A 144179-nucleotide genomic window follows, 5' to 3' on the forward strand; every position below is an offset into this window, starting at 1 on the left:
TTCTGAAACTCATATGGTAGGCAGGTTTACATTTTTTTCCATCTTACATACAGACCTAAGTTTCTTTAGTCTTCTTTTAATATCTATAAAAAGTCAAGTTACATTCTCCAAAGAAGATATACGAATGGCATATAAACACACAGGTAGATATTCAACATCACTAATCATGAGGGAAATGCAAATCAAACCCACAATGTAATACCACTTCACACGCAATACCATCGCTATTATCAAGAAAAAAAAAAAGAACAGAAAATAAGCATTAAGGAGAATGTTAAGAAACTGGAAACTTTGCTCATTGCTGGTGGGAATGTAAAATGGGGCAGGCGCTATGGAAAATAGTACGGTGGATCCTCAAAAAATTAAGCCGAGAATCATAATCTGACCCAACAAGTCTTCTCCTAGGTAGGATTTTTCTACCCAAAAAACTGGAAGCGGGGACTTGAACAGATATTTGTATGCTGATGTTCATAGCAACATTATTTGAAATAGCCGAAGGGTGAAAACAATTCAAGTGTTCATTGACAAGTGAGTAGATAAAACAAAATGTGGTATGTGCAATATAATGGGATATTAACCTTAAAAGGAAATGAAATTCTAACACATGCTATGACATGGCTGAACCTTGAAGACATGAGAAGTAGAACAAGCCAAGCACAAAGGAACAGCTATGATATGATTCCATACAGGAGGCTCCTAGGGTAGTTAAACTCAGAGAGACAGAAACTGGAACGGCATCAGCCAGGGGCAGGGGTGGGAGGAACGGAAAGCTACTGTTTAATAACTTAGAGTTGCCCTGGTCGATTGGCTCAGTGGTAGAGCGGCGGCCTGGCGTGCAGAAGTCCCGGGTTCGATTCCTGGCCAGGGCACACAGGAGAGGTGCCCATCTGCTTCTCCACCCCTCCCCCTCTCCTTCCTCTCTGTCTCTCTCTTCCCCTCCCGCAGCCGAGGCTCCATTGGAGCAAAGATGGCCCGGGCGCTGGGGATGGCTCCTTGGCCTCTGCCCCAGGTGCTAGAGTGGCTCTGGTGGCAACAGAGCGACGCCCCAGAGGGGCAGAGCATCGCCCCCTGGTGTGCAGAGTGTCGCCCCCTGGTGGGCGTGCCAGGTGGATCCCGGTCGGGCGCATGCGGGAGTCTGTCTCTCCCCGTTTCCAGCTTCAGAAAAAAAAAAAAAAAAAAAAAAAAAAAAAAGTGAGAATAACTTAGAGTTTCGGGTTGGAAAGATGTATAAGTTCTAGAGATGGGTGATGGTGATGGTTGTACAAAAATGTGAATGTACTCAATGCCATTGAACTATACACATAAAAATTATTAAGATGATGTCTGACCTGTGGTGGCACAGTGGGTAAGGCTTCGACCTGGAATGCTGAGGTCGCTGGTTCAAAACGCCGGGCTTGCCGATCAAGGCACATACTCAAGAAGCAAGTGTTGTGAGTTGATGCTTCCTGCTCCTTCCTCCTTTCCTCTCTCTCTCTCTCTCTCTCTCTCTCTCTCTCAAATCAATAAGTAAAATCTTTAAATAAATTACTAAAATGGTAAATTCTATGTTTCATATACAGTTTATTCAGTCACGGTCAGGGCTGCCGGAGCAACCCTGTACTTGTGCCCACTGAGACCTCTCCACTCTGAGGGACCGTCTGCTCCCCTCTCATCCCGACATCCTCTCTCTACCACAGAGCTCTCTGCACTCTTCTCCCGCTTCCTCCTGTGCAAAACTTTCTCTAAAGATAGATCGATTCAGTGCTTCCTTGTAGATCTTTGGGTCAATAGGATAGCTTTCCCTGGCAAAGACTTATTTCTAATTGAAAATGTAAGGTGTATTTCCTGGTGAAGGTGGCCATCCGGAGCTCCTAAAATCGCTATGCTTTGCCCTGTGTGCCTCTGCAGAGGACTGATGTGACAGTTATCTATCCAGTTGGGGAAATGGAGGTCATTGTAGGTACTTCAAGCAAAGAGGGATTTAACATATGCAGTCAAGTTTCTAAGCTGTAAGAAGAGAAGGAGCAAAAACGGGGTGAGAGGAGTGGCGATACCAGAGGCCAAGTCCTGCAGTCAGTCCCTCAACCCTAGAGGGACCTACCCGCCTTGAGCCTGCAGGACTCGCACCCAAGCCGGCTGCCCACTCACTCACTTCTGAAGGCATCAGCTGCGGCCCTGCAGGAGGCCGCCGCGGCCGCAGGCACTACCTCTGCAAGGCTGGTATTAGACTGCTGCCACCTAACCTGGGACCAGAAAAGGAATCCCTCGATCTGCCTCTTGCCTATGCAAGTGCCTCCCATGGGCAGAACTAAACTGAACCCACTGGCAGGGGAGTCTGAGAAATGTAGTTAACAGGTTTCTAGCTCGGTGATTTGCAGAGTATAGAAAAGCAGGTGCTGAGCAAAGCAGGCAATATGTAGCACAGACCCAGCGTTGTTTGGGACTTGAAATGAGCACCTTCATACAGACACTGACCCCTGAATGACGAGACAGCCTCAGGTTTCAGAAGGTCAGCCTCCCCGGTCAAACCTGTCTAACCAGCTCTGGGATCTTGGACAATACTAGCAATAGCCATTTACCAAGCTCCCTGCTCCTCCTGCCCCCCAGGAAGCCCCCCAGGAAGCCCAGCACTCTCCAAAGTGCTTTAAACCTATACCAACAAGCCTGGGGGTAGGTTTTATCATTTCCATCTTATAGATGAAGAAACTGAAGTCAGTGAGGTCAGGTCACATGACTACTGAATGGGGGAGCCAAGATTCAAACCCAGATCTGAAAGACTCCTTTCAGGCCGAACTCTCCCAGCTTCCGCTTCCAACAAACAGGCAGGTAAGGGATTTGACGAGATCCTGGGTGGACATTTCCCTTTCTAGGTGTCCGTTCCTTATCCCCAGGAGCGCGGCCTTCACCTTTCACCTTAGGCCCCCGTTTTCAGTGAGCACCTCCGTGGAGAGCGTGCACGGTGTGTTCTCCTCCCCCCAAAACTCCACACCAGGGTCTGCACAGATTGGGAGCTGGTCCTGGCCTGGTTCTGGCAAATGGGCCCAGTCCTGAGCCAAAGAGGGAAGCAGGAAGCCTGACCTGTGGTGGCACAGTGGGATAGGGCATCGACCTGGAACACTGAGGTTGCCGGTTCGAAACCTTGGGCTTACCTGGTCAAGGCACATATAGGAGTTGATGCTTCCTGCTCCTCCCCCTTCTCTCTCTCTCTCTCATTCCTCTCTCTCTAAAAATCAATAAATAAAATTAAAAAAAAAAAAAAAAGAGGGAAGCAGGAAGACCTAGAACTGTTTCTGCCACAGGGCAACTTTTTTTTTTTTTTTTGCATTATAACCTGTATCAGTTTCTAACTAATGTTAATGTAATAAATCAACACAAACTTGGTGACTAAAAACAATAGAAGTGTGTTCTCTCCCAGTTCTGGAGGCCCGAAGTCTGAATCAAGGTGGCAGCTGGGTCACACACCCTCTGAGGCTCTGGGGGGGAACCCTTCCTTGTCTCTTCCAGGTTTTGGTGGCCTGGGCAGTCTTTCACACAAGGTCCGGGTTCACTCTCTACCTCCATGTCTCTCAGAGCTTCTCTTCTGAGTGTCTCTCCTTCAGCCTCACTCGTCTAAGGCTGCCCGTGATGGGGTTTCGCCCCCCTGCCCCGGCTAATCCAGGATGATCTCCTGTGCTCAAGATCCTTAACAGAATCATATCCGAAAAGACCCTTTTCCTGAGTAAGGAATTACTCACAGGTTCCCAGGTCTGGGATGCAGTCATATCTTCAGGAATACCATTCAGCCCACTACACCGCCCACGGGGGAGGGAGGAAAAAGCAGAGAGGAGCTTTCAGCTTCTCTGAGGAGCAGAGCTTTGTGTCTGGGCCTTTCTCCTTCATTTTGTAGCATTTTCCCTCTGGTCAGCGCCATTGAAAAAAAAAAATCAGAAATTTTGAGGACATGCTAAACAGGGAGATATTTACAAATGCAGCTTTCTGGTCTTCTTTAGTTGGGCAACACTAATGGACTCTGACAGGCCTTATTTCCAGTTCAGGCAAGACGACAACATTCCCAGTAGCCCCTTGGTCTGAGAGTCAAACATTCCTTTATGGTCTTCACTTCAAAGAAACTACTCAAATTAGTCTTTCTCCTTTCTGGCCTTCTGCCCTGCACAAAGAAAGGCAAGAAAAGTGTCTTCAACTAACTTATTGCCTGCTGGTTTTCTCTTTCTGAACCTTATTTCACTAAAAAGCTACTGCACTGCTCCACTCCTTGATTGCTGCATCATGTCGCCTTAACCCCTTGCGTAGGGTTAACATTCCAACTTCCAGTTCCTTCCTCCAAGATTTCCGCCCCGCCTCCCACACCCCAAACATTCAGGACATTTTTCACCTTCCACTGATTTCCTAGACTGTCATTAAATAACAGCATAAAATATAAGCATTGGGCAACTCAACACAATTTTCCTGGCCCAGGAAGAAAGGGGGTGATTACTCTTGATTTCCATGCAGGATTTGGGAAGAGTTTCCACACTCTGAAGCCTCATTGGAAAGATGATCAGCACGCTCAGCTTTGTGCTGTTTACAACTGGAGCAAGTTCATGGCCCTGCGTGGGGTTCACTCCATGTGATCAAGACTGGCAGGTCCTCACACAAGTTGGCTCCACATCTGAAACAGGGGTTTCTTGTGGCTTCAGTCACCATCCGATCCAGGGGTTGGGAACCTATGGCTCGTGAGCCAGATGTGGTTCTTTTGATGGCTGTATCTGGCTCACAGACAAATCTTTAATAAAAAAATAATAATAATGTTACAAATGTAAAACATTCTCATGTATTACAATCCATTCATTTCCTACCGCTTGTGTTCATGGTTGTGGGTGGCTGGAGCCAATCACAGCTGTCCTTGGGACAACACCAAATTTTTATTGGATAATGTGTAACAGACACGGGTCATTGTATGGCTCTCACGGAATTACATTTTAAAATACGTGGTGTTCATGGCTCTCTCAGCCAAGAAGCTTCCCGACCCCTGCAGACGTTCTCAGTCACTTCATACTGAGCACCTGCCTCTGATTCTCGCCGGCTCTCCAAACATCATTTGAATAGCATTTCCAGTGTGGCTGAAACTCCCAAGTAAATTCTATTTTGATCCTGAAAATGAACCAGTGAAGCAGCTAGCTGGATACCACTAACCTCATTTTACAAATTAAAAAATTGTGGTTTTATGATTTGTACCAGGTCAACAGCCTGCAAGCGGCAAAGCTAGGGCCCCAGTGCCGGAAGTCCGGTAACTAACGAAGGCAGTTTTCTTTCTGCCTCTGGCCTTTCATCCATCTTATTCGGTTTTCCCCCTCATTTTCCTCCTCTCTCTCTCTCTCTCTCTCTCTCTCTCTCTCTTGTATTTTTCCAAAGTTAGAAGTGGGGAGGCAGTCAGACAGACTCCCACATGCGCCCGACCGGGATCCGCCCGGCATGCCCACCAGGGGGCGACGCTCTGCCCATCTGGGTCATTGCTCCATTGTAGCTGGAGCCATTCTAACGCCTGAGGCGGAGGCTATGGGGCCATCCTCAGCGCCCAGACCAACTTTGCTCTAATGGAGCCTTGGCTACAGGAGAGGAAGAGAGAAAGAGAGAAGAAGGAGAGGGGGAAGGGTAGAGAAGTAGATGGGCACTTCTCTTATGTTTCCTAACTGGGAATTGAACCCGGGACCTCTACACGCTGGGCCGACGCTCTACCACTGAGCCAACTGGCCAGGGCCTCCTTCTTTCTCTTTCTATGTTCTCTGTTCCCCCTCACTCAGTTCCTTACCATTTATCTTCCTCTCTATTCTAATTATACCTGCCATTCTCCTAGACCTGAGTTTCTACACTGCTTTTACTCCTTAGTAACTGTGTGATCTTGGGCGTATTTCTTCACCTCTCTGAGCTTTCGTCTCCTCATTTAAAAACAGGAGTAATTGTAACTTCCACACAGGGCTGTGGTGGAGGTTTAATAAGATGAGAGAGAGAGAGAGAGATAAATAGGCTTTGGCACTTGGTTGGCAGTCAGCAGACATTTCTTTCATTTTTTTAATATTGTGGACACATGGCAAGAACTGGACACTTTTGTCCCCTGTTCACCTGTGTCATCCTTATCATATAGCTGTTGGATTTGATTTATCAGGAGATACTGGCTGGGCCTCTGCGACTAGGAGCCACGGCCACATGCGACAGGCCTGATAGATGTGGTGGAGTGATTAATAGTTGCCTGTCTCCAGAGCCCTGCAAGTGGCGAGCGACACGTTTTGCCCTGACACCACCTCTAATTCTGTATTGTCATACACGGCTGTTGAACCAAATGGAGGCCCTGTGGTCCACAGCACAGTGTCTGGCTGCAAGCCCTGGATTTCCTGAGTCACCGAGACAGATGCCCTGAGTGGAAAGAAAAGGATACAGAGCAAGGGCATTTACCCAGAGCCGGTGTGAGCACAGGGTGCGTGTGCAGCAGCATTCTTATCCCTGGCTGATCTCAGCCTCGGACCGAGTGTGAGCCAGAGAAGGCGCAGCAAAGACACGACTGTGTGACTTTTACTCCTCCCCTCCCCCACTCCAACAATGCCATTACCTACCTCGTGGTCTTCCAGTGAGAAATCCATCATGAGGACAGCAGGCCTAGAAGGAAGAGCCCAGAGGTGTGATTCACTTTCAGACATTCTATTTGCTGACCTTCACCCATCTTCTGCAAATGAGGTAGCCCTATTTTGCAAAGCCAGTTACTTACCTACTTCTCTTTGCAGATGTCTGACTGCCTTAGCAAAAGGAGATTACACAGAGCGGGATGCCTCATCGTTACCTGCTCAAATTAAGCTTTTTTTCTCCCCACCTACGTGTCTTGAACATTGTTGTCAGTGGCTGGAAATAAATCTTGAGGCAGAGCATTCACTGATTCTATTAAAAGAAAAAGCAACCATGAATATGTCTATTCTTTCCCAAGCCAGTCAGTTACCAATTTCTTCAACACTACTTCCGGGCTGTAATCAGTCAGCAATGGGGAAGCCAGGGTCCTGGTCACCCCGGCCAGCCTCCCTGATGTCAGCTTAGCGCTGGGCTTGGGGAAAACCTGCAATTCCTACTTGAAGTTATATAGTTGGATGCTGTTTCTCTTGGCTTCAACTATAAAGGCTGGTGCCCGGAGCCAATCTCTGGCACACCGAGAAGTATGAAATTTGTTTCCCTCTAACATTCCCAGCATCCCTCTTAATCACCTTTCCTCTTTCCTCTCCAAGTTCCCTAAGACATCTTCCTTCCTGTATCTCATCCACATGCAAACTCTGAAGGGATCCGAGACACCTGTCTGTGTGTGTAAGTGGTTGATCATATCTAGAGCAGTGCTCACAACTTTAAAGTGAGTCTGAGCCCCCTGCAGTGCTATAATAATTCTCGTTCTTGTTCAACTGCTGGGGAGGGGGGGGGGGGCTCTGAGATTCGGCATTTGTAACAGACTCTCAAGGATGCTGACGTGCTGGTCTGGGCACACATGTTGAGCAGTGTGTGGAAAACCCTCCGGTCCTTCTCCTGTGTCTCTCCTTACTCCTCCACTACTGCACTCATAACATCTCTGACACCAGATGTATGGATTTCCCGCACACCCAGCAATTCTCCGTAGCACCAGGAGGGCTGGTGCTCTGCAATTTAACTCAATTCTAACACTATCTACCGGAGAAAGAGTCAGATCCCACAAGTTAAGGACTCAGTCCCTTGAGTTTGCCCTTCCACACGTCAGATGCCAATGGCAAGTGGTAGTAGGTCCCCAAGTTACCACCATTTCTCTTTGAATTGGTTGCAAATCAGTGCTTTCCATGACCTCCTCCCCCTTGGTTTCAATATTTTTGAAGCTCTCAGAAAAACACTTTAAAATATATATTTTTTATTTATTCATTTTAGAGAAAGGGGAGAGAGAGAGGGAGAGAGGGAGAGAGAGAGAAAGAGAAAGAGAGGCGGGGGGCAGGGAGCAGGAGCACCAGGTCGTGGTTGCTTCCCCTGTGTGCCTTGACCAGGCAAGCCAGGGTTTCAAACGGGGACCTCAGCACTCCAGGTCGACGCTTTATCCACAGGTCAGGAAAACACTTATTCTATTTACCAGTTTATTAAAGGATATAATAAAGGTTACAGATGAACAGCCAGATGAAGCGAGGTGTGGGACCTTTTCAAGCACAGAAGTTTCTGTCCCAGTGGCGTTGGCATGTGTCACCCTCCGGTACATGGTTGTGTTCACCTGCCTAGAAGTTCTCTAAACCCCAAACTTTCGGGATTTAATGGAGACTTCATCATGTAGGAGTGATCAGCTATCAACTCCATCTCTGGCCCCTCTTCCCCTCTGAGAATGGAGGCTGGGGCTGAAAATATCACGCTTCTAGTCATGGCTTGTCTTCCTGGTGACCAGCCCCCACCCAGGAGCCCTCAGAGTCACCTCAATAGAACAGAAGGGGCTCCTAGTGCTCTTGTCACTTGGGAATTTGCAAAGGTTGCAGGAGTCCTTATGAGGGATGGAGGAAAATACATGTACTTCTTATTAGTAGCCAAGTTTTAAACCAGTCTTGAGGAGAGAAAATGGAAACAGGTAAGTTCCCTCCTTTTCCTTTCTTGTTCAGGGAAGAGTGTGTGTGTGTGTGTGTGTGTGTGTGTGTGTGTGTGTGTGCGTGTGTGTGTGTGTGCGTGTACATGTTTTTCATGTGTCCTAATAAATAGCTACATCTTGTGTTGTCTTCTGATCTTGCACAATAATTGGTTTGCTTGATCTAATTCTACATTAATTGCTCAGGTATCAGTTCTCATTGATGCATAGCCATGATAAATATCATTTTCACTTTTGGAAACGTGTCTTCTCTCCTGATACCCTGATCTCTCATTTTGGTAAAGATCAATCAATCTGATTTAAATTAAATTCCTTACTTATTTTTTCTACTGTTTGGCGGCAGGAGTAAGGAGGGAGGAGGTCAGAGATTGGGCCAGAAGAGACGGCCCAGCTTACGTCTGGGCCTTCTCCATTGCTGCCAGTCAGTGCACCTAGTGAACTGTCAGAAGAAAGGATTTGCCGGAGGAACGGAAGAGCCTGCAGACGGGAACTCATCGCTGAGCCAGAATCCAGCTGATAAGCCGGGCTCAAGACCAAAGCCTTAGTTCTCGTAACACAGGTGGGTCCTCATCCCCGCCTTCTACTGACTTGACATTCAGGTCATTGGAGAGAGGAGGCTGTGAGAAAATACAGAATGTTACTTTTATGAATGATTCTCTAAGAGATTACCTTGGTGTCCCTCTGACAGAATGTTATCCATAAGGAGGAGGTCAACCTCAGGGCCCCCATCTCCAGTGCCCTGGGAGGGTTCTCGCCAGAGCTGAGCGGTGCCTGCCAGGGGTGGCAAACATGCCCAGCAAAGGCAGCAGCAATGCCTGTGGGATTCAGGAGCCCTGCATGGAGCCGGGCAACCAGGGCACGGAGAGAGGGAGAGTGGAGACAGCACCGTGGATCCACATGAGGAGCTATTGGACAGATAAAATATATTATGCTCACTTTGTTAAAGATGGCGCTGCCCATGTGGAAGCCTGTCGCCCAGGTGATTGCTTGGGATGGGCGTGATTATGTTAATGTGTGTTGGGGGAGGGCTTTCTCCCCAAAAGATTTTAAAAGGAAGAGAGATCACAATGTTCCGGGAGAAGAGTGATTACGTTCTAGGAGGAGCCCATGCTAGAGGAGAGCAGAGAAAAGAGAGCAGAGAAAGACCACGTGGAGGAAGCCAAGAGAAGCAGCCAAGATGGCAGAATGATGAAGGAGAAGCCAGTTTGTGTGCAGAGAGAAAGAGATGGGCAACAGAGGTGAATAAGGCTAGTGAGCTAGAAACCTTTGATTCTAGGAAACTCAGATAAGTCAGTAGCTTTGTGAGCACTGAATGAGTGGGTTTTGGAGCCCACAGTGTGTATTTTTCTTGCCTGCCAGGTGCAAGCTTGGATTAAAGGTAATGGCCCACCAGTTCTTGGCTCTGTTGTTTCATTACAGTCTGTCCGAATCTGATGCGAATCTGCATGGGCCAGGTGGCTGTGATGGTGGCCGTGGCTACTGGCCTTACAGGAACTAAATGTTTTCATTCATGAGAGAAACTTTTCATTCATATGGCAGACAGTCTCTGCAGCCTTGCAAGAATATTAGGGAAGAGGTGACTGTGAAAGGGAGTTTTGCTGGAGGCCAAGGCTTTGCACTTCCAGTAGAAATAAAAGCCTAGAACTATGAACTCATTCACTCAAAATCCCATGTGTTCAGGCCTCCATCCTGTGATCTCACAAACCAGAACAGAGACGTGACGAGCGGTGTGAGGTCTACACTCATGTTTAGTCACAGAAGCTCTGGCCTTGTCTATTCTTTCTTATGGGGCTTCCATGGACGATTTCAGTCAAAGAGAGAGTCCCCAGGCTAAAATCCCTGAGAGGGGTGCTCTCGAAGGGCCTGGCCAGCATGAACACCCTACAGTTCTTCCATGAGTAGAAAGAAATGGTGGGTGCTGTGACATTGGCTTCTCAGAGCCAAGGCCAGGCCAGAAGATGTAGATAATGAGGGAATTCCTGAAGCCTGAGCCCTTCCTAGTTGAACTAAATGCTCACAAAGCCCCATTCCCTGGACACCCCGAGCCCATCAGGACACCACGGCGGCTGTGGAGAGGATCCTTGAGTTGGGTGCTGAAATCCCCGGGGAGAACGGAGCGGGCAGGGCCTCAGACCTCACAGCCTGTTTTAGACCAGGAGCTCAGAAGCCCTTGCTCACATTCCTAGCTTTTGCAGTGTTTAAATTCAGACCTCATCAGCAGCTGGCATCAGCAGCTCTCAATGTCCCCGGGGGAAAAAGGCCATTTCTAAATTAACCAAGACCTGAATCAGAGACCTCATCCTACCATGATTGAAATGTCCCAAGTAATGGGATTTTAAATAAATTAGTTATTCATCGTTCAAGAGGTGTTTTAGATAAATACCACACCTCATTGCCAGTCTAGGCTGTCTACCAGTCATCTCTTTTAAGGAGAAAAATAGAAGGATTAATGTGGTTCTGAACAGTGATCTGCTTAATGATTTCAAGGCTTTTATCTGGAGAGGATTTCAATAATAATTCCACTACTTTAAAAGAAGTGGAATACAAAAAAAAAAAAAAAAAAAGTGTGAAGGGTTTGTATAATTGCTGAAAGTTTGGTCCTCTAGGGCTGGAAATCAACAAAAAGGGTGAATGTTCTGAAAAGATTTTTTAAGTATTTATTCAGGAGAAACTAAATAGAAAATCAATCAGAAAAATAAAAAATTCATAAATCCAATTGCTTCTAATTGGCTCAGAACATAGTACGGAATTTTAAATGTTTGCCTATGAACAGTTCCATCTCTTACAATTACAACTCATTACAGGAAAGAGTAGTTGGGTTACTTTTTTTTCTCTCTTTCTTTCCTATCAAATAAAATTTATCAAGGCCAACGCAATCCTGCAAATGGCTCAAACTAAAAAAACTCTTCACTGTGGTCATTTATGAAGAAATTCTTACCCACGATTAATCAAACTGCAAAAGACATATTTTTTTATTTCAAGTCTGTAATTATTTATGAAGACCCTACTATGTCCGCAGCACTAAGCTGAATCTTGTGAGAGACAAATTAACTATGATTCTTGAGAACTCATGACTCAGAAGAGGGAATCAAATGAACGTTTAATTAAACTTTGAGACAAACACTAATGCAATAAGAGTTTAGTAACAGTAATATTACCACACAGTATGGGTGAAAAGCAGAAACTGCAGGCTGAACCAAGAGCACAGGGTTAGTGTATTCCAAAAGGAAGATTTATTTTAGAAACATCTGAATGCAAGTGGGCTGAGACCAGCAAAGGGTGGCAGCCCTGAGGGAGGCACAGGACAGGGGTTATATGGATTTACCAAAGGGCCTTGGGCAAAGGCAGCTGCAAAATAACTTCTTCTGTTTGTGGTTGAGAGTGGCACCACAGTTCCTCAAAATTGTCTGCACCCTGATCCAATCGTCCTTTATCAGCATCCAGCTGCAATCGAGGTCTGTGCTGGATTACTGTAAAGGCAAGTCCTTCTTCCTCTTCCAGGCCTGTGTTGTTCTTAAGAAAGATGGTGGGTGAGTAGCCATTTTATCTATCAATGGGAAGAAAGAGGGGCATGGATGATTTTTAACTTTAAGTTAGGATCTTTAAAAAGATCTGCAAAAATTTATCGGGGAGGTGAAATTAACATCAAGGGGTAAGAATATATTTTACCCAAAGAGAACACTTTGAGCAAATGTCCAGTGGAGGTATGAGCTAAGCTTGGGGAATGCACACTATTTTATATAACTTAGAAGTGTTGGTATGAGGTAACATTCTGAAGAGCATGTTTATGTATAACACTGTAATCTCTGCCCTTCTCTCTCAAACTCTGGAGGCCACCCATAATTTATGTGCCACCCTCATTTCTCTTGTTAGGATGAAAAATTTCCAATAAACATATACATACTTAATACGTTAGCCCTCCCAAGGGGTATTTGCTTTCTAAATATATATTTATTTTTTTTTATTTTTTATTTGTTTAAGGTATGAAGAACTCAAGATATGGAAGTATTCATGATTGAAACAGTAAGGACAACTTCAAGTAGCTTCTAATCCACTTTTCGTGAGCATTTTCAACATTCCAAAGCTTGCTCGGTATTTGTTTTTAAAACAAGGGCCTGGGATGAGGGTGATGTTTTCTTCTAAGGGACTGAACTTCTTCTGGTCACAGAATTTCAGGCGTCTGTGTGAAGACGGTATTTTCAAGTGGGAAGATTTACCTAAGAAGACCCCCCTGGGCATTACGTTAGTACAGTGAGAGGAACATGTGATTCAAAGACACAAATACTGGCTTTTGAGTTCAGCTCTGCCTCCTGGAGTGTTGAGTTTCGGGCAAGCTGCACTGCTTCTCTGAGACTAGACTTCCTTGTGTGTAAACTGGAAGTGATCGGTGATTATTACCAAGCCCAGATTAGGGTATGACATCCCCTCAGGTCACAGCAGAAGGTGGCAGCTGAGTTCCCCTGAAAGCAAAGCCCTCCCCAATACAGGATGTAGCGGGAGTGAAGGGCGCTGGTGGTTCCCAGAGAAGCCGTGGGGCCTCGTGTCCCTCTAGCTCAGAAGGACTCCGGGCCCTCTCCCATTGCCCTACTGACTCCCACACCCTTCTCTTCCCAACCAGTTTCTCTTAGCTGAACCAGTCAGCTTTCAGATCTCAGAGGAAAATTATTTCTTGCTGGAGGCTCTCTCTCACCTATCCAAGCAGGTTGAGTCTAATATCTTCTCCCGCTCATGGCAACTTTTAATTTACTAATGTTCAGTGTTTATATTCCATGCTAGACTGTAAGCTTCATGAGGGTATCAGATTGACATGGTTTATTGCCTGGCCCTTGGTAGATGGCCTTTAAATATCCTTGAGTTATTAAAGAAAAGGGGGGGAGAAAAAGAAGGAAGGGAAAAAATGATTAAAGGAGAGAAGGAGGGAAGAAGGGAGGGAAGGGGGAAAAGGAAGGAAGGAAAGAAGGAAGGAAGGAAGGAAGGAAGGAAGGAAGGAAGGAAGGAAGGAAGGAAGGAAGGAGGGAGGGAAGGAGGGAGAGAAGGCAGGCCCTGTTAAAATGATCTCATTATGATCAAATAGACCATCTAGGACAGGGGTCCCCAAACTACGGCCCGCTGGGCCGCATGTGGCCCCCTGAGGCCATTTATCTGGTCCCTGCAGCACTTCCGGAAGGGGCACCTCTTTCATTGTTGGTCAGTGAGAGGAGCATAGTTTCCATTGAAATACTGGTCAGTTTGTTGATTTAAATTTACTTGTTCTTTATATTAAATATTGTATTTGTTCCCGTTTTGTTTTTTTACTTTAAAATAAGATATGTGCAGTGTACATAGGGATTTGTTCATAGTTTTTTTTATAGTCCGGCCCTCCAATGGTCTGAGGGACAGTGAACTGGCCCCCTGTGTAAAAAGTTTGGGGACCCCGATCTAAGATGTGCTCAGACTGTGTGGCAGCCGCTGAGGAAGAGCCGGGAGAGTCCCATTGCTACGTGGTGGTCTTTCCGAAAGAAGGAAAAGGCAGCACCGGGGCGTCAACTCTGCTTCCAGCACTATTTTTGCTAACATTTAAATGCCATCATCACGGCCCTGGGGCTCCATGAACTGCACATAATAAATTCCCATGGAACGGATACGCTTCTACTGCTCAGCTGAGAACTTGATAACATTTTTCACCTGCTTGGCAAACTGGACTTCTTTTATTAAGTAAGGGCAATTAATATTTTAAGAGTCCAGAAGCTATAAGAGTATTCCATCAGAAAACATTCTATTTCTATTTTCATTTGAAAATATTTTATAAGGTCTAAGAATGGAGAATTTTGATGATTTTATTTTTATCTGGAGATGGGATTTCAGCTGGGTGTAGAGCGGGGTTAGGGAAAAGTAAGGATGTGATAAGATTCATTGACTTAGGACTCAATTCAGTGCAAAGAACAGGTACTGAGCACTCACTGGGTTGAGTGGTTCAAAACAATACCAAGAGTCAGACACTGTGTTAGTCATTAAAATGTTTTATGCAGTTACGGTTTCAGGTAATGAATGATCTCATGTAATCTTAGTGGCTCTGTAATTGGTATAGCACTACTATTTTCTTAACTTCCCAGATGAGGAACCAGGCTCATACATGAAAAAGAAACAAAAACAAAACAAAGTCGCACCCAAAGACACCAGGAAGCCAACTGGGCAGCCTGCGCTCTGAGCCTTGCGAGGGAGGGAGGAGCCGAGCCAGTGGGAGGGGGAGGACCGAGGGTCATGAGGAGGCACCAGCTCCAGCATCGAAAATCTCACAGTCCTTCCAGATGACTCATAGCAAGAACCCAGATTCCGTCATAGTTTTTTTTACTTCTTTGTAGCTCTAGAGTCTTCGGAATTAGAGAGAAGCCTATTTTGCCTCATACCTGCCGTCTCTACAATGACTTGTCTGTGTGATTCTGCCACCAAAATGCTGAGAAAGGAAAGTACTTTCCAGGCAGAGAAAAGAGCCTCTGAGAAGCCCCCTGCGGTCACATTTTTCTGGGGACTGAGAAAAGAGTGGCATGGGGGAAGAGAGAGAGAGAGAGAAGGAGAGAGAGAGAGAGGGAGAGAGAGGGAGAGAGAGAGGGGCTCAAGGCTGGACTGAAACATGTTGTCTAGTTCTGCAGTCCAAGAACTTAGCATCCTTTGAAACTTTGTGCTTTAAATATTTACTTAACATTGGTTTAAAGGAGAGGCTGATCTCTGCCCTAGGAAAGGGCAGAAGAAGAGACTGTGCTCATTTGTTCCCCTGTCCTAATTTAGCTCTGATCCCAAACATCGTGTACAATGTAGCCAAGCAGAGATTCTATGGGTAACGAGGATCTTCCTACTTCATATTCTCCTTCTCAACAGGCCTCAGATCTGTCTTAGTCATTTTCTGTGTTTTCTCCAGCCTACCCCGTGGGGATTCATTCTCTCCCGACTACTCCTGAGAGTCAAATTTCCCCTGCTCAACTTCCCCCAACCCACTCAAGCGTCTTAACCCTTCCAAAACCTTGCAGTAATCTCTGACAGGAGATATTCCTCTGGTAACAATTTGGTGGTTGTGTCTTGCAGAGGGTGCTCCAATGGCATTGCCCCAGGCCTGTCCTTAACCTCTCTGAGACAAGGATAGGTGAATTGGAGAGTGTCAGGCTCATGATCACATGGACCTCGGGGTGTTGGGAGCCTCTGGAGGGTTTTACATGGAGTGATGAGGCTTGTGTTCTAAGCTAACTACCCTGGAGGCAGCGGACGGCCCATGATTGTGGGTCTTGGAGAACTGAGCATGGAAGGGGCAATATTAGTACCCCTTAATCTTTAGTCTACTTAACCTCTTACTCTAGTTTCTTCTCCTTTTTTTAAAAAAAAAATTTATTTATTTACTTTACAGAGACAGAGAGTGAGTCAGAGAGAGAGATAGACAAGGACAAACAGGAACGGAGAGAGATGAGAAGCATGAATCATTTGTTTTTCATTGCACGTTGCAACACCTTAGTTGTTCATTGATTGCCTTCTCACATGTGCCTTGACCGCGGGCCTTCAGCAGACCGAGTAAGCCTTTGCTGGAGCTAGCGACCTTGGGTTCAAGCTGGTGGGCTTTTTGCTCAAACCAGATGAGCCCGTGCTCAAGCTGGTGACCTCGGGGGTCTCGAGCCTGGGTCCTCTGCATCCCAGTCCGACACTCTATCCACTGTGCCACCACCTGGTCAGGCTCTTCTCCTTTTTTAAAACAACAATTACCACTGTCATTGTGGTTACCTTCAGTATTATAATGTGCAGGGCCCAGTACAAAATCAAAATGCAGGGACCCTTGGTTAAAAATTCCTAAGAATTTCAAGACAAGGCCAGCAAGGAGACCTTTCTGAGCAAAGGGCTACGAGACAGCACAGGTCACAGACGTGTGCGCTAGCCTGCCAGCACTCACGCCTGCTCCATCCTGGTCTTTTCCACTGTGGTGGCTCAGCTGCTCCCCGTTACAACCTCACTGACGATTGACTCTACTCTGCTTTTTCTGCTTTATAGTGTCTGCTTACTGCCTTCTTTCCTGCTACTGATTGATGATTCTTCTAAATATGTCATTTTCAGAACACATAAGAGAGGGTCTGATAGGTCGGAATAGATACAATCTAGCAGAGATCATTTTTGTTGAGAAGACCCTTGGCAATAATTGAAGTCAAAGTCATAGACTGACCTTTACACAGGTGTCTGCTGCTGGCCAGGCTGGCAAGAGCAAACGGCCGAGAGGAGATGCCGGGTAGGGCCAGCATACATGCAGATTCTTCTTCAATGAAAATGTAGGCTCGAGTTCTTGTCTAGTTTCTAAAACTATAAAGAATTATAAGAAACATAATAGAATCTTTCTTCCTGCACTCACAGGCCTATCAACTTCTTGAGGAGAGAGAAGATAAAATCCTAAGTCGTGCTGTGAGGTACCTGTAGGACTGTGTTAGAAGTGCAGCACACTGGCTGTCTGTCCCCACGCCCCTGCCCTCCTGGTGGCCGCTGGGGAGTCAGACACCCACGCTGCACTCCTGGCCCCAGCGCTTGATTGACACGTGCGCTCGGGAACGGAACGCAACGCTCTTCTCCTTCTCCGTGCCTCAACGTTCTCGTTTGTAATATCACAACAGTGAGATGACAAGTCCTGATCGCAGAGAGTTTTGTCAGATTATATGAGATCACTTATTTCTGGCTCAGTAAATAATCTAGCCTAATATTTTCTACCATAAATCTCTCTCTTCCTTGATTGTAAAATTTCTTCTCCCCTTCTTGGACGGGGAAATGGTATCCACCTCTGTCCAGAAGGCCCATGCTCCTTTCTGCTCCTGTAGTTTTGCTTAGAGTATCTCCACCACCGCGTGTGTCTTCCCTTCGCGTCCCCCTGTTTAAGCCTGATCTATCTTCACAGCCCAGCCTAAGTCCCAAGACGTACACACAGACTCACAGAGCAAACCCAAGTGTTGAAAGGGATTCGTCTTCAGAGTGCAGCCTCTTGTTACAGCTCAGGAAGCGGAGGCTGACAGAGCCTAACTTTTCTGTCTTTCCTAATCTCCCGGTTACATCACTCATCCGTGTCATCCGTCACAGCACTCAGCCATCCCCTGCCTCTGCTCCCCCTGCTTCCTGTCTTCACAGCGACTCCTCTCAACCTTCATCTCTCAGCTCAAGCGACTCTCTTCCAGCCTTCCTCTCCCAGAATAGATCAGCTCTATTGGCTAACCTTTCTCATCGCTACCTGTACCTACCCTTGGAAGACTTCATCAAAAAGCAATTCAAGAATTACTGCTGAGTTACTTGTTAATTGCCCATCTCCCTCACTCACTGGAATGAAAGCTTTTTTTGTTTGTTGGTTTAATTAAATATTTGCAGGGTGTCTACTATATGTATGGTGGTATGTTGACTACTGTGGATTCAATGCTGAACCAGACAGATTTGTTCCCCTCCTTCATGGATTGTCCCTAAAGCTGCCAAATTAAAAAGTGAGAATTCTTTTGGGAACTCTCATGGACTGGAAGTAGCTAAAGGAAATGACCAGTGCTGGAATTTTATTCCCACTAAACTGAAACAGAATAGCAAAGTTATGTTTACAACAAAACATAAGCTATCAGGAATGTTTCAAGTGCTCTGGGTAGCTTAGCAAAGAACAATGTTTTGAAAATGAAATACCACTTTCTTTAATGCTAAATTTTTCTTTCAAAGGCTAAGAGTCAACAATTACTTAAAAACCACTCTAATGCTTTGTTTCTTCCAACTGTTTGTTTCATAAAGACAATCTAGTGCCCTGTTGTTATAGAGGAGGCATGAGACTCAGCACTTACTTACTGCCTTTGTAAACTAATCCGAGTGCAAACAAAGTCCTTCATGTGAAGGTCAAGATTATTATCTTTTATCCTTTATTTAAAGGAACCAAGTTCTTACGAAATAGCACTAAATTATAAGCATCCAATCCACTTAGGGTGAGATTAGTAATTTTATAGGTTTCTAATTGTCCACTTATAGAAACCACCTTCTGCTAGTCTGTTTGAAAATTCTCTCCTTAGGGATTACAATATTTATACCATCTTTTGAATGTAAGGTTTCAATTGCCCACTAGGCATTTCTGCTTAATATCTCATAGGCAACTCAATATCAACAAATTTCAAATTGATTTATGATCCAGTAACTCTTTATTAATATCTGTAACAACACCTCTAAACTAGAAATATGAGATTCAGTCTTTTATTCAAATACAAATTCCTGCATTTTAACCTAATTGTCTCTTGAATTTGCCTCCCAACCCCCTTCCCCACTCTCTCCCTGTCACTCCTCCTGTGCCTGGTGGCTCAGTCTTCATATCCTCACCATACCTTCACTGGCCTCTTTTTTTTTTTTTCTCGAGGCTTCACTCCTGTCTTCCTGCATCTTACACTCCCATTGCACCACAACAACCTGCAATTTCTATTTTGTCACTTCCCTGATTAAACCCCTTTCGTGGTTTCCTATTGTCACCAGCAGTTTTTTCTCAAGGGAATGGGGCTTTTTTGAAAGTTTGGAAAGGACAAGAAATTCCCCCTCATGCTGGACTATCCATTCACAATGCAGGACATTAAGAATTTCTGGGCCCTGGCAGGTTGGCTCAGTGGTAGAGCGTCGGCCTGGCGTGCGGAAGTCCCGGGTTCGATTCCCGGCCAGGGCACACAGGAGAAGCACCCATCTGCTTCTCCACCCCTCCCCCTCTCCTTCCTCTCTGTCTCTCTCTTCCCCTCCCGCAGCCAAGGCTCCATTGGAGCAAAAGATGGCCCGGGCACTGAGGATGGCTCTATGGCCTCTGCCTCAGGCGCTAGAGTGGCTCTGGTCATGACAGAGCGACGCCCCGGATGGGCAGAGCATCGCCCCCTGGTGGGCATGCCGGGTGGATCCCGGTCGGGCCCATGCAGGAGTCTGTCTGACTGCCTCCCCATTTCCAGCTTCAGAAAAAAAAAAAAAAAAAAAAAAAAAAAAAAAAAAAGAATTTCTGGATACAGGCTATTAAATACCAGCGGAAACCGCCAGTCATTGTGACAGTCAAGAAATACACACACACAGTTTCAGACATGCTCAGGTGTTGTTTCAGTGGACAACCACCTCTAAGAGGAAAGCCCATCCTTCTTAATATGGTCTACAAAGTCCTCCTCACCCCCCACCCCTGACTGCTGGCCTTCTGCAACTTGGTTCTCTGTCGACAGTGACTGCTGTGCTGTGACATCTCTTCCTTCCTTGCCCAAATAACTTCTCATTCCTCAAGATCCACTGCAGGGTCTCCTTCCAGAAGCCTGCCTTGTGTATCTTCCTTCACTTTGTCTCTCTTTGCCACTTCCTCTTGCCCTGCTCTTACTCCAGCACTGATTGGATAAGTGCTTCTCCTCTGTGTGCGCGACTCCCCGGGATACCATTCCAACACTGATCGTATCAAGTCACAATGACCTTGATATGCCTGACTGCTCCACTGATGTTTTTGAGGACAGTGTGGAAGAGACAGATGCACTTCCCAGGTCTCCCTTCGAGGTAGGACTTGCTGTGCATAGTAGCGTTGTACGGCTGCTGAGACAAATTCCCAGGAAGCAGTGGATTAAAACAACAGGAAGTTATTTTTTTCGCAGTTCCAGAAGCTGGAAGTCATAGAGCAAGGGGTCTGTGGGACAAGGGTCTCTCCAAAGGCTCTGGGGAAGAACCCTTCTCACCTCTGCCAGCTTCTGGTGGCTCAGGGCTTTCTTGGCTTATAAGGGCATAACTCCAGTCTATTCACATAGCCTTCTCTTCTCTGTCCCGTCTACTCTTTTGGCCCCCAGAGGGACACTTGTCATTGGATTTAGGGCCCACCTGGGTAATCCAGAATGATCTCACCTTAAGACCCTTAATAATATCTGCAAAGACCCTTTAGCCAAATAAGGTCATAACTACAGGTTGTGGGGTTTAGGAGGTGGACATGGCTTTTTGGGGGGCCATTATTTAACCCACGTTACTGTCTAAGCGTGAGGAGTAAGCCCAGCAAAGAGCCTTCTGCTGCCAGCTGCTTTGGGGACTGAGGGGTCAGCCCCCAGGAGAGCCCCCGAGACGGACTGTAGAAAATTGGGATGGGTCGCTGAGAATTAGGCCTGTGGCCGGATGACTGGAAACACCCAGAGCTAAATTATTTCTCCTCTACGTTCATTCCTTTATATTCTCCATGACCCACTTTCTCTAGTTTCTTTCATCCCAAGTATTTGTTGAGAGCCTTTTAAGCTCCTTACAAGTGAGATGTTGAGGTTGCTATAGAAGAAGCCCAGTGGGTTCCCTTGTCCTCTGGAAGCCGAATTCCTAATAGGAGGACAGGAGGCTTGAGAACACAGGCAGCTGACGGTTACGTGCCGGACGGATGGCTAAGAAGAGTGACGACTGGAGAAGGATGGGAAGGAGGCTCCGTCCGCCTCTGTGTCCTGAGCTGTGAAGAGGCGCTGCACGGGGTCTAAGTCTTCTCAGCACCCGGTCCTGCTCCGTGAGTCTCCCCGTGAGGGTCGAAATGACCGAGGAAAGTTCCATGAAGGCCGTGGGACCTCAATGGGGATGTGAAGGACAGCTGGGGCTTGAACAGGGGGAAGGAAAGAGGACGGTCCAGCCTGAACGAAAGTATGTCGGCAGGAGGGGCAGGGGCACCTTGGGAGGGGGTAGGTGTGCCTCCCCTAGAGGAGGGAGAAGGGGAGAAATGGTTCAGGAGCAGAAGGAAGACCATCAGGGTTTGGGCAGGCAAGAGCAGGAGGTGCGGGTGGGTGAAATGGGCGGATGAGTGGGCCTCACAGGCCGCTTTGCTAACGGCGTGGAGTCACAGAGCCACTGAAGGAGACTCAGCACAAGGAGGGGCCAAGGTTATAAAAGTGGTATTTGTTTTTTAAGGAGTGTATTTGAGACACAAAATACACTGCTCACAAAAATTAGAGGATCAGCCTGACCAGGCGGTGGCACAGTGGATAGAGCATCAAACTGAGATGCTGAAGGACCCAGGTTCGAGACCCCGAGGTTGCCAACTTGAGTGCGGGCTCATCTGGCTTGAACAAAAAAAATAAATTAAAAAAAGCTCACCAGCTTGGACCCAAGGTCGCTGGCTTGAGCAAGGGGTTACTCAGTCTGTTGAAGGCCCGCGGTCAAGGCACATATGAGAAAGCAATCAATGAACAACTAAGATGTTGCAATGAAAAACTGATGATTGATGCTTCTCATCTCTCTGTTCCTATCTATCCCTCTCTCTGACTCTCTCTCTGTCCCTGTAAAAATATAAATAAATAAAAATAAATGAATAAAAAAAATTAGGGGATCAGGGAATGTGCAGATACTCCAGTACTTTCAGCCTTTTGTACAGTGCATTTTCACCAATGAAATAAAAGTTGGTTTGACATCTCATTTGCAGAATTGAACAACTTTCTTTGACTTGTCATTTGCTTTTCTGATGTTCTTGTTTAATAAAAAAAAGCAAATACTTATTTTTTTATCGCTCCATATTCATTCTGAAACACCCTCTAATTTTTGTGAGCGGTTACAGGTATAGAAAGGTAAGAGGCCAGAAACTGGAAGTCAACTCATTGTTGCTGTTGCCCAGGAGTGGGACACCATGTCACCTGGCTGAAGCCAGGGGTACTGTTAGAGGCCCGTGGGAGTCGGTGGTTTATTAACTAGCATGAACTTAGAAGAGAGAGGAATCTTAAATAACTCCCAAGTTAAGATCCTGAGAAACATCCAGACGTAGAAACACTTGGGAGTCGAGATGAAAAAGACCATGACCCGCCTTGGGACATTCGAGTCGCGGTAATGTCAGGACACTCAAATAGAAGCGCCCGGCTGTTCGTAAGAGACGCCTCGTTGCTGCCCTGTCACGCTGCCGCTCTCTACTGTCACAGTCTGTTCTGAGGGGCTCCTCCTGTTAACTCCACAAAGGCATTCTCTGTCTGATGTTGAATGTGACCTTTCTCTTTACGGTATCTCCTCCTGCATCTTTGGGTGTGTTAGCATCCATTTCCCAGTCTCTAGTAGCTGAAAAGGAGTCACGAAGGGAGATCAGGACAGCATCCCTTTATTTGCGGGGCACCCACTTCGTGCCAGGCCCTGGGCTAGGCACTGGGCATCTAAGGTGAGCAAACAAGTCCGATCCACTTCATGGTGGGGAAGACAGATGCCCAAGGAGGGTGAGAGGGTGCAGGGAAAGGTCTGCACAGGACTCTCAGGATGTAGAACAGGGAGGCTTTAAAAGAAGCCACTTTGGAGTGAAGCCCTGAGGAGACTTGGAGTAACTGAGGGTGGGGCTTCAGGGTGGCAGGCTGCCTTGCACATGGTACTCTGCAGATGTGGGAAGAAACCAGCCACAGGCCTGTCGGGAAATGGGGTGGTGGGAGGGCCCCTTGAGCTGATCAGAGCTTAGGTCTTGACTCATGCCAACTAAACTCATAAGGCACTAATAAATATAAATCAGCATGGCTGTTTGCTAATTTCATGAGAAATTAGAGTATGGCCTGACCAGGTGGTGGTGCAGTAGATAGAGCATCGGACTGGGATGCCGAGGACCCAGGTTTGAGACCATGAGGTTGCCAGCTTGAGCGCAGGCTCATCTGGTTTGAGCAAAGCTCACCAGCTTGGACCCAAGGTCGCTGGCTCCAGCGAGGGGTTACTTGGTCTGCTGAAGGCCCACGGTCAAGGCACATATGAGAAAGCAGTCAATGAACAACTAAGGTGTTGCATGAAAAACTAATGATTGATGCTTCTCATCTCTCTCCGTTCCTGTCTGTCTGTCCCTCTCTATCCCTCTCTCTCTCTCTGTAAAAAAAAAAAAAAAAAAAAATAGAGTATGTATCTGTCATATAGGCCAGAGACTGACAGCTTTGAGGTGCTGCTGACTCATGCTAACTAAACTCCCAAGGTATTAATATATGCAAGCCGGCATGCCAGTTTGTTAATTTTCTATGAGAAACAGAGTCGATCTGTCAGGCGGGCCAGAGATTGACAGCCAGTCCTCTCCCTGCGTGGGGGCTCCCCAGGAAGCCAATTATCCCAGGTTTCATGGGGAGCCTGAAATCAGAAGAAAGAGCACTTAGTTATACAACCTGAGGACGGAAGGACTTGGGGCTGTGTCTCTGATGTGTCCATCTCTTGTCAGGGACAGGTTCAGCGGGCTTGTCAGGGGAAACAGACAAGGTAGGGGTCAGCCCACCCTGACCTCTTTATACCTCTCTGCTCCAGAGCTTATTAAGGATCCGATTCTCCTTCTCTCCCTTTACATGTGTGGATGCTAACTGTAGTTTGGGATTAACCCCTGTATTGCATACCTTCACGAAGTCAAGCGTTTGTGTTGATTTCAGTTACTGACCTCCAGGGGCTCTCCCATTGTTCGGGTCCTCGGTGTCCCCTTTCTGCTGTGCTCCATCCGCAGTTACATGCCAATTCAGTATCTTGGGTCATTGTAGTAACAGCTACATCTGCGGTTTTAGGGATAGCTGAACGCAAATCACCCTTGAACCCGGTAACAAGCAGGTTAGCTGCGGGGTATCCAGTCGTCCCTCACCATATCACGGTTCACTTTTTGCAGTCTCACTATATCGCGGATTTTTAAATTGTATATATCTAATTTTGTGTAGCGGATCTTTTGCTATTATCGCGGGATTTTGCAGTACCTAGGTGTTTCATATATTTATTATTTTAATTATTTTTTGCAGTAAAATAAGTGTGGGAAAGGTTTATAAGAGAGCAGGGAGGGCTTATAATGGGCTTATTATTTATACATATATAAATAATTAAATAAATATAAGGTCGCTACTTCATGGATTTTTGCCTATCACGGGGGGTTCTGGAACCTAACCCCCACGATACACGAGGGACCACTGTAATTTAGGTCATCTCACCAAGATATGAACTCACACCTGCTGGCATCTGTCTCCCTGGTACCAGCCTGGCCAAATGCTGCCCTGTCAGGGAGCCGGACCTACACTGGCCCCTCCCTGGCTGGATACTCAGTGTGGACGGCAAAATAACGCCCCCCCCCCAAAGATGTCTGTGTCCCTGGAACTTGTGACAGCGTATCTTACATAAACCTACCCGGTTTAAGATTTTGAAATGGGAAGGTTGTTGTGGATGATCTGAACCCAATGTATCACGAGGGTCCTAATCAGGAAAATAGGGAGCAGGAATGTGAGAGGAAGAGGTGTCATGACAGAAGCAAGCGGCCAGAGCCAGAGATTTAAAGATGGTATTTTGTTAACTTGGAAGTTAGAAGGAGACACAAGCCAAGGAACAAGCAGCTTTTAGAAGCTGGAAAGACAAACAGACAGATGGTTCCCTAGAGCCCTCAGAAGGGGCACAGCCCTGCTCACAGCTGGGTTGTAGGACTCCCGGCATATAAAACTAGAAGGCCATCAATTTGTGTTAACACCATTAAATTTGTGGTAATATGTTACCCCGGCCATAAGAAACTGATCCACTCAGTCTCTCCTACCTGGCAATGTCCACCCGCTCTCTAGAGCCCCATAATCCATCCCATCAGAGAGCCTGTTGCTGGGAGATAAGGAAAACGCTGTGTGTGCAGGAGGGTGAGGGGAGTTCTGTTTCTCTCAGCGCGGCGCTGAAATTCTTCAGCTTCTCGCTGCACGTGCTTCCATGGGGAGGGCAGCCCGGGGCCCCAAAACAGCCGTGCCACCGCTGCCTGTGCGCACGCGCAGCCCTCTGGGCGCGGAGGAAGGTGTGGGCTTTTCCCAAGCGAGTTGTTCAGCCAGCTGTATGGGGCCTCGAGCAAAATGAGAAATAAGTCCAAGGTTCTCATCGTGATGCAGATTTCACATAAAAAATGCACAATCAACTGACTGGAACAGGAAATAATTAATCAGGGCATTACAGAGCAGTTAAGTATAATTAATTCATACAAAAGAATGTGAGTGTGCAGTTTCAGTTGCCAGAGTGACTTCATTTCCCTGCGAACTTAGTCCAAGAAGAACAAACATCCGAATCATCTTTTCAGGTTTGTCATGACTCATGGGTTATTTCCTTCTTTCTGGTTATTCATACTCGAACACCTCTACGTTGATCATATCCCGGCGAGAAAATTCCCTGCTCCAAGTAAATGATAATTGACTCTGTGGTCACTTTCTTCGCGCGCGCGCGCGTGTGTGTGTGTGTGTGTGTGTGTGTGTGTGTGTGTAAGGAGGTGGTGCTGAAGGAAAATTTGACTTCTGCCCAAATATCTTAAAATCTAAGAAGAAAGCCTAAAAAATTATGTTGTGAAAACACCAGAGGAGAAAGTGACTTAACCTCAAGGATGAGCTTATTGATACTGCCTGGGCTTTCCTTTCCTTTGTCTTTTTCCCCCTGGAGCTGGGAGCTCTTTCCAAGGAAAGAGGTGAAGAATGGGAGCCGATCTGTGCCCGCTGCTGCACAGGCATTGTTCTTCTCCCAGCTCTCCTGTCCTGGTGGGAGGGCCATCAGAAACGCAGAGCTGTCGGTGGAGGTGGGAGAATTCATCATGCAGGGGTGATGAAGGGAGTCTTTTCTCCCCTTGTGGCTCCAGAGAGTACAGTGTGCCCTGTTAAGCTAAAAAAAAATAAAATTGGGTTCATGTGACGAACGATTATGGTTTAGAAGAACAGATTCATCACAAAAGCAACGGGAGAGGGAGGATTCCCCGATGGCCTTCGGGGGCCGGTGAGCCTCTCTCTCCTTCCTGACGGATTGACTCCAAGATTAACCCGATCACAATTTACAACCAAAGGGCTGTCTGATCACCTAAGGTTGAAACTGTAATGTCCTATTATGGGACAAATATAAACATGCTTTGAGTTTTTAATCTAATTCCCAGTGTCATGATACTTCAGTCTCTTAAGATTCTTAATTCTTTTATTTGGAATTGGCCTAGCTCCCGAGAGCTTTACTTTGATGTTCTTCAATCTCTGTCTTCACTGTAGGGTATGGTTTTCAAGATGAAAGTTATGACCCACCATTGGGTTTTGAAATAAATTTAGTGGGTCACAACCACCACCACCCCCTTTTTTTTTTTTTACAAAAAGTAGAGTAGAAAAAAAATAACAGACTTTATCACACAAAGCAAGCAAGGATGGCAGTGTGTGAAACTTCAGTCTGAATGATGGTGTGTGTGTGTGTGTCTGTGTGTGTGTGTGTGTCTATATCACAGCATACAGGCTTGCCTACATATCTACATGTTTGTATGTGCTTGGCTATGATGAAAACTTATTAAGTGAGGGCCAAAAATGGATGAACTCTTCTGCTGTATGTATTGGGAATTCTAATGACTGACTCACCCACAAGATAGGCAAAGTAAAGCATGATGAAGCTAGTCTATACTGGAAGAGAAGTGGATGAAGCCAAAAACTCATGGAGTCTAATAATGGCTATTCTGGTCCCTGCACCTGCCTCAGACCCAGTTGAGGCCTCCAGTAGGTCTGCTCATACCCTCAGCTCTTCCTCTGAATGGACTGTGAGATCCAGACGTTTCTTATTACTATGTGTATACGTAGCCTGAGTGGATAAGTGGGACTTAACATGGTTGGTTAACGAGGGGACATGTCTAGACTCCTGTGACCAATACAGAAGTAGATTGTGTGGGCAGTGAGTGGGCAAGACCTGCTGGGTAAGTGTCACAACCCTTTTGTTCTGCTACAATTAATGGAAATGTGCAAGAAGTGCTGCTGGTGGTGGCCTGAGACAGGACTCTGAAGCAAGAGCAAGACAGAATCACAAGCTGCATGTTAAGTGAACATCAAAGTGGTCTAGCTGTCCACTCAACTCTATAAATAATCACTCTGTTACAGCCACTCCTATAGTCCCCACCCTCCCTCTGTCCCCCTGTTTTTTTGTTTTGTTTTTTTACTGAAACACAATTTTGTATAATGCTGTTTGTTAAGGTTAGGTTGCTTGGGTACATAACTCATATTATTGCAGATGACTATATGGAAATTTGTTATTTGGGGAAATCCAGGGGAATCACTGTTTCCTGTAATCCAAAGGACCTATGACCAAATAGTTACCATATCCAATATCTCAGATTTATTATTCTTTATGTAGTTTTTAGTAGTTTTAGTAAATGGAGCAGTCATTTCAAAAGTGCTGGTGATGTCCTAAGCAGTCATCATTAATAGCTAATAACATTCAAAGACAGAGAAAACCAGGCATTGTATACCTCCTGATGGAAGTAAGAAAAAAAAATGCAAACCAAGTTTTCAGAACCCCCCTCCCCCAGCTCTAAGTATCACTTTATAAGAAATGTAAGAGAAAAGGAGTCATATTGAACAATGTCATGGGCACACCATCAGTGGAAGCCAATCTATGGGAAACTCTACCAAAGAGACCCGGTTCCTTCAACAACAGTAACACAGGGGAAAAGAGTTGGATGATGTTGAGGAATTATTAGTATTGATTTTAAGGAGGTGTGCTAATGGTGTCATTATTGTTTTCAAACAGGGTAGTTTTGTGTTTTGTGGGTATACAGTGAAACCTTTCCCAGTGCAATGTCTGGCATCTGGGATTTGCTTCATAGTATCTGGGGCCCGCGGTGTGTGAGGGAAGAAACAGACCATGAGTTGAGAACACTGAAGCTGGGTAACGGGAGTTTGTTATGCAATTTGCTATATATAAATATTTGAAAATTTCCTAACAACAACAACAACAAACAATTATGTCTATTTTATTGAGGTATTTGTTCTTTTTTTTTTTTTTTAAGTGAGAGAATGGGAGAAGGTGAGACAGATTCCCAGAGGCACCCTAACTGGGATCCACCCAGCAACCCCCGTCTGGGGCTGATGCTCAAATCAACCGAGCTATCCTCAGTGCCTGAGGTTAATGCACTTGGACCAACTGAGCTATCCTAGCACCCAGAGCCGACCAATTGAGCCACTGGCTGCGAGAGGGGAAGAGAGAGAGAGGGAAGAGGAGAGAAGCAGATGATCGCTTTTCATGTGTGCCCTGGCCAGGGATCGAAACCGGGGCATCTGCACATCAGGCTGATGCTCTACCCACTGAGCCAACTGGCCAAAGCCAGGTATTTGTCCTTTTAACAAACATATTGAAATCATATTGCTCTTGTGTGCAAGATAGTGAGGATATAAAAACTAATTACTGTTCTCTGGTCAGACGTCTTTTCATTACTTCTTATTTCTTCTTTCTAGATGCCATTGATTTTCAGACACATTGTTTTCACTGCATTTTTTGATGCCTCCTGACTTAAAGGTCAAAGATCAAAGCTCACTTGGGATGGCCAAGGAAAAAGAGAAGAGATTTTCATGTTAAAATTACACAATGATTTTTAAGACACACTCTGATTTCAGGCATTCCAAACTGCATCTTAAAATCAAAGGAAATTGCTAATTCTTATTTTCTTTTGGATCTATAGTAAATTTTTGGTTGCAAAATCTAAAGGTTTCCTAACAGAAAATATTACTGTGTTCAGTGTAACTGCAATTTTTGTCCTTTATGTACTTTTCACTTTTTCAGTGTGTCAGAATCCAGCCATCAAGTGGAAATAGGTTAATCTGGTCTTATCACCAGCAAACCTATCTCAGTCATCTGGAAGAACATACTGACACAAGAAGAAACTATGGATACACTCTTTAGAAACTATGCTTGCAGCTGCTGTGAAATGCTTCCAAGGGTTCAAGGTGAATTCAACAGTCTAAGACCCAAAACGCTTTCTCCAACATAGGCTGCTGAGCACAGCAGCAGAGGACAGAGCTGGGGCTTCAAGCCAGAAGAGACTGGGTTGAAACCTGGTGTATCAGTTACCAACTGGGTGAGCTTGGCTGTGTTTCTTACCCTCTCTGAGCCTCACATGCCTCGTAGATAAAATCTCTAGAGGAACCTCTTTTGAGTGTTCTGAGAGTTAAGTGAAATAATGGCATACTATATCCTTTGATGCTGTGTTAGGTAAGACATATTAGAAACTCAGGTTTTTCTTACTGTTTGTTTGTTTTTCCTGGAATCCAGGTCAGGCACATACTCTGGATGGAAGTTTTCAGCCCAACCTTCTGACCAGTGCCTGCATTTAACTGGTCATTCTGCAAAGTGGTCATTTGCCAAAGGATGGAGTTCGGGCGATGTCTTAGCTTGGACTGTTGTAACAAAATATCATAGGCTGGATGGCTTAAACCAGTGGTCCCAACCTTTTTTGGGCCACGGACCGGTTTAATGTCAGAAAATATTTTCACAGACCAGCCTTTAGGGTGGGATGGATAAATGTATCATGTGACTGAGACAAGCATCAAGAGTGAGTCTTAGATGGATGTAACAGGGGGAATCTGGTCATTTAAAAAAAATAAAACATCATTCAGACTTAAATATAAATAAAACGGAAATAATGTAAGTTATTTATTCTTTCTCTGCGGACCGATACCAAATGGCCCACGGACTGGTACCAGTCCACGGCCCGGGGGTTGGGGACCACTGGCTTAAATAACAAACATTTATTTCTTTTTTAAAAAAAAGTATTTTTTAAGTGAGAGGAGGGAAGATAGAAAGACAGGTGCTCCAACTGGAATTTACTCGGCAACCTGTCTGGTAATGATGCTCAAATCAACCAAGCTATTTTTAGCACCTGAGGCTGACTCCTTGGACCAACCGAGCTATCCTTAGTGCCAGGGGCCAGTGCCAAGGGGAGGGCAGGGGAAAGAGCAGATGGTCACTTTTCTTGCGTTCCCTGACTGGGAATGGAACCTGGGACATCCATACATGGGCTGACACTCTCCACTGAGCAAACTGGCCAGGGCTGACATTTATTTCTCACAGTTCTGGAGGCTGGGAAGTCCAAGATCAAAGTGAGGCAGGATAGTAAGAAGTTAAGAAAAGTCCTTGACAAGTAGAATAAGGGAAACTGAGACAAAATTATTAAACAAGACTAAACAATTTGAGCCATTTATAGTCAGCTAATGAATCACAAGGTTGTATCTTCCCTCACAAAGGACTTAGGAGCAAATGGTTACACATTGCAGACATTCCTGGAACACATAGGCCTTGTCCGGTCCTTCTTCAATCACATTCTTATCAAATGAGAGGCAGGAAGGCAGAGAGACAGACTCCTGCATTCACTCCAACCGGGATTTACCCAGCAACCCCATCTGGACTGATGTTCTGCTCATCTGGGGCCAATATTCTGCCCATCTGGAGCCACTGCTACATTGCTCGGCAACTGAGCTGTTTTAGGGCCTGAGGTGAGGCCATGGAGCCATCCTCAGCACTGGGGCCAACTTGCTCATTAGAGCCATGGCTTAGGGAAGGGAAGAGGGTGGGGGAAGGGTGGAAGAAGCAGATTGTGGCTTCTCCTGTGTGCCCTGACTAGGAATCGAACCGGGAACTTCCACATGCCAAGCCAACGCTCTACTGCGGAGCCAACCAGCCGGGGCCAATGACATTCTTTGAATAATGAAACTACCGTAACCAGAAAATAACCCTGACCTTCTTTATGCACATTTTGATGAATCATATTGTTGGGCAGATAAAATATATTATGCTCACTTTGTTAAAGATGGTGCTGCCCACGTGGAGGCCGTCACCCAGGTGATATTAATGTGTATTGGGGGCAGGCTGTGGGCAGGCAGAATCCTTGTAGCTTGGGGCTTGGTTTTGGGATTAAGCCTTTCCCACCCTTTTTGATGTGGGGTGGTGCAATCCCATCATGTCCCAGATAAGTTACTTTGTATTAGAGACTTCCCTATTTTGTATATTGGATTAAAGGTTTTGATTTCTACACTATAAAATGGGGGCAGAACGGGAGCTTGCTCTCTTGGTTCCTGAGATTAACATTAGAGGAGAGCAGAGAAAGGCCACGTGGAGGAGGCCAGGAGAAGCAGCCAAGATGGCGGAGTGTTGAGTGAGAAGCCAGTTTGTGCAGAGTTTGTGCAGGGAGAAGGAAGGAGATGGGAAACAGAGGTGAATAAGTCTGGTGAGCTAGAAACCTTTGATTCTAGGAAACTCGGATAAGTCAGTACCTTTGTGAGCACTGAATGTGAGTGGGTTTTGGAGCCCAGTGTGTGTTTTTACTTGCCCACCAGGTGCAAGCTAGGATTAAAGATAATGGCCCATCAGTTTTTGGCTCCGTTGTTTCTTTACCAACTGCCCGAATCCAATGCGAACCTGCATGGGCCAGGTGGCTGTTACACATATATTGAAGGACACACCTGGAAAGCTACTGAATATTCTGTCCCTTGAGGCCTCCCCTAGGATTCCTGTTGGCTAAAGATAAAAGTCTCAAGACAAAGGACCCAGTGATGCCCTCTCTCTAGAGCAGGGGTCTCAAACTCGCGGCCCGCCCACCAATTTTGTGCAGCCCGCAGACTAATCAAACTTCGTGGATTAGTCTGCAGGCCAGTCTGCGGCCGCACAAAATTGGTGGGCGGGCCGCATGGGGCCGCAAGTTTGAGACCTCTGCTCTAGAGCAAACCTACCTCTTTCTCCCTGAGGTGTGTATTTCTGCTCCCCTGAACTCTAAGGCTTCCACCAGACTTGTAACTAGGGAAGCAGCCGGCAGTCATAGTTCTCCCTGGGCTCACCTCCTGAACCTGTCTCCACGGCGCCCTTTTCTCTGACTTCCCAGGGAGTGAATAGCAGCCCCGCCTGGGCTCACTTCTGTCACTGTGACCTCTCCTGCTCAGTGAGGCCATACACCCCAACGTGCCCACTTCTTTCTTACAATGTGTCTAGAGAGCCATAGCAGCCCCGCCTAGCAGCCCCTCCTAGGCTCTCTCCTGTTGCTTCTTCTATCCGAAGCTCTTCCTGTTCCACTGTCCCCAGCTGTAGTAAACATACTCTCAAAGTCAGTGGTCCCCAACCTTTTTTGGGCCACGGACCGGTTTAATGTCAGAAAATATTTTCACTTTCACGGACCGGCCTTTAGGGTGGGATGGATAAATGTATCACGTGACCGAGACAAGTGTCAACAGTGAGTCTTAGATGGATGTAACAGAGGGAATCTGGTCATTTTTTAAAAATAAAACATTGTTCAGACCTAAATATAAATAAAACAGAAATAATGTAAGTTATTTATTCTTTCTCTGCAGACCAGTACCAAATGGCTCACGGACCGGTACCGGTCCACGACCCGGGGTTGGAGACCACTGCTCAAAGTCACCTGCACTTGTGCTGTGAACTCTCTTTCCTGCTTATAGCCAAGAAGCCCCACACTGCTGGCCCGCCAGAGGGAGACCCGCTGGCAGCTCCTGTCCGGTAACTAAAGAGTCTACAGTTTTGGTTTCGGTGCCTGGGAGAGCCCATTTCCTCATTTCCAGATGGCTGCTGCCTCCCTCTTTTAGAAGGCCATTAATCCCATTAGTAGGGCCCCGCCCTCATTACCTAACCTAACCTTAATCACCCCCCAAAGGCCTCCATTGTGACATTGGGATTAGGGGTTAAATACTAGATGAGTTTTGAGGGACATATTCAGTTCGTAGCAGGAAATTGGCTGTTTTCACACTGACTTGGAACTTCAGACACAGAAGCGCTGGAACTTTCTCCGGATTGTCTCCAGATCTGACTCACGCTCAGTAAATAAATGGCTCTGTGGATCACGTGGCCTTAGTAAAAAATGTGGAGGAAACTGTGTGTTCGCCTAGGTCCCTTGCAGACAGTCGGTGCTCATCAAATAGGGATTGAGTGCCTGTGACTAGAGAGAGGTCCCTCAGGTCCACAGGCCGCAGCTTCCACCCATCAACACACGCGGGTGGGGCTGCTCTCTCTGGGCGGTTCCCATGCCCTCCAGGCATCCTGCTGTCCTTACTGACCTTGCTTCTCGCATCTTGGCAGACAGCTCTCAGTTCCACTTCAGAGCCAGGACGAATGTTCACTCCCTTCCCCATGCCCTCCCTAATGGCAACCCCGCAACACAGGCCAGCCCTGGGTGCGACACTGCGGGAGCTCCTGGCCCGTCTCTGTCCCCACGTGGCCAGGGGCTCTGCTGAGGCCTCCAGGACCCGGCCCTCCGTGATCGGCAGGGCTGGCAGGGGCTGGCAGCAGCCGCCCCGCGGCAGCAGGCTCGCAGCACGCAGACGCCAGCTGGCTCCTGTCCCTGCACCACCCCATCTGCTAGATGAAGGGGATACTGGGAGAGGCTGGGAGGACCTGGCGGGCTTACAACCGAGGGCTAGTGTGCGCAAGCACTAGGAGGGCGGGCGCTGTGCGGGAAGGGCACCTTGCTCTTCCCAGGGAGAGGAGCAAGCAAGCTTCCCTCCCCACCCTCCCTCCTGCACCGGCTGTGCTGGAATCCCACCGTTTAGCTGCCTGTCTGAGCCTGAATTTCTTCATCTGTATGGAAAACAGATCATAATGGAAACTCATGTTATTGGTACTCCAAGCAAACAAGCTCAAGGTTAGTTTCCCAAATTCCTACCTGCCTGAAGAATGATGGATGAGATCTGTTAAATTCGCTGCAGGTGATGAAGCCAGCGTGGGCTAAAGGCAACAGAACCTCTGCCCAGGTTAGGCTCCAAGGCAGTCCCACCGTGACCTTGGAGAGCTCTGAGGGAGGAAGGGCTGGATGAACTGGCAGACTGTGTGCAGATTTCCAGTCTCCAAGCTTTCCAGAGAGAGGACATGAAATCAGATGCCTTTGAGAGCCAGGCAGACAATGTAAATGCATGGAGCACGCCAGGGCTTTGCACAGCAAACAGGTTCCTCCCTTCCACAAAGATGCTTCCTCTATGGTAAAACCAGCAGTCTGCTGAGTGTAGGATCTGTTTTCTCACTTTTTGTGGCTTCAGGAGCAAGAGAAATTATTTCTCTACAAGTAAAATACTAAACTACAAGCTTAATTAGCAACCATGGAAAGAGCTATGGAGACATGGGGGGGGGGGGCGCTCCACCCAAAGGCAGAGGCGGCTGTGTGCCTCCGCTGACCCCTAGGGCCTGGGGCGTGGCCCCAGGGTGGCCAGATGGGCTAGTGTTTTCACTTCCCAGAAACTTAGGATAGGGATGGGGGAAGAAACATTTATTAAACTCCTAGTTCTCTTTCTCCAGATGCTTTTATATTCCTTATTTCACATGGTTCTCAAAGCATTTCTGGAAGCAGTGATTACTATTTCATATATATATATATATATATATATATATATATATATATATATTTTAATGTAACAAATGAGGGATCAAGGCTTAGGGAAACTTAAAAAATAAATGCACCAGCGCATGGGGACGGTGTCTGATGCTGGCTGTGTTCTTAAGCTCTGGTACAGTTCTCAGTAAACAGCTGCTGATAATGTTACTTCCCAGGGTGAGAGACCCAGTGAGTGATGAGACCTTCGTGAGTGACGGCAGAAGACCTTGCGGGATGAAGAAGAGGTTTGCATAATTAATAGTGAGCTAAGAAACGCCTGATGTATCTGTCACAACATCTTTCTTCCAAGTATTTGGAGGCATTTTGACAGTTATCTCGCTTGTCCTTTCATCAATGCTAGTAGTATTCCTGGCAAGAGAGGGGACAGGAGGCATGAAATGATTTAGCAAGGGCCAAACCCAGCTCAGGGACCTAACCCTCATCTGCTCGCTATCCACTCCTTCCTGCACCCTGGGGTCTTCAGGGCACTCTCTCTCTCTCTACAGGCACTTCCTGGGGAGAGGGCTTTCCACCCCATCCTCCACCCCCATCACTTAGAAGGGGACTGTCATTAAAATTAACCTTGGGTTTTTTTTAAATTTCACTTTAGGCTATTAGTCAATGATGAGGTAGTTAGACAAAGCAGATGGAGACAATCCCCCAAATCTGTTTACTACTCAAAATCTGACCTTTGCCTGACTGGTGGTTGTGCAGTGGATAGAGTATTGACCTAGAACACTGAGGTCCCAGGTTTGAAACCCTGAGTTCCCTTGATTGAGCGTGGGCTCACCCGGCTAGAGAGCAGGCTCACCAGCTTGAGCATGGGGTTACTGACTTGAGCGTGGGATCATTTACATGACCCCATGGTTACCGGCTTGAGAAAGGGGTCACTGGCTCTGCTGGAGTCCTCCAGTCAAGGCACATATGAGAAGCAATCAATGAGCAACTCAAGTGCTGCAACTATGAGTTGATGCTTATCTCTCTTCCTTCCTGCCTCTATCTTGCTAAAATAAAATAATAGAGCTTTAATGCCTAGATCACAAGAAGTTGAGCTAAAATGAAACAAAATAAATGCTAGCTTATCATTTCTGTATTGCTTTTGTTATCAGAAAAAGCAACATGCTAGTAATTTTAGCTATAGCTATAGATATAAGCTTTGTTTATAGTAACCTGATATGCTCTCTTTTCATGAAAATCACAGAGTAAAAGTTTTAAGGGAAGTGTTTACAATCCTAATACTTCTAGGAGATTTCTATACCCAAACTGTAAATCTATAGATCTGTATATTGGAAGTCATGGGAAGTTCAGATAAGACTCTATTTAAGAGTCTGGCTACCACCTGTCTTAAAAGCTTATGAGACACAGAAATTTTGCTTAAATGCAGGTGAAAAAAAATGTCCTGAGTTGATTTTTCTCATTTAACATTAGACTTTCTTGATATAAGCAGCTTAGTAAGAAATGAGACATAACTGGGTGTTGCTTTTAATTAAATATGTTTATTTATTTACTAGTTCCACTGAGAAACTGCTTAATTTTCATCAATGCTGTTCATTTTTTCTCTTCCCAAAAAAACAACTTTCTGGTTCACTTTGTTTAGATGCAATTAGTTGTGCTGTGTTTAACTTCCTGGTTCCACATTTAATTCCAGAGTAGAACTTATTTATTTATCATTTTCACTGCTCAGAACATCCTTCCCACCGAGGGTTCACTGACAATGTCACGATTCACAGTGTCCTTTTATTTTGGGTGGAAAGTAGCAGGGATTGGTTTGGAGGAAGAAAGGACAGGGAGCTGTCTGTAAAATACTCTTCATTTGATGGTGTGTCCTAATGAAGGGCACAAGCACCCACACATTTTGATATAATTATGGTACTAGGATTGGCTCTCTGCATTCCTTTCTGTTCCCTCAGAGACAGGTGACAGACTAAAAAAAAGATTCCGGTATAGCTGTCACATCACGACAAACGCCAAAAAAACCCCATAAACACTGAAGCATTTTTAATGGACTGTGTTGTATTAATTCACCGTATGTCTCTGGCCAAGCTAGGAGTCAGGAGTTAAAGCACCGACATCAGCCACGGACATGAACGAATAAACAGACGAGAGGGGTAACGGGCAAGGCGGGCAGGAGCAGTGGGGTTCCCCAGGCCTGCCGTGTGCGGCCAGGCGCGCCTTTGCTTCTGTCGGCTTTGCCTTGCAGGAAAGGGTAAATAGAATCACCCGATGCCTTTCTTTAATGTCACCGCTGTCGGCTGGTTTCCCCGGCTGGTTTCTCAGAGGTAACCAGAGGGGGTCCTAACACCAGTACAGTGCGGTGCTCGGAGTGGATGTGTCTGCAGTGAGGCTGCTTTTGTCGTACTATTTTATATTCCAAGTCATTTTATGTTCTGTTTGCTTCCTTGGCAATAACCCAGCACGGAAAAATACATATTTGAGTATACGTTATGCTTATTTCTAGATGGCCATGCTCAGCTTTTTCCTCCTTGGCCCAGTGTTTAAGAAGAGAAAGAGAAATAGCTTCCAGTGGCTGCGTGTTTACACTGAGCGGGGCAGGCACTGCACTCAATGCTTCGCATGCATTATCTCATCTCATCTCTGTATTTAATCATTTTACAAACCAAGACAGGGAGGCACAGAAAGGTGAGGTTGCTGGCACAGGGTCACCCAGATGCTGAAGTCAAGGGGCGAGGCGCTCGTCTTCCACGCACCTGCAATGAGCCAGTCCGCACCTGCCTGGTGCAAGGAAGAGGCAACATCTAGCAGCACAGGCAGCCTCTCTACTGCACAGAAACTATTACCAGACAACGCTGAGGTCTCTGTGGCCTTCCTCCCAGGGTGAGAATGAATGTGCCCAGCTATCCTTTAAGGCACTAATGGTATTATTATTGTTTTCAGGCCGACACTTGGCTGGTCCTTTCTCTTTTTTACTTTCAGGCTAGTAATTAAATTTAAATCCCTGGCAGGACTCTAACCATCACCCCAGGGGGTTCTAGCTTTCTTTACTATTGGTTGCAAAGATTTTATTTTTAAAAAGCCCCGTGAAGCCATAAGTAAGTTACACTCAGCAACAGCTTTAAAAGAATCTATTATCCTGTGAAGTGTTTTGAAGAACCCACGCTGCTCTCCCTCACCTCACCTTGAGGGGTCAGCCCTTATTTTTTGTCTCCAGTTGGAAGAATAAGACTACCCAGAGGACCAGAGAAGGGAGGCTCGTAAAACGCCGTTTTCCTCAGCACCTGTGTCACTGCCAGGTTCATCTGGACAACAGCCAGGCACTTGGAAATATGGCAACCCAGGAATTTTGTCTTCTTTCCATTTTTATCCCCCCCTTAAATTTGTTTTCTGCATATAGTGAAAATTATTGTGGTAGTTTTGCTGCTTAGGGGGAAAATAAAGAACTCTTCTTTATATGAATAAATTGATCTCTTGGCGTCTGTGCTGGGTTGCTCTGAGCAGGCATTTTGAGGCAAGGTTTTGCACTGAGCTGTTTATCCACCATCACGCGACTGTCCTTGGACACCCAGGCCGACCTGTGACAGACACCCAAAGGGCTGGAATCAGGAAAAGCAGATTTTCTCTGTGAGAGAATACCTGACTCAAGAGGTATTAACATTAGACTTTCTTGAGAGAAGCAGCTCACCTTTGAGCAGCAAGACTAAATCATATAAATAGGTACCTGGCTCAGGTAGAGATGCTGGCTTCATTAACACCTGTTAAAGCAACCCAGCGGTCTCTCAGGGGACTCATCACTCCAGAAAAATCTGTTCTGAGACGTTCTTCTCACTTTGTATTGAGTCCTTTGAAGAATCCTAGTTGCTTTTGAGGATGGAAACCAAAAGCTTGCTGGTCTATCTGCTAAGTCTAGTCTATTCATCAAGAAGACAAAGCCAGCCAGAAGGTCCCAAGGTGGTAACAACTCTATTCAAATCTTTTAGCCAAATGTCTTCCAGGACATTGTATTTAATATTTTTCCAGGGACACACACACACACACACACACACACACACACACACAATAGTAATACAAGAATATTTTATTTTATTAAATGTGATGCTTTTGAAAAGACTCCACCAAAGAAATATTTTTGTATAATTTCAAGCACAGCTCTTTCAGGCCCCACAGTCTATCAATTAGCTTAAAGCATAAAGAAAGATTCCATAATTTTCTGATCGCTTTCTTTGAAAACAGGTGAGAGAAATCAATATTTGTTGATGCTTTCAAATTTACAGGGTGGGGCAAAAGGTGGTTTACAGTTGTGAGTATGCAAAAAAGTTTATCCTGCTATTAATATTTATTAATTATTGCATTATTTTCCATACGAAGATCTGTAAACTGCCTTTTGCCCTCCCTGCCCTGTGCCCTGTGCCCCTCAGAGGATCCAGAGCAGTATTTTCTGTTCCATTCAGTAACAGTGTTACCAGAACAATCCCTGTTGATAGCGAGGCATAGAGCTAAGGAGAGGAGACACGGGCCCTAATAAATCCAGGAGAATCAGATTTTTTTATTTTTTTTATTTTTCTGAAGCTGGAAACGGGGAGACAGACAGACTCCCGCATGCGCCCGACCGGGATCCACCCGGCACGCCCACCAGGGGCGACGCTCTGCCCACCAGGGGGCGATGCTCTGCCCCTCCAGGCCATCGCTCTGCCGCGACCAGAGCCACTCTAGCACCTGGGGCAGAGGCCAAGGAGCCATCCCCAGCGCCCGGGCCATCTTTGCTCCAATGGAGCCTTGGCTGCGGGAGGGGAAGAGAGAGACAGAGAGGAAGGAGGGGGGGGGGTGGAGAAGCAAATGGGCGCTTCTCCCATGTGCCCTGGCCGGGAATCGAACCCGGGTCCCCCGCACGCCAGGCCGACACTCTACCGCTGAGCCAACCGGCCAGGGCCGAATCAGATTTTTTTAAAATCCAAGATGTAAAACTCACCAATTCAACTGTGAATATTGAACATGTGATTTTACACTGTAATAAAGGTTTTTTTTCGTTTGGTTTTTTCAGATAACCAAATATACGTATCCTCACTTGTAAAAATGAGACTTGTGAACGTGACATTCTAAAATGTCTGGATGCGCTGGGAGTGGAAACTCCCTGGGGAGTCAGAAGCCCTCCTAGCAGAGCTGCCTAGGGGCTGGGGGGCGGTGTGGCCACCTTGGGCTCCTACCCAAGGGGGCTGGGGAGGGGGCACAGCTAGTCCTACAAATGCCAGGGAAGGAGCTGTAGCAGAGGGAAGAGCAAAGTTCCCGGCACTTTCCAGCTGCCCTCAGCATGAGAGGGACGCTTCCCCACAGAATGGACTACGTACGCCATGGCTGGTTTGCACACTTCACCTGTAATGAGCTTAACTCTATCATCCCCCAAACAACGCTTTCTAAAATAAAAATGGCCAAGAAAGCCTTTATGAATTGATCAAAAGAGCTAAATTACTATTTATTTTAAAAATAAATAAGTAGAGAGCTTCCATGGAAGACATACTACAGGTTTTCCACAGATACATTTAAATTGGGCAGTCCGTTTGTTCAGGAGACTGTATCAGCTTACATGTCAGTTTAACCTTGAGGAATTTCGCAGGCAAGTCACAGAAAATTATAAAGCAAAATGATAGCTGCCTTTCTTTTTTTCTTTTTTTTGGGGGAAGGCAAGCCTATGATCAAATGGGATTATTTTAAGAGGAGAATCCCAGAGCCTGGTACCCTGCCAATGTGTTGCAAGGTCTATGAGAACAGTAGTTACAGATCTGCATGTCTGCAAACCAGCGTCAAGACCGACTCCAGAGAGCAGCGCACAGACCCACCCATCATCTCCCTCCAGGCTGAACACCTTAACAAGCATTTCTTATTGTACAAATTAGGAAAAGATCCCTTCCCCAACCGCCTGTTAGCAGCGCTGAAAAGCTGCTGCCTCCTCGTCAAATGGCCAAGTAAGTAAATGAGTGCTAAGTCGAGTTCCCATCATTAAGTCCGCTCGCATTCCTATGCAGTCTACAGAGCTGTCTTCAACATTATCCTCAGTCCAATTACCCGTAACTCAGGGTTAAATACTTCATTTCCCTCTGATCTGGTGGACGGGTACTTGAACATGAAGCTTACACGTGCAAAATAAACACTGGGCGCACAGATCCAGCACGTCTCACTTCTCACACCGAGTCCTGTCCATTGTGCTTAAATCTCTGAGCGACTGGTGAAACCATGTCTTACACGGATGGTATTACTACAATCCATTCTTTTCTGGAGGTGTCAAACTTGAGGCCTTGAGCTGGAAAAGAGCCACACAAAAATGAAAGCTAGTTGCATCTGGGAGCCGCCACCTCGTGGGAGTTCCTAGCAGGCTGAGGGAGGTTCTGTCCACACAGAACGGCTCTCGGTGCAGGAGGTAGGCCGTTAAATGCTTTCTGAACTCCATTAGCTCCTCCTGCTGAGACTGAAAAAGTCCTCATAAATGCATAAAAATTAAATTGCCTGTGAGGTAAGGAATGAGATAGGACTTTGCTGCCAAGTATTATTTTCTGTTCAAATGGTCTACGATCCCACCACAATGCGGAATCAGAGTATAGAGGACATGCCTGCAAGGGACGCAGCACGGACTGGGAATCCCATGCCCCCAAATCTAATGACATCTTATTAACCGGTAATAATCCCCCGGGTAATAACCCCCTGATTTTACTTTAAGTTAACTTCACCTCAGTCCTCCCACACTACTCCGGATAAAACCCAGCACCTCCATTCCAGGCTAGACCTGGGTCCCAGTCCGGCTCAAGCAGAGCATCAGAGATGCCTGACCTCTGCGCTCGAGTGAGGGAGGCACGGGGCCCAGTCAGAGCACCACGGTGCAGTCTGGGCTGGAGGGGACGACTGAGGGGGGGGGGGGAGAGAGAGAGAGAGAGAGAGAGAGGGAGAGAGAGGCCCAGGGCCCAGTCAGAGCACCACCGGGGCTGGAGGGGATGACCGAGGGGGGGGGGAGAGAGAGAGAGAGAGAGAGAGAGAGAGAGAGAGAGAGAGAGAGAGGGAGAGGGAGAGAGAGGGAGAGAGAGGCACGGGGCCCAGTCAGAGCACCACCGGGGCTGGAGGGGACGACCGAGGGGGGGGAGAGAGAGAGAGAGAGAGAGAGAGAGAGGGAGAGGGAGAGAGAGGGAGAGGGAGAGAGAGGCACAGGGCCCAGTCAGAGCACCACGGTGCAGTCTGGGCTGGAGGGGACGACTGAGGGGGGGAGAGAGAGAGAGAGGGAGAGAGAGGGAGAGGGAGGGAGAGAGAGGCACAGGGCCCAGTCAGAGCACCACCGGGGCTGGAGGGGACGACCGGGGGGGGAGAGAGAGAGAGAGAGAGAGGGAGAGAGAGAGAGAGAGAGAGGGAGAGGGAGAGAGAGGGAGAGAGAGAGAGAGAGAGAGAGAGAGGGAGAGGGAGAGGGAGGGAGAGAGAGGCACGGGGCCCAGTCAGAACACCACCGGGGCTGGAGGGGACGACCGAGGGGGGGGGAGAGAGAGAGAGAGAGAGGGAGAGAGAGGGAGAGAGAGGAAGAGAGAGGCACAGGGCCCAGTCAGAGCACCACCGGGGCTGGAGGGGACGACCGAGGGGGGGGGGAGAGAGAGAGAGAGAGAGAGAGAGAGAGAGAGGGAGAGGGAGAGGGAGGGAGACAGAGGCACAGGACCCAGTCAGAGCACCACCGGGGCTGGAGGGGACGACGAAGGGGGGGGGGAGAGAGAGAGAGAGAGAGAGAGAGAGAGAGGGAGAGAGAGGGAGAGAGAGGGAGAGAGAGAGAGAGAGGCACTCCTTCTCCTCTCCCCGGACTTGGGTGATGAGTCTGGGACTGCGGTCAGCCTTCTGCCCTCACACACGATCTGGGAAGGAAGGCCACAGGGAGGAGAGAGAAGCTGAGAGCTGGTGAGACACGCGATTCTTCTGACACTATTTTGGGCCCAGAATCCAGCTGTACATCTGAATTTTCAGTTATGTTGCCCAATAATTTCCATTTTCCTTAGATTTAGGTTTTCTTTCGCTTGCAATCAAAATAGTCCTAATTAAAAATGAACTAAAATCGAAAACCATTTTAATTCAGTTTCAGAACAGGCTCAACTCATTCTAAAGAAGAGGGTGGGCACTGAGACACGGGCAGGTGGCTTGTCCTACCGGCCAAGGGCCTCTGCTACTAGTTAGTAACCCTGCTTTCTCGTGTGATGTCTTCACTACACACTGGGAAAACTTAACACACTGGACTTGTTCAAAACCTTTTATTAAAACTCTGCTCCAAGCCGTGGCAGGATGACTCAGTAGATAAAGCTTTGTGCCGGTGCCCTGGGGTCATGGATTTGATCCCTGGTCAGAACACATACAAGAATCAACCAGTGAGGACACAACCAAATGGGACACCTAAGTGGAACAGCGAGTTGATGCTTCCCTCCCATCCCCCACTCTTCAACCAATGGGGGGAAAAAAAAGCTTTGCTCCAATTAAAAGTTTACTTATTGTATATTATACATACTTTGAAACAAGAATTTATAAATAAACATTTTACATCATCCTTTTCATGGTCACCTAGGATATAAACTTGAAAATACATCGATAAACAAAATTTCTCAGAAATGTGCTGTGGTCTGCTGTAGTAGCAACAGAAATAGTCCAACAAAATAGCTTAAAATGTTTTATTAAGTATATGTAATATTACAGGGTAATATTTACAAAGTTATGTTTTTAAATAAAAAAAGTCCTTGGCAAAGATTGCAGATATTCAAAGCGTCAACAGTGATAAATTGATTTAATACATATTAAAAACAAAAAACAAAACAACCTTTAACAGTAACACAGCTGTAAAACAACTTTGGTCTTTAAATCACTGCAAAAAATGGCTACTGACATATAGCTCACCTTTAATTGCTACGGAAAAAAGCCCCCAAGAGAGGATCTTGCACATAGCAACGCTGGAGTTTTCTTCACTTAGAATGGATAATGGATATTCATCTGGTGTGGGATCTAATTCTCAACAATGGCTTTTTGTAAATAATGTTCCATTTAATAAAAACAAAAATGTTTCCCTCTCTCACTGACACTGATAACAACACATCTGAGATTCTACTGACGCTGCCTTAACAGAGAAGCTTATTACAAATGCTCTCTTTTTTTCAAAAGGCTAAATTTATGGGAAAGCTGGTCTTTAATGATAAGAGCTGTCAAAAACCAAAGGCAGGAAAACTGCCTGCTCACTGCACATCTCTTGAAAGTTACCTGGATCATCCCTATCAGCCACGAAACGACTTGACAAAGGACCCCAGTGGGTGACGGCAGTTAGTGATTTTGAAAATATGACACATGTAAACCTGTCTGAACATACTCTCCACCAAGTGAAACACAATGGAAAGATAAAGGCTTGCCCAACAATCATTTCTCTAGTTAAATAAAGGGGTATGTATTTCCACACATCACACTACGGATGTCCATTTCTGAATACAGTACTTGTTTTAGGACAAGAGAAATCTAGAAGATAATATAGAGCTTACTTCTTATTAATGAGACGGAGGAAAAACATCCCTTTTGAGCTTTAATAACTCAAACCACAGCTTGTTTGGTCACTTACTGAATTGGCTACAGCATCCTGAAAAGATCAATATGCCCGATTATAGGACAGCCTCATTATTTTAATTCTGACATTTTCAGAAATTTAAACAGAATAAACCTGGAGTTTCTAGGTGAAAAATCATCACCTTGGAAAGTTTTCAGAGCTTGTGAAATTTGTCAAAAAAGAACACTCTCGCTCACCCTATTAAAAATAGTAGGAAATCTACAATCATCAAACATATATTGAGTATCTAATGTATGCAAGACACTGCAGGAAGAGAAATAATACAAAAAAAAAAAAAAAAAGCTCTTGCTATGGAGGAAGTTTCAAATCAAGTGAGGGGAAAGCAAGACAGACCAATGGAGCCAAGCAGAGACAAATGAAGCAGGAGGAAAGGTAAGCAGAGAAGATGAAAGAGGCCGCTGGGCAGATGGCGACAGACTACAGAGGCGGGGGGAAGGGCTGGACGCTAATGTTCTGAGGCAGAGGGCAAATCTGGTTTCACCAGAAAGGTTGAAAAGGTTGTTGCAAAAATGACAAATGGTATCACATTGAGGACTTGCAATAAATAATATTGAACAAGAGTCTATGGCAAAAATTGGATCAGTAAGTTAAAAAGAAAAACAGGTTATGGGGGGGAAACAGATATATGATGCCTGAAACATCGTTAGCAATGTAATCAGGTGTGACAGGAAATTGGGAACTTTTACAAGTCTGATTGAAAGAAAATGAACCGGCCCAACGATGCCCAAGCAGGAGGGTGGCTGCTGCTGTGGCCCCTTCTCCAGAGAAGCTGACAACTCGTAAGAGCAAGAGCTGGTCTCCCTGCACTTCCGCTGCTACCTCCGTGTGTGGTCAGGGCAGTGAATGTCTCAGAGAGCGGCAGCATTAGAGAGAACACAAAGGATGGGACGTCCCGACTGAACCCCAAATAAAGGAGCGTTTGCTACATTATTAAAAGGTACCACGTTAGTTTATAAAAAAGTTTACTATAAAGATTTTCATACCTGGCTTTTCCTTAATAGAGAATAGGAATTTGGACTTTTTCCAAGTTCATCTACTTTTTTCCTCCTTTCGTCAAAATTGATTTCTAAAGTAACAAACGGTACTACTAAAGTGTAAATACTTTCAGAAGGAAAAAGAGCAGCAGATTTGTAAAAAGGAATACCGCTCCCTTTGCATATGATAGTAGTTTGGACATCAACACAATTAGGGAAAAATTCTTTTCTTTTTCCCTCTTTTTCTCAAGAAGAGCTGTTCTCATAGTGTGTTCAGTTTTCTGAGAGGCATCAGCAGGTCATAAATTTCGGTTTGCCACGGGCAAACTTGGTCCCAACATGATACATGACAATTAATTTGGCATAAAAGAGGCACGTGGGAACATTCGGTGGACTAAGAAACAACCATTCACAATACAGCTACAAATATGAATGTCTTATTATTACACAAACAGGAAGGATTGCTAGTACTTTTAGAGGGTATTGGTGAGCAGTCTTGGCAAATTACCTAGAAGTGTTTAAAGTTTTAAACGATCAGATATACTCATCAAATATAATTCCACCCAATAAAGATTTTTGTTTTTCAAAATGTTTCTGCTGAAAGCACGAACTGGCAGCCGCCCTTCTGCGGGCAGCCCTCTGCTGCCCACACAGAAGATGCACGTGCCTGTCATACATGTGCACACACAGACACACGCCCACAGAGGAGGAGAACGAGCGCTAATAGTCTAAAAGTACTCCAGGCGATCACGACGGCCAGACCGTTCATCTTCTTCTAACGGGAGAAAACGTGGGGGTTCTGTTTTACTCTCAACCTTAGAGTCAGCGGGGAGCGAGGCAGGACTACAGGAGGAAGGGGATGAGTGTTTGCCATGCAACATAGATACAACAGCAAGAAAACCACCCTTTCCAGGGCTGGCCTGTTGGCCTGACAGTGACACACATTATGTTGCCATGCAGGAGACACATAGTTAAAATCTCAATCTTGGTTTTTCATGCCCCAGATCAGAAAAGAAGTGAAGAAACACCGCAGATTGTGCCTTCAAATCCGAGGAAGGGAATACATATATTACAACCATCGCTATTTTTGCTGAAAGGTGTGAGCATAGTTCTCTGAGAACAAGTCTGGCTCCTTCTGCAATGATGCTACCATGTCACTGGACCATGTTCAAAGAGGAGAAAAGGTGCTACATCTTGTACAGCAGAAGCAAATACCAGGAGGACAAGACAGGTTTAAAGGGCTTATGTGAATAACAGAGAAAGACATCCATCAATAAAATTCCCCTAAACCTGGAAAGGATCTACGATACTGTATGTTGAAGCAAAAATGTGTGAATGGCAACCCCGAAGAATGAAGACCACAGTCTCCATTAGCATCACAGCACATGTAAGCAGCACACAAATGTTCTGAACCAAATTCTCGTTTGTATTTAATTTGCTATCCCCTTGACCCAGAAGTGGCAGACACATTATTCGGCTAACACCATAACTGTCCAAGGGCTGTGAACCTGAGTTTGCTCAAGTTCGATGGAAGCCACTGGTGTTCAGTGGTATCATCTCTGGGTAACCACCAGGTTAGTTCCAGGTAATGCTCTGGTTGAATCGGTTTAAACAGTGGTCCCAAGAGCTGAAAGGCCTCATTCTTGGAAGTTGCCCACTCTACTTTTGCTCCTAACTGAAGAAAAATAACAATAAAAAACTGGATCTCAATTGGGCACACAACACAGGTCATATTTTTTTTTATTAACTAAATTATAAAAGTTTTGAATAAAAACTTAACCATAATAACCATTTAAAAGTCAACAATTTAATGTCTCACATAGATGAAAGCCAGTTTCTTTCTTTGTTTTCTTCTCTTGAACAGTGAGTGAATCAAGGCCATGGTGCTTAACTACAAGTGCATTTCCTTCACATCTTACTACTCTCCCAATCAGAGTCCATCAGCTCGATTCAGTTACTCTGCAAAATTGAAAAATGAACATTTAATTACTATTCATGTCTATGTTGTATGCATTCTCAAGTTGATATATCTTGAAAATTTGAAATTGTTTCAGCCATATAGTATCTAAAAAGATTTCATCTTAGATCTGCACAGGTCACAGATATAAACCAGGCAAACCATCAGCCTTTCTAGTTGCAGTAAGTAAAAGGGCAAGGCCAAATGAAAATAAAGATCGACAGAGTCTGATCATTTTCATTTGCTGGATTAGCTGAGAAGCCAAAGGATGCTGACTTTTCAAAGCAAAAGGTATTGCCCATTAAATAATACTCCATCCCGTTCACTTTAGATCCACATCGTTTATTTACTGTAAGTGAAATAAACATGTGGTGAGGTATAAGTAAAACAGAAATGGCGCTACAGCCCCTCGGAAGGCACTCTGAACCTCAATCGCAGCCAAGGCAGACACACTGGGAGCGAGCCTCCTGCAGTGAGTTACCAGCTGAAGATCCCACCACGACACTTAACAGTACCCGGCAAATTCTGAACAGTAAATATTAGCAAAATTAAGGAAATTGCAAAGGTCGTTATAGGTTTTATGTGCTATGAACAAACAAAAACTGCTGTTTCTCCTGATATAGCGGTTCAAAGCAATTCACATCTTAAGGGAAATCAACAAGGGAAGAGGTACGCAAGGGTCTTATACTGGTTTTCTGAGCATGGAGGAAAGTTCAGCTTCTCTGTAAAACCACAGAGGAAGGACTCCACAGTTGGAAAAGGAAATAGCAAAAAAAAATTAAAAAATAGAACACCAGGATGAAAACATGAACAAACCATGCCACAATTCCAGGCACCAGTCCCTTTTTTAATGCCACGTAATTTATCCCTGCTAATTACAACTGTTTGGAGGGCCGTAGTATAATACAGCATGCAGTTTTGTAATAAAGGCTGTGACACAAATCTACAAAAGTGGGATCGCTTTGTGCTTCTTTGCTGAACACAGCCTAACCATTGTTTTAAACTCAATCCACCAACACACAATCGGTGTGTCTTCTCTTACGCAAGCATTAATTGTACTCAGGGGAACAGAGCCTCTAGAGTTAAGTGTTGCACTTTGCTACAGAGGTGAGCAGGTAGGTCACAGACTTTAAAACAGTAAAATGGAAAGTGAATCATTTGTACAATCAAGGCATGTTTGTAAATATCAAAGGTATGAAGAAGTTTTTGTTAAGGTAAAAACACATTAAAATGCGAACAGAAGTATCAGCGTGTTGAAGGAAAATTAAAATAAATACTTTTAGCTTTCAATATCTCTGACTTTACTTTAAGAACAAAAGTATATGTCCTTGACATATTTAATAAAAATCTTAAGTTGTTAGTCAAGAGTTCCCCCCAGAAAAGAAGCAAAAGCTGGAGCGATGACACATTTTTCTCTCTCTTTTTAAGTCCTCTCCCAGGTGGCGGAACCACACTCTCTCACGGAAGAGCAGAGATATTAAGCCTCTATGGGTTAAATGCAACAAAACCACCAACGCAAGCACAAAAGAAACTCTGTCAAGATTATAAAGATTTGTGCCAGATTAACTCTGTGTCATATCAAAACCATTTTCAAGTTAGTCACCAGACACTGCATCTGAAAAACGTTTTTTTAAAAAGCAGTGCCTTCCTCTCTGCCATGAGCAGTATCACTGGAGTCTGATTAGTGAACCCTCCAGCTCTTACATGACTATGTTGCCATTTTCACAGACTAGATTTAAGTTTTATAAATCTTTTGATTTGACAGTGTCCCTTTTATTTAAAAAGCTGTATTTTCAAGAAGCAACTTTATTTCTTTTCAATGTTCACATTTTAACCAATCGATAATTGTAGGTGCATGTTATACTTACCATCATTCATCATTCCTTTTGATTCTTTAAATGCTAAGGGTTAGTAACAAGCCAAGCAAGCAATTAATAAGCTTTCATAATTAGAAATCACTTCTAAGTAAACAAATATGCAGTAGTATCATGCCAACTATTCCACAGATATAAATCCAAATTAATTTTAAGACATTTAAATTACAATGTCTTTCTGGAGGATCACACCCACAGTCCCCACAAAGGAAACAAAGTCAGTTGGGAATATAGATCTAGGTTTAGGGAGAAAGGAAGTGGAATGTTTGGTCTCATTCCATGGTGATAGACTGTATTTTTCTAAAGTTCATAAATCAGAGATTAAAATGAACTGAAATTCTTCTATATTTGGGGTGCTATACTTCATCTTGGCCAACATCAAAAGGCACAAGTCTCCTCACCCAATATCGCTTGGTTAATGCAAGCAACTTCGTGAGACACACAGAGTAGTGCATTTTTCTCAGAGGTGAGGACATTACTGAAGCAATATTCTTAATTCTTGATTCAGAATTAAAAAAAAAAAAAAAAGATGTCAAGGCAAGAAAAAGACTAGAATCTTCCCAAGGCATCAACAGAACATTCTAACTACTTTTTAGGAACCAGTTCAAATTATGATCTGGTAATAAATCAAGAAAAATATACAAATTTGTAATAACCACGTACCATTAAGGGGTTCCTCTACAGCTTTCTGGAAAATATTTAAAATATATTTATATAAAAATAGAATTTATTTCATATCCTTCATACTAAAATTTATGTATGCTAATATTTAAACTATATAGTAAACTGAATCCTAGACTAAAAAGAAGGCAATAAAGCTTAAAAAGCGAAGCTTGCCAAATCTAATAGTTTAATAATAACTGTTATTCTCTTAACATTCTTTTTCTATGCAGAATTTCCCACCTCACCCAGCCTCTCTCAGTTCAAGAAATCTTAACTTCTCGAAAAAATTATTCAAGTCCAAAATAAATAGCAACATAAATAATGCAGTTAAACAAGAGAGGAGAGCCCAACAATCGCTTTTAAGTCATGCAAATTAAACTCGGTGACAGGGAAAGAAAATGTGGGAGGATTTAAGAGTCTACTGGCTGGATTATCTCTATCAGAGGCACACTAAACACTGCTGTGTGTTTGTGACCAGTGTAGCTCTGGCACCAGTCTTGTGTTTGTGACCAGTGTAGCTCTGGCACCAGTCTTGTGTTTGTGACCAGTGTAGCTCTGGCACCAGTCTTCTCCGAATCGACTCCTGCGGCAGAGGCACCCCTGCGCCCCTGCCCTTCAGGCATGTCTGCTGAGGTGTATCAGATTCAGGAGCGCCTGTCATCTCCACTCTCTGCCACAGGCTGCAGTTCCACTTTCGGCATTCCAGACACAGATCTGGAAACCGAGTACAATACAGTCTTTTCCATGTCTTATTTGCATAAAATAGCTTTTGTGCCTGTCACCATAATGAATCTCTATTTATAGAGTTTTTTTATAACCCCCACCCCATTTATTTCTCTTAGTTTATCTCTAAATTTACTTCTTTTCTTGGAATTTTCTCAGATACTTGAAGATAGATATTTAAAATAGAGCGAAAACTACAGTAAGTATGGAGGAAGAAAAATGCTAATAAAATGAGGAAAGGAGGGAAATGAATCATTATTCAAAACAGACATTTTAAAGCAATATTTTATAGATTATTTTAAATAAAATTAATTTAATATGTTTCTCCCTCATTTTAAGGCTCAAATACTGTTTTGTATATGCACATCAAATAAATCCAAGAGTGGAGGCAATACACTGGAATCAGTTTATTTACACATAAACTTTCCCATTCTGGGTATGAGAAGTCAGCATAATCTTAAATCATTTATTTATCCCATTGCTACTAAAGGACCAAGCACATGTTTTAAAACAGAAATGGATCTTCTTATGCAAAGGTCATGAAATGACTCCAACATTCTCTTAATCTAACGCTACACTAAACAGACAGCGAAAGAGTTCAATATCTCCTATTATCCAATGTCACCAATACATTTCAATACATTTTTTTTAAAAAGGGTTTAATATCTCAATTACCCTTCCCCAGCCTAAATCACCAAGTGATCAGACTCAGTTTATTTAAGAAAATTTAACTTACCCTAGGAGGTTGTATAGTCCTCTGATTAGAAGCTGGTAAAATTAAAAAATAAAATAAACTTAATAATTGAAAGAAATTAAGGCAATACACTGTTTAACTTTAAAACAAAACGTTCAGGGCTAAAACTAGTGGTGCCAGAAAGCCCACTGAAAAAGTTCCAGTTTTGATAGCCTATTAAAAAATACAGAACATTCTTGATTATGTGACAGAAAACTGATGGAAATAATTCACCAACATCAAATAAACACACACATTCGCTCGCTCGCGCACACTGTGTCTTCCCTCACTCTGTGGTGAAGAACGCTGTCATCTAGGCACCCCGCCCTACCTCCCTCCCACTAGGTGGACAGAACGTGGCAGTGACCAATCTCCGCCTCTACTCTTATCGCCCACCCTCTGCTCACTGCTCTTGTTCCTTGCAGCCTAGTCTTCTTCTTCTTTCACCATTTCATTTCTCAAAGCTCCAGATAGGTCACAAATGAAAAAAAAAAGATCCTTCAGAGTTTAAATAATTATTCTAGACAGCTAATTTTAGCTACAATCAAGCTGTTCTCTATGCTTCTGAATGGACTTCTTAATGAAGAAGAAGAATATAAGGGCATGAAGAAAATGACAAAAAGATAAAGAGAATGATATAGAGAAGAAGGGGAACTTCCTTACAAAAACCAAGCGAGGAGGACCCAGTCCTAAACACAGACTCAGCTCAAGAGTCCTACAGACACAAATGCATCAACCAGCAACGTCCTGTGAAGGACCCCACGGGAGTGCCGCTGCTGGTGGAGCAGCCAGACCCACTGCTCTCTGAATTAGATGACAGCACTGGATTTGCTTATTGGCAGGTTGAGTCAGGGTCCCCAGAACTTCTCTGGTTTTCTATGCTATTTATTTACTACCAGTCCTACTTTATCATGCTTCCAAAGCTGATGGGAAACGGCTGAGTGAGAACGACCCGAGGGCAGCCACGCTACAGGTGAGCGAGAGCCGATAAGGCGCCCGGAAACGGGGAAAAGGGGAACTGAAGGGCCTGGAAGTCTCTTTCTCCCGCTGACGTCTGAAGGGGGAGACAGAGTGGAAGACTAGAAAGTTGGTGAGGGAAAAGGAAGGTGACAAGGGAAGGAAGCAGGAGAAGGTCAAAGCTTAGAGCTCCAGGTAAGAAAAGCTATCAGTGAGAAGACATAAATAGAATATAAATAAGGACACAAAAGGAGAGGATGAGCTCGATGGCTAGAAGGTAAATAACCACAGGGAGGAACTAGGTACTATAACTCCAACTGGCCGAGGGCTCAATGACCGCTGTCCCTGAGGAGCACCGGGATGCCTCAGTCCGTCCAGTTCCTCCGCGACTCCCTGTGGGGCCCAGTGCTGTATCTGCTCTCGCGAGATCCCCACCTCTTTGATGGTCATGTGGCTTTAAAGTAAAGCTCCCTGACTGCAGGCACGTGGAGAGCGGTTTGGTCCTTGCAACCAAACAAGGAGAAAACCTCTTTTTAAAGTACTGTGGAGTGAAGAGGTTTGGAAATATAAGTGGAATCACATTTAGCAAGCTTCCAAAGAAGCTAGGAAAAATTATACAACTTTATCAGGCACCATCATGACTTGTTACATGTACGTATCTCATTTCAGTTAAGCCATGCCCTCTATGTTCTATCAAGAAAAGAGAACTAAACAGCTATGTAAATTACTGATTCATAATGTAAAGGGTCAGAGGTAAGAGAAGTTTATACATCAGAATTAGTATTAAAAGAGGAGGGTAGGAGCAGGAAGCATCAACTCATAGTAATTGCCTCTCAGATGTGACTTGACCAGGCAAGCCCGGGATTTTGAACCTGCGAATTCAGCGTTCCAGTTTGACACTTGATCCACTGTGCCACCACAGGTCAGGCTGTTGAATTTGCTATTGAGATCCTCCCCCTATAATTCCTGCCTTTAAGAAAACAGGTAAGAATTCTCAAACCGCCTGACCAGTCAGTGGTGCAATGAATGGACAGAGCACTGGCCTGGGACGCTAAGGACTGAGGTTTGAAACCCTAAGGCCACTGACTTGAGTGTGGGACCACAGACATGACCCTATGGTTGTTGGCTTGAGCCCAAGGTCGCTGGCTTGAGCAAGGGGTCACTGGCTCAGCTACAATCAAGGCACATATGAGAAAGCAATCAATGAACAACTAAGGTGTCACAATGAAGAATTAATGCTTCTTATCTCTCTCCCTTTCTGTCTGTCCCTCTCTCTTTCTCGCTTACAAAAATAAAGAATTAGTATTAAGAACGGACAAGAAGCTCCTTTTCTGTCCTAATTATGTGTAAAGACTAGTTTCTGAGTTCCAATTCTCAGACACAGGGAACGTCTTTAGTTAGCCCATTCTAAAAAAAGAAGAAGAAAAAATAAAGGGGGCTCTATAACTAACACTGATTCAAAGGGACGCAGGTAGCTGTGATTCCTCAAAAACTGTAAAACCAAACGGTGCAGAAGTTAACTTTGCTTGAGTTAGTCCTCTCCAATAAGCATATGACCTATGTAACAAAGAATGACTGTGATCTGTCTGCTACCACCATGGCCCCAAGGCATTGACAGCCAGATCGACATATTTTTAAAACTACTAAGCCTTAAAATTAAGCATGTCAGATGAGTTCACGTGCAATGTTTCTTGATTTGTTCTTCTCTCCCCTGAAACACTTGACACATGCCATAAATATATTTCTAGATTTTGAATTTTCAGAAAGACTTTTTCTGTTGCTACCAGAATCACCTCTCCTCAACAACGGGCAAGAAAATATCATTGAAATTTTTATCTCTCTCTATATATATTCCATGTCATTCTATTATATCTGCAATGTTTAAATACAGTTTTGACTGCTAGTAGGTTGATTTGTATCAAAATACGATGATATGATATATACTTATACTGATAATGGCTTTTAAAAAATTAGCAAGTACATAAACAGCCTATATAAATAACAAGCCTAACTTTATGGAGTTTAGTGAGTTCCTTTTAATCTTCTATATGCTCTCACATTGTTACTGTTTCCAGCCCCTCATTTTACCTTGTAAGATTTAAATGCTTCCATTGAAAAGAAATCCACCACTGGCGTCTGTGTCCATGTGTTGTGTATGTATCATTTTTGGTTAATCCCTTCACCCTCTTCCACCCAGCCCCCACCCCCGCTCCCCTCTGGCAGCTGGCAGTCTGTTCTCACATCTATGCCTCTGTTTCTCTCTCGTTTGTCAGTTTATTTTGTTCAGGGGTCCCCAAACTGCGGCCCTCTGAGGCCATTTATCCGGCCCCCGCTGCACTTCCGGAAGGGGCACCTCTTTCATTGGTGGTCAGTGAGAGGAGCATAGTCCCCATTGAAATACTGGTCAGTTGGTTGATTTAAATTTACTTGTTCTTTATTTTAAATATTGTATTTGTTCCCGTTTTGTTATTTTTACTTTAAAATAAGATAGTGTGCATAGGGATTTGTTCATAGTTTTTTTTTATAGTCTGGCCCTCCAATGGTCTGAGGGACAGTGAACTGGCCCCCTGTGTAAAAAGTTTGGGGACCCCTGATTTTGTTCATTAGAAGTGTGCAGATGATGTTTTACTGAGTGTTACACTTGAAACTGTACCCTAATAAATTCAATGAATTACAAAATTAAAAATGAAAAGAAATCCAACATAGTTAGAAAAATTGAAAGTCAAAATCATACTCTTTCAAGTAACAAGTAAGGTTACAAATTTAAACTTGGAAATAATAAAATTAAAGGTGAAACTTCTCATGGGGACATTAACTTAATTTTAAAAAGAGAGCTTGGATTTTTTTTTTAACTATCTGAGGATTTAAGTCTAGACAAATTCACTATGCATTTCCAAAACAAAGCATCTATACAATGAGTGAAAGTTATTTTGGAAACATTTACAATTTTTACTTCCTGATTCAAATGCTCAAATTTGCAACCTTAAATTTACATGTTCTCAGATTTACAGATTCTATAAGAGAAACACACCCATTTTCCTAGTCTACTGCAGTGTCTAAAGAGCAAGTTGCCTGTACCTTTTCTCTTCTTCCCTTCATCTGAAGAAAGCTGTGCCCACTCTCATCTCTGGCATCAGACAAGTTGATTTGAAAAGTTAATTTACAACAGTCTCAACATGACTAATGTCTTAACTTACATATAGTATATTTATACGTTAAACTATGATAAAGAAAAAATAACCTGGGGAAATTTTCGTAATTTCACTTTCACTTTGATCTGAACACGAGAACAGTACATTTGTACAGTAACTATACTGGTTTCACAGGCTTCTTAGGGATGGGAGCCATGGAGAAGGGGAGAGAGCAAGGTCAAGAGGATGGAAGCGAGACGATGCCTGTTTCCACTCGAGTCAGCATCTCCAGACCTAATGGCGACTGTGCTGAACATCGTTCTTTGTTAGAAATAGAAGGCACAGGGCGCAGGGCAATGAAAGGCAGGGCAAACCAGATAACGGAGGAAAGAAAAGGACAAAGACCTGCTCATCACTCAATGGCACCTAGTGCTATATAATGCTGTGTGGATATTGGGGCTCACACACTGCTCTCAAGCATTCACAGGACACAACATAATCAGCCGTGTCCTCTTCAAGAACCAGACAAATGGTGATTAGAAGGCTCAACAACAATAGAATATGTATCAACATTCATAATATGATGCTCATGATAGCTACCAAATGCATGCCATTCTGCTTTACAAGTTTCAATTGTATCTTAGGGACATATGAGGCATGAACTAAGAAAACTGCATTGATGAAACAATTCTGATTTTATGAACACATAAACAGTAGGTAAATTTAAATTAAGTACTGTTTTCATTGTTTAATAAGCATTAATTAAAGGAAGACAATGAATATCTAAACAAATTAATCTCAATGACCAGTCAGCAAAGTTGAAGTTCAAAATTAAGATAAAATTTCTTTGAAAGTTCTGTGCAAGTCATATGGAAAATTATTTGACTATTTAAATTTATTAAAGTCAAAAATATTAAATTTAAAAGTGCAAGGTTTGTATGAATTTTTAGAAACATACAGTAAAGTTCACCTAATACAAAGCAGAAAGACTGATATATTTTTATTCCATTAGTTTGTAACATTTGATTATTTTGAGAACTGTTTACGAGTTTTCTTCATGCCTGATCTTTAGTGGTGCTGTGGGTAGAGTGTCAATCATGCTGACGACGTCTACTTGAAACCCTGGCTGGCAAGGCCAATGCACATACGAGAAGCAACTACTACAGGTTGATGCTTCCCACTCCTCCCCCCTTTCTCTCTCTCCTCTCTCTAAAATCAATAAATAAAATCTTTTAAAAAATAATTTTTTAAAAGTTTTTCTTTTTTTTAATGGAGACTAATATAAACCAGATTATAGGCAACCTCTTAAGGCACTATTAAGAGCATCTATCTCTATATATGTAATAAAAATAACATACAGAATCCTGTCAACTGAAAACTGACAGATTAAATACAAAATTTAGAAGTAATAAGCTAATTCTACACTAGCTAATAACTAATACAAAAAATAATAAAAGCCTGGCCAGACCAGGCGGTGGTGCAGTAGATAAGAGTGTCAGACTGGGATGCGGAGGACCCAGGTTCGAGACCCTGAGGTCGCCAGCTTGAGTGTGGGTTTATCTGGTTTGAGCAAAGCTCACCAGCTTGGACCCAAGGTTGCTGGCTTGAGCAAGGGGTTACTTGGTCTGCTGAAGGCCCGCGGTCAAGGCACATATGAGAAAGCAATCAATGAACAACTAAGGTGTTGCAACGAAAAACTGATGATTGATGCTTCTCATCTCTCTCCGTTCTTGACTGTCTGTCCCTATCTATCTCTTTCTCTGACTCTTGCTCTGTCTCTGTAAAAAAAATTAAAAAAATAAAATAAAATCCTGAATTTTAAAATTCAGTGTCTTTATTATAGTGTATTCCTTTTAACTAAAGATATTTTAAAGTTAAGTATCAGAGGACAAGCTCTTTAATTAACAAAGTGACAGACTTTGAACTTCAATTCCTGTCCACTTAGGGGTGTCAAGGTCTACAGTCTGCAAGAGGAGCAAGGAACAGGTCTCCGTGACAGAGAACGGGCAGTTAAAAACCATTGTCTATTCAAATGAATCCTCACCAGTTCTTCACTTTCACAGCATAAAACATAAAGCCAGTGTTTTTTAAACTAGTCCATCATCTAAACTTGCCATTAATTCATATGATTTCTACTTTCTTTCACTAGTTACCAATACATTTCTTTGATCATAAGCTGTAAGAACTAACCAAAAGCATTTTCCAAATTATACATATATTTGAAATTCTTGGCATAGACTAAGAAAAATAAAGTTGACTTACCAATAAGTTTCATATAAACTAATCCAAGTAATTCTGCTAAAGCTATAATACCCAAACCTGAAATCAGAAGAGGGGCATGCATTGGGCTACAGTCTGTAAAAACAAATAAAATTTTATATTAGAAATTTACATGAAATAACTGAGCTTCTTAAAAGAAATAATAACAGTAATAATATCAGTTTTAAGGACAGTAATTATTTCTCTCATTATGACAAAACAAAAATTACCTACATGTGTTCATCCAGTGAAATGACTCCAAATTATTAAAAAAAACCTTTATTTGCATAACATGTATCTTATCACATCAAGATTAATGGCAAATAGTCTATAAAGCCTAAGCTTCCAACCCATTGAAGCCTGTGTATTTTAAATGCTCTTCCACAAATACAGGGGTAGCAGTTTGGCTGCGAGAACAGGCAGCCCAGAAGCCATATACAGCCAATGTGGAAGGTACCGATCTCAGTGGGAGCAAAACAGGGGTTGAAAAATGAAAAGCTCACAACACTAAACACTGGCAAGAATGCAGAGCAATAGAAATGTTTGTCCATTGCTAGTGGGAACACAAAATGGTACAGGCACTTTGAAAGACAGTTCGGGAATATGATAACAAAATGATACACTAACATACAATCTAGCAACTGCACTCCTTAGTATTTACCCAAACGAAGTAAAAAATTATGTCTACACAAACCATGCACTTCTATCTTGTGCGTCTAGATCTGTGACTTTATAACAAATCAATACATTTCCAACGTACTGACAGCAACCTAGATGTCCCTCAATAGGTGAATGGATAAACAAACTACAGTCTGTTCACCCCCTGGAATATTATTCAGTGCTAAAAAGAAACGAGTTATCAAGCCACAAAAAGACATGGAGCAACCTTAGATGTATACTACTAAGTGAAATAAGCCAGTCTGAAAAGGCTAGATACTATATGATTCCCAGTACAAGACATTTTGGAAAATGCAAAACCATGGAGACAGTAAAAAGCTCAGTGGTTGGCCAGGGGTCTCAGGATAGGGAGGATGAAGAGGTAGAGCACAGAGGACTTTGAGGGTAGGGCAGTTAAACTTTTCTATATGATATTCTGTTTGACTATTATTCATGTCATTATACATTTATCAAAATCATAGAACATATAACACCAAGAGTGAACCCTGATATGAACTCTGGACTTGGGGGGATAACGCTATGTCAGTGTGGGTTCAACAGACTGTAACAAACGTCCCGTTCTGGGGGGCGGGGGTGATGACAGTGTACGAGGCTGTGAGTAGGTGGACGACAGGGGAACTCGCCGAGTTTTCCACTCAATTTTGCTGTGAACTTAAAATGCTCTAAATAATGACGTCTATATATTTAAAGAAAGTTTAAGAAAAACAAAGAAAGAGAAAAGGTCTGTCCAAGAGAAATTCGCAGCAAGAAGAAAAGCTGGGACCAGAGAAGAAAGTGACCCTTACCTGAGATACAGAGGCTCAGTCCAACCACAGAGAGCACAAAGCCCAGCACTTGAAGGATCAATATGGCAATGCTGAAGGAGGACATCCCAATAGCTGGAGCTTCGAGAAAAAAAGCATGTTGAGAGTGTTTATAAAGCAATCACTTCGACTTGTATTTTGTACAATCCAGGATAGAACGCTATGACCAAAGACTGACTCTGGAGTGCCTTGTCAGATGGTAGATGCTTTCCACATGGTCTACACGGTCACTTTCCACACAAGTAGTCAGCTCTGGATTCACACACTCAGCAGCCTTTTATTTTGCAGTGAGCTGAGCTGGACTGGCAGTTTTTACCCCAAATCCTAGAACAATGCTGCTTTTACCACACTTGCGCATTTTTCAATATGAATGGCTATTATGTAGGGCTCGGCCAAGCACAGACAGAATTGCTCTGGTGGAGAACATTATGCAAGTGTGCCATTGTAAACGTCATAACTGATACTGTGTCTAGATCTGTGTTTTTACAACAAATTAATACTTTTCCAATACTTAGCAACCCAGAGAGACAGGCTCAAAAACCAAGAGTTAAATGTACAAATAGGAAAAAAAAACCAACAGATTCTTTAATAACAAAATATTTAGTCATTTACTCCCAAAATACAGTGAAAATGCTACCAATTACAGATTGGATATCTATATCATCTTTTAAAACTACAATGTTAAGATTTGCCAATAACTACTAAAAATATATTTTTTCCCACTCTTTATGATTTATAATCCTATTTTGTAGAGTTAGTATTTTTTTTTTTTTTTGCTTTTTTTTTTTTTAAAGAGAAGCTTAGCAAAAGAAGAGACTGGGATTGTTTAATATCTACTTATAACTTCAAAAACTGAAATAAGACTATGAAGATAATCATTAAGAAAATATATAGCATAATTTAAAAAATCTACTCTGGCAAATATATCTATAAAACTCACTTTTTGCAAAATAATTAAAATTAATCCATATGGGGAAATTTTCACTAAGAATAACTAGGGAGATAAAACAATGTTTATTGTATAATAAAAAACCATACAAGAATATTTTAATCAAAAATTCTGTTTTTAAGTGACAAAGGTGGTCATAATCATGATAAAACAAATACTTACTTATCATAAACATACAGTATTGAAGTAATATTAATATCACTGTAGGAACCACAATTAAACCAAGTCCACTGGCCCTCTTTGTTGAAAATTCACCTGTTAATAAATAAATATAATATTTAAAATATTTTCATATATATTTCCTACTCTATAGAGAGTAATTTATTAAATGTATGCATCTCAATACCACTTTTATAAACTAAAAAACTTTAAATGCTTCCCCCAAATCTTTACCCAAAATAAGAGACAATTTTTTTTTAAATTTAAGATCAAGCTTAAGATACCTAAATGTCAACATCTGTGTCTCAAGATGTCAAAACCTTGAATTAACTTTGCCTCCTTAACTACCTCATAGCCCTTTTTACCAATCCTTTCAGTTGCTATATTCAATCTGTTCCAAAGTCAAAACAGTTATTCTTTCTGTCTTCTGAATTCATGTCCTTCCTTCCCACGTCCTTACTAACTCCAGCTGCAATAGAGCTGCCAAACTTAGGTTCCTAAAAATTACACCCATACAGTATTCTGTTCAAAAACAACTTTGAATCTCAGTCTATCTTTGCTGTTCTTTCCATGTGCTACATTATCTTTAATTCCCAATCCTTTTCCCAGCCTCCAAATGCAGATGCTACTTCAGATCAATTTGTTTCTCCCATTCCTTCCCACTTCCATGTCTTGGCCAATGAAGTCTGCCTCTGTAGTGAGTTGAATGGTGACCTTAAAGATATGCCCCACCTCCTAATCCCCAGATCTGTGAATATTAATTTATATGGCCAAAGAGTATTACATTGTATGGCAAAAGATAGAAATACATTTAGGATCTTCAAAAAAGTATCTTATCCCGGTTTTACCAGGTGGGCCCTCAATCTAGTAAGTGTCTTCGGAAGAGAAAGGCAGAAGGAGATTTAACCCAGAGGAACTGGAGTGGTGCTACCATAAACCAAGGAGTTGCAAAGATTGCTGGCAAACACCAGAAACTGGAGAGGCAAGGAATGAATTCTCCCCTAGAGTCTTGAGAGGGAGTCGAGTCATGATGAGATCTTTATTTCAGACTTAAGGTCTTCCGAACTGAGAGAACTGCTATCTTGTTCAAAGACACCCAGTCTGTAGTAATCTGTTCTAGCAGCCCTAAAACACTAACATCCTACTCCCTACCCCTGGCAACATTCTCAACCTTATCAATCCAGACTTCCCTCACAGTAACTGTACATCTTACCTGGGACGAAAAGAATGGCTCCGACGATGACAAATGTAGTAAGCACCAGTCCAGCAACAAATAAAAGAATAGTTTTCTCCTTCGTGATACTGGAATTATATTTAAGTGCTTAAAAACAAAAAAGAAAGAAGACATTCTATAAACTCAATCATAAGAAGTGAAGCCATTTATGCAGCAACAAACCGAGAACTTCCTATGATTGAGTAAGGAACAACTTCATACCATGTCAGGCCACCTCAGATATTTCCATAGTAAGTTAACGGCTAAATAGTGTCGTGGCGGCATAAATATGGATGCCAAATTTAGAGGTGATGCTTTTAATCCTCTACACTTTCAAGATGAAGTCATCTATATCAGGCTTTCTCAGGTGAGTTGTTACTAAGTTAGGGCCAGGTAAGTCTTCTCAGGGGAAGGGCACTGCTCTGCACATAGTGACAGCATGTTTGGTAAAATCCCTGCCTCCCTACAAACTACTGGCCAGCAGCCAGCCCCCAGCTGTGTCAACCAACAATGTCTCTGGACATTGCGAATGGTCCCAAGGGGTAAAATGGCCTCAGGTTTACAACAGATGTAGATAATACTGAGGGAAAACAGTTGGCTAATTAGTAATACTGAGAAAAAGAGAATTTTGTTCCATGTATATAAAAGTAGTCAAGCATCTAGAAATCCAGATACTTAGGTATTTTGCTTTGAAAAAGTAGAATCAACTCTGGGCAAATCATACCCTCCTGAAATCCTGAGCAGGGATGAGGGGGGTGCGGCTGATGCCTAAATTGCTCACCTAAAATAATTTCAAAAAATAAAACTATAAATATTCAACAGGACTCATTATACATATTGTTTTTGATGGTAGCTCTATTGTCAAGTATCTGGTACCTTCCTGAAAGAATAATGTAATGGATAAGCCTAAAATATTTCTTTTACTATACCTTCACCTTTTGGGTTTTGTTTTGATTAATATTAAAATTAATTTTTTTAACCAAGAAAATTGTTAAAAGGTAACCTAAAAACAGACTGAGGAGCAGAAGCAGTGCAGGACCGAAACCCTGTTGTTTCATCCAGGCCATTGGTCCGTGTCCTGAGGGGGGCATTTTTTAAAATGTTGCATTTAGCATGAAATTTGCTTCTACTAAAATGATAAACAAAACAACAAATAACCCCATAAATGATCATGCTAAACTCTATGTTTAAGGTATTATAACCTAGGGCTATATGATAATATATGGTCAAGATATTTAAGGTATAATATAGGCACCTGAAGATTTAAAAAAAATCACTACCTACTCATACTTTAGATTAGAAACATCACTGTATTCTCTTTAGGGGGAGCTGGAGAGCTAATCAATCATCAGTCCTGAAGCTAAGTAACTGAAAGCCACATTAATCAGAAATGACTGAAAGACGACCTGGCAAGCTCCCTGAGCTTTCATTTGGTCCATTCAGGCTTGGAACTTAATCCTGAGCTGTGGCAATGACTCACTCAAGTCCCTACTTTTTATAGGGCACAGATTTTCACAGATTGCCTTATTTTTCTAGGCTCAAACACTGGCGATGATAAAATTCAGTGTATAGGTTACAAAAGATACATAGAAAAACAAACTTTCTCTAGACGTGTCAGGTTTTCCGTTTAATCCAATGCATACTGTTATCTAAATAAGAGTTTGAAAGTTCTACAAATGGGTTATAAAATAGAAGCTGCTTCAAATGCACTTCACAACTAATCAAACATTGAAAGGACACTCTTCCACATTAAACTGAATACATAAAAGAGCGACTAAGATCAAGCAGCAAGAATTCACCTTAAGAGTACAGCAGAAGTTCATGCAAAAAGGCGGACTTATACCGTTCTAAATACAAATAAGAGTTTGACCCTCATATAAAATTCAACCTATTCAGGTTTAGAAGAATTATAGAAGAAAAATAATGTCAACAATAGCAACAAAAATAAAAAAAAAAAACATAAAATACTATGATTGAGAGCGTTTGACCACAGAATGACCTGTCAACACCTTTGCATAGAGATAATGGGGCAGCTTTAGTTTCTGTTGGTTGGTTCAACTACTACTAATTTTCAAGACTACCTCCAACTCTTCCTTGAAGCAAGCAACCATTTCTCACCGATATTAGTGAGGTCAAGTTGAGTAACCACAGGCCATGAAAGAGTATCTATCGCCATGTTTTCTTCAGTGAATCTTTTTTTAAAGAGTTTCTTTTCACTCACTTTCTCTGTTCACAAGGGCCACATTTTAGCACAGCAAGTGGGGAGAAGGCACTTAGCAGCCCGTTGTCTTTTTCAGTGAAGCTAAAGGACCTGGAATCCTATCTAGATGGTACAGAAGTCAATAATCACAAGGATCTGTTTTTAGGGATCTTTTCTTGTCCTCTAATAAGGTAGATTTATCCTTATTTAGCAGATCTATAAACATTTTAAATGTAAACAAAGAAAACAAATTCAAGTAACCCTACAAACACTTACATTAAGGTAATTTAATGTGTTAACAGCAGGCTCTTATGAAACTTTCTGGTATAATTTTCTGGCTGCTTGGTAAGGCAATCTATGAAATTTTACAAACCTGCATGCTTTAAAGTATTTCCCCCACCAAAAAGTACTGAAATCAATACAAAAAATAAAATATGAGAAACAACAGCATGTATATTTTAAAATACATTTAAAGCCCTGTTTTACATTTAACAACCAAATTCAGAGGCAGGTACAGAGAACTCCCCTAGAGCCCCTGCCCCACACACGGACAGCTCCCCGTATCACCATCACTCACCAGAACGGAACAATTCCGAAAAAGGATGAACCTACGTCGACACATCACGATTGCCCACATCCAGTCTGCCTTAGGTGTGGTGCGTTCTACAGGGTTGGATAAATGTAAAATGACCCGTGCCCAGCACTCCAGCACCATCCAGACCCTCTGAGCTCTGCCTGTGAATCTCTCCCCGCACTCCGCTGCTAGCAACAACAGCTGATCTTTTCACTGTTTTCACAGTTTCGCCTTTTCCAGAGCGTCTTGTAGTTGGAATCCTACAGCACGCAGCCTTCGCAGACTGGCTCCTTTCACTTAGTAATATGCACTTAAGGTTTCCCCATGTCTTTCCTTGGCTCCGATAGCTCATTTCTTTCTATCTGGCTATATCACCGTGCATTTATCCGCTCACCTCCTGAAGAGGATCTTGGTGTTTCCAAGTTTTGCCAGTCATGTATAAGCTGCTATAAATATCCATGTGCAGGCTTCTATTTGGACATAAGTTTTCAACTCCATTTGGATAAATACCAAGGAGACCAACTGCTGGATCATCCCATAAAGAGCATGCTGAATTTTGTAACAAGTGGCCAAACTGTCTCCCTAGTGGCTGTACCACTCTGCATCCCCACCCGCCACGTACGCGAGCTCCTGTTGCTCCACGTCCTCACTGGCAGGTGGTGTCAGCATTTACGTTTTTAAACAAAACTTATACGTTGAGTGCTACCTGCCACAGGAATAACAAAAATACTGGGAGACAATAATTGCATTTTTGCCAGAAAATTCAGGATTCTAAAGTTTTCCCTTTCCAGGGGTCTCCAAACTTTTTACACAGGGGGCCAGTTCACTGTCCCTCAGACCATTGGAGGGCTGCCAAATACAGTGGTCCTCTCACTGACCACCAATGAAAGAGGAGCCCCTTCCAGAAGTGCAGTGGGGGCTGGATAAATGGCTTCAGGGGGCCGCATTGTGGCCCGTGGGCCGTAGTTTGGGGACGCCTGCAAGTTTACACCATCAATAAAATAATGAAAACCTAGCCAGCTACTTGTCAGAAATGAGTTAGGCTGCTTTGTTTATTTGTCCTACAAATATTTACTGTGCAGCTACAATGTAGCAGGTCCTTTTATTATTCCATCTAGATCAAATCAAGGTGTAATAGATTACTTTACTTAAGAATTGAATGGCGACCTACTATATGACAATCACTACTCCAAGTGCTGCCTCCAGACCCTTACATTCTAAGTGAGAATTTGTGCGTGGGGCAGGGAAGGAGTGGGAAGCGTCACCCCAGATCTTCTTCCCCAGGTAAGTAAAAGGTGTGGGTCTACCTTAGCCTAAGAAAGTCCCTTAATGTAATCTTTCAGATTCACGTGAATGAAGAAATGGCACATCCCTCTAGCCACCTAAGAAACAGCTCATGTCAGAAACAGATACTCCAGTAGGGGTTTCTTGTTTCCTTGTCACTGACAGGAGGCACATACAAGACAGAATGCAGGTGGTGGTTGATGAACTCTAGTGCTATTAGCAGGTCAATTTGGAGATCAATAATATCCATCACCCTAGTTTTCATGCTACTTCAAAGACAGAACTGATAAACCCAGATAGCCCATACAGACCACAGTCTAAGAACAAAAACCCAAAATCCAAGAATTGAATGCCTGCTCAAAGACATGACCTTCAGATGGTCCCTTACTAAGTGATTAGTGGCTTAGTTATGATACAAGAAGACTAACCAGTGAGGTATAATGCATATCAGATTAAGAATAAATCATAAAAGGTTGATATGTTTGATTTTATTATTATACTGCTATTTTCTGATAATTCTAGGAAAGTAATTTTAGGATCTTTTTAGTATCTGTTGAGCTGAAAATTAATATTGTCTTCAATGCAGGATAAAGCACATATAACTTTTAAAATAAAATCACAGCCTGACCTGTGGTGGCACAGTGCATAAGGTGTCAACCTGGACGCTGAGGTTGCTAGTTCAAGACCCTGGGCTTGCCTGGTCACTGCACATATGAGAAGCAACTGTGAGTCGATGCTTCCTGCTCCTCCCTTCCCCCTGCCTTTCTCTCTCTCCTCTCTCTAAACGCAAAAAGTAAAATCTTTAAAAAATTAAAATTATAATTTAAAAATTTTTAATTCTTTAGTTAAATTTAAATTCCTCTTAAAAAATAGTTAAAATACTCATTAAGAAAAACAACAACAACAAAGAGTGCTTTGTGACACTGGTGCTGGGGAAAAGGAGTGTTAATACCAATGATAAACTGATTATTTGCCAGAAGGCAAGTAAAATAATGTCATAATAAACTCCATACACCATTCAACTTGCTTTGATGACACAATTTTGTCAGAATAAATAATAACTGGAAATCATATTCTGTCTACTGGACCCAGAAATAAAAGAGCCCAGGCTTTGTACAGCAAGTACTTTGAATGTAAAAGATTAAGGAGGCTGTCCAACAAACTCATTTACTTTTCTTGGTTCCAAGCGTCCCTGGTCTTGTGGATGATGCTGTAATTTCAAGTGGATGCAGGAAGTTGGGATGTCTGAATTTGGAAGTCAAAGGAATAGCAACTACATTTCTACAAGAGAGTGTATTGTTGAGATATGGTTTTGTTTAGTTCCTCCCACGATAATATTAGTGCATAAAACATTATCTAACCCTTTTTTTTTTTTTACAGAGAAAGTCAGAGAGAGGGACAGACAGACAGAAACAGAGAGAGAGATGAGAAGCATCAATCATCAGTTTTTCGTTGTGACACCTTAGTTGTTCATTGATTACTTTCTCATATGTGCCTTGACTGTGGGGCTACAGCAGACCGAGTAACCCCTTGCTCAAGCCAGCAACCTTGGGTCCAAGCTGGTGAGCTTTTGCTCAAACCAGATGAGCCCACGCTTAAGCTGGCAACCTTGGGGTCTCGAACCTGGGTCCTCTGCATCCCAGTCGACCCTCTATCCACTGTGCCACCGCCTGGTCAGGCTATCTAACCCTTTGAGTAGTGAGTTTTTTTCATGCTTGCTGACCCCCGGGAGTGAGTATTTTTTCAAAAAATAAAATTAGTTCCAGTTCCAGTTTTATTAACTTAAAATCATGCCTGTTTAATAACCAATTTATAGAAACAAGATCATATATTTGCCTTTTTTTAATGTTGCTTTACACATTTTTAAAATAAAAATTTCTGTACGATCATACTCTGGATGGTCAGGAGGCACGAGGACGTACATGAACGTTCGTGATACTCAAAGGGTTATAAGAACAGAATGTGAAAATTATGTGGACAGGACCAAGGAAAAGCACTGGGAGTTCAATATTATCTAATATAACCCAGAGTAAACCTAATAACAAAGTCCTATTGATAGGAGCCATCATTCAGGTCGAAGAATGATTCTTTGTAATAATACTGATTGTGACGATACTTTGCCGTCTTGGAAAGAAATTTCTTAGTGCAGGTTAGTGCATGTCCTCACTTCTTCAGAATGCTTGTTTTTAATATACAAAGAAATTCTCTGTTCCACTACTTTAAAATGTGCGTTCATGGCCTAATTACTTTCAATATTAAGTTAGTCCTCAAGATTGAACTCAAGGACTTAGCAGGCTCGCAAGGCTGTTGTAACAGAGAATGTTTTCCCTTGAATTTCCCAACCATGCTTTCTACAGGGACAGGTAACCGAAGACTTCTGAGTAGCAACCAAAATCCTCCCTCCCTCCCTCCCTCCTTCCCTCCCTCCCTCTCTCCCTCACTCCCTCCTTCCCTCCCTCCTTCCCTCCCTCCCAGGTAACCGAAGACTTCTGAGTAGCAACCAAAATCCTCCCTCTTTCCCTCCCTCCCTCCCCCCCTCCCTCCCCCTCCCTCCCTGCCCCCTCCCTCCCTCCCTCCCTTCCTCCCTTCCAAGAGAGAAGAAGGGAGAGAGAAACAGAGACAGGAGCATCAAGCTGTTCCTACTGTATGTGCCCTGACCATGGATCAAACTGGCAACCTCTGTGCTTTGGGATGACATACCAACCAATTGCTATCCAGGCAGGGCTAGCACCCAAAGTCCTTGTGGAATAATTTAGTGCAGGAATTAGAAAGTTAGGAAATAAAATGAAAGATGCCTAGAATGCACAAGTTTGAAATAAATTATAGCAGTCCTGTCTTTGCACAGTTCTTAAATACATGAATTTCAGTTACCAGGATTTAAATAATACAAGTCTCCTAAAATCACAGTTCAAATTTCAGTACCACAATATATTAACTGAGTAATTGCATACAGTGCAAACTTCACCGCCATCTCTTCCATCCACAAATCACTACATAAATAACAGATGTGCATCACGATTAGTGACTAATCATGTCATTTCTTTCAAAGACTGCTGGGGATTGGTCACCGCACATCTGTTATTCACCTCATGCACCGACAGCAAAGCGTGTGCCGTTACCTCCTGTTTCCCAGTGATAAACCATGGTGACATTTTACAATGGCTAATCAAAAGAGGAAACTGAGCAATAAAGATGAAAGAGCAAAGAAATGAAAAGTGATAATGCGGGAAGTGAAATTCGAATAGAACATAAATGACATTATAGAAGAAAGAGCTGACTATGGCAATGTCAACACTGCTGCTATTCAAGACACGCTAGATATGCAGCCAAGGAACTCAGTAAAAGTGAACTTATTGGCATAATTTAGGGCAGTGAGGAGGTTGTGACACAAGGAATAAAGATGCCCCATAAGAAGTGACTCCAGCAAAAAAAAAAAAGATCACAGGAAAGAACTCTTACAGATAGTCCATGACACTGAAAATGCAAAGCATAAAATGCTGGAAGCTGATCTAAACTCAGAAGGAGTCAGACAACTCACCAAAGCACAGCAAAGATGCTTGCTGTGCGCAAAGTTACACGACAAAAAAGCAAGCACTATTAAAACTATTCTTGATAAAAACTCTTTCATTTTCAAGGTTTGTAAAGTTTTAATTTACCATGTACTAAATATTAGGGTTTTTTTTCATTTCCTAATACAGTTATTACTGACAGAGAGTTTAAAATTATTTTTTCAATGACAGTTGACATACAATATTACATTAGTTTCAGATGCACAGTCGAGTTTTTAATGTTTTGATAAAAAATTTTAGAGGCCACGGAGCAATAATAATATTTCATACTTTATTATTAGACTGCGTTACAGAGTTTCAACTGACAAGGTCACCCTTATGGTCTCTCAGGTCTGTGTAAGGCGAAGACTCCTTGAATACAAAGAATTCTAAGAAGGCAAAAGTAAACCTGGATAGATCTAGCTTAAAGAATTTCAAAATGTTAGCCAGTTCTTGACATAGAGTTAAATTTTAACTTTATAGGAACAAGAGATCTTGGTAGGCAGCACTGAATCATTTATCAAACATCTAAATGGTGGAAAGTACCTGTTAGATTACCAAAGAATGAGGAAGAAGAACCCTGAAAATCAGTCAGTGGAATGGGAAGCTGTGAGTCAGAACAAAACAGGTGTCTGAAAGGCAATACTATCAGAGACTGGTTACTTTGTGAAAGCTCAATGTCTGATTCCAGTAATTCTGGGGCTGTTTGTTAAGCATAAAGAGTCTGCTTAAAAGTTCTTAAGTTAAAGCTAAAGGCAAAGGTAGCTGAGGACATTTTCCTGTAAGACTGTCTGCAAAAGGTAGTCTAGGACTCAGCGTGTCTGAGAGCCCCCGGCTTGGCTTTAGGAGTTCAGAAGTCTTTTCAAGCTTCTTCCTCCAGAAGCCCGGCATGCAGAGATAGAAAAAGTACTGAGGGGAACCCCTGTGGTCAGGTACAGACCACGAATGGTAATCAGAAAAGGTTACGGAGAACTAGAAATCTAGAAAGTCATGAGTCAGAGTTACTATTCACGTCTTAGAGGTGATAAGATTCTACAACCAGATGCAACGACAGCACAGAACAGCCATTATCGAGAACCACCTGAGATCCAGGCCAAAGGAAGTCCGATAACTAAGGACGTAAAGCAGCAGCCACATCGACACTGGTAGGACTGGTCCCACACACACGTGTGGTGGTTAAATTTGGGCAAAAGATCCCTGCTGTGGAGGCCCCCTGAGGAGTGAGGGGTCCCAGCCCCACACCAGACCCCCAGCCCAGGATTCCAGAGCCAAGAAGAGAAGTTTTCATAACTTCCGGCTGTGAAAACCAACAGGGATTGTGGCTGAGCAAGACAGAGGACGACTGGAGTCCTAGGGGCCCCTCTTAAACGGTCAGCACATGGATGTACCGGCTCTGAGCTCCAGCGCTGAGCAGTAGCTTAAGAGTGTGTCAGGGACATACAGGGAGGAACTACTATAAACTGTCTGGCTTTAGAGGAAAGGGCTGAAGGGCCAGTATTCTCCGGACAGACATGCTGGAAGAGGCCACTGTCTCTTTGCTGAGACCTCCTCTCACAGAACCAGCAAGCAGGCACCACGAGTGAGTCTCCATCACGTTGTTAGTCATGACCTGGTAACTGCCTGAGGCACCAGCCCACCTAACCTGTGGGTCCACCTAAGCCCTTTCCAGGGGCTTTCCCATACAAACAGCCTCTCTTAGCTCATGCTCCAGACTTTCCTAAATCTTTCAAGGGTTCACAAACTCCAAACAAGCAGCATCTGGCCTCAGTATGCCCCACACCTCTTGCTAAATAGCCCCAGTTCTGGCACGAGTGGTAGCTGGCCTCAGTTAGCATCTTAGCCTCTTCTGGGCACCTCCAAGCCCAACACAAGTAGCAGCCATCTGCAAATTGCTTTGTAGCTCATGCTGGGTGACCCCAGGCATATAGGTAGAAGCTGATCTTGGCCTGTACCTCACAGGAGACCCCAGGGCCAGTGTGCCCTGTGACCAGCTTCAGACCATACCAGAGTACCACCCAACCACCTCCACCAGAGACACACTCAAGGGGCAGACTCATCGAGCACCAGAGCCCCGCTGAAGTGAGTCCTGTTCTGTGGGGTTGGCCCTACAGAGCAGATGCTCCACATGTTCACAGTCAGCCCTCACAGCCAGCTGGCCTCGAGGTAAATCCCTCCCACTGATGTGCTCACAGGAACCAAGTCTCCACTACAACAGGAGGTTGCACACAGCCCACATGAGGGGTGTACCTGGAATGCTCAGCTTGGGTGGGTGGGGAGGTTGTGTGACTCAGTCCTAAAGGACACCTACTACATCAGGCCACTCGACCAAGACTGTGAGACATAGCAGCTCTACCTAATACAGAGAAACAAAGACAGGGAGGCTGCCACATGAGGAGACAAAGGAATATGTCCCAAATGAAAGAACAGAACAAAACTCCAGGAAAAAAACCTAAACAAAACAGAGGCAAAAATCTATTAGATGCCGAGTTCAAAACACTGATTATAAGGATGCTCAATGATTCAGTGAAAACTTTAACAAAGAGATAGGAAACATAAACACAGAAATAGGAAACATAAAGAGCCAGTCTGAAATGAAGAATACAGTAATGAAATGAAAACTACATTATAGGGAATTCATGATAGAGTGGATAAAGCAGAGGATCAAATCAGTGATTTGGAAGATAAGGAAGCAGAAAATACCCAAGTAGAACAGTAAAAAGAAAACTAATCCAAAAAAAAATAAGGACAGTGTAAAGAGCCTCTGGGACAACTTCAAGTATACCAACATTTGCAGCATGGGGGTGCTAGCAAGGGAAGAGAGAGCACAAGGAATTGAAAATTTATTTGAAAAATTAATAATGAAAAAGGTCCCTAACCTGATGAAGGAAATAGACACGCAAGTTCAGGAAGGCAGAAATTCTCAAACAAGACAAACCCAAAGAGGCCCACAGCAAAACACATCATAATTAAAATGCAAAAGGTTAAGTACAAAGAGAAAATCTTAAAAGCAGCAAGAGAAAAGTAATTAATTACCTACAAGGGAGCTCCCATCAGACTGTCAGCTGGTTTCTCAACAGAAACTTTTCAGGCCAGAAGGAACTGGCAAGAAATATTCAGTGATGAAAAAGCAAGGACTTACAACCAAGATTACTCTACCCAGCAAAGCTATCACTTAGAATTGAAGGTCAGATAAAGAACTTCCCAGACAAGAAAAAGCTTAAGAGGTTTATTACAACCAAACCAGTATTACAAGAAAAGTTAAAGGGTCTTCTTTAAGAAGGAGGAAGAGGAGGAAGAGGGGGAGGGGGTGGAGAGGGGTGAGGAGGATGAGGGGGGAATGGGTGAGGAGGATAAGAAGAAGAAGAGAAGAAAAAGAAAAATAAGGAGGAAGAAGAGGAGGAGAAATATGAATCATAAAGTGGAATAAATACTTATCTATCAACCATCACTTTAAACACAAATGAATTAAATGCTCCAATCAGAAGACATATCGTGGCTGAAAGGACAGCAAAACAAAGCCCTTATCTATGCTGTCTATAAGAGACTCACTTCAGATCCAAAGACACACACAGACTCTAAGTAAAGGGATGTGAAAAGATTATTTCATGAAAATGGAAGAAAAAAAACTGCGGTAGCAATAATTATATCAGACAAAACAGACTTTTAAACAAGGGCTATAACAAAAGACAAAGAGGACCCAGCTATTTCACTTCTGGGTGTTTATCTGAAGAAACTCAAGAAATTTAAATTGAAAAGACATCTACCCCATATATTAATTGCAGCATTATTTACAATAGCCAAGATATGAAAGCAACCTAGGCGTCCATCAACAGATGAACGGATAAAGAAGTGGTGCATATATACAGTGGACTACCACTGGATGATAAAGAAGAATGAAATCTGCATCTGCGCAAGGACAGGAGTTATTGTGCTGAGCGAAGTCAGTCAGACAGAGAAAGACAAATGCCAGATGTGAGATCTATAAAAAAAATACTGTATATCACCTGGAATAGAAAAAAAAAATTATTAAAAAAAAGAAAAAGTGTTCCACCTCTAGATTATAAACATAGCTGCCTGGCCTCCTGTAGTTGACAATGATGGAACTAAATATTAAAATCCCAATAAAGACAAAGACAATCAACAGACAAGTAATAAAAGGCGAGATAAATTTAGTACAACATTTATTTTTATGTGGCTTAATAGCTCTGTAAACAATCATTTTTTTAAAAAAAGACACTATTTTATGCTAGTACTTTATAAAAAAGTGTATAATCAAGCAGCAAATGGAAAAAGAGGGACTATCCTGCTGGTTGAATCCCCAGGCTATTAACAGAAGGCCTTTTACAAAGGGTACCAAAAGAAGAAAAAATAATAGTAGATTTAGATTTATGTCTATGCCAAAGATGTGACAGAAGGCACGGAACATGCACGCTCACTTGTCTCCTCAACAGAATTGTGAGTGCTACAAAGCCAGGGACAATATGCATTTCACTTCCGCATCTTGTGCATACAGCCCGATCCTAGCAATTAGCAGGCGTCTCGTCAACAGACATTTGTTGAATATATAAACAAAGCAGGTCCACATTCTGTTCTATCAATAACAGTTTCACTTTGTCTGTGTACCCAGATATAGGTTCACTCTCCATGGAAAAATACAGTCTCAAAATAATCTCGAAGTAAATTCAAGACAGGGATCACAGTACAAAATAGTGGTAAATAATGCTGGTTTAAAACTCTAGTACTACCAAGAAACAGCAGGGTGATAGTAGGCAAACTGCCTAACCTGTGTGTGCTTCGGATTCTAACCTATCAAATGGCCCTGATAACAACAGCACCTCCCCCCACCGAGCTCCGAGGAGAGGAAAGCGCGGTTCCAGGTGGATCATCCTTTGCACACTGCCTATCGTACAGAGCGAGAGCTCCACAAAGAGTTTGGTGCTATTTTTATAAACACCTTTAAATGTGAGGCCAGACTGAGTGAATCAAATGTGTAGGTGTCTTCTATAAACACACACATAAACATACGCACACCACGGTTATTTGTTCTAAGATGAGCCTAAATAAAACATTACTACCAAAATATTTAGGTTTATAACCACCTTCCTTAAAATAGGACCAATAGAATAAACATAAAAAAAGAGCAGTTACCTCACTAACACAAAAATTAAAGTTAAAACAAGATTTTTGTTCACCCAACAAATTAGCAAAGATTTTAGAATGATAATGATGTCAACATTGTGAGGTAAAAGGCAGGTATTCTCATCGGTAATAGTAATTGATACAATGTTTCCAGGAAACACTTGGGGGTATGTATCAAAAACCTTAAGATAGCTCTGCCATTTCCAGTCTTACCTATCTTTAGCAGAGTTACTTTCATAGTCTAAAAAAAAAAAAAAAAAAAATACCGGAAACATCTTTAATATCCATCAAGATGAGAGTGAAGTAAATTACAGTCCATCCATGAAAGTAGAACACAGGCATCTACGAAAAGATTTCTGAAAACACGAAGAACTCAGGCTGCACAAGTCTATAAATCTTCTTTTGTCAAAACACAACTGACAGGAACAGACTCACTTCTGGTTCAGTTCATTAAAAACGTTACTAATGAGAACGCCATGATCAGCAAACTGCAATCAATCCAAATGCAACAAATCACACTCTGTGAAATAATTTCATAATCTTAAAAAAAAGGCAATTTCCTACCTAAATTATATGATGTAAATCTTAACACCTGGGTCCGCCAATAGGGTCCCAGACCTTCCCTAATATCAGGGCAGACTGATGGGGGCTTGATACTACACCAGTCTTCTGCTTGATATAAAAGCTCCTTGAAATTCTAAGAAAATCTCCACAGGAATTTCAGACGCCGTTTTGAAAGTGAGAGTTGTGAAATGTCTTGACAGTTGTCACTGTTAGCCCTTTCCTTCCCCCTTTCTGCCTTTTAGACAATGTTGAGAACAGCTTTAGAATCACAAGCATTTCCAGAGTGCCATACATTGAGAAGAACCCTTAAAATATAGAAACAGTCACCTTTCTCTCCATTTTTATACAATCATTTTAGATTTACACACCTTAAACTTCTGAGTAAAAGTAAAATTCATGAAACATACAACAGGCCGATCCACTACAATATTTTACTAGTTTCCACTTTTTTTCAGAGTTGCCGAATGCAATAAATAAATAAAATCAGTGTTACTCATTTCTTGCCTTGCATAAATGTTAACTGGCCCCCAACGACTATTTCAGTGCACTACGGAGAGAGAAAGAATAAATCTTCCATGTTGAAAGTTGAGACTGTCACCTCAAAACTTAATTAATTCAGTCAATTTCCTTTACCAAATTGGTGTATGAAAATATAGTTGACCCTTGAATAACACAGGGGTTAAGAGAGCTGACAACCCCATCCCACACAGTCAAAAATCCACATATAACCTTAAACTCCCCCAAAACTTCACTATTAATAACCAACTGTTGACCAGAAGCCTTACAGGTAAAATTAACATGTGATTAACCCATATATTGTATGTTATATGTATTATATACTGTATTCTTACAATAAAGTAAGCTAGAGAATAGAGAGTGTTATTAAGAAAAGTGTAAGGAAAATACATGTACAGTATTTACTGAAGAAAACACCCCACAAATGAATGGACATACACAGTCTAACCTTGTGTTGTTTAAGGGTCAACTGTGTGGTTGAATATAACCACCAACCAGAACGCACATAAACTTTCTACTTAGCAGTGACAATTCTAGGCTGTTCGTAAGAAATCTGATGCAGCACCAAGATCTGCCCTGAGCAGTTTGGTCACATGCTTATTCCAACAAAACATGAGCAAAGAACACAACTCCCCCGTGGCTACTTCCTTGGGGGCTGCAGAATTGCACAGTAAGGATGACAAACATGGTTCACACTGGGCTTTTCCAAGGATGAACACCCGTATACAGAGAGGTGCAAACTGGGAAAATAGAGGGAAGTCTTAATGCTCAGAAGAGCAAAATCCTATCTTAACACCATAATGTAGGCTGTGATCATCTCCTCACCCAAGAAAATACTGTGAGTATAAACTTTCTGAAAACGCTAAAATCAGCATAAATTTTAGCTATGTTATTATTAGGATTCCCATTATTCATTCTTTAAAAAATACTTCTTAGGAACTGCAGCAAATTATGGGGGACAATATATGTGTCAAGGAGAATATTACTGTTAAGGCTGTATATTCTTATTTATAACATTATTACACTTCCTAATATGACTTAACTAGAATATTTCACTAATATTGCCTCCTAGAAATAACAATTTTATCACTAAAGCTAAATGAAAAGCAGAAATAAGTACTTACTCACAATACCAAACTGTCCCCAGAACAGAAGTATAGCCAGCATTGGGAAAATGATAGTAAGGATATTTTCTTTTGGAGAAAACCATGTAACTGGGGAAGAAAGAAAACAGAATCACAGTTAATATTTACTATAAGAACTTTAAGTCCTGCTAAGGCATGCACAATATATTTTATTATGGAGATGGAAAATAAAAATAATTAATTGAAACTGTGGCCTTAAATAAATATATAAATAATTATACATATCATTTACTTATATAACAAGTATTTCCAAAATAAAGAACTAATGACAGCCTTTTCCACCACATTCCCCCTACCCTGTGATTTCTGGAAGAAGGGACTATGCCTCAGGAGCTGCTTGGATTCGAAACCCAGTTCTCACAGTCTTCTCACTTTGCACAGTCTTACCACCTCTCTGTTCTTTAACAGCTGCACCCAATTCAACCCAATACCTACAGCTTGAAGGACTGTTGCAACTGTTAACAAAGTTAAGATACAAAAAGGGCTTAAAACAAAGCTTGGCACTTAAAGTGCTCAGTAAACATTAACTACAGTGATTATTATGTGCTTCTATAGTGAATGCCTGCCAAAAATTTACCTAAAGCAAGGGTTAAGTCTTCCTGTAAAGACTGACTCAGGGGACAAAAGTGAGGAAGTTGCACACTGGGGACCCTCCCCTTACTATGACTTAGGACTGAGAGAGATGTGAGCCCAAGCTTTTCTGAAATTTACTCTGGAACTGAAGATGTATTTGTAAATAATTTGGCTTAAACTGACTGTTTACATAAAAAGTAACATGAGGAGCATTAGGTATTAAGGAAGCGTCTATTAAGTGGGTCACATGTTACCTAAACAGTAAAAATATAGCCACCCATTCTATATAAAGGTAGTTGTTACATTAAGACTTCAAATGATATTTGTCAAGAACTTTTAAAAATTAAGTTTAATTGTATCTTATCAACTCTAAAGACCATACTTTGATCTATGAAATTTCTCCTGTTAGAGTAACACCAAGTAAATGCAATGAAAGCATTTCAGAGTTTGCCTACATGGGTTCTTGCTGAGTGAAGAACACTTCTGAGTATTGCAGAATGTTCAAATCCTCCACTGTATCAGTGTGTGAGGGACCTTGTGGGCTTTCAAATCATAATGCTAGCCACACAACTCTCATGTTAAGCTTATAAACTCTGATGAATGTTCACAGCAACCCCCAGAATATAACAAAACTATAAATTCTTATCTTTGAGATATTAGCTTTCCAGAGTCTACTGTTTGCCCTGTCCATAGCAGAGACTCAATGGGTTTGCTGTTGATGGTTGCAGTATGTCATGAGATAGGTAGTTCAGTGAGTGAATAGAAGACAGGTTGTTGATGCCCAGACGGTTGTAGACCTCCACCAGGAGGCTGATGTTTCCAGGTACTCTGAATCAGTACAGTCTTAATTTCCAACTGAATTATCGAACATCTTCCTATTCCAAAGAAAACCCATTTTCAATTCAGCCTAAAATCCTGCAGGAAAAACCTTTGTGAATTTTGCTTAGGTTTTCATATGCCTGAAGGATTTGGTGAAAGCTCTGTGATCTAATGACTATTCTTAACCAACTTATTTTTCTCTACCCACTTTCTCTATTATTTTGTTTTGAGTTCGGCACATTAACTCCTCAAATTCTTACAATTATGACATGAGGAATTATTAACGAACCTTCCTTATCACTGAGAAAATTGAGGCACAGTGAATTAAGGATCTTAAATTTGCATGTCCCAAACTGATTCTTGACACCCCCACTTCCCCTCCCTACCAAACCCTGCTCTTGGTTTTTACCACTTCAACAATGGCAACTCCATTTGTCCAGGTGCTCAGGTCAAAAATCTGGTCATCCTCGGCTCCTTGTTTCTCTCATACCTTATCTCTGGTCCAACAGTCAATCTCTGGGCTCTACCTTTAAAAGACGGCCAGTATCTGATCTTCTGTTCAACATGAGCTGACAATGAAATGTTCTTTCCCTGGCCCCTCTCTACACAACAGAACAGTCTTCCAGAACCTTAGGATCTACTAGGGAAAATTGGAGGGATGTTTGACCCTGGTCTGAACACTCATTTTGTACGTATTACACAAACATTTATCAAAAGCCTGCCATGGGTAGGATACTCTTTTGGGTATTTGAGGTCCAGCCGTGAACAAAGCAGGTGGGGCTATGAGCATGAGGAATGGAAGTGGTTGAGGAACAGAGCCTGGTGGTGCGTAGTAAGGAAAAGCCTCTGGGGAGAGGAAGTGGATCTGAGCCCAGGGTGGGAAGGAGATAGCCATGAGAAGACAGGGAAGAAGAGACTCCTAAGGAACAGACACTGAGCAATGAAATGTGGCCAGAATTTAGTGATACAAGATTAAGATGGGAAGAGCTTGCTGAGGCAAGATCATGCTGGGGCCTAACAGCTTGTTAAGAGAGTTTGTATTTTATTCTAACAGCAATGACAAGTGACTGGAAAGCCTTAAACGGGGAAGAAAAATAGCCTGAATTATTTAAAATCTTCTTTGGCAGCCATATGGAGAATCTCTAGAGAAGCAGGACCTATCAGAAAAAGTAACTGCAGCAATCAGGTAGAGGCAGGAAGCGGGACATGCAAACAAGTGCAGTCCTGACTTCAGTTTTACTCGTCACAGGTAAAAATAAACAGGGAATCATTCCAAAGAAAGGCGACCAGAATGGGGATTATGGAACCATGAGCAATGGTTGAAAGAACTGGGGATTCCTCCCTTAGAGAATAAACTTGGGAGAGAAATACTAGAGCCCTCCTGGAGAGAGAGAAATTGCAGGGTTGAAAACTTTAGCCTGACCTACAGAAGAACTGGAAATGCCCCATAATAGACCTTTAGGAAGTAACCGTCTCATCACGTCAAACATTTAGGTAAAAAGTCTGAGTGACTGATTACCTGGGTTGTGACTGAAGTAATTGTTGAATTACATGACAAAACAGACTAGATGACTACTAGATGGCTACAAGCCTCTGTGCAGAAATAATAAGTTTAAGAGATGTTTTAATAACAGAAGAGGGTGGGATTATAGAACACAAAATATTATTGTCTAAGTGATTCTTAAATGAAACTTAGCAGAATCATCGGGGTTTATTCCAACTTCATAGACTCTCCTCTCTCAGCTCCAACCCCAAGATTTTAGTATGTTCCCTACGATAAGTGTATATATGTGTGTGCGTGGGGGGGGGGGGGGCGGGGGTTGTTGTCCATGACTCTCTCAGTTTAAAATCACTGCTGCAGACCTCTGCTGGAATTTATATGAATGTGTTACCTTCTCTCACTGTCCCTCTAATTTGTTAAGGGGGGTAGAGTTGAAGGATCATTGAATTGGACATTCAAGAACCAAATGAGATGACAGGGAGAAACCCAATGTTTTCTATAAAACCACTTATATGCCTATTAAGCTATTGATTTGGTATGGCAGTACTGTCAGGTGACTTTAACTCTTGTTTCCTAAGGGGAAGAGACAAGATACTTCTCTAAGGTTCCCTTCAGCTCTAAATTTCTATGGCACTAAGAAAATAAACTGTTTCACATGAACTAAGAACAATATCATATGTTTTCCCAGCTCAGGATTAAAGACCTAAGCCAGAGAGGTATCTATCCCTGCTCTCATCGCACTCCAGCTGCGCTGACAGCGGTGCCACCCTCTCGCCATCCTGGTCAGGCAGCGCGGCTCCCAGAAAGAAAACCGTACTAGGGGAAAGGTAAGGAAGTTATATGAAGAAAGTGTGGCAGGTATATGGATGAGTGTTTATATTTTGCTCCCAAGCCTAAGTATCCTAACAACTCAGTACTTCATTTTTCTTATCACCGTGTACAAAATGGGATAACCCCAAAAGAGCGAAGAGGTGACTCCAATCAATTGAATGTGCCCGTCCTTCAGATACATACAGGCAGACCTTGTTTTACTGTGCTTGGCTCATTTTGCTTCATTAATGTTGTTAGAAACTGGAGAAAGATCACCATAGAACTCACAACACTAAAATTCAAGCCAAATTTTTTTGTTTTAGGATTGTGATGGCTTTTTTGAGGTACTGACTTGGCTACAGCCCGTTTTTAAATCAAATCTAGAGTTCTAAGGTGGCTCCCCAAATCTTTGCCCCTGCAATCAGTCTTTTATAATTTCTTCCCCTTGGAGGAGAGGTGGGGCTATGAACAGGGTGGATTTCATTCCCATGATTGTTGTGTCATATGACAAAGGGACTTTGCTGGTGTAATTAAGAGCCTCAATCAGCTGACTTTAAGAAAAGAGAGTGCCTTTGGGAGAGGGCTAACCCAATCCAACGAGCCCTAAAAATGGTCTGTGTTGTTCCTGGCGATAGAGTTCCCACATGTGAGAGGGGTTCAACAAGAGGAAGGTTTTTCTCTGCTGGCTTTCAGTATGGAAGAGGCTGCGTGGTGAGAAACAGGGGCAACCTCTAGGACCTGAGTCCAGTGCCGGGGTCCAGCCCTGGGGGGAATCCAGGGGTCCCCCAGGAGGAGACGGCGTTGGCGAAATCGAGTGAGAGAGCCGAATTCTTTTCTTTCTCTTTATTCTCTAGTTAGCATTTACTGCCAGGCATCTCTGCCAAATGCTAGTATAGCTTCTTTTTTATACACACACACCAAGTTACAATTACATGGTATTAATCATTGCTTCTGTTTCACTAGGTTTACATGTTTCCAGATAATAATTAATTTATATCTATAAACTACAAATCAGGTGGCAAATCATTCAAAGTACAATTAAAAAATAACTTGAATAGCGATAACAACATTGGTTAAAGCTTTTAAAGGATTAGTACTAACTAATAACTCAACTTTACTGTTGTTGTGAGTCAAGGGGCAGAGAGAGATTAGCAGACGAAATCATTAAGGACTAGCAAAGGACCACCGCTTGCTCAGGCAAATGGCCTTGAGGTTATGCAGTGTCCTGACTTTTCTCACAAGATAACAAAAGGCTTGACCATTAAGAAATTGACATAACATTAAGAGTAACTTTTACTTAAAGATATATAGAGTGCACTCGCAAGATAGCTTAGTAGCAACATAATTTCAGAAGACATTAATTGCTATTGCTTCTATGGATGTCCCCACATTCCTCTCATTATCTATCTGAAGAAAGAATCTTGGGGAGTATACAAACCTCATGAGAGTGTCTCACTGAGAAAGCCCAAGCAACTGCCTTCAGTCATAAAACAAGTCTCTTAGCAAAACATTCTTTTCTTGCCAACTGCGCTCCCATCCAAGGCCACACAACGGGCCATTCCATTACTCCTTTCCTAAGATTCTTTTGTCTAGTCAAATTTTATTTATTTACTATATTCACACACTAGTTAAGTTCTAACTATATTCTTCTCAGAGTGTTCCACCATCTGCAGGTCAGGTAAGCCAGAAGAAAGGAAAGTTTCTCTACTCTATCACATGAAAAGGCTAGGGAGGAAAAATGATGAATTAAGTGAAGGCTGAAAGGTGCTCTGTGCACAGTCACTGCCTCCTACCCATTCACAAGTCACAATCTATTCTTTCTAACATGATTAGTAAGAAGAAATTCTCCTACAAACTTAACCCTTTACGAGGGATATCATAGCCAGCCTCTTATGTTTATGAGCCCAGTTCAAGGGGCTTACAGGCTTTTCTGTGGAACTCACACCCTCTGTCTCATTTCCAAAGAAATTACTACGAATCTACAGGGAAAGCACGGTACTATTATCCCTGTGCTATAAATAATAGCACACACCCAAAAAAGGGGGGATATAAGGCCAGATTAATTCAAAAAGTCAAAGGGGGAAGTATTGTTATGCCTTTCTTTTGCGATGACTTTGTCAATCAGCAGTTTTTGATTTTCTTCTGCTGTGACCTTGTCAGCCAGCAGTTGTGGGTCTTCTCCTGCTGTGACCTTGTCAGCCACCAGTTGTGGGTCTTCTCCTGCTGTGACCTTGTCAGCCAGCAGTTGTGGGTCTTCTCCTGCTGTGACCTTGTCAGCCAGCAGTTGTGGGTCTTCTCCTGCTGTGACCTTGTCAGCCAGCAGTTGTTGATTGGCTCCCGACAGTCCAGTCCTTAGCAGACATCCACCTGAGAAACAGGGACCTCAGTACTACAACCACAAGGAACTGAATTCTGTCGCAATCACGTGAGCGTGGAACAGGACCCCAGACTCCACATAAGAATACAGCCTGTCCAGTGCCTGGAGTTTAGAACCTGGTCACACCATGACTAAATGTGTGAGCTAATAAACGGGTGCTGTGTAAGCTGCTACGTTGTGGTTATTACACAGCACTAGAACACTAATACAAAGCTCTTGCAATGTGTTCATGTCAACATTATCAACATCATGCATATCCTGTTGACAATAACAGAGGTAGTAACTGCTGAACCTGAAGTGACCTTTTTTAAAAAAAATCCTAATCACTTACTTGGAAAAACGTAAAATCTTAACCTTTGAAGTTTTTGTATCATTAATAATATAAATATAGACCTTAATAACTAATTTTATAACTATTATTTATATTTAGTATTTGGTCGTTTACAAGGTATTGTAACAGAAATTCTATACTGTCGGGATAAAAAATATACTGGGTTTTGAAGACAGATCTAGGCTAAAATCCTGGCTATGACTAATTTTGAACAAGCACCTTAATCTCTCATCTGTTAAATGGTAAGACCTATATCTATCTCCTAGAGTTCCTGAGATCATAGGACACAATAGACATAAAATATCTGGCATGTGCTCAAATAAATGTGAGGCTATTTTACTGTTTTTATTTGTACTGTTATCACCTCACTGAAAGCAGAGATGGTGTTTTAGTCACCACTAAATCCAAAATGCCTGGTACACAGCAGGCACTCAATAAATCTTTTTAAAGTAAGACAGATGAATATATTTACATCTCAGACAATCCTGTGATGAGGATGGTATCCCCATTTTACAAATATAAACTGATGGCAAGATAGGCTGAATTTTTTATCTAAGTTTTCTTAAATGAGAAAGTGGTGAAGTACAGAAAAAAGCTTCCTATATTCAAGTTCGGTGCTCCTCCCATGGTACTATACTCTACACAGGCACCAGAGGTACAGAAAACTGTATCTCATTGATAATAATTTCACATATTCAGCCCTTGTGCTCCCCAAAAGGGAATAAAAATGGCTACCAATAATCCACATTCTAAAAATAATTCTCTATTAAGCAATTTCTAGTTCTCATTTATGCCTATATTTGCAAAAAAAGCACAACACAGTAAAAATGGACTCTATTGCCTAAATTTCCGATGTTCACACGATGGGTAAGTAAATTTATTAAAATGAATTTGCAAGAGCCCTGCTTCAGTTAACCTTTTTGTGCAGAGGAGTGTTTGTTTTGGGGGCATTTTTTGGGACAAAATAGTGACACCACCAGATGCTGGCAAGGATGTGGGGGAACTAGATCACTCACAGGTCACTGACGGGGATGTGAAAATGGAACACCACTCTGGAACAGAGTTTGGAAGTCTCTTTAAAAACTAAACCTATAGTTATGTACAACCTAGTAATGGCACTTCTGCCCCATTTATTTAGAGAAATGAAGCCTATGTCCACATAAAAATCTCTACATAATTGTTCATAGCAATTTCATTTGTAATAGCCCAAAACAAGAAATAACGAAAATGCCCCGTAGTATGTGAATGGTTACACATGCTGTGATACATCTATACCACGGAATACAGCTCAGCAGAAATGCATAAGCGTGAGAGAGAATAAACCATGATGTTGCAGCACGGACAGATGTCAAGGGCATTGTGTAGAGTGTAAAAAAAAGCAAATCTCAAAAGGTTATATACTTTTATACAACATTTTTGAAGTGACGGAAGCATAGAAATGGAGAACAATTATGCTTGCCAAGTTAGGGCTAGAAAGGGAGGTGACTATAAAGAGGTTGCAGGAAGAAATATTTGTGTTAATGAAATAGTTCTACATCCTGATTGCAGAGGTAATTACATCAACATACACATGTGATAAAACGACAAAGAAATATATACACACTGTGCCACCGTGAACTTGCTGGGTTTGACATTTACCTACTGTCACATAAACTGTGGTCACTGGGGGAAGCCCAATGAAGAGTACACAGCACCTCTCAGTTCTATCTTTGAAACTTCCTGTGACTCTATAATTATTTCAGAAAACAAAGCTGAATGTCTGAGACCTCTGGTAGAATTTTCTACATTCTCAACCACAAAACAACGCCTTCTCCTTTGAATGGCCCCAAAAGTAAGCATGGCTCATATTTTTAAATAGTACATTGAAAATAAGGATAAAGCAATCACATATAAAAATTATAAACGTCTGTATCTCAGATTTGGGTATTCCTTTCCCATCCATCTTCATTCCATCTTCTGCTTTTTAAGTCGCTGAAGTCTACAATGTTCCTGTCAGGGACCTACACTAGACCCCAGAATTACTCCTCCCCCAGGTCTTTTTTTATTCCTTTTTATTCCCATGAAACTTTACATCCCCTCAGGAAAATTTCAACTAGATATTAAGTTATCTAATTCTAGTCATTCAAAGGGAATACGACTGAACAATTAGACCACTGCTAAAAAGTACACTTAAACCCTGGCTGGTTGGCTCAGTGGTAGAGCGTCGACCTGGCGTGCCGGAGTCCCGGGTTCTATTCCCGGCCAGGGCACACAGGAGAAGCGCCCATCTGCTTCTCCACCCCTCCCCCTCTCCTTCCTCTCTGTCTCTCTCTTCCCCTCCCACGGTCAAGGCTCCATTGGAGCAAAGTCGGCCCGGGCGCTGAGGGTGGCTCTGTGGCCTCTGCCCCAGGCGCTAGAGTGGCTCTGGTCGCAACAGAGCGACGCCCGGATGGGCAGAGCAACGCCCCTGGTGGGCGTGCCGGGTGGATCCTGGTCAGGCACATGTGGGAGTCTGTCTGACTGCTTCCCTGTTTCTGGCTTTGGGAAAATACAAAAAAAAAAAAAAAATAGAAAAAAAAGAAAAGTACACTTAAAAAAAAGTTCCTGAGCCCAATATCAAATTAATGAATTTTACAATGTAAGAGAGACTTTTGAGCATTAAAGCCTTCCAAGTTCTGCTAGACTGCTCTAAGCCATCCCCTGCATTAACTCCACAGACATGCCTCTCGTAACACCTAGCTTCAACAACTCCATACCTTACTGTGTAAAATAAACATCTGAGGAACACAACGAACATTTGTAAAGTACTTTGATTTGCAAAGGACTTGTACATGAGGGATATCATTTGATGCCCCTTAGACTATAGAATACATAAAAGCAAGAATCTATTTTCATCCCCATTTTAGAGATGAGACAACTTGGACGCAGCCAATTGAACTTTTCAAGTTCAATACAGGCAAAGGGTTAGGCTGCAGAAGAACAGAAGGCAAACAGTTGATCCAACTGAACTGTCCAGTCCCATCTAAAGCAACAGTTCTTGTTTTTTAGCAAGAGAGAGAGACAGGGACGGACAGACAGTAAAGCAGTGGTTCTTAAGGACTGTCTAATCCTGAGATCAGTAACATGTCTAGTGGTTCTAAAAAGAGCTTTCAAAATAGAAAGTCAGCACACACTTGTATGTGGTACAACAGTAATCAGCTGCTGTAGCAAGGAACAGAAAAGAAAGCAGATTGTTTACTTCAGCTAACTTTACTGCTCTATGTACCTCACCAACCGAAGTTTGTGAAGAAAGGGCAGAAACATGGTGCTACAACTAAGGCTGAATTCAAATTAAGTTAAACTGGATCCCTAGCTCTGCCACCACATCTTAGCCGAGAAAAGGAACATCACAACATGGCGAAGCACGGGAAACCTCAAGGAAACCTCATTATAATCTGACGTTTAATCTCTTGATTCTCCTTCTAGTCTGTTCTTTCCAGCTGGAGCATGGCTGGGACTTGTCAACCCTTCACCAAAATGTAGGTAATAAAAAACAAAAAAAACAACAACAAAAACAAAACAGCTAAATAACTGGAAAGAGCATGGAAAATTAATCACAGAAAGGAGAGTACTTCTGATAGCAGCAAACAGAAACGCAGAGTGGATGGCCCCAGGGTGACTCCGGCCAACAGAACAGCTCCCAGACCAAAAGTCTGAGAACCAACCAATACACAAATAACAAACAGCAAAGGAGTTGTGCTGTGAACAGTAGAAGATCAAATAAAACTCACGATCTTACAGCTGCTCAACATTACACAAATATTTATTACTAAGAGCCCAGTTTGGGGTTCAAAGGAGTTTCCAGGCCCTATTTTGCTCCATTTAAAGCAGGGGTCTCAAACTTGCGGCCTGCGGGCTGCATGCGGCCCGCCCACCAATTTTGTGCAGGCCGCATGCAGCCCGTGGGCTGCGAGTTTGAGACCCCTGCTTTAAAGGATCTGGTTACTGCAGGACAAATACAAAAACTTTTAGAGAATTCTTACCAGTACGGTATTTTAGTTCTACGATGATTTCACCCTCTCTGCTTAGTTCTGTGACTTCACAAGTGTAGTTTCCGGGAATGGCATCCTTCTTATCCAGCTGCAGAGAGGCAATGCCCCTTAGTAATGCCTCCGGTTCGATTTTTGCACTCTGGAAGTTATCGCTGGCACTGAATGCCTTCTTATCTCCATCGTAGTTGACGATTTCTTTTCCTCGAAATTTCCACTTTAAATACATGTCTGAAAGGGTAGTTGCCTCCACATTATTAGCAAAGCAGGGGATGACAACAGTTTTATTGCAAGCGGTGTATTCTGCAGACTTGGTCAAATTAAATGTTATCTGAGCCGAACCTAGAAAAGAAAAAAAAATAGTTTAATTTCATTATAGAATTCTATACTATAAGATCTTAGGTATGGCCTGACCTGTGGTGGCGCAGTGGGTAAAGCATTGACCTGGAACGCTGAGGTCACCGGTTCAAAACCCTGGGCTTGCCTGGTCAAGGCACATATGGGAGTTGATGCTTCCTGCTCCTCCCCCCTTCTCTCTCTCTCTCTTACTCTCTCTCCTCTCTAAAAATTAATAAATAAATTAAAAAAAAAAAGATCTTAGGTATGTTACAATTCTTTAAGATAAAAGAGCCATGCTTCAATTGTTCGCTTTAAATAAGCAGCGCAGCTACCGAGAGAAGACAGGCAAGGTGAAAAAGAGAAACAAATAATTTTAATATTTACATGCATAGCTGGTAGACACCACCACCTTTTCCTCATTCATTCTCAGTAATACAAAATATGCTTTACCCCATTACTAGGTGTCTTGGAAAGAACTCAGCCATCTAGGTTGGAACATACAGGCATACAGGGTACAGTATCTGGCTTTGGAAGCTTTGAAGTAACCACTATTGTTTACTGATGTATGTAGAAAAATATTGTCCTTACCATGGGAAAATATTTGAACAGAAAATCAAACCAAATATCATATTCAGCCTCAACTTTTATATATTTCCTCCAAATAGAAGTTCCTAAACCAATATGATATGAAGTTTTTATCTCCATCTTCTGTTGCATTTCCAAGAAACGTCGTGAGCTATACTGTACTTTAATATAAAAAGTAAATCATACGAATCACCTCACATCTTTCTACTAAGATGGGAAGTCTTAGAACGCTAAGGAGAAAAAATATTCTCTGTGGCTATTTTCCCATTGCAAAATACAGACAGTAATAGACATTTTGTATGCAAGTATTATAGAGGATTATATACAACTGAAAGGCATTTTCTAACCCCCCACCTTTCAATGAAACTACAGAACAACAATTTCCAAATGTATATTACAGGTATTCCTTCCTCTTAAACCATAAATCATTCAAAATAAAGCTAACTAACAGGTTGAAAACAAGACAGATACTGCTTATGAGTAGAGTGTATTCTATCAAATTCTTCTCAACAGAATAAACTACCAGTTGTCTTATGAAATAGAGATTGTGAAGGTAAATATAATCACTCATCTTCTAAAATATGGAAGAGTGGAGAAACTGTAGCTGTCTTCCATGTTTTTCAGCTTTTTATCAAATTTTGTCTAAGTGTTTGGCTTTTACCTGAAAAATCAAAGCACTAACAAATATAAATAAAATATCAAATTTAATAGTTCATTCTTACAATTTCTTTCTTCTATATAAATTTGGAATAAAAATAAAGTAGAATAGTATTATTCTAGGAACATATTATTTAATGCCCACTGACCCTGACAAGTTGGCTCAGTGGTATAGCATCGGCCCAGTGTGTAGATGTCCTGGGTTCATTTCCTGGTCAGGGCACACAGGAGAAGCAACCTTCTGCTTCTCTCTCCTCGCCCTCTCCCTTCTTTGTATCTCTCTCTTCCTCTCCTGCAGCCATGGCCCTGTTGGAGCAAATTGGCCCCGGGGCTCTGAGGATGGCTCCATGGCCTCGCCTTAGGTGCTAAAATAGCCTGGTTGCCAAGCAATGGAGCAAAGGACCCAGATGGGCAGAACACTAGGGGGCTTGCTGGATGGATCCCAGTCAGGCAGCATGTGGGAGTCTATCTCTCTGCCTCCCCACTTCTAACTAACTAAATAAATAAATACCCACTGTACTGAATGCTAGAATGCATAGTGAAGTATGAACTGGACAATGTTGAGAAAGCCTAAGTACAAATCCTATCTGCCACTTTTCAGTTGTAACCTTAAGCAATTCACTTAACTTTTTTATGCCTTGGTTTACTCTAATTAAGAGGATCAAAAATGAATGCCGAACTACTTCACAGAATTGTGGGAAGCAACAAAGGAGAAAATATATGGGCCAGGGCCCTCTAAAAACAATACCGTGCTGTAGATAAGCAGGGTAAGACTATAAAAAGTAGGCAAAAATGTTTTTTTTTTAATGTAATAGTCTAGACATTCTGGCTAGCAGGTGCAAATTGTTATATTTCTGGGAATCTGCAGTCTGAACCAAGCTTGTGGGCATCCACAGCTCACTTCTTCCCATTTCTCTACATTTCTGGCCATTCAAATAGTAGGAAGCCCCAGGCAAAACCTGGACTTCCAATTGCAGTTTTCAAAACCTTGAGGTTCTGAATTATTTCCCCTGAGAAAGAAGCACTGAGGGGAAGGCTATAGTGTATAAGAAGGAGAGAAGAAAGGGGCTGCGATGTTGAAATTGGAAAAGAAGAAAAGTGTCGGTAAATATGGTGAACAATTTTGAAACGAACAAAAGAACTATGGAGTGTCCTTTTAGTGGGGCTCTGGGTACTGTCTGACAGATCTTTGGGGAACATCTGCTTCTATAGGAGCCTGTGCCTTTCACTGTGTTTTATTGAGCTATTTTACAATTTTGTTCATTTGTGGAAAACTGATGGTAATGCAAATGATTCATGCCCATAGAGAGATAAATAAACTTTGTTCTGCAATTGATTTCTGCCTGGTGGAAGAGAGAATTTTTAAAAATTACATTTTATTGCCCTAAGGATGTTGACCAATTTGCATATATTCACAAATGCATTTCAGCATTCCTGATTGCCTATATATGCGTCTGTTCTTCCAATTTTCTTTAAAAACCAAGATGGTCTTACCATCTTGGTGGTTTGCTTATAAATGAGTGAAATAAAATCTTTGACACATACTCATTTTATATTTGAGTCAAAATATTACTTTCTAAAAATTATCCTTTAATAAAAGAGATACAAGTGAAGAGCTCAGTTAATCTAGGGAACATTTTTAGAAGGCTCTAGGTAAGTTAAAAGTGGTCGGCAAACACTCCACAATTTCATAACTTACGCTTACAGAATGAATTTTCTACAGAATAGAGTAAGTACTGATTGCACTACATTATTTGTGGCAATTTAAAAAATCTTATAACTGAAGCAATTTAAGTAGAATTTACGTTGTCAATAAAATGAAAATAAAATTGACCTGGATAAACCATAACTGGAATAACCTTTGCACTAATAATTACTAAATAAGAGTAGTCCAAAAATGTCACTCTACCAGCTATTAACCACAACCTCATCTTCTATAAACACTTCTTAAAAAAGTGTTAAGTAGTAAAATTATCTGATTTGGATTTTCTTTCTTTTGCCTACTGCATTCAGATGGAACAACAAAGTGAAGAAAAGATTTGAAATATAGAGAGAGCAAATAAAGGAACATAGACAATTAACATGAATAAGAAAATTCTGAATAATAAAGATGTTCCCTTATTAAAGCAGTCTAAATCAGATAAATAGAAATATAATCATGCCAGGGTTAACAGTAAGTTTTAAAGAATGGGAAAGTTATTTTATATTGAATGCCAAAAATACTGGATTTTACATTCTCTGTGACTACAGACCACCAACCTAAACCATCTCTTTCCGCATCCTGAAAATAGCCAATATGGAGTTGCAGAGAAGACTCGATACATGGAAGTCACGGTCCAGCTCAGAATTTAAAAATTGCAGCAAACATTTATGGAGAATTACCTGATCTGAAACATTGTGATAGAATGTGTAGGTATAATGATGAAAAGAAATGTATGAATTCTGTTTTCAAACCTTAATTCTCACTTTGGAGAATCATATGTACCTTTTTTTCCCTGTTTTTAAAGATTTTACTTATTGATTTTAAAAAGAGGAGAGAGAAAGGGGGATGAGCGGGAACCACCAACTCATAGTGTTCTCATATGTATGTGCCTTGAGGAGGCTTGACTGGGGTTTCAATCCCAGGACAGGCCAGGCTGAAATGTACTTTTTAACACAAGGTCATATAAGTGATATCCTTCCCGTATGAACGAAGTGCTAAGGAAGGGCAGCGGAGTAATGAGTCTTAAAGAGTTCTAAATTGTCATAGTCCCCCACCCACTTGGGTGGCTGTCAACCTTTTTTAACATGTTCCATGTAAATTTTCTTTCCTTTGTAACAGCTCTGAACTCACTCTCCTTCTGCAAGAGCTTATCCTATACTCTCCAAAGCAGTCCTCTCTTACTTCTTTTCTTTTCTTTGTTTTTAAGTGAGAGGAGGGGAGATAGACAAACTCCCACATGCGTCCCAACTGGGATCCACCCAGCAACCCCTGTCTGGGGCCGATGTTCAAATTAATTGAGCTATCCTCAGGGTCCCGGGCAATGCTCAAACCAATCGAGCCACTGTCTGCAGGCGGGAAGAGGGAGAAAAGGGGGAGAGGGAGGGGAAAAGAAGCAGAGGGTCACTTCTCTTGGGTGCCCTGACTGGGAATGAAACCTGGGATGTCCACATGCTGGGCAGATACTCTATCCACTGAACCAACCAGCCAGGGCCCTCTCTTATTTCTTAATTCTATACCTTCAGATGAGAAGCCGGAAGCTTCAAATAGGACCCACCTATAAATTTACCTACAACCCCAACAATCCACACCTCTCTACCTTCACTTCTCTTCAGAAATGTATCACTTCAAGTGAGATCTAGTTTCTATTTCTGCCTCCACACCCATCAGTCTCCTCAAGGACCTTTCCCAGTATGATTATTGGCCTTCCACATCCCCCTGTTCCATTTACATAGGTTTTTGTTTTCTAACATTGAAAAAAATATTTGACTGTTCACCAACTTTAAGAAATCTCTCATATTTATGTCTCTCTTTCATAACATCCTGAAATAATAATCTAAACGCATTTCTTCACTTCCATTTCATTTTTTTTTTTTTTTTTTTTTTGTATTTTTCTGAAGCTGGAGACGGGAAGAGACAGTCAGACAGACTCCGCATGCACCCGACCGGGATCCACCCGGCACGCTCACTAGGGGCGACGCTCTGCCCACCAGGGGGCGATGCTCTGCTTCTCCGGGGCGTCGCTCTGTCACGACCAGAGCCACTCTAGCACCTGGGGCAGAGGCCAAGGAGCCATCCCTAGCGCCCGGGCCATCTTTGCTCCAATGGAGCCTCGGCTGCCGGAGGGGAAGAGAGAGACAGAGAGGAAGGAGAGAGGGAGGGGTGGAGAAGCAGATGGGTGCTTCTCCTGTGTGCCCTGGCTGGGAATCGAACCCTGGACTTCTGCACGCCAGGCCGACGCTCTACCACTGAGCCAACCGGCCAGGGCCTCCATTTCATTTCTTAAATGTCTGCCACCTGGCTGCCATCTCTCTTGTCAGTGTCACCAATAATCTCTTGTGCAAAGTTATATATGCATGGTTCACTTCCTATCTTAACTTCTCTACGGTTCTTTAGCCAGTGGGCTTGTCTCTTGACCTCTATGATCCCTCTGGACTCGGAATTTCTTCTACTGCTTTGTTCACTCATCCCAGCGTCCTTAAAACTTGGGAAAGCCAACCATCTGCTGTGCATTTCCACTTGGACTATTGTTACTTCAAAGTCAACAAATCTAAAAATCACTTTACCCTCTCTCTACTCTTCTTCCAAATCCTCACCTCCCCTTTAGTATTTTCTATTATCTACCAATCAACCAGACCAGGGCCTAAGAATCACGCTGGATTCTTCTCTCTTTCTAGCCATGGAGAATTTTTGGTAGACTCAGTTTATTTAACAGTTCCTAAAACCAATGTCTGTTGTATGAATGAATTGGAAATTCATTATTTCTCCTTTGAATTACTGCCTTTTAAGTAGCTCCTTGATCCTAGCCTCAGTATTTCCCCATCCCAGACCCAATACATTTCTCATAGTTCCCGAAATAAGTGTTTCAGATGCAAATGTGAATTATTTTCCTTAATACACTTTAACAACACCCTTCCTTCTTTCAGGCCAAATTCTCAGTGTATTAGCATGGAATACAAACCTAGGCCTTCAGGGTCCTGTCCAGCCTCACCTTCTGTCCTTCCCCGTTTCCAAACTAAGGTCCAATCATAACGGCCTCTTGAAATGCTATGAATATGCATACACACTCTCCTGTCCCTGTGCTGCACACGTTCCCCCAACCTGAAGGGGCGCATACCCTTCACTGGGGGTACACATAAGAGCACACACTTGGGAGTCAGACCTTGGCTCAGGGCTTAGTCCTTGCTTGAGATATAACCTTGGGCAAATCAGCTTACCTCTGCACCTTGGTTTCCTCATGTATACAATGCAAATAATGACAGTATATACCTCATAGAGATTTTGTTAAGATTTGATAAGTTCTTATTGCGTTGTCTTTCACATACATAGCAAATGCTCAATAAACAGCAGCTAGAGTTGCAAACCTTGCTCTTCCTGCTAGAGCACAGTCGAGATGTTTAATCCTGTTTTCCCTCCCTACCACTACTCAACTGTGTTCATCCTCTCCTTATTGCTCTCACCATCCCCTACTCAAGTGCTGTCACTCCCCTTATCACTGTAACTTGTAATTAACGCTTGACTGAACTGATCTGCCCGTAAGGTTCAAAGGTAAAGAAGTCTGGACACTATCAATTTATTCCCTATGGATTTAACCCAGGGTCCTTCAAGTAGGACTCGATACATTCCTTAAGAATGTAAAACATTTAAAGTACGAATCCCAAGAAAGGAAAATCCAAAAATCATAACAGAGAGGATTCACTTTTCTTCTATTTTTCAAGAGAATCCTCTGCTTTTTCTCACTTCTAGAGACCTGATTATGGAATCGTGAAGCTATACATTTCAATGGAGAATCTCAATTACTTGAATGTACCTCGGAATGATCTTCCTAGAGGGCGATGTTTAAGTGGGTCTTGAAGGACGAGTGGGAATGTTATTGAAAAGGAAGGGCTTTCTAGGCAGAGTAGCAACATATACAGAGGAGTGAAGAAAATGAGTAACTGGAAGCAGACCATTGAGGTGCGCTCTAGAAAAAGGGGGCTGGAAAAGATGGTTAAGAAACACTGAAAGGCTTCCTTGGATATAACTATGACAAGTTTGGACTTGAAAAAATAAGCTTTGCACTTAAAAAATAATAATAAAGGCCCTGGCTGGTTGGCTCAGTGGTAGAGCGTCGGCCTGGTGTGCAGGAGTCCCGGGTTCGATTCCCGGCCAGGGCACACAGGAGAAGTGCCCATCTGCTTCTCCACCCCTCTCCCTCTCCTTCCTCTCTGTCTCTCTCTTCCCCTCCTGCAGCCAAGGCTCCATTGGAGCAAAGTTGGCCCGGGTGGTGAGGATGGCTCCTTGGCCTCTGCCTCAGGCGCCAGAATGGCTCTGGTTCCAACAGAGCAACACCCCAGATGGGCAGAGCATCGCCCCCTGGTGGGCATGCCAGGTGGATCCCAGTCGGGCGCATGCGGGAGTCTGTCTGACTGCCTCCCTGTTTCCAACTTCAGAAAAATACAAAATAATAATAATAATAATAATAATAATAATAAAGATCTAGTATATGAAGGGTGAATTAAGGGCAGGAAGGAAGATAAGAACAGAAGGCCCGTTAAGAGATCACTGTGACAGCCCACATAAATGACAACAGGAGAGTGAGCCAAAAATTACAGTGACAAACAAAAAAGTAAAATCGACGTTAAGTCAAATGTGGCGAGGGGAAAGAAGAGGAAAGAATTAAAGTAACCTAAACAGTATGTGTAACCAGTTCTATTGTGGATTAACTACAGAAAACAGAGATGTAGGAGATTTAGGGGAAAACATTATTTTACTATTTAATAGGCTGAGTATTAAAGTACTTGGGGTACAATGAAATGGAGCTGTCCAGTAGATCCCAGGATATAGGAGATAGATTTAAGAAGAAAGGTTGAAGCAGCAAAGACTTAGGAATCACCAAGAGTATAGCTGATAATTCAAATTGTGAACATAAACAAGACCGCCCAGAGTCCTTGACAAACAACAGAACAGGTACCAGAGAATTAAATGTTGGGGAATACCAATGTTTATGGAGCAGAGTTAAAAAGGAAAAAACTAAGGAACTGAGTAGTGGGAGAAGTAGGTGAGGCAGCAAAGAACTCCACTGCAGACACCAAAACAGGGCCTTGATAAGGACAAAACAGATGTGACGTGGGTCAGTACAAATAGTTTCTAGAGTAAAAATTACATCCTCAGCTTCTTTATCTGCAGCAATGTCAACAGACTTGTGGACTCAAGAGCTGTCTGCATTTGGGAAGTAGACGTGAGGAGAGAAAGTAGAGGCAGTTACTCTTTCAACACAGTTGGCAGTCTAAGCGCAGATAAAGGTGGTGATAATGGAAGAGTGTGGAGACAGGAACAAAGGCAAGAGCTTTCGGTTCTTCTTGTTTGTTTGTTTTTATTTACTTACTACCTGTTTGCTTTTAATATGGCGTGAAACTTGAGCATGTCTGCGAACAAAGGCAAAAGAACCAATGGAGAAGGAAAGCTCTAAGATACAAGACGAAAGACTTAAACCCAGAAGGTAGGTCTCCAAGATGGTGGAAGTGAAAGAGTGTAGACAAGTGATCTTTTCCTTAAAAAGGTGAATAGGTATGCTTGCGAAACTGGATGAGAAAGGAGAAAGAGACGATTGCCTAAGAGAGCTTTAGAAATGGCAGGAGGGAAGTTGAGCGAGTCTACGCCACACATCGCTATTTTTTTTTTCCAGCAGAATAGGAAGTTAATTATCTGCTTGGAATGGTTATTCAGGAATGGGGTAATAGGCCCCTGAAGTCACTAAGGTAAATGAGGCGAAGCTCATAAGTAAAGATACCTGCTAGAAATGAATGCTTTTTGCCATCAGACTTTGAACCTGCTATGAAAAACTGGAGCCACAAACTGAATTGGGTTAGAATTAGGGACAAAACAGAGATTTAGTCAGATCTTTCCTCAATAGAAATTAAATAAGGTCTGTGGTAAAGTGGGGGTGTCCACAAAGCGTTTAGTTCTGACTCAAAGTACCCGAACTCCCCACTAAATTCTAACGTGGCCTTGTAAGAACTGAAGCGGTTGACCTAGAATTATAGAGGAAGGGCAGTTTGAAGTCAGCAACATTCAGAATTAAGGCTTTATCAAGCACTAAAAATAAATATTAAGTATCACTGAGGGATAAAAAACAAAAAATCCCTACTATCCACAAACTACATTTTTACATTAAGAGGCAGAGACTGAAATTTGTCCGTGTGTCCAAAAAGCACCTTGCAAGGTGCTTGGAGCATAGCAAGGGCTCATACTTGGCTTGAATAGAAAAGACCCTGCACTTGTCAAATTCCCTGCTTTGTCTTTTAACCTAGAAGTGTGACATGTATTTAAATGTGTACAAATATTCTCCAACCCTGGGGTGGATGAGATTCTGAGTCATCCACAACTGCGGTATGGATGTAGAATGCGATGGAGGGTGTAGCTTCTAATGCCTGTTTCACCTCCACATTCCAGGGAGAGAAGAAATCCAGGCTCCATTGTTTTAGTCTGGGTCTGTCAGAATCCAATTTCCTGGGTGCTCTCTATTTTTTTTACTTTAGTATTACAATGAGTTCAGTAAAATTGATTCTACATTACTCTTGTTCTTTTATCATAGAAAATAAATATCTGCACTAGTACAAGTAAAAGTAGCTTCAGGACAACCCAGGAGTGCATTATATTAGGCAGAAGACACAAAATATAAAAATATAGAATTGTTTATCTTGTATAACAGGCTATGACAACAAAAACCTAAAAGATGGATACATGGCTTTATGAAAATTGTCACAAAAATAACATTAATATATTACAAACAATGCCTGTAATAACAATAGTTGAATTGACGTTAAGAAATACAAACTTAGCTTTAATAAATGTGATAATTTTGGAATTAGATTCTTTATCCATTTCATAAAAAAAACATCTATTTTTCATCTTTAGAACCTGGCCTTTCAAATCTCCATTAACAACTCAGTGGCAAAGATAAAACATCTGCCAAAATACAGATGACAGCATGAGCAAATGTCCTAATGGCAGGCATTTAGTGTAATGCTTGAACACACTCCCTCTAGACTGCTGGGGCGGCCCCATAAATAAGTACTTTTAAATAGGCATTTAGTTCCTTAAAATGGCAACTTGTGTTTAAAAGTAATATGTTTGTTAGGAAGAAAGAAAAAAAAAAACATTTTCTTAAGCAAGCCAAATTAGTACTAGACTTAGACAATAAACATGGTTTTTTTAATCATGTGTTCCCTTGATTTTAAAAATCCATTTTGAAAAATCATTTAACTACTGACAGTTCAAATACTGTCACTATCTGGGTAAGGTTTTATTTACCAGTTTGTGAATACCACTGAAAATGTTGACATGCTTTTAAACAAAGTATAATTGGACATATTGGGGCAGGGGAAGAAAAAGGAACATAATAATTCATTCTGCATCTTGTAAACCAACCCAGGGAGTTACAGTTTGCTTGTAATGAGATAGAATGGGCATTTTAGATAACTTATTTTATTACAAAGGTCAACTGAAACTGTAGTGGCTACAAGGAAATGGCCTTTGATTACCAGTCATTTATAAGTGAAACTGATAGCAAAATCGAAGTTCAAGTACAAAGGAACATACAAATCCATGGGCTTTCTTCTCATTCTAGATTCTAAATTCAGTCTCTCAAATACCTTAGTTTATAACTAATTATTTTGTGAGACTGTCAACATCTCTTCACACATGTCCTATTAAAACTAAATATTAAACACACACACAAAAATCCATCGTATTTTATGACAAATACTATCACTTTCTCTTTATATTCAACACTTAACTGACTCAAATGCATAATGTCTCTATTCTGGTATTTTTTCCAGGTTATTAACTAAGTACAATAAAATACCATAAATTCTGGATCCTATGACTTGATAGAGACTTGAGAACATTAATATTATATGTAAATGAGTGCTAATTATACATGAGCTTAACTATTACTAAAGGAGGCCTAACAGAATTCCTGTCTCCCAAAATATCATTCTAGCAGTTCTTTCTAATCTCCTTGAAATCAGGACCTCTGTTTTAAAAACAGTACATGACTTATAGCTTTTACTCTTCAGACTAGCTTTTGATACTTGCAGTCTGAATTAGGGATATAGTATCACAAATTTATAATCGGTTCAACATGCCTTCTGATCAGAAAACAGGTTTCTGAAAGCAGTATTATTTTAGCTATTATGATAGCAATCACAACAAGCCATTAAAGATAATGACAGGAAACGCTACTTTATCTAATATCAACTCTTTATATAGTAGATACAGTGATTATTAACAGCTCCAACATCCCAGGACGTGGAGAATGGGGAAAGCGGTAAGTAAGCAGGATCTTAAAAGAGCATCTTGAAAATAGCTGGTCACGAGCCTTTGTGAACGGCACAGTGACGCTAATAATGTTTTAAAAGTAATCTAGCATTCTTAGGATTAAATATAACAATTGCTTATTGCTGTTACTCAAACTCACATTTCATCGTACAAAAAGCTCACAAAAGGCTCGGTAGATGTGAAGTGTGCCAGGCATTGCTTACAGAGCCACAAAAAATCCTATTCCTTACTCAGTTTCTACTACAAACACGTTTAAAAAAAAAAAAAAAAAGGTTCCAAAAGGCTTGGGGGCTTATAGTGTTCATATTTCTAGCGAAATCTGTATTCCTGTCAAAGGGCTCCCCAAATAAAGTGGGGAAACTTGAATGTAAAATATGGACTGTATTCAAGTGGAGAGTGGGGCGTGGGGGTAGCGAGAGTTTTCAGGAAGCTTATTTCTAGGGTTTAATAAATTTCAAAAAAAAAGCGGCCAGAAGAGTCTTCTGATTAAACGGTGGGTTGAAAATAAAAGTTATTGTATTCGTTTTGTCCCCCTAACACCTATGCTCATGTAGGAGGGCAAACAAGGCAAAAAAAACCCAAAACAAAACAAAAACAAAAAAACCTGTCTTGCAGACTTCGGCAAAATGCGCACTTCCATCGCAGGAGGCCCGGACTCGCCCCCTCTCCCTCCTTCATCCCGACGCCTCTAAGCACTGAAGGGGAAAAGGGGTGCGAGGGCGGGGGCGACCCTCACAACGGCCACCCCTTCGCGTCCGATCGCGCCCTTTCTCTCGATAATCAATTTCCGCGCGAGGCGCACGGTTTGCAGCCTCCGTCCGGGTGTGCTTCTGGGGGCGGAGAACGGGGGAAGATGAGCCCCGCTGTCACCCGGGGAAGATGGAGAGGAGGGGAGGGGAGGAAGGGGGCGCCCGATTACCCGCGGGGCCCTCCCCCGTCCGCACCGGAGCGTGCAGAGCGCCCCGCACCCCGGCCACCCTCCCCGGGCGCCGCGGGGCCGGCCGGGCACAGCGCTCTCGCCCGCGGGGGCGCCGCGGAGGCGGAGAGACGCGAGCTGCAGAACCGGGACCGAGGGGCCACTCACCGCAGCGCGCCGAGCTCAGCAACAGCAGCACCACCAGGGGCCACATCTCGGCGCCCGCTGCGGGGCCGCCGCCGCCCGGGTCTGGGAGCAGCCACCGCCGTCACAGTCGGGACCCGGCGCCGCCGCCCGTCACAAGCAGGACCCACCGCCCAGACAGCTCGGCCGCGCGCACGCGAGCTCCCGCCGCTGCGCGCCCGCTCCCCGGCCCGCGAGAGCCGCGCACGCGCACGCGCACTCGCCCCCGCCCCCGCCCCGCCGCCGCGGTGGCTGCTGACGCGGATCCTCCCCATTCGTGGACTCCTGCCCGAGCTCCCGCCGACTCCGCTGAGACCCAGAGCCGGCTCCCTGTAGGTGGCGAAGGCCGGGCTTTCCGGGACACGCCACGCCGCGCCCTCCGCCACTCCCTGGTCCGTGTCCCTGCCCGCCACAGGAGCCTGGGCAAGTGTTCCCACGCTCCCTGGGGACTTCACTGCCCCCGCTCCTCTCCGCGGCGCCTTTCCTGCTTCCCGCACCGCCCTGGGCCCCACTGCTCTCCTCCCTCCGCTGTCCTCTTCAGCTTGAAAAATGGATTCAAAATGTGGCCCCAAGCCACAGCATGAACAAGGCCTGTGGATGTCTCACGGAATTGCATAAACCACATCATTCAAACGGAAGCAAAAGCCCTTTTAAAACTACCTGTGACATTTATTCTAAATGATGAACTCTCTCATCACGAAGTCGGGCTCGGTGGCTACTCTAATGGGCTGCACGTCCTGTCCGCTCCTTTAGTTGTTTTTCTCTTACCTGCTGGAAAAGAAAGCAGTTTCCCACAACATCCCACTTCAAATCTTCTACCGTTGGCATGTCTATGGCACCCCATCCCCATAGTAATAAAACCCAGGAAATAACATTTCCACCCTCTGACATTTTGTAGCAGTGCATTATATACATTATATAACTTTTAATGGTTTTCTTGCATAACGGTTTTCTTGTATAAACCTCTCTCTCTCAGCATTATCAATTCTTTAAAATTAGAGAGGGTATTTGAATATTTCCTCCTCTAAGCGCTCCCATTCACAGGGGCAAACAGAAGGGTTAAATAAATGCGTTGATGTAGCTCCAGTGAAATTTGATTGTTTTTTAATGATTAAAAAAAAAAGAAAGGAAAACATATCTCACTAAAACAACGGTTAATAATTATGGTGGTCATGATTTGAATGCAGTTTTAACACCCTGAGTCTACCAAGAGGACAGATAGATTCTCTTCAAACTGCTGCTTATATGGATACAAAAGAATCATCCACCAGACTCGGAGCATCCGGGATATTGTGTATCACAGAGCAGCTGGTTGGCCAATTAAGGCTGTCATCTGTCCCTGAGACCAACCAACTTTGAAAAGTAGAGTTGGAATAAAGCTGTTTATACTGGGAGCTGCTGATGCTATCTACTTACTGTAACTCTGTGCAGAAAAGGTAGTCCTAAGTCAGGAGAATGAGGCTATGCGGTTGACCACCTCTGCTCTCGGGAATCTAGCGGGGATGTGTTTTGATGGTGGGGCTGTCAGTGGGCAAAAGGAAGCTTATTCTAGGAGACAGAATCCAAAGCAAGCTGCCTAGATTTGATGATTTGATGGTTCCCTCGCTGAGGTAACCTCGTGCTCCTTCTTTCACTTACTACTTTCATGTCTGTTTCCCTTTTAACATTTATAAGCATTTTTATTTGGATTTTGAGCCCATCTTATCTTTACTAAGGGGTTTCTTGGGTAGAAGGTGTAAGAGTAATTCGTATTAGAATGGTTTGAACAGAGAGAATACACATTCGATTTATTACTGAAATTAATCTTCATAACAGCCTTGGAACGGGTATTATGATCTCCATTTTAGTGATGAGAAACAAAGAGAAAGAGGGATAATGAGCACTTTGCCTGTGATTATATGTGATGCATCTCTCTGTGTGTCTCTCTGTGTGTCTATCTTCCTGTTCTCTTTTTCTTACTTTTCTCTTTTCACCCTGGAACATCTAATTACCTCTTCCATTGTATTTTGTTTATGCTGCTAATAAAATGTGTCTATACTGTATACTTCTTTGCACATCTGTCTTATGTCATGTTAGCTAGGAGAAAGTGAAAATTTTCTGGATATATATATATGTATTTCCAGAGTCTCTGTCAAAGTGGTTGAGACCTAAAGGCTCTGTGTGGGTTGAATCAACTAAGAACATCTGTGTGATATATGACAGTGTTTTTCAACCACCAGTCTGGACCAGAGCCAGCCTGCCAGAAATTTCACGCCTGTCTGTGAAGGAGTTAACCACCGTGATGCTGTATGAAGATTACAGACCCAGTGATCTTAGTCAAATTCGCTTATGCTCAGGGTGATTTCTGCCTTAGCAGTTCCCCAAATAATTCTCCTATCTTCCCTGGTCCCCAGGTGTAGAAAGGTTGAAAAACCACTGTGACATGTAGTGTGCAGAAACACTTCAGCCCAGGTTTGAGTTCCAGCTTAAAGCCACGTACTATGGTTAACCTTGGACAAGTTACTTGACCCTTTGGAGCCCTGGTTTTCTTATTTATAAAGCTATATTATAAAAATAATAGAAATTAACTCTTTAAATTGCCTTGAGAATTTAACATTAACACGCTTACAGCTACACAGAGGAGTGCTTGGTGCACAGTAAGCTCATCATCAATATTAACTCCTATTATCACAGTCTTCTGTACAGTGAGTCTCCTAGAACAGAGAATATTATCTAAAGTAGTGGTCCCCAACCTTTTTTGGGCCACGGACCAGTTTAATGTCAGAAAATATTTTCACAGACCGGCCTTTAGGGTGGGACGGATAAATGTATCACGTGACCGAGACAAGTGTCAAGAGTGAGTCTTAGACGGATGTAACAGAGGGAATCTGGTCATTTTTAAAAAATAAAACATTGTTCAGACTTAAATATAAATAAAATGGAAATAATGTAAATTATTTATTCTTTCTCTGTGGACCGGTACCAAATGGCCCATGAACCGGTACTGGTCCGTGGCCCAGAGTTTGGGGACCACTGATCTAAAGGGTCCCCAGTTGCTGGTCTGAAACCATAAAGAGGCGCTGTGAGTTGGCAGTGTCTACAACTTTGATTCAAGCTAGAGGCATAAGTCTGAGCCCAGTGAGCAGCCCTTAATCCACATGTTCTTCTACACTTTGTTGGTGATTGAATGCTGAGGGGCCCACGTCTCTGATAACTGGCTCAGGGCCCAGTGTCCTAGGGTGTTATTTCAACTTGACCTACTTATTAAAGCATAGTTGCCCCAATCATCAAACGAAGCAGTATACCAATGAGTATCTGTGTTCAGTAGGCAAGGGCTGGTTTTAGGTGGTTACGCAGCTGGAAGATATTGACCAGTGCCTATAGAGCTGAATTTGGCTTAGGGAAACAGAAGGAAGGCTCCAGCAACAGGAAATGTTCTTCTTCCTAGACTGTGCTTTAATTTCGGGGAAAATACTGGAAACAGAAACTGACTTTAAGTAGGAGGATGGTAAGACTGAGGGTTTCAAGTAGGGGATATCCTACCAGAGAGATGACAGTCTGATCTGGCATGAATTTCCATCCAGATGTCATTATGCCAGGCTTGTTTCGCCTGAGTCAGGGAGAAGCACAGCATTTCCTTCCCCTCCTCCTGCCGCTGTTGCTGGAGGCTACTTAGGGAGGGGCTCATACTCGTGACAGCCGGAGTGCACTAGAGAAGGCCAGCTTCCAGGTTAGTTGTAAGATTGCAGCCGGCATATTTGTTTGGGGTCCTGGGAATGCATCTTTGTACCTTGCCTAACTCTCCTCTTTGAGGACAAGATAACATACATGTAGTAGGTGCATACTATCCACCAAGACCTTACCATGCTAGTGTATTTATTGTCTTTTGCTGCCAGAACAAATTACCACAAGTTGAGGGGCTTAAAGCAATATCCAATTATTATCTGACAGTTCTGTGGGTCAGAAGTCCGGTGGTTTTTCTGCTTCTGGTCTCTTAGGCCAACCGAAATCAAGGCGTTGGCAGGGCTCCTGTCCCTTCTGAAGGCTCTAGGGGAGAATCCATTGTCAGGTTCATTCAGGCGGTTGGCAGAATTCAGAGTCTGTGGGACTGAGGTCCCCATTTCCTTTCTGGTTGCCATCTTGGGGGGGATTAGCATCTACAGGCTTGCTTTGGGTAACTGTAAGCACAGCAGTTGCAATAATACGTCAGAGCTGTCTCCTCTTCTGCCTCCCTTTCTGCCTCCCCTTCTACTTTTAAGTACTCAAGTGATTAGATTGGGTCTCTCAGGGAATGCAGGGTAATCTCCTCATTTTAAAGTCTGTAACCTTAATCACATCCACAATTCTCCTCTGCCATGTAAAGTAAAAATTCCCAGGGATGAGGGCTTGGAAGTCTTTGATAGGCAGTATTCTACCTACCACAGTTATTTATCTCCCTGGATGATCCTTAAACAGCCCAATGAGGGAAGCCTTGTTATATTCACTGTGCATTTTGAAAAATCTCAGGCCCAGAGAGGTTCCAGTCACAGGTAATAAATGGTGGGGTTTGTCTTGTTTCTGAGCTCAGGCTCCATCCTCTGCTAGAAGGAAGGGACGGTGGAAGCAGTTGTGTGATCTGTCACTCTCTCGGCAGGTCCCACTTTTGCTTCGTTAGTACGGCTTCTCAACTCAGTGAGGGCGTCCCCGTCATGTCCACCGAACTTCCAGCTCCCCTCCTGATTACGTGATATGTGCATCCACTGGGTCTCAGCAGCAGACAGATGGTATGCTCAAATGAAGATACTGAGAGGAGATTAATAAAGGAACCGTTCACAAGGGTGTGGGCAGGGCAAGGGGAGAATGACAAGGAACGGAGAAGTGCATTAGCTTCCAAACACCTGTCATCCCTGGTCTCTAGTTCTGGGGGGGGGGGCAAGGAGAAGAATGGTTACAAGGACCCTGAGAGAAAGGAGAAACTGAACGAGGGCAGCCTGGCAGGGGCTGTGTCCTTTGCAAGAGAAACAGCCACTGCCGGCCTGGCGGAAAGGAAGGCGGCCAAGTAAATACTCTGACTTCAAACTCCTCCCACCTTCTGAACCCTACTTGGGGCAAATCTCGACCAGAAGCTAGATGGGAAGGAGTCTGTTTATGCAGTTCTTGAAGTTTGGCTTTCCAGACTCAGAATAGGGAAGTAGGGAGTGAAACTGAGGGAGACTATTCAGTTACAGCGGGACTGTCCCTCCCGACCCCCTTGAAATCGGGTATGATAATGTCACTTGCACAACCCAGTATATTACTTTCCTAGGGCTGCCCTAAGAAATTACCAGGAAGAAGGGGCTTAAAATAAGAGAGATTTATTTTCTCATAGTTCTGGAGGCTAGACCTCTGAAATGAAGATGTCAGCAGAATGCCTGACCACGTGGTGGCGCAGTGGATAGATTCTAACATTAGACTGGGACGCAGAGGACCTAAGTTCGGAGCCCCAAGGTTGCCGGCTTGAGTGTGGGCTCATCTGGCTTGAGCAGAGGCTCACCAGTTTGAGCATGGGGTTTCTGGCTTGAGCGTGGGATCATAAACATGAGCCCAAGGTCGCTGGCTTGAGCAAGGGGTCACTGGCTCTGCTGTAGCCTCCCGGTCAAGGCACATATGAGAAAGCAATCAATGAGCAACTAAGGAGACTAAGGAGCCTCAACAAAGAATTGATGCTTCTCATCTCTCTCCCTTTCTATCTGTCCTTATCTCTCTCTCTCTTTCTGTGTCACAAAACAAACAAACAAACAAATAAACAAACAAAAATGATGTCAGTGGAGCAATATTCCAGCTTCTGGAAAATCTTGACAATCCCAGTCTAACATGATCTCCAAATCCTTAACTAAATCCATCTGCAAAGACCCTATTTCTGTATAAGGTCACATTCTGAGATTCTGGCAGTGACACAAATTTTGGGAGGATGTTGTTCAACCTACTATAGCCAGTAACTCTGTTACTTCTGGGCAAAAACATCAAGACCTAGCGTGCAATTTGCCACTCTTTCCCTCCCCCCAGCAAGCAGCCGAGCTCCTCAGCCTGGGTCCTGGGGTGAGAAGGAAGCATAGCAGAGCCCGAGCTGCCCTACAAAGGAAGTGCAGCAAGTACAGAAACAAGTGTGTTGTCTCTCCTGACAGATATCATGGACGGTATTCACCAGCCATCGCCCAGCCCTTCGGAGATAGTCCCGGAAGCTAAGGCAGCTCCCACTTCCTTCCTTACGCATCAACCAAACCCAGTCTGCAGGCTTACTGTTCCCTTTTAGCCCCAACTCCATTGGCAATATTTCACTGCATGATATTTCCTCTTTGGGGACAAGGTGTGGAAAGAAATAGATTTTAAAGACAGATTTTTGTATTTTTAGAGGAGCAAATTTTTAGAAAAAAAAAAGAAGAATGAATATGAGTGCATGGGTGTTCTTTGAAATTAGCTACAGGGTAGCTTTCTGCTCTTCAGGCTGATGGCCTCATCCCGGGGTTCGGAAGAGTTCCCCACCTGCAGCAGCCAGCAATGTTTGCTGAGAAACCCTTGTTCTTTGCCTGAACCAGGGCTCTCCAGGTGTGTTCCTCTCTGCCCTGCCAGGGTCACTTGTGCAAAAGCTTGCCTCGTGAGGTTTGTTCATAGATGCTACGTAGTTCTCTGGCTACATCTGCCAATCTACTTTTCTCTAACACCGGTCTAATTGCTATGAGTGTGGCCCAGCAGACTCCAACGATCATAAATGGGCTTTCAAAGTGAAGTGGATAAGCTAGTATCAAATGGCCAGGCAAGATAGAGGTGCGGATTTGGGATCATGAGAAAGGTTGCCTGATTTCTTGTCTCTGTAGCCTCACTTATCTCTGTCTTGAATGGCAGCCTGGACTTTAAGGTCCCCACATGCCAGCTGCTACCACTTCCACCCTCTCTTCCCCAAACATAGGCTCCAAGAACCACGGCAGTGTGAGGAAAAGGTCAGAGACACGGGCTCAGAGGGACGGTTCCCACAGTGTGATACTTGCAGCTGCAGCATCCGCAGCACCTGGGAATGGATTAGAAATGCACACTCCTGGCCCTATCTCAAATCCCTTAAACCAGAAGCTCTGGTGTGGGGCCTTGCAATCTGTGGTTTAGGAGTCTTCCAGGTGACCCTGGTGCACACTGAAGTTTGAGAGCCCCTTGGGGTCAGATGCCCTGTTGAGGAGGTGATCCATTTTGTTGAAAATATAATCAACAGTTCTATCCCCTTTGATACAGTGGGAAAGGCGCACCTATATATATTAATAGTACAATGGACAGTTCCTGGGAAGCTTGGCTGTCTCCTGGACTACCAGGCACTTTGTATCAGCTCACCGGGTGGTGGCACTGCCCAGAAGACAGACACTTGTCGTCTCCAAGAGAAGCTCTCATGTGGAGCAGAAATGCTGTAACATCTCACAGTGTAGGGGCACATATCTGACTTCTCTTCCGATAGAAACCAATGTGCACTTCCCAGTGGCTTAAGGATCTCTTTAGTCCTATACTGGGATTCCTTGGGTTACGACAGTCTTGACATACAACGTTTTGAGTTTATGATGCTCACTCCTATAAAAAATTTTAAAAATTGAGATCTGAGTGTTTGTTTCAGTTTATGCCGTTAGCCTCGTTCTTACGAATTCCGTGGGCGAACGAATTTGGTAGCATGTCGTGGAAGAATACAGAGTACAGTATATTTGTGTCCTTTTCCTTTTTGTGTGGCTTAGTTGTGTTTTTACATTCTAGATTATGAGTTTACAACTGTGTTAAGATAGGTAAGTGACTTCGGCTAGGGTATGTTTTGACTTACACTAAAATTCGAGTTACATTACTATTGTAGTAATGGAACTGTGTTGTAGCCCAAGGACCCTCTGTATTTAGTGAGTGTCGAAGTGGTGTAAGAAACTGATTTTACTGTAGTTTACAAACTACCTTTTTTGTGTGTCCATCAAGGCACTTAGTACCTGAGATCTGTGCTGATCTCTTGTGAGTTTCCACTTACAAGTTGCCATTTTGATAAAATGCACAAATCTCTCATATGGTTACATAATTGCATCTCTTTGTCTAGAGAATGAAGTAAAGAAACCAGGAGATTCCCTGAAGGAATGATAGATCAATATCCATTTCACCAGATGACAAATTCAGAGGCACCTCGGTGGCAGTACATGGAGTAGGGGAGAAACACCTTATACTCTACCCTGATTCAAAAGAAAGTGATTTATTTATTTACAACAACCATGTGGATTAGACCTCCCAGAGCTGCGTTTGGTAAATTCAGGTAAAGGGCTTGCCTTAACTGGCACTGTCCTCAAAAGGCAAGTGGTATCCTTGTCCATGGGGTACGCATGAGTGCCTCTTTCTCTGGAGATGTAAGAACAGCTCTTGATAGACAATCAATCCAATAGGCTCATGGATATATTCCTCTTCTTCAGGCATTCAGGTGATTCTCTTAATTTTGCCTGGAAAAGTCTACGGTGCTCCTTGCATAGCGCAAAATCTTGTAAGCCAGGGTTTTTTGTTTTTGTTTTTTAATTCTTTTTGGAGAAAAGGTTGCACTCCTTAGTATATTCTTCCTCAGAACCCTCACTGTGTTTTACAGCATAGTCTGTATGGCCCCTGCAGGCCAATGGGACATGCTTGTGATTATTCATGCTGCAATAGTTACCCTCCTTTCCCTCTCTCACCTCTTTGGGGGATGAGTCCCATTCATATCTAGTTTCCTTTTCCTTCCCAAGAAGTGGCTTTATATGGTGGGACTGTAAACTAGATGAAAAGCTATCAAAGCACGAAAGGAAGGAATCAATAGTAATATATGTAAGCAAGTACATAGATCATAAGTGACAGGCTCATTCCATGCAAGTTAAGATGTTCTCAGTGCCTCTAATTGACGCCCTGTGTATCTGTGGGCTCGCACACTCTGATGGAAATCCACATGGCTGGACCCACCCTGTAGAGGCGAAGTGGACAGCTGCCGATGGGCTATGATTTGATCTTGCTGCAGGGACCTCTCCATGGCCACTCCATCTGGCCTAGGCCATTTGTCTGCTGGGAATTCCTACATCACTGGCCTGTTTGGATTCAGACACTGAAAGTTGTTTAAATGCAAATTATTTTCTAGGCGGTAGAAACATTATTATTCATTAATATTTGGACATTAATGAGTTTATCAGCTTAGAAGGAAATGGGCCAGAGTCTTTGGGTAACAGAAGCCAGAGTGATATGTTTTAATAATGATAGGTAGAAAAGAAAGAGCAAGATCTGCAATGCTACAAAAACTATAGCCATAGACTCAAGGAATAGCACAAGGACACTGATTACATGGTAAGAAATAAGATGGATAAAGAGACGTGGGGCCCTGGCCGGTTGGCTCAGCGGTAGAGCGTCGGCCTAGCATGCGGAGGACCCGGGTTCGATTCCCGGCCAGGGCACACAGGAGAAGCGCCCATTTGCTTCTCCACCCCTCCGCTGCGCCTTCCTCTCTGTCTCTCTCTTCCCCTCCCGCAGCCGAGGCTCCATTGGAGCAAAAATGGCCCGGGCGCTGGGGATGGCTCTGTGGCCTCTGCCTCAGGCGCTAGAGTGGCTCTGGTCGCAACATGGCGACGCCCAGGATGGGCAGAGCATCGCCCCCTGGTGGGCAGAGCGTGCCCCTGGTGGGCGTGCCGGGTGGATCCCGGTCGGGCGCATGCGGGAGTCTGTCTGACTGTCTCTCCCTGTTTCCAGCTTCAGAAAAAAAAAAAAAAACAACAACAACAACAACAAAAAAAAAAACAGAGATGTGGGAAGATGAAAATGAGGTGCCTCCTCAAATCTACGGGCCATTTATGCCTGGAGCTTCCGACAATTCTTTCCTAAGCAAGAGTGTTTGTAGAAATTCTTCCTGACTCGCTGATATATTTCATATTTGCTGTAGCATCACTACTTCCAAAAACACATTTATTTATTCAAAGAGTCATTCAACACCTACCTAGTACATGGCGAGAGAGGCACAGACAAAACCCCTACTCTCACGGAACTTGCATTTTAGTGGGGAGGTGGGGAGAGACAACAGACACAATACATAGGGGAAATGTGGTACCTGTATTAAATGGTGATAGAAGCCACGGAGAAAAATAAAGCGATGCAGGGAGAGGGGAGAAAGCGCCATTTTAAATAAGGGGGTCAGAGAAGGCTCACTAAACCATAAAAAGAGAATAAAAAGTGAGCAAGCCAGGCAGATGTCAGTGTGGAAATCATCTGCAGCAGAGGGGACAGCGGTCAGTCTCGTATTATCAGGAACATGCCTGGCTTATCTGGGGAAGGACAAGGGTGGGTGGCGGCAGAGGGACTTGGGAAGGGGAGAGCACAGTGAGGCCAGGGAGCATGCGCGGGGGGGGGGGGGGGAGGATAAGGTCAAGTGATCGTGGGGGGATCCATTTCACTCAGAACGGTATAGTAATTAAGCTTTTACTCTGAATGTGAGAGGGTTTGAGCAGCGCAGTGATATTTTATTCAACATGCAATTCAATAGTCTATTGAAGGGGTTGGCTAGAGACGGTAAATATTTTTTGCCGGCCATGAGGTCTTGCAGCATAAGGTAAACTAATGAGCATGGCTGTGTTCCAATAAAGCTTTATTTACAAAACCAGGCGGCAGGCCAGGTTGGCCCGTGCTGATCCTTGGGCTGTTACAATCCAGAGGAGAGGTGAGGGAGGCTGGGACAGGGCGGCAGCTGGGGAGGTGGCAAGAGGGGTCAGAGAGTGGCTATATTTTGAAGGTAGAGCCTGCGGGATTGGCGGTCAGACCAGATGTGGGCTGAGAGAGAAACCAAGGATGACTTCAAGGTTTTTATTCTGAGCAGCCGGAGAAATAAAGTCCCGGTTACGGACATGGCAGAAAAACTGAGAGGTGAGATGTGCTGGGGAAGGGGGAGGGGAGAAATATTAGAAGTCAGTTTCAGGCTTGAAAGTTTCAGATGCCTTTCGGATAAAGGAAAAGGATTAGCTGTTCCCTAACCCCGCGCTCCTGGCGCTCCTGTTCTCTGTCTCCACGAGGGCGAGAGAATCAACACGCGCCCTGCTGGCTTGTGCCGCGAGCGCGCTCTTCGGGGAGACCTTCCACGCCGCCTTCCTTCATCTTTCCCGAAGGCGGGCGGCGATTATGCTGGCGAGAGAGCGGGTGCTGGAAGGGAGAAACACTGACGGGGAGGCGCTGCCAGCGGAAACGAGCAGGGGACTTGGACGGCCGCTCGCTCGCGGTGCTGTGTGCCCGAGGGGGCTTGGAGCGCTGCAGGCGCATTCCCCTGCGTCTCTGTTTCCTGGAGGCCACTCACCATGGGGGGTTGTCAGCCAACCAGGCTAAGAACATTCAAGGTTCTACTCTTTTTTCAAGAAAAAGCATCTCCTTCCACGTCACCTCCAGTCCGCTCTGGGAAAGGCCACACATCAGACCCACTCACCCTCGGCAGGGAGAGCCCGCGGCCCCGTGTTCGTTCGTCCCCACGGCCCCTTGCGACCCGCGGGGCACGCACGGGGTCTTTGTCACCAGCTTCTCTAGCCCGTTTCCTCCCTCTTCTCTCTCGTCTCTCCTCACTGGGAGATAGGTCTTCTCTCTCTGCCCCAATTTTTTTTTCCTCCCAAGAAGGGGCTCCGTGCCAGCGGGGTTGTTTGCTGTGTGCAGAGCTGGCAAACCACTTTGTGAGTGAGCTGATAGGAATATATTTAAAATGTGAGCATTTATCAGAAGCAGCAGATGGAGGCAGCAGAGTGGAGCTCCCAGAACCGAGGGCAGGGAGTGTTTCATTCAAGTGTAAAGCCTGCACCATCTAGACTCAGCTGGCACCAGCTCATGCAACCGCTGAAGAGAGGGAGGAAAACAAAAAAAGGCCACCTCTGTGCTAGGTTTGGGAGGTCACAGCGTTCCCTGACCGAGAGGCCTCAATGCCTCAAAGGCTGCATTCATGCCGGGTGAGAAGGAAACCCTTCCGCAGTCCCTTTCCTTAACATTTTCACTTCCCTAAAGCTTAGTAAGTTTTAATAAAAATGCTGAAGCTCAGAACGAACGGAAACACAGACTGTGTCATTGATGTAGGCATGGATTGATTCATTTGACAAATATTTGTTCTATGCTTCAGACATGTCAGGAGCCGAGGAACACTTTGGGACAGAGAAGGACCAAGCAGATATATATGTTGTCATTCTTAAATGTTAGAAATGTCAAAAGTATTTTTGTTTTAATTTTTTACTGCCATTTCAAAACCCAGCCCTATTTATTATTGAACTAAAGAGTGTATATATCAATATTATATATACATACTTTTTTTGTGTGTGTGAGAGAGAGAGACAAGGACAGACGAACAGAAAGGGAGAGAGATGAGAAGCATCAACTTATAGTTGAGGCACTTTAGTTGTTCATTGATTGCTTTCTCATACATGCCTTGACCGGGGACTCCAGCTGAGCCAGTGACCCCTTGCTCAAGCCAGTGACCTTGGGTTCAAACCAGTAACAATGAGGTCATGTCTATAATCCCCAATTCAAGCCAACAACCCCGTGCTCAAGCTGGCAAGCCTGTACTCAAACCAGCAACATCAGGGTCTTGAACCTGGGTCCTCAGCATCAAGCTGAAGCTCTATCCACTGCATTATTACCTGGTCAGGCAAGAGTATATTTTTATATGCTTTTTGAACTAAAAGTATATTTTTAGTGGTATTTTTTTTATAGCACAAGTACTAAACTCAGTATATTAGTAGGGGAAAATACCAATGACATTAATTTCAAATTGCATATTTGACAAGAGTACTACAATAGTGTCATCCCATCTCTCTCTCTATCTATGTATCTATTGAGAGGCAACAAGCACTTATTTGAGATTTAAAAAAAAAGAAGATTATTCAGGAAGCACTGATTCAGGCAGAAGCCCAAATAGTGTTCTGATTGGGAGATAAAGGCAAGGGGTTTTGATGAGAAAGGGAAGGGGAACAATTCTCCCCACGGAAGGAAGGCATTCCTATTGGTGCAGGAGGTATAACAGTGACGCTACTTCCACATAACGTTTCTGATTTTCAGCCTGGTAGTCATAAAATCAGCTTTCTTGTTATCATTGCAAACAGTTCTTTGGGACACAATGTTACCTTCGGCCCATTCCCGGGGTTATTTTGCCGGGTCTTAACACTTCAAAAGTTTGAGGCATAAGACATGCAAGGTAGTCCCTCTGGGATGGCAGCTCTGAGTCCATTTTTAAGTGGATTTATTTATTTGTTTGTTTGTTTATTTTACATTTGAGTGTGCTGAGAGATAGACAGAGTCTGGGTTTTTGGAGAAAAACAGTGTGGGTCAGGACCCTGGCCGAGGAGATGAATCTTATTGTGGTTGGGGTGGCCTCTCCCAAGAGGGAGCACACACTGTGTTCTGCCCCACCTGCGGGACTCAGGGCTGTAGCACAGAGAGAACGAGTGAGGAAGATGAAGAGTCCCCTTTCTACTCCACCCGTGTCCCCCACACAGGGCACCCTTGTCTGAGGCACATGAACCTTTTCCTAAGTTAAAGCTGCAGAATGTAGGTGTGCCAGCCAGACAGCCCCAAAGCACCAGGGTGGCCCCAGACAGTGGACGTTACCCATAACCAGGGACAGATCTGCAGCAGCAGGCTGAGCAGGAGCCTTTGCTGGGGAGACTACCATCCCATTTAGAAGGCCAGTTTTAAACGTTGACCTGAGGTCTGTAGAAGGGCCCCAGTCATGCAACAAAGAGCAAATAGTTTACTCATAACAATGAACTTTGGGAAAATGCTTGCCTTCTGGGTTTCTTTTTCTTCTTGTTTTTTTTTTTTTTTTTTCAAAGAGAGATTTTTAAAAGTGCCATCAATGAATAAATCACAAATTTCCTCATAATTGCCTTTATATGAGAGTCCAAATATATAATCTGTTGCTCTAGTATATGTAGAAGATGTGGTCCCAAATCGCCTGGTCAGAATTCATCACTCCTTTCCTCCATGCCATCAGGGAGGTGCAGCATCAGATTTAAATATACCAAGTTATGTACTTTGCTCCTTCTCCTGATACACTGAGAATTCCTCAAAGGAGTGTGCAGCTTAATGCCCCACACTCTTGGCACTGAATGCATCAAATGAAAAAATAAAGACTGTGCAGAAATATAAATACTTGCAGTTATAAAAAATAAAAAAAGAAAGATTACCAAATGTTGTCCATATTTATCATGTTATCTTCAGGGTAAGGTAGCTACATTAGAAAACATTTGTTCAATATGAATGACAGACAGTACTGCTCATCTACAAGCTCTCAGAGTTGTTTTATTTATCAATTATTATTATTTTTAAGTCATTATTCAACAATCCTTGTTGAAGACTCACTTAGTTTCAGACTGTGCTTCCCTGGGAGGTAGGAAGGGGATTAAGAGACGGTCCTTCTCTACAAACCTGCCCCCTGGCACCAGAAGGAAGCAGACCAGAATGAGGTTCAGGAAACTAAGAGAGCGCTGTGGACCAAGAGATACAGAGAAGCACTGGGGATGGACGGGTGGCTGTGTGAAGTGACGTTTGAAGGAAGCTTAAGTGGATCAGGCAGACCAGCAGTTCTCAGCAGGAGAGGTACTGCCTCTTCTGAGAGTTTGGAAACCTTGTTACTGGTGGTTGTTGTTGAGAGGACAGCTCTGGCATTTAGTGGATGAAAGTCAGAGATGCTAGATGTACTGCTATGCATGGGTTAGCCCTATATAACAAAGAGCCTCCTGAATCCAAGATGATATTTGAATGTCCCTCCTCCGACATTTCCATAGGTGAAAATCTGGTTATTAGAATTATCTGAACCTCGAACTCAACTCCTGTAATATGTAAACAGAAAGTATGCTTTGCACAGTTGTAATAAAACCTGCATTTTCCAGGAATAGGACTCCCTTATGAGCCCAAGGAAGATTGTGTTTTGTTCTGTCTGGAACTTTGTCAGGAGTTGTTCACCATCTTGAAAGGTCATTATCACTGACTGTCTCATTGCCCGAGGTATTTGTGTCACCAATACAATACACCTGAATAGATCTTCATTTACATCTGTCAATCCCCAATGATTGTAGGTAAACATTTCATTACTTTGTTATGTCTTTGAGAATTGTTGTCTCTAAGCATTTACATACAGAAATACACATTTTGTTTCATAGTACTTGCCTTTTTAATGATTACAGTTAAAATATTATAATGATTTTTTTTACATTATGAGTGTAGATATGTTATCCAATACATTTATTGCAAGAGAGTAAAGGGTAGGTTATATTTTTTTAATATTTAAAATGAAGGCATTAAATCACTAAGGCTGAGAACCAGTGAGATGAGCAGAGCGGGTGGGAAGAACATTCTAAGCATTATAGCTGCAGGTCCTCAATTAACACCATTCTATTATATCGTTGAGGAGATGCAGTACAGACTTAACTCTTGTTTAGATCAATTAGCCTATGGTAAAATTGGTTTTGTTATACATGATTTTGCTTAAAGTCTCAGAACCTATCAATGACATTATGTGAAGACTTCCTGCACTTTAAAATTTGAATGTGTGCAAGAATCGCCTGAGGATTTTGTTAACATGTGAGTTTTGAGCTATTAGGTCTGGGGTGAAGACTGAGAACCTATGTTTCTAACAAGCTCATAGGAGAGCTGATGTTGCTGGTCCGTGGACCACACATTCAGTAGCAAAGTTCTAGACCAGGGGTCCCCAAACTACGGTCCGCAGGCTGCTTGCGGCCCCCTGAGGCCATTTATCCGCCCCTGCAGCACTTCCAGAAGGGGCACCTCTTTCATTGGTGGTTAGTGAGAGGAGTACTGTATGTGGTGGTGTCGCTCACATACAGTAAGTACTACTTCCGGTGATGCGGGACGCATGTGTCATGGCTCCGGAAGTGCGTCATATCACTTGTTACGACTAGCAGTGACAAATATGGAAGCGGACATTGACCATCTCATTGGCCAAAAGCAGGCCCATAGTTCCCATTGAAATACCAGTTTATTGGTTTAAATTTACTTGTTCTTTATTTTAAATATTGTATTTGTTCTCGTTTTGTTTTTTTACTTTAAAATAAGATGTGTGCAGTGTGCATAGGGATTTATTCATAGTTTTTTTATAGTCTAGCCCTCCAGTGGTCTGAGGGACAGTGAACTGGCCCCCTGTGTAAAAAGTTTGGTGACCCCTGTAGGGAGTCGCATGAGTGAAGATACGGAGTCCTGGAAGAGTTTTCTGGGAAACAACTGTTCACTTGGTATAATCAGTTCACATAGTGCAAGGTATGTTTTGGTGAGAGATGAGCATAGAGAAGGAGGCAGGGTCAGAGCAAGCAGGACCTTGTCCACCCTGTTCGGACTTCACTTTGTAGAGAGCAGAGCACCCTGAAAGGATTTTAAATAAGTAAGTCCTAGAGATCTGCTGTATAGCAAAGTGTTTGTAGTTAACAATACTGTATTGTATACTTAAGAATTTGCTCAGAGGCTAGATCTTATGTAAACATTTCTTATCACAAAAATAATAATAAATAAGAGGGTGGAAGGAAGCTTCTGGAAGTGATAGATAGGCTTATAGCATATATTGTGGTAATGGTTTTAGAGATGTATACTTATCTCTAAACTCATCAAGACATGTACATTAATTACGTGAAACTTTTTGTATGCCAGTCATACTTCAGTAAAGTAATTTTTTAAAAAATTTCTATTGTATTTCAGTCTAACAGGCATCATTCATACAAGCATGTTCATTTGCCATACTCTAGTGGATTTCCAAGGGTAGGGAACAGGAACATCTGCAGTCCCTACAAGCTCCGTGCTTATCCAGACTAGGTGATGTACTAACATACTTATTTTATTATAGAAAGTGGATTAAATGTTATAATCACCTGGGTGTCAGAAGAAGACACAGGTGGAATGAATTTCCTGCTTTCTAAGGTTTCTCTCTCTCTCTCTCTCTCTCTCTCTCTCACACACACACACACACACACACTTACTTTGCTCTACCCCCAGTTTACAGATGTTGGCATGGCAGTGAATTTGAGGTGGTCCTGTGAGGTTATGGGCCTAGAGTCCTATTTCTATATTTAATTGTTTCAAACTCCATGATTATTATGAGAAGCTAGTCTTCATTGAGTGGTAAGGGCCAATCCTTATTCGTAATTTTTTTTTTTTTTTTGTATTTTTCTTAAGCTGGAAACGAGGAGAGACAGTCAGACAGACTCCCGCATGCGCCCGACCGGGATCCACCCGGCACGCCCACCAGGGGCTAGGCTCTGCCCACCAGGGGGCGAGGCTCTGCCCCTCCCAGGCGTCGCTCTGTTGCGACCAGAGCCACTCTAGCGCCTGGGGCAGAGGCCAAGGAGCCATCCCCAGCGCCCGGGCTATCTTTGCTCCAATGGAGCCTTGGCTGCGGGAGGGGAAGAGAGAGACAGAGAGGAAGGAGAGGGGGATGGGGTGGAGAAGCAGATGGGCGCTTCTCCTGTGTGCCCTGGCCAGGAATCGAACCTGGGACTTCTTCACGGCCTGCCGACGCTCTACCACTGAGCCAACTGGCCAGGGCCATTATTCGTAATATTAAACTGCTTTATCACATTCAATTTTCACAATAACTCTAAAGAAATTTTATAAATGAGAAAACTGAAGCTTATAGAGGTCAGGTAATTTGCCTAAGGTCACAGAAAGAGAAGAAATGATATATCTAGCCTTGACCTCCTTTCTTTTCTCACTCAGGCTACAATTCATTTCCTCTAACTTCTCCCAGTCATACTGAAATAACAGCTGTCCCTCTGAACACCCCGTGCTGCTTCACACCTCTGCACCTACTGACTGCTTCTGCCTGGAGTCCTCCTCTCTGATCTTCAACTGTCAAAGTTCTCCCCAGGACCTCCTGACTCGATGCCCTGTACACATTTCCCACCTTGCAGGTACCATGCTGCACTGTCATTGTGTTTACCTGGCCATCCCTCTCTCCAGACTGCAGGTCCCTGAAGGGAAGGGCCATCTCTTCATGCTCTTCCCTCACTGTGTCGGGTCCAGATTACTGCGCAATAAAGCCTTTGAACAAGTGCGTACAGGCATCAGTGGGTTCTCAGTAAATTTCACTAGATGTAATGGTGCCTGGGAAGTATAAACAATCTTTAAAGAAAGTATGCATGCTGCGATGGGCCAAAAAAAGGGGGGGGGGGTTGGAAAATCTTAATTTTTAAACACATTATTTATAGATAAAATTTTTTTAAAAAGTAGCTTCACAGTGGACTTTCTCTTCTCCTATAATACCTCACCACTAATATTAGGCTTAATTATTTAAACTTATTGGGAGTCAATATTTAATTTAAAAATCTAATTCTTATTAGGTTCTTAATAAGTAATAACCTTTAATAACCAGCATGACATCTCAGCATAAAAACACTTAATTTTTAGCAACTCTATACCTTAACCGAGTTTTAGTTCCAATTCTCATCCTGTGTTTTGGTATTGCTCTTGTCAGCAGCATTCTTTTTTTTTTCCTCCTATCGTTTCTTTATTGAGGTTTAAGTGAAAGAAGATAAATCACAGAAAAGCAAGTGAAATTAACAGACTTAATAAAAACAAAGAAAATATTCTTTTAATGTACAGGAAGATATTAAAATGTCTACAAGCATGTTTGAGTTTGAACATTAAATTCCATTTTTCTGTAGCATATGTTTAATTTTACTATGAATTATCAAGTACTTAAAACATGCAGAATGCTTTCTTGGCTTTTGTGTTTAAGAAGAGGTTCTAGAATGGGTTATACACACAAACACACACACACATTTTTATCTCCCTAAAACCTCTGCGTTCGTTGGAATCTTCAGGAAACAGTCACTCAGATAACGTCAAGTAATATGAGTTTATTGTAAGCCCATGTTTCTTAAATGTAGGCCATACCTCAGAGAATTACATGAGTTATCAGCCAGAAGTTATGGGAAACAACTAGAAAAAAAAATGTGTCATATCTCCCTAGGATGTTCACTTTAATCAATGGATTAAACATGAATTTTTATACAAAAATTAGTACAGATCTCTTAACAAGGAAAATGCAAATTCCTCATGAAATTTTCAAGATAAAAATAACATGAAACTGCAAAGAAATGTTGAACTTGTGATAAGCTGCTTGGGCCAAGTCCCAGATTGCTAGTAGTACACATTCATTTCTTTTCTTTGGGTAAGTGGAAAAGTCAGAGAAAGATTGTACAGGACTCACATAGAAATAAAGGCAATAAATAGCAAGAGCCACACAAAGGCTCCTGTTAGAGATTGGGATATTGTTCAAACAGTTGTTAGCTAAAAAATCCAAGATGGCTCTGGCAAATGAGCTATCTTCACATCACTTCAGCAGCTGAACGTTTCATCCTGTGCCTTTGAGATAAATCTGGCCAGGGTCTGTACGACTGCCTCAACAGTACTTCCTCCCACCACCAACCACCCTCCCCACTCCTCTGTGTATCTTTGGTTTTCTGTTTTGTCTTTGGCCTACCAATAATTTCAGTATATCCAGTGGTTCTAAATAGCCTCTACTTCCTACTTTCTTACTTGGGAGCTTTTGCTGCTGCTCCATCTTTCAAACGTCCAAGCCAATTTGTGTGTTAAATGCAAACCTTTCCAAACGAGGGAATATAATTCCTTCATTAATCACCATTATCCCTATTTTGACATAGACTTTGTGCCGGGCTGCCTCATAGAGCACCAGTCAGCCTGTGTCTTGTTTGCCATCGAGTTCAGTTCCCACTTCTGGTGAGGTTGGCTGCTGTTGTGTCAGGAGAGGAAATACAGTTTAAGGATTAAAATGACTGTATTTCCCCAAGTATAAGATGCTCCCATGTATAAGACACACCTTAATTTTCGGGTCCGAAATTTTAAAAAAGAATGTATTACATAAAGTTATTGAACTCAAGTTTTATTCATCAAAAAATTTATACAACTCCTCACCCGCGCGAAAAAGTGGGAAATGCAAGTAAAAAAAAAACCCAACCAACCACTATATAAGATGCACCCAGTTTTTAGACTCCCAAGTTTTTCGAAAAAGTGTGCGTCTTATACATGGGAAAATATGGTATGTCAGCTTAAGCAGTGGTCCCCAACCCCCGGGCCACGGACCGGTACCGGTCCATGGGCCATTTGGTACCGGTCCGCAGAGAAAGAATAAATAACTTACATTATTTCTGTTTTATTTATATTTAATTCTGAATGATGTTTTAGTTTTAAAAAATGACCAGATTCCCTCTGTTACATCCGTCTAAGACTCACTCTTTTTTTATTTAATTTAATTTTTTTTTGTTTGTTTGTTTTTGTTTTTTAAGACTCACTCTTGACACTTGTCTCGGTCACGTGATACATTTATCCGTCCCACCCTAAAGGCCGGTCCGTGAAAATATAATTATATTTTCTGACATTAAACTGGTCCGTGGCCCAGAAAAGGTTGGGGACCACTGAGCTTAAGGATTCATTGTGGTCAGACTTCTTCTGCAGAATCACAGGTCTCATGGCATTCTGACTCTTGCCTTGTCCAAAACAGTCCTTCCTAAAATGCCAGCAACGAATTCCTTTGGAAAGATAAATAATGGATATAACCAGACAAGGATCTGAAAAGTTTTCTTGAAATTGAAATTCTGGGTAAACTTAAATAAAAATTTAAAGACTGGATCTTTGTTTGAAGGGACCACCTATGTAATGAAAGTGTCCTTTCTTATTTTTCTTTTTCTTAAAATCAATGTTTTGTATTGCAGTTACAGAGGATTGAGTTAAACATATTTCTTAGCTACTAGCCCACCATCACTATTGGCCCTTGATTGACTTATTGATTAACTGGAATCTTCTTCTCAACATCTCTGATGGATATTTTAACTTATAGCTGAAACTATTGCTCAAGGAAACAGCCTGTGCCGTATATAGAATCCTCTCATTCTTAGATAATTCCTTCTTGCATTAAACCAAAAATGACTTTCCTATAACTTTACCCCAAAATTCCCAGGTATTTTCTGTGAAACCATACAGAAAAAAATAAATTCCTTTCTCAACTAGATAGCCTTTCAATCTCATAAAGTTAGCTATAATGACATGTGAACCTTCACCTTTTTCTGTAAAACATTCTATTCCTTAATTAATTCTCATAGATGTGGGCTTAAGACACTTTACTACCTAATCACCTTCCCTTGGACACACTCTAGTTTGACAATGTCTTTTTAAAAGATAGTAACTTAAATATCTAAAAATAGATGTGTTCATGCAATGCAAAATATGGTGGGTGTAACTCACCCCTGCCTTCCTTAATTTCAGTTTCTATTAGTTCATCATTAAATTTGTTTTTTTAAAAAGAAGACCACACTTTTGACTCTCAGTGAACTTGAATCTTTTTTCAAGTGAACTGCTGTCAGTTCAGGGCTTTCCTACCTTGTATTTAAGTAGTTGATTCTTTGAACTCAGATGCAGAACTTAACATTTAACCTTATTAAGTTGTATATTGTTAATTTCATTCTATCCTTCTCCTTTGTCAAGGTCTTTTTCAAGTTTGATCTTTTAATATGGTTTATCAGCTTTTCCTCCAACTTTTAGTCATCTCCAAATTTTTTAGGCAATGTTTATTCTGGAATTCGCCTAATTCACTAATGAATATGTTTTAAGATTCCAGGACAGAGAGCAGAGACCTTTAGTGTGGGTCTCAAACTTTAGTGTAAAAAAGAATTATACTGAACATTTGTTAAACATTAGCAGATTTCTGAGTCTCATTTTCAGAAATTCTGATTCAGTAAGTGTGGAATGGGAATCCAGGAATGTGTATTTGTAACAAGCACATGTGATTCTGATGTTTTTGGTTCTAGGTCATACTTGAAAAATATCTTTAGAAATTTTTTTTTAAGTCTAAGTTGACAGTAATGTGTTTATTAATTATGACAGGGTGATTGTCTAGCATAATGCTGGACACATAATTAATACTGAATGAGGCCCTGGCCGGCTGGCTCAGTGGCAGAGCATTGGCCCAGGCTTGCGGGTATTCCAGATCTGATTCCCAGTCAGGGCACACAGAGGAAGTGACCATTTGTTTCTCCACCCCTTCCCCTCTCACTTCTCTCTTTCTATCTCTCTCTTCCCTTCCCACAGTCATGGCTTAGCTGGAACAAGTTGGCCCTGGGTGCTGAGGATGGCTCCATGACCTTGCCTCAGGTACTAAAGCAGCTCAGTTGCCAAGCAACAGAGCAATGTTCCCAGATGGGCAGAGCATCACCCCATAGGGGGCTTGCCAGATGGATCCTGGTCAGAGTACATGCAGGAGTCTGTCTCTCTGCCTCCCTGCTTCTTACTTAAGAAAAAAAAATATACTGAATAAATGAAGAGATAAAGAAGTGAAGGATGGGAAGAAAAGCCTCCACCTAATAACCAGCTCATATTTTTCCACTTTAATCACATAGTCAGTATGACTGACTTTTTCAAATACTTTGTTATAAGTAAATTATATCGTATCTTTGATGTTCCCCTCTGGGAAAGGTGTATTTTGCATGACCTGTTCTTCATAAACATAGCTTGTCTTCTAGTGATCATTACTTTCTTTTCTAAGTGCTTCCAGATTGTGTTTAATTCCTCTGTCTAGAAGTTCATTGAGAGTTAAAGGATGTTTAATATAAAAACCCAGATACCTCCCTCTACTAATTCCTGCTTAATTTATAAGAAATTAGATTGTAAGTGTCTGACTCATTTTTCCCCTTCAGGACAAGTTGTCTTTTCTGTTTTAACATGTTTGTGGATAAATAAGTGCTAGGTACTTCAACCCCGAGAAATGTTTTACTTTCTCCTGTTAATATTTTTGAAAACTTTCAAAATCCACAAAAAGACTCAAAGAATAAAGCAGTGTTTGTATTCAACAATTATTAGCATTCTGCCCTATTTTTGTATCTAGCTACAGCTAGATAGATTTTCCCCCTGTGAACCAGTTGGTCACCATGTTTCTTCAGACTCTTAGTCTAGAACAATTTCTTTCCCTGTTTTCTGCCTCTCAGAGTGGGCATCTGTATTATCTGAGTGTACGTCTTGTTTTCATTTGTTTGTTTAGTATTTTTAGTTTGGCTTTTGAATCACAAAGTTTTACATGTTCAAAATACAAGATAAAATTAACAAGAACTAAAAGATACCAAACTAAAATTTGTTCCTAAAGGGGGATTGGGGCGGGACGTCACAGTGTTCGCTACAGATTTTAAGAAATCAGCTGCTAGAAGAGAGAGCAACAGAAGGCTGGGTGTGATCATCCTAGAATGCTGTGAAAACTAAGAAAGTTTCAGCAAGGCTGTCAGGGATTTCTCTCGATGAAATCAGCCATCGGATCAGTCCCCAGCCTCCCGGGAGAGCCTCCCCGCGAGCAGAACGCAGCAACAGATTTCCGATCCCAGCTCCGAGGACTGCTGGCAGAGTCCTGAGAGGTGACTCATGGGCTGTCACACCAAGATCACACCCCCTTCCTTCTCTAGGTGGCCCTCATCTGAGTGATTGCAGGGGTGTTAAGGCTGAGTAACTCTCCTTAATTCAGGACAGATCTGAAGGGTCCACATGGAGCCTCTGTCACACAGAGCTCCACCTCTCTCTGCTCAATTCTACTTCCTTTAGCTACACCTGATGCTGATTTTAGGAGTACTCCTCATAACCTGCCCGTGTGCCCAGCTCCAAGCACTGTGCTCTTATGATCTGTAAATAATGTAATCCTTACAACACTGTATGATAGGTGCTATTAGCATCCCCTTCTGTATGTGAGCAACCTGAGGCACAGACTATGGCTGAGTCACTGCCCGGAGGTACTCACGCAGCTGGGATGTGGCGAGTCTTGACTCAAACACAGGCATCTCACAGTCCCCGCCACCCCTGACCTGCCAACACATGGCTCTTCTCTGTGACATAGAGCTTGCTCTCAGCAATCTCTTAGTTCTATCATATCTATAGTATGTTCAAGATGCTTCTCTAAGCAAAGACGCAGACAAATTTCCCGGAGATTGAGCATGGGAGAAGATTTGTTGTAATAGTGTAAGAAGGACAGGTAAAAACAGTTGTGACTTGAATCTTTGTTCTTTTATTAGGCTTTAGCCTTAACCAGGGAGTTCACTTCGCCCTCTCTACCCCAGAGCTCAGTTTTCCTCTGGTGACATGATACAGCTGCCACTGCCACTCTTGCAAAAGGAAAGAATATGCACAAAACTAAACAAAACAAAGAGAGAGAGAGGGAGAGAGAAAGGAGAGCTCAAAGGGGTTCTCTTCCCTAAGCCAAGAGGAAGTTCATGTTCCTGACCTATTTGAGTACACAAACAGAACTTGTATAATGTAGCTTAACCAGCCTATCCAGCATTTACACAATCTGCTCTGCTTTCAACAAGCTCTTTAAAGATGTGGCTTATTTAACCATCTTCATAAATCTGCAAGGTCAAAATATACACCTCCGTAGGGAGACTGAAGAAACAATCAAGACTTCTGGTGCGATTTACAGTTAGGATATCGTTCCCCTCCTATGAGCTTTTCGGGCCAAATGGTAAGATGACCAGCTGTCCTGGTTTTTCCTGGGGCTGAGACGGTACCAGAGTGTGACACTTCCTTTGCCGTAACTGGGAGAGTCCCAGGCTAACTGGGAGAGTTGATCATCCTATAATGGACACTTTGTGACCCAGTATGATTATGTTACAAGAAACACCTGCCCCTCTATTACAGATGCTTTCTATTATCTCAAAAAATACTTATATTTTATTATTAAACTAAAAGGGAGAAACAATAGAAGGAAATGAGGAGAAACTAAAAATTATACATGAACTCATTATGCCAAGATCCCTACATAAACCTTTTGACACCAATGACCTTTTCTCTCTGTGTGTTTACATCTATTTTTACAACTAAAATTGTGTAGTACAAACTATTCTGTATCCCGATTTCCACTCAGCATGAGCAATTCTCTCATTTCAACAAATATTTTTTGGAAACACCATTGCTAATGGCGGCATAATTTTCACTGGGGATACTTTACTTAACTATTCTCCTGTTGTTCAACATTTAGGCTAATTTTCGCTGTTAAAGATAGTGTTACGCTGCAAATCTTTGGCTTTCTAATGATTTCTTTTGGAAATGTTTCCAGGACTTTATTGGGTGAAAAGTTATGGGCTTAGTTAAAGCTACTGAGTCCTATCTCGTCAGCGGTGTTCATGCCTGCCCCGCCGAATTCCTGCCACACACGGAGTGTGTTTTCAGTCTTCCGCAATGTTTTCAATGAAAGAGTTTAGACTTAAAAGAACCTAAATTACCTGATTCCTTTGTTTATTTATGAAATTCAAACCTCTTTTATATCTTTCCCATTTGAACTTTCCTGTAAATTTTGTTCATCTATTTTCCCAAATTTTTATATTTAGTTTTAATGTCTTCACAATTTACAGGAGGTTCTTGGGTTGTGACACAGTTCCGTTCCTACCTACAACAGTGAAGTAACCTGAATTTCGGTGTAAGTCGAAGCACACGCTAGCCTAAGTCATTTACCTATCCTAACAGTTATAAAATCATAATCTAGAACATAAAACACAGCTAAGCCACAGAAAAAAGAAAAGGACATAAATATACTATACTGCACACTGTACAGAAAAAAATGAGTGTGAAAAAAGTACAATGCTAACGGCCTAAGCTGAAACTCTCACATATCAGTTTTTTAAAGTGTTTATGGGAGTGAACGTCGTAAACTCAAATGTCCTATGTTGAGACTGTCGTCACCTGAGGACCCCTTGTGTATGAACTACAAACTAACTATAATAACTCTTTTTATGTCACACTTTGTTTCAAATGCTTTTTTTTTTATCTTCAAATACTTTTTGTGATCTATTGTTAGATAGCTGTTTTAAAAATATTGACTCTGAAAAATCTTAGATGTTTATGATCTTCAAACAGTATGTTAAACTCTGCACATATGCACACACACACACACAACTCTTGGGGGAGGCCTATAATTCCCTTTTTTTACCTTTAATTCTTTCTTTTTACCCTTAGCTTGTCAGACTTAAAATTATTCTGTAATATTTGAAAAGAATATGGATAACATCTATGTAATTTTGGGAAAAAAAGGGTAAAACATCACCACCCAACCCAAGAAAATATACCAACTACCCTGTCTTCCTCCCTGAGCTGACTAATTTTATGTGCCACCTTGACTGTGCTGTGGAGTGCCCCATATTATTTATTTTTTTATTTTTTGTATTTTTCTGAAGCTGGAAACGGGGAGAGACAGTCAGACAGACTCCCGCATGCGCCCGACCGGGCACGCCCACCAGGGGGCGACGCTCCGCCCACCAGGGGGCAATGCTCTGCCCCTCTGGGGGGTCGCTCCATCGTGACCAGAGCCACTCTAGCGCCTGGGGCAGAGGCCAAGGAGCCATCCCCAGTGTCCGGGCCATCTTTGCTCCAATGGAGCCTCGCTGCGGGAGGGGAAGAGAGAGACAGAGAGGAAGGAGAGGGGGAGGGGCGGAGAAGCAGATGGGCCCCTCTCCTGTGTGCCCTCGCCGGGAATCGAACCCGGGACCCCTGCACGCCAGACCGACGCTCTACCACTGAGCCAACCGGCCAGGGCCTGGAGTGCCCCAGATGAAACAGTAGCTCTGAGTGTGTCTGTGGAGGTGTTTCTGTATCAGATTAACATTTAAACTGGGGGACTCAGTAAAGTATATTGCCTCCCTCACTGTGGGTGGGTAGCATCCAATGTGCTGGACGCCTGGATACAATCAAAAGGCAGAGGAAGGAAAAACTCACTTCTTTTGCTGCCTGCCTTTTACTTGAGCTAATGTGTTGGTCTTTGAACTGGGATGTATCCCCTGGTTCCCTGGTTTTAGGCCCTTGGACTGGATTATACCACTGGCTCTCCGGGGTCTCTAGTTTGCAAGATGGCAGAACCCAGGACTTCCCAGCCTCCATCATTGCATGAGCAAATTCTTAAAAAGAAATCTCTTCCTGTACATATACCATTGGTTTGGCTTCTCTGCAGAACCCTGACTAATACGACTAATACACCCCCAATCAGATCCCTGCCTTTCTCAAGATGTAGCTACCATCCTGCTTTTTGCCATTATCATCCCCTTGCTTTTAAAAAAAGTGTTATCTTGTATATGTTTATGCCTCTAAACATATGTTTAGTTTTCATATTTTTGAGCTTCACAAAAATAGATTCATCTTTTACTCATCTCAGTCTTGCTTTTTTTTTAAATTCTTATTAAGTACTATATATAAGATATAGCCACATTTATGTGAAGATATAATTCATTTTCAACCCTGGATAATATTTCATTTAATGAACATATAGATTTAATGTATATGGATACCTACTTGTATATGTGCGGGGATAAAATTACTGAGCTAAACTATTTGAGCATGTTCGATTTTTACAAGTTATCACTGAATTGTTTTTCCTGAGTGGTTGTACTAATTACATCCCCAACGGCAGATAAGAGGATAAGATTTTTGGCTAGCCTTCCTTGCCAAAAATTTGATATTTTCAAGTATTGAAATCTGGTTGTTATTTTTTACTTAGGAGATTTGCACTAATTTTTGAGACTTATTTGTCCAGGTTCTTAAAGACGGAAAAGCAGTTCTCAGAAACAAATGGAACCTCTTTTGATTTGGGTCTCTTGTTGTCCTTGAGGTCAGTGCCCATGGCATGGTGGCTTTCCCGTAAAACACTTAACAAGCTGTTCATAATGGGTCCTGCTGAGCCTGATGTTCAGCCCTTCAAAGGAGAGGCCACATCAGCCTGAACCAGTGAACAGCAGCCTGAGTCAGGAATCGGGAAGCTCGGGCTCTCACCTGGCTCTGCCCCTGCAGCTTTGCAGGCCGCATAGCAGTCGCGTCACCTCCCGCATCCCATCTGCTCACTAGGCATAACAGAGCTGACCTTCCTCCCTGCCCCGCGGCGAGGATGAAATCCTGTGTGGAGCACTTTGAAATCTTCGGATGAAAAGCACGACAGAAGCGCCAAGTGTGATTGTTACCCGTGCCAGCAGCACTAGAAGACAGCATAAAAATAGGAAGCAAAGAAAATTTCATTTCACAAAAGCTTCGGTGAGAAAATTGGCCGGTCAGAATGTCATTCCCTGTTTTTGGTTCACATAGATGTTGGCTTGTATGAAATTAAAAAAAAAATAATAATAAATGTACACATTTTTGTCTTTGCCAGACAGAAAACCCTTTGATGGTCACCATCCCTGTGACATTAGATGAGTCACTGATGCAGAAGGAAGGTCAATACCATAAGAGACGCTATGAAATCAGTTCTTTGTAGTTACCACCCAGCTCTTCCTTCTCATGACAAGGCGCCGAAGCCATAACATCTGCGGGGAAGTTACGGGTTGACGCGCGGAGGCTCTAAGCCTCGATGTTATCACACCGTCATCAAATTCAAGACACCGTCAGCATCTTAGATGCCCTCAGATCCCTCATCCTGCCCTACATATGAGAACATGAGAGAAGCAGATGTAAAACCCCATAAGGGAACTTTGCAACAACCTTTGATAGAGTAGGAATCTCAAAATAAAGTGAGTCATGCCTATTAAAATGAAGGTTCATTCTAACTATGACTTAGCCATAATTTTGGTAGCTTACGCCCGTTTTGGGATAATGCTATACATGAACTGTATTGAGCTGTAATCACGCTTATGATTACAGCTTATGAACTGAGTGGGCTATGGAGACAGATCCCAACCACAGAAAAGGCACTTCAAACCTGAACTTGCCACCTGAGATGACACTCGAAGAATTTAGAACGGGAACTTTTGTTTTTCTTGCCACATCTTTACCACCAAGTTGTTTTTTTTTTTCCACTGGAGTTTTAATAAGTCAGCCCTCTGCAGGGTGGTTGGGTTGTCACATCCCACTAAGAAGCTGAGAAAGTGAAAGGTAAGGAGGTGTAGCCATGGGTGTAAAGGGGGATGTGAGTGACAGGAGTCCACCCACAGTAACCGTTCCACGAAGCTATGAATCATATTATAATCGACTCCTAAGTTCCACCCGGGAAGGCAACACTACTGAGCACTATTAAAATGTTTTGTTCAGAAGTTTGAGGGGGTCCTCACAGTGTTTAGTGGAATTATTTGTATTCTAATTGGCATAATTAAATTATTGCTATGAAATTGGCATGGTATGACTCCAGTAGGAATACTCTCCATTAAGAAATGTTCCTTAGGAAAAAAAATGTCTACTTGGTATCCTTGTCACGTGGCAATCTCTGTTTATTCTATTCAGTGACCCCATGAGAAGGGCCATGCACACTGGATTTTTAATTGCTTCACTGAAGAAGTTAGCTGAAAAGTGGAAATTCAACCTGCTGATAGTTTCTTTATCTACCCATACCTAATAATTAGGTTGATTGATTGTTCTTTTAAATTGACAGATTGTGCTTCTATCAATTTCAAGGCTGCTAAGGCCTTTCTTCCTTAAAAAAAAATTTGGAGATTAGAATTTTCCATAGTCAGGCTAAAATTCTGTTCCCATCTTCAGAAGTCTCATTTGTATAATACAAATTTTTAACAATGTTAGGATAGTGGATTACTATGTAACCTTGAAATATCACGCTGATTAAGAATGAAGCACACTAGAGAAATGATGGCATGTTGAGTGAAAAAGAAAATGAAGTTGTATTCATACCATGATTTTAAGTACATAAATTATGCATATATTAAAACAGATTGAAAGAGGAAACAGAAGGTGGGTTAAAATTGTTGGATTATAATAGTCCTCCCAGTTTTTTTGTTTGTTTGTTTTTTTGGTTTTTTTTTTTTTTTTAGTTTTTCATTAACACTCTTCCCAAATTGTTGTGTAATAAGCATAGCTGGAAAGTATTTAGTTAGGTGCAGGAGAAGATATACCATGAAATTAATAACATGTAAGCTACAGGTCCCCTCACTTGCATGGCCCCGTGAGCACCCGAGGAGCTAACAGGTGTAGCGCTTTCCAGGTGGAGAGAGGAGCGGAGTTATCATCAGAAACATGTCTGTGTCAGCCTTTCTGGTACACCCCTTGAAGAGATCTCAGAAGAAAGGGAACCGATTCTTCAGCACTCCTCTAATTTGTCATGGTCTATTTTTTTTATTCCAAGTAAATAGTCACTTCATGTTTAATTTTGTCTCTTTAAATCTGCATTCTTTTTTAAGGAGGGCTCTCATAATTGTACAGCTTCGTATAATATTTCGCAAAGTCTAAAGGTGCCCTTGATGGGGTGGGTCACAGAACACCAACGGAGCAATGTGAAGGGTGAAATCTACCACCGAGTCCCATTCCTGATTTTCTCCAAGAACTGTTGTGAAAACATTAGACAAACTGCTGTTTTCTTGGGGGTTCATACATCACCACCCTCCTGACTCCATGTCTGTCTCCTCCTCAGCTCTTCTCAGTTCTTTTTTTTTTTTTTTTGTATTTTTTGTATTTTTCTGAAGCTGGAAACGGGGAGAGACAGTCAGACAGACTCCCGCATGCGCCCGACCAGGATCCACCCGGCACGCCCACCAGGGGGCGATGCTCTGCCCATCCGGGGGGTCGCTGTGTCGCAACCAGAGCCACTCTAGCACCTGGGGCAGAGGCCAAGGAGCCATCCCCAGCGCCCGGGCCATCTTTGCTCCAATGGAGCCTTGGCTGCGGGAGGGGAAGAGAGAGACAGAGAGGAAGGAGAGGGGGAGGGGTGGAGAAGCAGATGGGCGCTTCTCCTGTGTGCCCTGGCCGGGAATCGAACCTGGGACTTCTGCACGCCAGGCCGACGCTCTACCACTGAGCCAACCAGCCAGGGCAGCTCCTCTCAGTTCTTAGCTCAGATACCAGTGCAGGCTTGTTAGGGACCCCCCTGAAGGTCCTGTCCAGCCACCCCTCTTCTTCAAAGCATGGGGCCCGGGCTTCAGGCTTCAACCTGCTGCCTGAGGCAACTGATTAGGAAGGTTTTTCCTTGTCTGAAGTCAAGATTGGCATTGCTCTCTGCTAATGGGCTCAGTACAAGCCTAACCTTTCAGATGACAATGGCAGAGGTGAATGAGAAGAAGGTAACAAGCTATGCCTCTGCTTCCTTCCTCGGAGTGGCACAAGGGGTTTAAATACAGTGTTTGCTTTAATCTTCACCGTAAATCTCTGAGCTATATGTTATTATTACCTAGCGTCACCAGATATAGCAAATAAACTAGAGGATGCCCAGTTCAATTTGAATTTCAGATAAAAACAAGTACTTTTTAATATAAACATGCCCCGCCATGTGAAATTAATTTATCTTTGAAGAAGAGCTACTACCTGGCAAGCCTGTTATTATGCATGTTGAAGCTGGGGAAACTAAAGCTCAGGGCAAGCGGCACAGCTGGAATCCAAGCTCAGGTCTGTGACCTTAAAACTCCGTCCCCTTCACCATAGAATACAATTTTATAATATCTCCCTCTGACCCAAGCAAAAGGTAAAATTAATTTCTCCCTAGAGAAGAATTACCAATATTATAAAACAAACAAACAGATAACCCCCCCAGAAAGCAAACATTCTCAGTTAAGAGAAGATGGTCCCCAGGAAGCTCTTGGTCCCTTTATTTAACACAGTGAGTAGAATTCCCGCTGAGAAACTAGTCTGGAGTGCACACTGGAGAAGTGAGGTGACCCTGAGAAAGAGACTGGGACAGTGGGCCGAAAGCCCCTCCCCCTAAAGTGGCTGTTCTCAAAGGCCTCCCTTGTCTGGGCACGCCTTCCCACCCCGTGTCACCGGAACCTGACATCCTAATCACATTTCCCCATCACCTCTCAGCAGTGATTGACTTTCTTCTCCCACTCTGCATGCTGCGGGACTAATTGCCTGCCTAATTGCCAAAACTAATGGCTATGACATTCGTTGTTCGCTCGCTCTCCTCTCCCGCTGGAGCTCAGGCAGGTGGCCTGGGCGAAGGCAAGGAGGGAATTATTCCTGGATCGCTGCTGGGCTGGGTGTTTCAGTGATACCCAGCGACTGTTTTTCTCGTGAAGGCGACCACAAGAATGGCTTCCTCACTCTAGAGACGACAGTAACTCTTAGCAGAGGCTCATCTTCTGCTGGCTTGAGAAGGGGTTTCTTTGACTGGTTTGGAGTGCCTTAAATTGTCCTTCTCAGGAAGTTGTTCTCCCATTTACAGATTGAAATTAGACTTGCTGATTAAAGGGTTGGGACCCATGGAGATGAACCTGCTTCTCACTGGCAGGTTGTCAGTGGCAGATATGGATCTGGTGCTCGGATTTCCCAAATCACAGCTCAGGATGATTTCCACTCCACCACACTGCACTGCTGCAGTTGCACTAATTATTCTTACATTTCTTTATAAGTGTTTCTTTTTCTTTTTTGTGTGTGTGTGTGTTTTTCCGAAGCTGGAAACAGGGAGAGACAGTCAGACAGACTCCCGCATGCACCTGACCGGGATCCACCCGGCATGCCCACCAGGGGGCGTCGCTCTGTCGCGACCAGAGCCACTCTAGCACTTGGGGCAGAGGCCACAGAGCCATCCCCAGCGCCCAGGCCATCTTTGCTCCAATGGAGCCTCGGCTGGCTGCGGGAGGGGAAGAGAGAGACAGAGAGGAAGGAGAGGGGGAGGGGTGGAGAAGCAGATGGGCGCTTCTCCTGTGTGCCCTGGCCGGGAATCGAACCGCGGACTTCTGCACGCCAGGCCGACGCTCTACCACTGAGCCAACCGGCCAGGGCCTTATAAGTGTTTTCTTAAAACATGGTCAGGTAGTATGTCCTTATGGGTAGGTAGAGAAGTCATTAGCAATATTTATTGAGTCGTTGTGACTATCAAGCCCTTTTGATGCATTATCTCATTTAAACCTTAACAACAGCAGCGGGAGCAGGTGCTTTCAATATCCTTATTTTGCATATGGGGAAACTGAGCCGGGGGGCGTGGCTAATAAGCTGTCCAGGTTTGATGCTTGAGCCCATCTTCTGGCCCCCACAAGGTTATGTGTAGGATCTTGCAGACAGCTCCTGAATCTGACTACATGAAAGAACTTCTGAAGATAGACTAAGAGTTGGAGTTGGAGCAACTTGAAACTAATCAACAAGTTTATGCAGATTATTTTGTAAATTAACGTTGTGGAGCCAGCAGCCATTACAATCCCTTTCCTCCATACTGCTGAGAACACAGATGGATAGCAGTCAGTGGTGGCATTCAGCTGGTTCACACCAGTTCGGCAGAACTGATAACATTTTTTTAATGAGTTTGGCAAACCTGTTGCTCCAATGGCGCTTGTAATCAGGGTTCTCTCTAAGGTGGGAGCCTGGGCAGCTGCCCAATGTGGAAATCACAAATTTACATTCCTTACTCTTTTTTAACGTTCATCTAAGCAACAGCGTATTCTAAGTGTCCATAGTAATGTTCATTTCGTCCACAGGTGAAAAGAAATTGCAAGTGAGGATGACAGTCAATAAGCAATATGGGATTGCCCTAGCCAGTTGGCTCAGCAGTAGAGCATTGGCCCAGCATGTGGAAATCCCGGGTTCAATTCTTGGTCAGGGCACATGGGAGAAGCTACCATCTGCTTCTCCACCCCTCCTCCTCTCCCTTCTCTCTCGCTACCTCTCTCTTCTATTCCTGTAGCCATGGCTTGGTTGGAGCAAGTTGGCTCCAGGTGCTGAGGATAGTTCCATGGCCTTACCTCAGGCACTAAAATATCTTGGTTGTCAAGCAACGCTCTGACAGGCAGAGCATCACCCAGTAAGGGGTTTGCCGGGTAGATCCCTGTCAGAGTGCTTGTGGGAGTCTGTCTCTCTGCCTCCCTGCCTATCACTTAGAAAAAAAAAACAATATGGAAATATCTTAAATAACAGTTTTATTGGTTTTTATCAGTTATTTAATATTTTTTCATCAATATTTTAAAACTTCCTTTCAACATAATCTAGTTTTGTGTACCTCTTTTATTGTTCTTATTTAAGTCTTAAATGCATGAAAGAACTAAACTACCTTTCAGGATATCTTTTTTTTATATATACTTAAAACAGTCAGTAGGGCAGAGAACGGGATGTTCAATTACTTGAATCCCACTACTAATTGCCATCCTCACTTGCGATGAATTGAAGAAGTTCAGGAGGAATTCCCGGGACTACCCAGGCAGTGGAAAAGACAGTGAGTGACCTGGGAGTCAGAGGCCTGAGGTCGGGTTCTGGATCTTACACTACATAGCCCTGTGGCCTGGGTCGCCTCAGTTTCTTCTTCTGGGGAATGAAGGGATTCGAATCACGGTCCGGAGGACTGCTGCCATTCTGTGCATCTCCGATGACTCTCCCAAGATGAGCACACACAATGGCAGAGGCTTGTTGTGACCTTTAGGACAGCTCTGCAGGGACTGGAAAGAAAAGTCTTATTGTTTCGTTCTTGATCTCTTCCCCTCACAGTGACAGGAAGAAGAAGAATAAAAGCAATGGCACTATTGTGTGAAATAAGAGTTTTTTTTCATCAAGAAGAAAACTAGGACATACACAATAGTAAATCATTTGAAAGCTGAGCAAATAATTCATTGTATGATTATTAAACAGGGTGGGAAGAAGAACTAAGGGTTAAAAACAAGTATTAAAAAAGTTTTAGAATTTTATTTGCTAAAAACAAGGGTACATTGTAAGGTCATTAATGTACAGAATGAAAGAACTATTGCAAATACTTTTTAAAAAGGAAGGCACAGGCACAATTAGAAGAATATTGTGTGTGTGTTGGGGGGGGTTAATTTTATCTGAGAAAAAATGCCGTCTTCATGAAAACCAGATTTTGAAATGCTGTTATCAAATATGTTTTTAATTTTTTTAAATTTTTAATTAGAAAATTAACAGGGTGGCATTGATTAATAAGAAAGAGTACGTAGGTTTCAGGTAAACGTTTTTATAGTTTTAGAACTGTTGATTGTGTTGTATATCCAGCACCCAGAGGCAAATCATTTCCCATCATTGTGTATTTGTCCCTCTTTACACCTTTGCCCCCACCAACTCCCCCACATACCCCTCCCTCACAACTCTCTCCCCTGGTAACTTCACTTTTATCAATGTCCATGAATCTCAGTTTTATACCCCACTTATGTGTGAAATCACATAGTTCTTAGCTTTTTCTGATTTACTTATTTCACTCAGTATAATATTCGCAGGTCCATTCATGTTGTCATAAATGGCACTATGTCATCCTTTCTCATGGCTGAGTAGTATTCTGTTGTATAAATGTACCACATCTTCTTTATCCAATCCTCTGTCGAGGGAACTTTGGTTGTTTCCATGTCTTGGCCACTGTGAATAATGCTGCCATGAACATGGGGCTGCATGTGTCTTTACTACCAATATTTTGGAATTTTGGGGGTAGATATAGAGTAGAGGGATTGCTGGATCATATGGTAGTTCTATTAATTTTTTTGAGGAACCACCATACTTTCTTCCATAATGGTTGTACTAATTTGCATTCCCACCAGCAGTGAATAAACGTTCTTTTTTCTCCACAGCCTCTCCAACTCTTATTATTACCTGTTTTGTTGATAATAGCTAATATAACAGGTGTGAGGTGGTATCTCACTGTAGCTTTGACTTGCATTTCCCTAACAGCTAATGAAGATGAGCATCTTTTCATATATCTGTTGACCATTTGTATGTCCTTTTGGGAGAAGTGTCTGTTCAGGTCTTCTCCCCATTTTTTTTTTTTGTACTTTTCTGAAGCTGGAAATGGGGAGACAGTCAGACACCCGCACACGCCCGACCGGGATCCACCCGGCACGCCCACCAGGGGGCGGTGCTTTGCCCACCAGGGGGCGATGCTCTGCCCATCCGGGGCGTCGCTCTGTCATGACCAGAGCCATTCTAGCACCTGGGGCAGAGGCCAAGGAGCCATCCCCAGCACCCGGGCCATCTTTGCTCCAATGGAGCCTTGGCTGCGGGAGGGGAAGAGAGAGACAGAGAGGAAGGAGAGAGGGATGCAAATGAGTGCTTCTCCTGTGTGCCCTGGCCGGGAACCTGGGACTTCTGCACGCCAGGCCGACGCTCTACCACTGAGCCAACCGGCCAGGGCTTCTCCCCATTTTTAATTGGATTATTAGCTTGTTTCTTGCTGAGCTATGTGAGTTCTTTATAGATTTTGGATATTAACCCCTTATCAGAGCTATTGTTTGCAAATATCTGTGGGAGAGTGGCCTGAGAGTGGAATGTTGCTGTAAACAGATGTCATTCACGTGGACTCAGGGACGCCGGGTCCCTGACATGATTATCTGCACAGGAGGCTTCTGTACTCTCTTTGCCACCTCCTATCTCCCCCAGATATGTGCTTACTAGACGATGATTACCTCGTGCACTGAAACTTTATGATAAGTAGATAAAGAAATGCCCTCATTTAAGAAATAAAAAAGGGGGAGATGTAGAGAGCGACTGCACCTGAATGCGTCCGGCCTTTACGTGCAGCTGAGAGCAGAGGAAGGGCCCTGCTGGGCCTTGAGGGACCTGGCAGGGCAGGTCACTAAAACAACCTGAAGGCTGTTCGTGGTATTGACGCCAAAAGCAGGGTGGCCAGCAGGCAGTGCCACCGCAGGCTCAGGATGTGCTGATGTGCTTGTAGGACAGAGCGTCACAGAGTTATCACTTCCACCCCCCAGCACAACGCCCTCTTGTTCTAACTCTACTCCAGGAGAACTTCCTCCTCCTTTTCCTCCGCTCTAGCTGCAATGGGAGGAGGGGGCGCAGAAGGAGGGGGGGGGAGTACAAAGATCCTGATAACTTCTCACTGTTTTTCAAATGGTCAGCTAAAGTGCCGGACGGCAATCTCTTGTCTTCTCGGGTAGAATCAACACAATCTCTGATTAAATTCCACAAGAAGGCCATAACTGGAATCTCACCTGGGTCTTCTGCTGTATAATGAACCTTCAGTGGCTCGCCAACCTTTTCCCAGGTTTTCTCATTAGCAGTCCCCTCTGCAGGGAACCAGGGGCATGTTTCCCATACAAAATGTAAAAATTCAGAAAGCCGACTCCACGGACAGTTCATCCACAGGTTCTTAACATTGCCTTAAGCTTCTGCACATAAAGATTTCTTTCTTGAGAATTAGAACTGCCCACATTTTACACCTGGTGAAAATCTGCTCCTTACCTCAACTTGTGTCCGACGCGCGTCCTCCTCAAGGAGCGTCCTCTCGCCTGACACGTGCAGTGCCCCCCATACTCAGGTCCCTGTTCGGGCGCCACTTGCCGCGACCAGTGCGTGGAAGTGAAGACCTGAGTGGGGATGACAGAGGATGAAGGAAAACACAGAGACACAGACAGAGTTTGGGCCAGGTGGGACATTGTGCTCTGATGGAGACACAATGACCCCGAGCCTGGAAAACCCGTTTATTTTATGTGCTTAAACAAGAGGGCATTGTGCTGGGGGGTGGAAGTGATAACTCTGTGACGCTCTGTCCTACAAGCACATCAGCACATCCTGAGCCTGCGGTAGCACTGCCTGCTTGCTACCCTGCTTTTTTTTTTTTGTATTTTTCTGAAGCTGGAAACAGGGAGAGACAGTCAGACAGACTCCCGCATGCGCCCGACCGAGATCCACCCTGCACGCCCACCAGGGGCAATGCTCTGCCCACCAGGGGGCGATGCTCTGCCCCTCCGGGGCGTTGCTCTGCCGTGACCAGAGCCACTCTAGCACCTGGGGCAGAGGCCAAGGAGCCATCCCCAGCGCCCGGGCCATCTTTGCTCCAATGGAGCCTTGGCTGCGGGAGGGGAAGAGAGAGACAGAGAGGAAGGGGGGGGGGATGGAGAAGCAAATGGGTGCTTCTCCTATGTGCCCTGGCCGGGAATCGAACCTGGGTCCCCCACACGCCAGGCCGACGCTCTACCACTGAGCCAACCGGCCAGGGCCAACTTGCCACCCTGCTTTTGGTGTCAATACCACGAACAGCCTTCAGGTTGTTTTAGTGACCTGCCCTGCCAGGTCCCTGAAGGCCAAGCAGGGCCCTTCCTCTGCTCTCAGCTGCACGTAGGCCGGACGCATTCAGACGCAGTGGCTCTCTACAAATATCATCTCCCACTTGGTTGGCTGCCTATTTGTTTTGTTGTCAGTTTCTTTTGCTGCGAACAAGCTTTTTAGTTTGACATAGTCCCACTCATTTATTTTTGCCTTTGATTCCCTTGCCTTTGGGGCTAAAGCCATAAATTGTTCTCTATGGTCAAGGTTCATGAGTTTAGTACCTATGTTTTCTTCTATGTAATTTATTGTTTCACATCTTATATTTAGGGCTTTGATCCATTTTGAATTAAAATTTGTGTAAGGGGACAAACTGTAGTCAAACTTCACTTTTTTTGCATATGGCTTTTCAATTATTTCAGCACCATTTATTGAAGAGGTTTTCTTTTCTCCATTATGTGTTTTTGGCACCTTTGTCAAAGATGATTTGTCCATATATATGTGGTTTTATTTCCGGGCTCTTGATTCTGTTCCAGTGGTCTGTGTATCTGTTTTTCTACCAATACCATGCTGTTTTGATTATCATGGCTCTATAGTATAATTTAAAGTCAGGTAGTAGGCCCTGGATGATTGGCTCAGTGATAGAGTGTCAGCCTCGTGTGTGGAAGTCCTGGGTTTGATTCCCGACCTGAGCACACAGGAAAAGTACCCATTTGCTTCTCTATTCTTCCCCCTCTTCTTTCTCTCTATTTCTCTCTTCTTTTTCTGAAACCAAGACTCCACTGAAGCAAAGTTGGCCTATGTGCTGAGAATGGCTCCATGGCCTCTGCCTCAGGTACTGGAGTGGCTCCAGTTACAACGGAGCAATATCCCTTAGTAGGCATGCCAGGTCTGGTGCATGTGTGAGTCTGTCTCTCTGCCTTTCCGCTTCTCACTTCAGAAGAACAAAACAAATTAAAACAAAATAATAAATAAAGTCAGGTAGTGTGATACCTCTGCTTCATTTTTTTCCTCAGGATTGCTTTGGCTATTTGGGGGTTTTTACGTTTCCATACAAGTCTAGTGACTTTGTTCTGTTTATTTAAAAAATGACATTGGGATTTTGATAGGAATTGCATTGAATTTGTATATTACTGTGGGTAATATGGTCATTTGAACTATGTTGATTCTTCCAATCCATGAACATGAAGTATTTTCCATTTCATTGTGTCTTTTTCAATTACTTTCAATGTTGCTTTTTAGTTTTCAGTATATAGGTCCTTCACATCCTTTGTTAAGTTTTTGCCTAGGTATTTTATTTTAAAAGGAATGTTTTAGTTCATTTTCTGAAGTTTCATCATTGGTGTATAGGAAAATAATAGACTTTTGTATATTGATTTTGTATCCTGTGACTTTACTGTATTGGTTTATTATTTCTAATAGTTTATTGGTGGAGTTTTTGGGTTTTCTATATATAGAATCATGTTATCTGCAAAAAGTGATACCTTTATTTCTTCTTTCCTGATATGGATGCCTTTTATTTCTTTCTCTTACCTGATTGCTCTGGCTAAAACTTTCAGAACTATGTTGAATAAGAGTGAAGAGAGTAGGCAGCTTTGTGTTTTTCCTGTTTTCTTTCAGTATGTGTTGCTGTATTTCAAGTTTTAGCTCTGTGAAATTCATAGGCTGTCTTCTGCTGAGATGTTGCTGTCACAATGATGTAGGCAGGACTGTAGTCATGGTGGTGGGTAGGGCGAGTAGTGATGGCTTTACAGCTTTACGGCTTTAGCAGTCGCAATCTCAGCCCCCCTGGCATTTCTCTCTGCATCTCAACAGACCAGAGGACTAGACGCAGAGCACCTCTGTTCTTCAGGGAGAGAGTGTCTTTGGAGAGCTAGTCGTGGGGTCTGTCTCTGCTACTCTTCGTACTCAGGAGATGAGGGAGGCAGGATCTGAGAGCCTGGGGGACTGCACTTTGGTGTTCTCTGTCTCTGCCTAGTGTGGGCATTAGTCCATTCAGTAAATCTTTCAGGCACATCTGTAAGCCCAGGTGGGGTTTCTTTGCTGTGTTATAGTTGTTCAATCTGTTGAAATTTCAAGGGGAGAGATCAGGAGTATCTCTCACATTGCCATTACTCTGAGATCATCCTCTCTTTAATTATTCTGGTTACTTTTATGATGCCTTTGTGACCATTCAACCTCTAAATGCTGTTTGCAGGGAGGGGTAGTAAGAACATTTAATTTTCATGTTGTGAATTTTATAGTAGAAACTTCCTCAGCGGGATGCACCATGGACACCTCTGGAGGAGAGGGCAAAATTGAAGGCCGCAGTCTATCCCTTCTCGCTGTGTGATCTTAGGCAAGTCTCATCCCCTCTCAGGGCCCCAAGGTCCTCGTATCTGCATGAAGTTAGTTGGATTGAATGCCTGTGAGGCCCTATTCTATAAATTTGTATTTCTAATTGTAGAGCATGGTTAAAAAACAAACAAACATTTTCTAGTCACTAGTCTATTTGGCTGCTAGACATTAGGATAAAATCCAGAAAATCTATTTTTGAAAGTATGAGCGTTAGGCTTAGTGAAAATGTTCATTAGAATCGTTCTAGAGCAGTCTGACTTGTTCTCATGTCAGAACTTTGTTAGAACAAAGAAGTGATCGCGGGCTCTGTCTTCCTCTTTCATTTCCTTTTTGTTCGTGGAAGTGTGCACATTTCTGCGAAGAACCACAAGCCATTGGAGAAAGCACCTGCATCATTCAGGGTGGCAGTAACTACGTTTGTTTTTCTTCCCTTGCTGCGCTGCTCTGTGTTGGGGAGGCAGCGTGCTCAGCATGGTTACCGTGGGCCAAGTTAGGGTTTCCGCTGCAGGCTGGGTGTGACACAGAGCAACGGCCTGGTGCGGAGATGCCAAGCCTCTGCCTGTCCAAGCAAAACGCTTGTCACAGAAGGAAGGTTCGCTGAAACAGGAAAATAAAGGTTGAGGGCTCTGGGCTGTTTCACTACCAGCCTCCACTTTTATTCTAGAGCTATTGGATGACAATGCCAGGAAGCAAACCAAGAAAGCCACAGCTGGGAGCACTGGCCTGCAGAGATAAAGAGCCACCAAAATGGTTCTGAGGCAAAAGCCAGAGGGGCTGGATGCAGGGCACCGGGGAGATGGACGGGGCTGGGCCCCGTGGCTAAGTGCCTCCTCTCATTTTAAATATACGACCTAAGATCTGCATGTATGGGGGGAGTGGGGGTGGGGGTGGCAGGGCAGGTGTGGCTAGGAGGGGAAGCATGGGGAAAGGCAGGGAAAAGAGCGTTAAAACCATGGCAGGATAATAAGCACCTGAAATATTTAATTACTACAAAATGTGCTGAGGCTTTGTCTGTAAACACATTTTTCAAACTGCAGGTTCTGGCTCAGCAGTTGGTTGTGAAATCAATTTAGTCATGCAGGCGTTCTTAATCTGGGGTCCACGGACATGGCCTCCTTCCCCCCAGAGGCCCAAAGGTAGAACTGTGTTTCAATATTATCCTATGAATTTTATTTTATGAATTTCAAAACATAGGACTTTAATCATATGAATCTTTTTAATGCATTTAAAAACAACACTCCAAGCAGGAACCCATAAGCTTCACCACACTGAATAGAAATGGCATTACACACACAAAGGATAAAAATCCCTAGGTCATGACTAGAATAAAAAAAAAAAGTTATTATGGCCTGACCAGGCAGTGGTGCAGTGGATAGAGTGTTGGACTGGGATGCAGAGGACCCAGGTTTGAAACCCCAATGTTGCCAGCTTGAGCTTGGGCTCATCTGGCTTGAGCATGGGCTCGCCAGCTTGAGCGTGGGGTCGCTGGCTTAAGTGTGGGATCGCAGACATGACCCCATGGTCACTGGCTTGAGCCCAAAAGGGTGCTGGCTTGAAGCCGAGGTCTCTGGCTTCAGCCCAAGGTTGCTGGCTTGATAAAGGGGTTACTTGCTCGGCTGTAGACACTGGTCAAGGCACATATGAGAAAGCAATCAATGAACAACTAAGAAGCCACAATGAAGAATTGATGCTTTTTATCTCTCTCCCTTCCTGTGTGTCTGTCCTCTCTCTGTTTTTCTATCTATCTCTGTCACACACAAAAAAGTTATTATGATAGACTAAATTTAAAAGAAATATAAAAAATTAAGCTCCGCATGTAATAAGGATATTATTTTGTGAAACTATTGTTTTAGATAAACAAGTATGTCTGTACAAATACACATATGGATATATGTGTATGCATATATATTTTTATACATACACATATTTATTTCTAACAGTAGAACATGGTCAAATAATTTGATAGCCGCTGATCTCTCTCTAGGCTTCTAGACATTAAGGGAAATAATTTAAAATCCAATTTAAAAAGTAATGGGTATAGAATAAAGTGAAATATTTATCTTTTCGACCAGACCAACAGTTCTGCTTTCATGCAGACGTTTGACATCGGCACCCCACATAGCTACATTCCAGCTAGCCTTTCGGATGTTGGTGACTAGCTGCCCTGACCACAGCCATTCCTGATGACTACATCCCTCTCTGCCTTGCTGAGGCCTGAGTTCATTTAAAGCGAAGAGACCTCTGAGAGACACATGCTGATTTCTATGGCCATAAGGACCCAGGAAGTGTGAGAAGCTGTGGTCTGTTTCCTGAGAGGTGTGTCTTCCTGTTATCTCTGCCAGGAAGTGTGTTCTTTTCTGCCAGAACAGCAAGGCCATCTGAGGAAAGAGAGAGCCTCTCCCACTGAGGATGACAGCAGACGGGTAAATGCGAAAGTGACGAGAAAAGATATGGGGCGGGGGGGGGGGGGGGAGGAGAGGTTACGATGTAGCGTTTAGGGAAAGGGGGTAGGTTCAGAAAGGAGAGACAGGCAGAGAGAAAAATAGCAGGTGTGTAAGGCAAGTGGCTGGGCTGGCTGAGCCCCGGGTGAAGGAAGAAGCTATCACTCTCTCTGTTAGCCCCCTGCCAGATTCACAGCATCACGATGGGGAAACTAAAAGAAAGAAAGGCAGTTCAGTGGGAAAAATCAACAGAGACAAATCCTGGGACAAGACCAAACTGCTATTAGAGTTGAAGAGAGCCAGAGAAATGGCCTCCCCTGTGAGTGAACTGCTGCTACTTTAGGATCTTTTAAACGAAACTCACATTTACTTGGTTAATTTAGAAAATGCAAGCCTCGCTAGAGCAGGGACTTTGCCCACCCTGTTTCCTAGCTCTGCACCAGCAGCCTGGTAAGAGCAAGATAAAGATTTGTAAAAGAATGTTCATTGTCCAACTGGCACTTTATATTTAATATTACTTGGAATGATAACAGCGATACATACATTTTATGCAGCGTTTAATAGTTAGAAATCAATTTCATGGCTATTGTCTCATTTAACCCTCACACTGTCCCATCAAGTACCATCATTAGCATCCTCTTTAAACATGAGGGCACTAGTTTAATGGCACTCGGTGATAAGTGGCTGGGATTTTAATCCATGCTCTCAGATGCCAAAGCCAATATAGCATATTGTCTCTTATGAAATGTTGTGCATTTAATGTAAATGCTTTGTAAATTAAGTGGTCAGATCCATAGTAGGTATGGGTAGCACTCTGGGTCCCACGGGAAGCAGATACTGATGCCGTCAGGAGTATGTGAGGAGAAGAGGCACCACCTGTGAAACACAGAGAGGAGGAGGCCAGGATCCTGACGTGACACTTGTGAGAGGACAGGTGGAAGGAAGCGAAGCTGGAGTGCCTCAGACCATGATGCAGCTCTGACGAAGTCTTAACCAACGCCACAACGGGAATCCCCGGAACAAGGATTGCCTACAGTGGAGCCCTGCGTTAGATAGAAACGGCCAGGCCACGACCCCTCACCGTGCTCAGTCAATGTCTGAGTCTGCCTAGCAAGCATGTAGCTTTGGCTTAAGAGTTGAAGTGGATTCTGCAGACATAGCACCTGGATACTGTCAGCTAACTGTTCTTCTTACAGCTGAACAGCAAGCTCTTTCTTGAAGGGAGAGACAATATATGCTGTGCCCAGGGCCGGCACAGCATATATTAAATTTTTCTTGGCCCTGGCCGGTTGGCTCAGCAGTAGAGTGTCGGCCTGGCGTGCGGGGGACCTGGGTTCGATTCCTGGCCAGGGCACATAGGAGAAGCGCCCATTTGCTTCTCCACCCCCCCCCCCCTTCCTCTCTGTCTCTCTCTTCCCCTCCCGCAGCCAAGGCTCCCTTGGAGCAAAGATGGCCCGGGCGCTGGGGATGGCTCCTTGGCCTCTGCCTCAGGCACTAGAGTGGCTCTGGTCGCCACAGAGCGACGCCCCGGAGGGGCAGAGCATCGCCCCTGGTGGGCGTGCCAGGTGGATCCGGGTCGGGTGCATGCGGGAGTCTGTCTGACTGTCTCTCCCCGTTTCCAGCTTCAGAAAAATACAAAAAAAAATTTTTTTTCTTAAGACATGCTACTTTCTCCAACCTAAGTACCCTACCTGGATATTGTTTTATTAGTATACCCTGACTTTCTAGTTAGAAAAACTCTAGCCAACGTCAAGAATAAATGTCCCAGTCTGAAAATACAGAATTCCTATCTACAGGGTTAAGAGAAAAGATTACAGTAGGTTGAGTAATTAAAGTTTGACGCTAGAATAGGTCAATTGTTACAAAAACAGAGGTGCTGCCACTCCCGTTTTTTATATTCATGGTGGACTTGGCCAATTGATAACAATACTCTTCCTCATGAGGTGTGTCGTCTGCCTCAAATTATTGTCAGCATAGTGATCCAGACAGCCACTACCCATCTATCAATGTTGGCACTTGCAATGAAGCCAATTTATCATCCCAGCACAATATAATAGGGGCAAATATAGGTCTTTGAACAGGTGTGTGTACACAAATCTGTGTGTGAGTGCTCGCAAGAACATGGCGTTGAGAGAGATGTAACAAAAACTGAGCACTTGAACTTGTTTATCAGTTAGGGAATTATGTTTTAAAATTTTTAAAAAATTTATAAGTTTGTTTGA

The 144179-nt window shown here is 43.1% G+C and overlaps 1 protein-coding gene across 5 annotated transcripts; it reads right to left on the reverse strand.

Annotated features, from left to right (window-relative positions):
- Nucleotides 1-43223: 43223 nt before the first annotated feature.
- On the reverse strand, nucleotides 43224-99570 carry CD47 (CD47 molecule). 5 transcript variants are annotated; one of them, XM_066348042.1, is made up of 11 exons: nucleotides 99323-99570; nucleotides 86628-86975; nucleotides 76195-76284; nucleotides 61246-61353; nucleotides 60036-60128; nucleotides 58907-59005; nucleotides 57447-57539; nucleotides 51100-51131; nucleotides 49641-49665; nucleotides 48972-49004; nucleotides 43224-47105 (listed from the first exon to the last, which is right to left on the reverse strand). In XM_066348042.1, exons 1-11 carry the CDS (start codon nucleotides 99366-99368, stop codon nucleotides 47101-47103), a joined length of 972 nt encoding a protein of 323 aa, XP_066204139.1. In that variant the 5' UTR covers nucleotides 99369-99570; the 3' UTR covers nucleotides 43224-47100. The 5 variants fall into 5 exon arrangements, with proteins under 5 accessions (XP_066204139.1, XP_066204140.1, XP_066204141.1 ...); XM_066348043.1 differs by lacking the exon at nucleotides 48972-49004 and having other exon boundaries at nucleotides 99323-99569; XM_066348044.1 differs by lacking the exon at nucleotides 49641-49665 and having other exon boundaries at nucleotides 99323-99568.
- Between the last annotated feature and the right edge of the window lie 44609 nt (nucleotides 99571-144179).

Source organism: Saccopteryx leptura, chromosome 8, assembly GCF_036850995.1.
Source record: "Saccopteryx leptura isolate mSacLep1 chromosome 8, mSacLep1_pri_phased_curated, whole genome shotgun sequence".
Taxonomy (NCBI): domain Eukaryota; kingdom Metazoa; phylum Chordata; class Mammalia; order Chiroptera; family Emballonuridae; genus Saccopteryx; species Saccopteryx leptura.

What these genes read in the sequence shown, in the direction of transcription:
- CD47 (XM_066348042.1), bottom strand. Translation starts at nt 99,368, where the DNA reads ATGTGGCCCCTGGTGGTGCTGCTGTTGCTGAGCTCGGCGCGCTGCG. An exon ending in AGTTTATATGAAACTTATTG is followed by an intron (nt 51,132 to 57,446) that starts GTAAGTCAACTT and finishes TAATTTTACCAG; the next exon opens with CTTCTAATCAGAGGACTATA. An exon ending in GGACTATACAACCTCCTAGG is followed by an intron (nt 49,666 to 51,099) that starts GTAAGTTAAATT and finishes AATATTTTCCAG; the next exon opens with AAAGCTGTAGAGGAACCCCT.